The sequence below is a fragment of the Notechis scutatus genome, chromosome 1 (assembly GCF_049901735.1).
Source record: "Notechis scutatus isolate UNSWTSFEM ecotype Mainland chromosome 1, rNotScu1.2, whole genome shotgun sequence".
Lineage (NCBI taxonomy): Eukaryota > Metazoa > Chordata > Lepidosauria > Squamata > Elapidae > Notechis > Notechis scutatus.
In genome coordinates, this window is record NC_142009.1 from 213026307 (window position 1) to 213170485 (window position 144179).

A 144179-nucleotide genomic window follows, 5' to 3' on the forward strand; every position below is an offset into this window, starting at 1 on the left:
TCTATGGCTTCTCTGATGATTCTGTGGCTAGGGTTTTCTATAGTGGCTAGGGTTTTGGTGCCATTGAAGTTGATGCTATGACCTGTGGCTTCCATGTGTTGGACTAGTGAGGAAGTGTGTTCCAGCTTTTTGACTGCATTTTTGTGTTCATCCAGGCAGGTACTTATTCTTCTATTGGTCTGTCCAATGTATGTGGCTGGGCATGATGCACAGGGCACTTCGTATATGCCTTGGTTTTCCAGGTCAATTTTATCTTTGGGGTTGCTAAGGATGGCTGCTATTTTTCTGTCTGTTTTGAAGGCAGTCTTGATGTGATATCTGTGTAGTACCTTACTAATTTTGTCTGTAGTACCTCTTATGCAGGGCAGGACAGCTGTTCCATAGGTCTGTTCATCTTCTGGGTCTCTATTATGTTTCAGTGTGTTTTTGTGGATCAAGCTGGTGATTTTGCTTTTGTGGAAGCCGTTGGCTGTCAGTACTTTAGTCAGGGTGCATAGTTCAGTCTTAATGTGTGTCTTGTCTGCCAGGTGTTTGGTTCTGGTAATTAGTGTTTTAGCCACGGAGTTTATCTGTGCTGGGTGGTGGTGGGATTGGGCGTTGAGGTAGCGGTTAGTGTGTGTTTTCTTCACTCAAGTCCCGATAAAAGAGACCCTTGAAATCATCAAAAATAAATACCAACCAGCTAAACACCTCATGGAACTAACAGAACACTGCTTAACCAACACATATTTCATATACAAAGGACAAAGATACAAACAAATTGAAGGAGCCCCTATGGGATCACCACTGTCACCCGTCATTGCAAACCTGTTCATGGAAGAATTCGAATCCAGAGCCCTGGCCAATGCCATCCACAAACCCAAACTATGGTTAAGATACATCGATGACACATTTGTGATTTGGCCCCATGGAAAAGAAAACCTAAACAATTTCCTAACACACCTAAACAGCACACACCCCAAAATCAAGTTCACCATGGAAACGGAAACAAACAAACAACTACCATTCCTAGATGTACTAATCTACAAAAAAACAGATGGCACACTAGGACACACCATATACCAGAAGAAAACACACACTAACCGCTACCTCAACACCCAACGTAACTCTGAGAAGCACAGAGCAGAAGACAGAAGCCTGAAGATGATGAATGAGACTTCATCGAAACGTTGCCTAGATACTTCCAATCTTACGCGGGAGAAAACCCGAATAACCAAAGATCCACATACAAAAATACTCATGAGAACCTCAGAAAACATTATATATATATATATATATATATATATATATATATATATATATATATATATATATGTATATGTATATGTATATGTATATGTATATGTATATGTATATGTATATGTATATGTATATGTATATGTATATGTATATGTATATGTATATGTATATGTATATGTATATGTATATGTATATGTATATGTATGTATATATACCTTTAAAAAGAGAAAGAAAAAATTGCTGAAAGTTCCAGAGACTTAGAACAAATTTGCTTTACCTAGATCATATTTACCTCATATTCAGAAATTGTCTATTAATCACTTCAATTCCCTAATGATATCTATTCATAGTTTATACTAGTTATTGTCTACAAGATAAGCTGCCCTCTATTCTGCTATCTGTCCCTCATTTCTCTAACGGGTTATTTGTTAGCCATATTTATATAGTTTGAAATGCAAATGTTGGCTTTAATTTAGTACTTCACAAAGAAAATGTGATCCGATGAATATGAATATGAATGCTCTTATGTGTATGTATGTTATTTTCTTTTTCTATATATTTGTAGCTAAAATATAAATTGAAAAATTGTTTCTGATGTACTGAGCAAGCATGCTTAGCAAGACGTTTCTTTAATGTATCTCTAGTCTGATGTGGTTACTACGATTATGGTATGTGATAGTGAATTCCATCATACAGATATGCATCAAGTGAAGAATCACATTGTTTTATCCGTCCTACATTTCCCACCATTCAATTTCATCAGATTGTCCAAGGTTCAGATATTCTGTTTTCCCATTATGGTGTTTGCTGCCTCTTTTACTTTCGTAGTCACATATCTAACATCATTATGTCTGAATAACGTCATATTTGTACTAGCGATTTATAGCATATTCAAGAGCCATCCAACCATCATTGTGCTAAAATAACTGTAATACAGACAGGCTTTACATCACCTCAACAATGCCTGGGTGATGCTATGAAGATGTTATGAGTCACTAGAGTGGAAATAATTTAAAATAGGTCCCTTACTCCATGCTTTATGCCTTTCTTTCTCCCGTATAAAGCTGTAAAAGAGATTCTCCATTTTCACAAGTGCAAAATCAGAGTAACTCTTTCTTCAATTTGTTGCTAGATTTATGCATTGTGCACGCCTATAAACAAAAACTCCAGGACTAAATTTTGTAAATAAAAGATTTATTTGTCGGTGGAAAGATGCTCAGTGAATCCGTAAGCTCATGATAAACAGCTTCTGCAGGGCAGGAGAAAAAAAAGTGGCAGAGGGAGTGAATTAAAAATAGACCTGTATGTGAACTGCAGAAAAAAATGAAGCAATATTAAGCCCCAGATTTGGTCTTCAAAAGAAGACTATATCAAAAAGCAGTTCAAAGGGTAATTACAGCAGCAAAAAAAAAGGGGAGGGGGAGAGGAAGAAGAAAGATTTTGTTTTCCATAAATAAACCAATTAGCCAGCAAGCAACACACACACACACACACTTTAACAGATAGACAGAGTTAGTACATCAAGTCTGTTGAAGTGAAGAATTCCATTGGGCCTATACTTCCAGTCATTGAAAGATGTCAGTGACTTAAAAGCAGAGCAATTCCTCTTGAGAGAAGACCCAGTTAACTGAGATTCCATTTAACACAAGCACCTTGAATGGATGTGCCGTGGTAAGAACTCTAACATTTCCCATATGTATGGTTTAAGAAATTGGGTTATGGCCTCTGGGATCTAAGACAACTTAGAAGACAGAGAAAATTGAACTTATTAGGGTCAGGCTGCAGTAGTTGCACGCTTCCCTTGATGCTCCTCTCAATTTCCACGACTCTTCTTAAAGCCTGGTTTGTTGAATCTGAATGGTTAACATGTACTTCAATATAGTCTTCTGATGAAATTTTATCGTATTAGGTGAGGTCAGGTTGCAAAATACTCATGGTCTTTGTTAAATATGCATGACACCTCATGAATATACATGTACTTTGTATACATGAGTGGAATCGGATGTTAGACTCCACTCATTGGTTCAGCCACTGGCAGCACCATCAGTGGCTGAAGTGTTGGACAGTGTTGGCTATAAAAGCCGGCACCTGCTACAGCTCGCTGTTTTTCTTTTCTGGATCTTAAAATAAAGGGTTTCCTGCAACCTACTGTCAGCGTACCCATTTTAGTCTTGATATCTCAGAAACAGACACATTGAATATGCATTTCAAAAAGAGTTTTCTTTTTTTTCTTTAATGTGGTTTTCTTTTGGGTGGGAGGGGGTGTCATCAAGTCAATATTGAATTCTGAAAGCTATCTGGACAAGTCCCTGCAGGGTTTGGGTTTTGTTTTGTTTTGAAGTTTTGCAAGTGCCTTCTTCCTACAGTTAAGAGACAGTGACTCGCCACAAATCACCCAGCTAGCTTCATGCCTAAGGCTGGTGCCTCAATCTTGTTGGCTACATCTGGCCTTGAAAGTTAAGGAAAGTTAGGCCTGACTAATAAATGTGGACAAAAAAATAAAAATCCAGACTTGGAAATTGGAAAAATAAACTTTATGGAAGATGATGGCAAACCAATTTGGAATGCTTTCCCCAAAAAATTACCTAGCCGGGTCTGTATATGGAATAGAATTTGCACTTGATTCAAGATCATCTCCACCTTTTAAAAATATAATTAAGATAAGTAAATAAGAGTCTTTGACTTTGGAGCTCATCTTTAAAGTGCATTTAGGCATGGCAATTGAATTTTTTTCAATTGCCATTAATTTCTGAATCTATTACTTCATTAATTTCTAGCTAGCCAAAATCACATACTGTATGTCTTCTTGCATAAGATACACTACATTCTGAAAGTGAGAAATGAACAAAGTTAAGTAAAGGTTTTTTAAAAAAGTAAAAACACTTTGGGTTATTTATGGCTGAGCCAGTGAATTTGACTCTTTTAAGCAAGTTATAAGAGAATGGCATAAATTACATTGCATGGAATAGAACAGAAGTCAATAGACTTATTATGTGATTTCTTCTCCACACTTACAATTTGCATTTTTGGGTGCAAATCAAATCAAATCAATCAAACCAAACCAAACCTTTATTGTTAATGCACATCATGTATACAATGAAATTGAATGAGCCTCCCTTGGTGCAGCCCTCCCCACCAAACATTATATTACACCGGTATGAACATGTTGCACGTTGCACTGGCCCTGCAAGTCTATCATATTAAACCTAACTGTGTTGCATTCAGAAGTCTGACAGCCCACAGATAAAAGCTATTTTTCAGCCTATTCATTTGGTTGGCTATGCTTCTGCCTGATGGTAGGAGAGTAAAGAAGTGCTGACCAGGGTATGAATCATCCCTGAGGATTTTCCTCACTCTGCTGAGGCAGCAGGTCCTGACGATTTCATCCAGTGGTGTCAGAGGACAGCCCATAATTTTTTATGCTGTGCTCATCACCCTCTGTAATGTCTTTCTGTCTGTGGCTGTCAAGCCAGCATACCGTACTATAACACAATATATAAGGATGCTTTCTATCATAGACCGGTAAAAGTTGTTGTTCCACCTGATTTTTCTGCAAGACCCTAAGGAAATGGAGTCTCTATTGATCTTTCCTGACCACCTGGATTGTGTTATTTTTTCCAGGTGAGATCTTGGTTAAGGTGGAGTTCTAGAAATTTGAAAGGAGACCCTCTCCACACATCTCCCTTTGATGTAGAGTGGGGCAGGTTCCTCTCTCTGCTTCAAGAAGTTTAACACCATCTCCTTTGTCTTGCTGGTGTTTAGATGCAAGTTGTTTTCTGAGCACCATGTGGATAACTTCTGGACTTCTTCCCTATATGCTAATTTGTCTCCTCCTTTAATAAGACCCAGTATGGTGGTATCATCTGCAATGTTTTTGTTGCTATTCTTATGATTCTTTATCTCATCTCCTATCATAATACAAGAAGAATTCTCTGTGGTCTTTTAGTTAGTGCAATATAAATAACAATTTGTATAAGGTAGACATTATCAGTTCTTTGCATGAATTCGTTGTTTAGGCTCCTTTCTTTGTACAGAATGAGTATACCAAGGACAGGTGATGGTTAATGCCCATCTTCTACAGGAAATAAGAATGGGGACCAAAGAGTTCCATTTGCTTTTTGTAAAATGTATGACTATTGAATCTCATCACTTATTTTAAAATAACCCTTCATGTACAAATTCCCTGAGAATGGTTTTTCTCTCTATTCATTCATTCCTTTATTTAAATATCCATGCAATGATGGGGGCATAAGGCTTTTGACAAAGAGCATTTCTAACTAATGTGATTATTCCAGGAAATATTGCAGAAGCCTCTCTGTGAATAATGCCTCAATGTTGCAAGGACATTACACATTTTAAACAGAAATAAAGAAGGAGAATATACGTAGCACAGGGTTGAATTGTGGAGTCTTTGATGGTCTCTGAGCTTGGATATTTACTTGCAGACATTTCTGAAAATGGTGTCTAGTCAGGAAATGAAATTTTGGCAAGAAAGCAAACCAACTCAGAGATCACTAAGGAGTCCACAGATAAAGAAAGCTTGAGAAGATCTCTTAGCTAACTTGAACATACTAAAAAAATCAAGTACAGCCATCATCTAGAAGGACTATTCTGCTAAAGGGGGATAAGTTTTTCCAACATTCACACTTTCCAATAATTATTTTAGGTTAGTTTTTAGTGAATAGGTACCAAATCAGAATTCAGAAGCAAGAGGACAATTGATAGAAAACCGGCTTTTTTTTTTTTGAATGGTGTCATCCTGAACTTAAAATTAACCATGAAAAAAGGAACACATAAACAGTGCATGAGGGGGGGAGGTGTAAAATGGCAATCACCAGACAAACTGCTTTATTTTAATGAAAGAACACCAACAAACTGCCACAAAAAAAGACTGTGGAAAATACAATATCTTCATTTCTTTATTTGCAGGATGAGATCCAATGGAAGAGAATCTCTGTAGCTCAGGGTTGAATTATGGAGTTCTCAAGTGTTCTCAGTTTGGATCTTTGCTTGCTGAAGTTTTATTACTTGACATTTTTAGATTTGGCTTGATTTAGGAGGTCACAGCTTCCCAGTAGAAAACAAGGGTTGAATTCAGTGGTGGGTTTCAAAAAAATGTCCTACCAGTTTGGAGAGCTCGCAGGTGTGCAAAAGGGCTCAGAGACCGCCTTTTTTATCAATGAAGGTGAGCTGTGCTGTTTTTTAGCTCAGCTGAAGCACGGCAATTGGCTCTGCCACGTGAATCAGCTGAATCAGTGGGGAGGGCAAGCCAGAGATGGTATTTGCTGTTTTTCCAAACCAGTAAAAAATTTTGATACTGGTATGCCAGAACTGGTCAGAACCGGCTGAATACCACCTCTGGTTGAATCTGTCCATATGTTATGAGATTACGGAGTTTTCACTGTGTCTTCTGAATGTTGGTTGGTGTTCATGGTGTTTACCTCTCCTACATAGTAGCTCTTACTTTGCATGTTGTAAATTACTTCTGTTTTTTCTTCTTAGGCTACTTAGTTGGCTTGTGTTATTTGGTGATGGATTATAAACCATCTAAAGCAGGGGTCTCAAACTCAATTTACCTGGGGGCCGCTGGAGGCAGAGTCTGGGTGAGGCTGGGCCGCATAAGGGATTCCACAAAAAACGTTGTTAAAAAAATATCCTCAAATGTCATCAACAGTTAATGATTTCTCCAATACATGAACTGTCCTGAACACATGAATGGAACATTGAATGAAGATCATGAACGGTTCCTCAGAACATGGCTTCTCCAGCTTACTCCTTGCTGCCAGAGACTTGACAGCGCTTCCTCTCACATATCTGAGCTACATTTGGCTTGAGAGAGGAGCCACTTGAGACCCTCAGTATGGCTTGAAGATGATCATCAGTAAGTCTGGACCTGTACTTGGACTTGTTAAAGTTCAGGGTGGAGAAGAAGCCACAACGAGGAACGGCGGGTGGGACTTCCTTCAGAGGTCCATTCCCCCTGCGGGCCGCACTAATATTATACTTCCATATCATGGTGGGGACCACAATTGGCCCACGGGCCACGAGTTTGAGACCCCTGATCTAAAGGCACAACTGGATGGGTACTAAATCAGAATTCAGAAGCAAAGGGACAATTGATAGAAAGCCTGCTTTTTTGAATGGTGTCATCCTGAGCCTAAAATTAACCATGAAAAAAGGAACACATAAACATAGTTTATGTTTATAGTTTAACGTAGTACATGCTATGCAGATATGTAGTGTTGGGGCATTTGTTCTGAATCTTCTCTTCGGAGGAATATACTTTTATTTCTGGATGATTTACTCTTCATTGTTCCAGGCAGTTTTCACACAAGGAATTTCAGCAAGGATTTCCAAGAGTGTCGACCAGTTAAAATCAAAGTATAAATAAGAAAGACCTCAAGCCAAATGAAGAAGAAAAGGGAGGATTACTGTAACCACAAAAGCAGAGTGCAAAAAGTTCAGATTATCACAAGTAATATAAAATAAGGCTTTTCTGCTGCTGTTACACATACCCAAGAATCGATATGCTGCTTGTTCATCTGTTTTCTACATTATGTCAAATACCTGATAATCCAAATGCCATGTATTTCTGTCTCTGGGAAATCCAGTATGTACAAACTCATATCCTCTTGCTGACTCTATTTATCCGTCAGATCTGTCAGGCAGCGCAACTGGGATTAGCAAAGCAAACTGGCTAAAGCACCCTAAAACACATCAATCAGTTCCCTTCCCTGACTTCTCTTTGTACTTGTCCATTGGCTGAAATTGTTTTGATTGGTAAACAATGATGATTGTTCATCAATGGATGACAATATTTGGAAAGCTCCTTTTTTAATAACCCTTAAGGATAACTAGGATGAAACATCCATAGACTATGAAAAGGGAGCCTGAGAGACAGCAAAAAGTTTTGCAGAACAGTTAGGGAAGTGAGAGGAAGTAGGAGGAATTTTCCAACTTGCAGTCTGGAACTTTGCTGTCCGTCAAGGAGATGCTCCTTCACTTTCAACATTAGTTTAATTTTGAATGCTTTGTCACTCTTGGGAAAGGAATCTAATGATAGTGTTTCCGGAATTTCTGGTTTCGGCAACTAGGACAATATATTTTGGGATGTAATTGGCTCCAGGATTCAAACTCCTCAGTTTGACACTGATCAAGTATAATACGAACTACCTTTCAAGTTGGTAGGATTTGTTATTGATTTTAGATACAAAATTAATGAAGAATCCATTTCCTCCCCCTTTATATTCATTATCCTTCCACTTAGAGCTGATCAATGTGTTTAAATGAACTGAATGTACCTGATCAAAAACAGCATTTAGAAGTTTAAACTCAAAGGTAACAATTTCTAACTTACCTCATCTATTCTTAGAAAACCCTAAGCAGGGCTGACTAGGTTAGTATTGCATGCAATGATATCAGAACATTCTAGGGGTGTAGGTTAGACTGGGAAACTGAGAAAAACCTCCTGTAGAAGACAATGCAAGCTTCTTCTGTATTTATTGCCAAAATGGGTGTGTCCTTATGATCACCAAGAATTTGATTAAATTTAAGAGAGGCTTTACCATGTTAGATTTATGCCAGATATTATTAGAAAGTTTTGTACCACATGTGACGGTATCTGACTCTCTTTATCCATCTTCCATCTTCTTTACTGGTCAGCTCCAATTAGCAAATTAACAACTGCAACAAAATGTTGGAAGGTGGAAACCTCTTTTTTTTTCCCCCGAAGCCACTCTATGTCTACAACTTTCCAGATAGATAGTTTCCAGATTTCAGTTTTCAGATCTATCCATTATAACAGATCTTATTTGAATCTTTGTGGTCTCCATCTATTTTGCAAACAAGGTAAAGTCTGGTCTTCTTCTAAACCAGCTATTGTACCTTCTACAGGAATAATGCTATTTTAGCATTATGATAGCTATGTTGGCAATATTCACTATCATTCCTGAATTATGCTTATATTATTTTAAAAAAATAATGTAGCATAAAACATGCTGCTTATGCACAAAAAAAGGTCAAAATGACTGTTCTACTTGCCTCCATTCTTTAAAATTAGAGGGAAGTAATTTCTTAAAATAAGAAATTACATGTTCTGACCTAGGCTTCCTTAGAAAGCATAAAACAGAATCTTAGTTCCCGCAAAACCTCTTTTATTTCCACGGTTATGAATTACGTTCATTCATAGCCTGCAAGGTTTCACAAAGTCTTTCAGGGAAGTTATCTGAACGCACTTGGAATGCTGCCAGAGAACGTATTGCCAAATGCAGGGCAAGGCCAGACTTGACACAGTCAAACAGAACTTTTCAAAGCTTGAATTGATCAGATGAACTAATTGCTTCCTGCAAAAGCTCATGTCTCATTCGCTCCTCTTTTATGTCCTAAGGGGCCAATCATCTCCAAGGTGTGGCATTACTCCCGAGTCAACCCTGCTTTCTCAATTGTCCTTGTCTTCCGGAATCCCTGCGCATACGCAGGCTGGGAACCAATTCCAGAAGCTCCCCTGCCTCACTGCTGTCTGAGTCTGAAGGCAGCTAATGACTGCCAGCCTGCCCTGGCCCCATTTCTGCCTCAGATGCAGAGCCCTCATTTGAACCCTCATCAGCCACCAAGACTGGCCCAGGTTCCTCCCCAATCTCCTCATTACTGTCCGACTCTGCTGCCAGCTCCGTATTTATATGTTGGAAGAAACCCTTTTTTTAAAAAAAATTATCTTTGACTTTTGTTGCAAGTCTTTGTTCGTTTTAAGCCTTTGCTTTCTTGACTTCATCTTTGCAGATTCTGGCTATCTGCTGATATTCTGTCTTAGCTGTATGTCCCTCTTTCCATTTTTTGCATTTGTCCTTTTTTTCTTTCAATTCCCAGAAAGATAAAGTGCCTTACCTTTTTAAAAGCACAATTTTGCTATTAAATCGGTATATATTTTTCCTTGTTCTTGTGAACTTGCACAGTATAGAGGTAATCCTCAATTTACAACAATTTGTTTAGTGACTGTTCAAAGTTACGACAGCACTGAAAAAAGTGACTTACGACCATTTTTCACATTTACAACCATTGCAGCATCCCCGTAGTCACATGATCAAAATTCAGATGCTTGGCAACTAACTCATATTTATGACAGTTGCAGTGTCCCAGGGTCATGTGATCACCTTTTGCAACTTTCTGACCAGCAGAGTCAATGGGGAAGCCAGATTCACTTAACCATGTTAGCAACTTAACAACTGTAGTGATTCACTTATAACATCGGTGAAAAGAAAGATCGTAAAATGAGATAAAACTCATTTAACAACTGTCTTGCTTAGCAACAGAAATTTTGGGCTCAATTGTGGTCATAAGTCGAAGACTACCTGTATGCAGATGGCACAAATATAGTAAAAAAAATGGGACAGCAAATAAAATTTAAATTAAAATTTGGTCCTGTTCATTCCTGATTATTTTATTGTTAACATTACAAATATAAGCCACAAAGAATTTAGGAACAGCTTTCAGGAAGTGGCATAGACTGAAACAGAAGTGAGATATTTCAAATGACTGAAGCAAGCTGTCACAATGCTGAAGGAAATGTTCTTGTTTTGCTCAACTAAAGAGTTAAATGCTCAGAAACAATGCACTATTGATTATTATTACAGCATTAAAAAGATTAATAAAACTTGATTGCTACATTCATAGCAGTTTCCTCAAAATGTCACAGATTTTTTTTACAGAAAAAGGGATTCTCATAAATGTCACACATGCCATAAAGAGAGAATGAAAGTTTTTGTACTTTTGTTTTATAGTACCGTATTTATCGGCGTATAACACGCACTTTTTTCCCCCTGAAAATAGGGGGCAAATGATGTATGCGTGTTATACGCCGATATAATGTTAAGAAGCCTTCGGTGAATGCTGCTGGGATCGGGGATCAAGGACACAAATGAAAGAAGGGGAGGGAGGAAGCAACCGAAGCCTGTCCTTCTCTCTGGGTCAGCTCTGTCAGTCGCTCTCTCGCTCCTCCACCAGCACAGGAAGAAACTGCTTCAAAGAAGCGGGGGGGGGGCTTCCCTGAAGCGCCCGTTTCTCCCCCCCCCCCCCCCCCGCCCGCCCGCCCGCAGTGCTCCGTTCTGCCTGCCTGCCTGCCTTCGTTAATGGTTGAATCGGAACAGCTTCGGCTGAGTAAAAGAGGCGAATAGTTATTATTCTCAGCCGAAGCTGCTCCCAAACAACCAGAAACTAAGGCAGGCAGGCAGGCAGAATGGGACACTGTGGATTGAAGCGCGCGCGGGGGGTGGGAGTGGGGGTGAAACGGGCGCTTTCCTGAAATTTCCCTCTTAAAATGAAGATGCGTGTTATACGCCTGTGCGTGTTATACGCCGATAAATACGGTATCTCATAACCATTTCTAGGCTTACTCTTGAGTGCTTATTCTTTTACATAAATACATGGATAGATATGCCATCTTCCTTGTGACTCATTAGAGCAGGGCTGTCAAACTCCTGGCCTGCGGGTCGGATGCGTCACAGGCTGGCCACGCCCATGCCCGGTTTAGCGAAGGGGAAAAAAGTCCTGATACATCACGTGACCCTGCCGTGACAACGTGAGTTTGACATCCCTGCATTAGAGTGTCAGGACCACTTAAAATGAGATCAAGCATTGTGGTGAGTGGGATGAGGTCAAAAAAAGAAGGAAGCAATATGAAGAATGATATCAGAGAATATCAATATCAATATCATTGGACAAAGTCACTAATATTAATCAAAATTTCTATTTTAAAATTGGAAGGAAATACACATCTATTCAGGTTACAGTTAGGGTTAGACTTTGAATGTTATTTTATTCCCTAGTGGTGGTCATTCTTTAAAAATAAAACAGTTCCATGATTTAAAAATAGTTAAATAATCAAAATTCAGCTTTCCATTAAGGAGATGTAAGAGATGAAGCACATGAAAATAGTATTATTATCATTAAGTACATTAATGTGAAATTGGCTAGTGAAGGCAGAACCCACTGTTCACTCAGGAACCTTTGTTGCCAACTCATATTTTGCTGTTGCTGTTTTTTTAGGAATGATGGGATCATTTTCGTTATGTCAGCTGCAGTATTCAGGCTTTTGAGTGTCTTTGATCATTGGAAAGAAACTGTTTATTTTCAGTAAGGATAAGGACAATATCTAAAGATCTAAATTGGGTCAGTTTTATAGAATTGAACACTTTCCTGGAATTTTCTCAGTCCTAAGAAACATTGCATACAAATGGTAGCCTTCTATAATCTTAAGAGCAGATTTTTAGGCCATTCATTGATTCATTGATTCATTCATTCTATTTGTATAGCCACATCATTTTTATGTGACTTTAGGCAGAGTAGAATCTGCCTCTAATCTTGCTGCTGAACTATAATTTTGAACCTGGCAGAAAAATATTGCATTAAATACAAACCGAATTGAATCAGATCAGTTTTGATTTTGTTATGCTCATGCCTATTTTTAAAAAATTTTTACAGCTCATGGCACATCACTAAAAAGAAAGGTGGCCCTCATTCGGAATAAGCCTACTGAACACACAATCAGCTTGTTCCACTTATACAGAAAATCTTATAGAGCCATCCTGTACAAAAGTGCCAAAAAGCAAAACTTTTAAAAAGTTAAAAGCACAGGACTGTCCTAAAGTGGATAATTGAATAAAATGGGATTTGACCTTTAATGTAGTTATATAAGGGATTGTAGCTAAAACTCAAGACATAGAATTAATAGACAGGGATTTTTCGAAGTTACAGATAGTCCTTGATTACAACAGTTCATTTAGTGACTGATCAAAGTTACAACGGCACTGAAAAACGTGACATGACCATTTTTCACACTTATGACCACTGCAGCATCCTCTTAGTCATGTGATCAAAATTAGGATGTTTGACGGGACTTCCGGTTTGAAGGGCTTCGGCGACAGACAGGAATCCGCGTTCTTGCGTGGTTTCTGCCTGGGCTCGCCGCTGGAGCGCCCCGAGCCGGCTGGTTTCAGGGCTAAGCCACCCCGTAGAGGTGGTGAAGAAGGGGGAGACTGCCAGCAGGGTCGAGGAGAGCTGCATCTCTCCTCCTCAGCTGGTCAAACTCCCTTTCCCGAAGGCGGTAGGAGCGGTGGTCAGAAATGGCCACCTCAAAGAAGTACTCAACCAGAAAAGAACATGCAAGAGGAAGATAAGAAGTGAAAGTTTTGGCTGACCGGGCTAAGTTGAAAAAGCAATAACCAAGGTACCCTGGAAATTAAATTTTACAAGAAATAACATTGCTCCCAAAGAAGAGTCGGAAGCAGTGAAAGAAAGTGAAAAGGGAAAGGTTTGGCTTTTTTTCTTCTTCTCTCTCCTTCCTTATATTGACAATTAAGAATAAGAAATTGGAAAAATCCGCTTTGGCATCAATAGGCAATTAAGCTGAAAATATAACTAAATGCCAAAGGGACAATAAAGATTTCTGGACATTAAAACCTTTTTCTTCTATAAGCAGGAAGGGAGAGAAAAAGAATAAGGGCAGGATCTGGAAGAGGGAGGAGACTGCCTGGACTTTAAAAGAATCTAAAGTAAAATTTCAATAAGACTTCTAAAAGATACATTTTAACTGAAACTTTGCAACTAAATAGTAACCCCAGGAAGAGAAAGTGGGGGGAAAAAAGAAAGAGCAAAAAGAAACAGTTTGTGTGTATTTGGATTACTTGGTGACTCTTGGATTTTTGGCTATTATATTTGAATGACTAAAATCAATCGGATGGTTGTTTAAAAATTTCTACAATGGCATTACTCTTGGATGAATTGAAAATGGAACTTAAAAAGTACAAAGAAGATGCACAAGAAGGGAACGGTTCCTTTGGCTTCGTTTTTCAATTCTTAGAAATGGAGATTTGGAACTGTGAGAAACAAGAAAAGACTGCAAAACAAGAAGACTGGGACAAAGAAGACACCATCTTTAATGAACAACACCTTTAATGAACAACATCTTTAATGAACTCTATGTGGGGAAGAAAAAGGAAAGGGGGGAAAGAAGATGGAGAATTTAAGACTTAAAAAAACAACCAAAGAAAAGAAAAATAATTCAAAAAATAAGTAGAATACTGGAAAGCAACAGAAAAGAGGAATACAGAAGAGGGAATGAGAGGTAGAGAGACAAAGGGGTAAAAAGGGGAGGGAGAAGAAGAGAGGGAAGAAGGAAAGGAAAAGAAGTTACAAAGGTCCGGAGCAAGATATAAAGAAACAGGACCTATTTAGAGATAATGGGTGAAAATCTAACTGAAAGGGGGATTCTGTAAAGGTACATGAGATTGTGTTGTTATATTTGAAATAGAAAAAACTTTAGAAAATTGGAAACAACATATGATTAGAGTGAGGGATAGAATGGTTACTGTAACTTACTGAAATGTTTGTGAACAAAGTAAATGAAATAAAATAAATGAGAAAATTGAATTAGGAAGGAATGGGAACATTTTAATTAGTCAATGTTTTATAAAATATAAGTGAAGAGGGGGGGAATTGATTATGGAAAGTTTATAATTGTTCCCATAGAAATATGATATTTAATTGAAAAGTAACGTGAAAAATCTTAAGACTTTAATGAATATTAATATTAATGATAGAATTGAATTGGAATGGAATGTTGTTTTAATTATATACATTTATAATTTTTTCTTTTTTTTAAGAATACTGTGTGTAGTTTAAGAATGTACCAAACAGAATCTGAATGGAAGCTATGTATTATATTGAGTGTTATAACTTTAGGGGAAAAATATAAAGGCGTCATACTCCAATCAGTAACTACAGGAGAAATTTTGTTTAATGAGAAAAGATAATAGACAATTGAAACAGGACAGACAAAAAATATAAATATAATGATTTGAATTGAGATGAAATAAATACAACAAAATTGAGGAAATTAAAAGAGGGGAGAAGCTATGTAGAAAATCTAAAATTGTTATAAGATATGGAATAGAATATAAAAATGAGCATGAACCTGAATTTGTGTCTGCACGAAGAAATGTAACCCGGGATTATGCTGCTTTCAAAAAAGATGTTTTAATATTGTTTCTTTTTGTGAAAACTCAAATAAAATTTACAAAATAAAAATAAAAATAGGATGCTTGACAATTGATTCATATTTATAATGATTGCTATGTCTTGGGGTCATATGATCACATTTTATGATTTTCTGATAAGCAAAGTCAATGGGAAAGCCAGATTCCTTTAACAACAGTGCTACTAACATTAACAACTGTAGTGATTCCCTTAACAAAGATGGCAAGGAAGGTCATAAAAGCTCATTTAACAACTGTCTTACTTAGCAAAGTAAATTTTGGGCTCAAATGTGGTTGTAAGTCAAGGAGTACCTGTGTATTTATAGAGGTTAGCTTTCCTGGGACTTTGGTCTAAGCTGTAAAACAAATCTCCTCACAAAAAAACCAAAACCCACTATTTTTTAAAATTTAGCCCAGATAAATTTAAAATCCAATATTTATTTATTTATTCCCTTCTTTAGCATGTTTTTAACCCTTCATTTTACACACACATACACAAAATACATACATATCCGTGTGTGTGTGTATATAAAATGCCTTTTGATCAGCAATGCAAGAAAGAAATCCAACTACTAACTACTTACACTATTGTAGGAAAGGATTGGGTTTATTGTTGAGGTTCTTGGTTTCACCAAAGCTCCATTTCTTGTTCCATCAGTTGAAACCTACTAGTTCCAGCATGATTATTTTTGTGGGGAATAACTTGCACATGACATCATAGAGTCGTTTTGAAGGGGGGGGGGACGACAATTGGAAAGGATTCATTACGTTGGATGGCAAAATTCTTTGTTATCAGCTTGGGCTAAATTATATTGCTGCACTCCCTTCAGTAGCCAGCCCACATACTACAGAATGGTTGTCCTCAGTGAGCCAGCTAAATAGGACAACATAGGCTTCTTAAGAAAATATCCTCCTGAAGAATAATTATGCTGAGCAAAACCTCTTGAGGACTCTTCAGAAAAATGAGCAGCGCCACACATGAACATCCCCACACACAAATGGCACAGTACTAAGTGCACTTTTCCTGACATCTTCAGCCTGCAGAAGCAACTCAAGTGGCCACCACGAATTAAATCCACATGAAGTGGCTACAATAACAGCTTTGCCTCTCATCAAATTGCACAATCTTAATAATAAGTGTTGATATCTTGTCCTATAGAGATTCAAAGTACCCTTTTCCAATCATTTCAACATTGGATTTTTTAACTTAAGAAATAATCTGTAGATCTTAGCATCATATAGCTTTGACATTAAATTTGGACGCAGAGCATAAACTATAGTCATAGCTTTCCAAGATAACAATGACGACAATGACAATAGCAGCAATAATGTAAAGCCACTTCTTTGCTTCTCCTCAAAGCTTTTTGCAGTTGATTATGGAAGGGTCAACCTTCAGTTGCTAAGGAAAGTGAAAAGCTATTATTTTTCTGAACATGGCCATCAGCCTCAGAGAAGATTTATACCAGTACCTTTCACTGAAATGTGTGACTGTCTTATGGCTTATTTAAATACATAGCAATTTTAGCCTTCGCTTACAGCCTAATTGAGATTAGATTAAAAGGAAGCAATTGACAGGACACTTCTTGAAAACTCAGGACTTTTTCAGGATTCATCTGCAGCTCACATAAGTCAGGAGCCAAACTTATTAGTAATCAAAAGATATTAGAATACAATATGCAATGAGATTTATATCTGATTTTTCTCCTCTTAATCTGTCAAAGACCACATGGGGGAACCTCAGATCAAATGGCAGTTTGAAGGAAGAAAAGTTGAGGGGAAGGCTACTTGCTGATTAGCAAGGAATTTATTTCAGATAAACTATAGTCTTGCTAGAAAGCTATAGAAATCACTAGGAAGTGATTGCAGAGCTACATCCCCTGCAGCTGGCCAATAAATTCATTTAACATCATACATGTTACAGGTCCATTTTCATTAGGAGCTTCAGGCAAGATTCAGACCTACTGAAACCAAACCAATATGAAAAGACCAGCAAGATATCATGGGTCCAAAAGAGGAGAAAAACTGCACCCTATTAACTAGATGTGTGATCAGGGAAGAGTTTAGTTGCCAGATTTATAGGAAGTGGTTGATCGTGAGAACAAAATTGGAATTCAAATTGTCTGTTAGGTCTTTATTAAAGAGCTAATAATTAAAAACCATACCAGTAGGATCTTAGCAGCTCTTAAATGCAAATATGAATGTCATTGTGACCCACTGAACTAAGCAACATAGGCTTAGGTTAAGCTAGTAAATTCATAAACTGGGTCAACGTTCTGAGAAATAGGATGTCAAACAAAATTATTTGAAATTTAGAATATCCATCTTCTTGTTGAATATTCAACTTCAATTTTATTTATTTGTGTCTCTTTATTATTTTTACAAATAACTCAAGGCAGCAAACATATCTAACACACCTTCCTCCTACTATTTTCCCCACAACAACCATCCTGTAAGGTGAGTTGGGATGACAGGTTGACTGGCCCAAAGTCACCCAGCTGGCTTTCATGGCTAAAGTGGTCATGGTAAACTCATGGTCTCCTACTTTCTAGCATGGTGCCTTAACCACTAGGCCAAATTGGTTCCTGGCCAATTGAGAAGACATTGGTTGTAATGCAAGTAAAAGCTAGGACCCCCTTTGACATGTTTCATTCCTTTTATGGAGCTTGACTCAGGCTTAAATCAGATTAACCTGATGATGCATACAAATTTAATACTCATCAATTAAACCTATTCACTGGAAGTGACCAAAGAAGGATGATGCTATAATGACATGCGAGATTACTCTTGAGACAGGTAAGAGCAAAAGCCAGATGAATGGTCATATAAGAGGCAGCTAGCCAACAGCAGAAATGTTGATGTGCCATATGTCTCAAAAGGATCTCTCCTTAGTTTCTTGGGCTGTAAAACCAGTAAAGATGAAATGTAGTTTCAGACTTGCAAAATTCTGGCAACCTTGTGACCAACCCCGTGTGACCACATGGACCACAGCATTCCAAGGTCTACTGTCTGCCAAAGTTTGCTTACATTCATCTTCATTGTGTCAATCACTCTGTCAAACCATCTCATCCTCTTCTATCTCTTCCTCCTTTTGCCTTCAGTCTTTCCCAACATCAGGGTCTTTTCCAAAAAGTCCTCTCTTCTCATTTGGTGGCCAAAGTAATTGAGCTTCAGCTTCAGTTTCTGTCCTTCCAAACAGCAACCAGGGTTGATTTCCTTTAGGACTGACTGGTTGGTTCTACCTGCAGCCTAACATACCATAAGAGATGCCAATTTTAAATCTAGAAAAGTTTTTTGGGGGTTTGTGGTTTTTTCAAGATCTATAAGAAAAGAGTCGCTCTACGAGTGAGTTGAGTGTCTGCAAATCAAATAAATAAATAAATGCAGGACCAGAACATTTTTCTTTCCTGAAGCATAAAATACTACAATTCCTACTTCTTCCCTATTGTCTGCATAAACAATTGGTTGACATTTATTTCAGTATTTCTTGTGCAATGCCAAAGTCCTCAATCCCCCAAGGGTTTTATGCCTGTGTTTTATGCCTGTGTCAGGACAGTGAGCCAACTTGTACAAACTTCTATCCTTTTGCAGAAGTGGATGACCAGAAACTCATAATGAATAATTGAGGATATGTTATTACCAGTCAAAAACTGTTTGAGGAGGCCACTGAAATCTGGACCAGTTCTAAGATATAATTATTCCATATCACTGAACAGAATGAAAAAGCCAACATGAATTATGGAACATTTTCCAAAGCTGTTATCAAGAAAGCATATACAGTTAGGCTTCATGCCAGTAGTTATTTTTATTTTAATCCTACAGAGATTTTGTTAAAGTTTGAAAACAACTAACTAATCTATATTTGCCTTTGATGAACAAGCAGGGGATTTTAGGTTCCCTTTTTGAAAGATTGCAGTTTAGGCCTGTGCAACTTCTTATGTTATAATAATAGGCAAATCACTACCTGACAATACCTGTAATTCTGCATAGAGATCTCTCTAGAAATAATACTGCACTAGCAATAATCGCAGTTAGATATGGTCTTCTCCATCAGACTATTCACTTCCAGGTAAACAGTAGTACTTAACCTCTAGAAAAGCAGTAACACATAATAAAACAAAAAAATTAAGATGAGGTAATATAACTAAATCAAGTTTACACCAATAATAATCATTATATTTTTAATATGTCATAACTTCTAGCCATCCAATTTCTTTTTACTATCATCCCATTCACTTTTCCTTCACAGTGTATATTTCATTTTCAAAAGGAGACTCAGCCAATTTACTTCTTACAAAAACATTCATCCCTCACAACAATATGCATGTTACATTCAATGTTTCTGCTAGCCTTTGTCTAATTTAAAATTTTCTCATACATTTTCCCCACTCTAACAAGCTTTCTATAAAGATAATACATTCAGCTGTTTGCTGAAGTTATTTTTCAAGTAATGTATTTATTTCAAATGCAACCACCTTGGACTCTGAGACATTAATTTATTTAAAATATAGTATATCCAATAGCACAGCTTCGTTTGCAAACAAAAGTGACATATATTCACATTTGTAACCAACATAGTTAATATCAGAAGCATTCCTTTATAATTATAAACTCTATAAATACATTAAAAAACAAGCACATATCACACACCCTTGCCTTAGTTCTAGAACAATATTAAACTATTCAAGCCAGGAATGGGATCCGACCGTATAACTACCAGTTCTGTCGCTCTGCGTCGCGTGAGTCGCATGAGTGCAATTTACAACCTGCTGAGCTGCCCAGACAGCTGAGCAGCGCTGCGTGCAAGTGCGCAGTGGTTAGAAAAGCCTTTTTTTCCTACTTTTTCAACTGCAGCTGTGTTGCGCAAAGCAGCTGCAGTTGAAAAAGCAGGAAATAAAGGTCAGTTAAGAGCCCAGGCGGGTGGGTGGGCCAAAACAACAGCAGACATAGAACTGGTTCTATATATGCTCTCTGTCTGCTGCTCTTCAGAACTACCGGTTCTACAGAGGTAGACAGAACCAGTAGAATCACACCCCTGATTCAAGCATACGATTGATTCTTACAAATGCTTTACTTCCGTCCTATAGTATTCTTATTTCATTTAATAATAAATTTTCAACTCCATACTTTATGCAAAACATCCCACAATTCAATCCTATTCACTTTGTTATACCCCTTTTTAGATCAACAATTGTCTAATTAATTTTCATTGTCAGTTTAATATAATTCTCAGGGAACAAAAGCAAACATCTGGTCTGCATCCCATCTGTTCAGCAGCATGTTCATGTACATTTATTACTATGATTCTTGTTGCATAGACATAGAATTGTTATGACCAATCAATAGCATGGTCATAGATGAGAAAAAATAATTTATTTTTAATAAACTCTGCATTGTACATCCAGTACAAAATGTAGCGTTTGAAATTGTCAAGTGAGATTATTTAAATCCAATGTTCTTAGATTACAAGAACTCTCTTGCAGTTTTTCACTCTTAAAGCAACCACTCTTAGCACAGTCAGATCTTATCTGTTATTCCCCTAAATCACATTCTATTAATAGTCCCCCTAAAACTTACTTCCCACCAGGAACAGATACTGCACAGCAAACTTCCCCACCTTAAAGTTCCTCTTCCTGCTTCAAATACAGCTCTCTTTTTTTCAAGGGCTACAGAAGACTTCAAAGTACTGTTTGAAGTTATGCTACTTGCTCCTCAGGCACCAGCAGTGGTCTCTGATCTTGTCTCATACTCATTTCAGTCCAATAAGCAAGTTCTTATTGGAGGAAGTTTCTTTGGAGAACATCATTCTCATCCAAGAAATTGTTTCTTTAATAGTGCAGAATTGAGAAAGAATTACCTGATATCCTACTTTCCATCTCTATTTTCCTAGTGTTATGTGGATAAAAAGAATAGTGCTAAAATAACTGAAAGCAATTCTCTTTGGGGCTATACAAGTGAAGACGTATAGTGTTGTTTTCAGTGGCTTTAAAAGACAGAGATATACATATAAGGTAAATTATTTCCTGTTGCTCAAATTTTATTTTTTATTTGTATTTATTTTGATTTGTCAATCACTTACAAGATAATAGGTATAAATATAAACATAGTTATGAATACATGAAATGGGTACATATAAGAAAAATAAAAGAAACAATAGGACAGGGACGATAGGCACGTTGGTGCGCTTATGCACGCCCCCTACAGACCTCTTAGGAAAGGGGTGAGGTCAATAGTAGACAGTCTAAGGTTAAAGTTTTGGGGGTTTGGGGAAGAAACCACAGAGTCAGGTAGAGTATTCCAAACATTGACCACTCTGTTGCTGAAGTCGTATTTTCTGCAATCAAGTTTGGTGCGGTTAACCTTGAGTTTGTATCTATTGTGTGCTCTTGTGTTGTTATGGTTGAAGCTGAAGTATTCATTGACAGGTTGGACATTGCAATGTATGATTTTATATGCCATACTTAGATCAGACCGAAGACGGCGTAATTCAAGGTTTTCTAGGTCTAGAATTTCAAGTCTGGTGGCATAAGGTATTCTACAACGAGTAGAGGAGTGGAGAACTCTTCTTGTGTATTCTACTTTTGCCTGCCTTTTACCCTGTTTTGACACTTGACTGCTTTTCATGCTTGCTCATATTTAATAAACAAACATCAAGCTATATTTTCACTGGCTGGGCTATAGACGTGTGTGCTTGTTCCAGTCTGAATATAGACATTGACTGAGAACAGGCTGAGCAGAAATTGAACTGAAAACTGCCTACGATAATTGCCCACAATAATTTTCCAATACTTCCTAAACTCTGCTCTTTTCACAAGTTGGTAGCTGATCTACTGTCAACCATTTAATTATCATCAAGGAATCTATAATACACACTTTGCTACTTCACCGTAGGCATCTCTTCAGTTCTGATTATACCCAAATGTGTCAAAACACTTTGCAATAGCTACTTTAGCTCATTTTATCAGATACTTTTTTATTTAATTAATGATGTATGTCTTGATTTTGTATTCTGGGAGTATAGCCATCTTAAATCAACTTTGGATTGCCTACAATCAATAAAACTATATATGTAATCATAAAACAAATAAAAAGAAACAAAAACATTAAGAAAATCAGAAAATCCCGGTGCTTTGATTGTATTTTCTTATTTACTCCTCATTCTCATGTCATTTGGAACTTACTCTATCCCAGCACCTAGGACAAGAACTAGGCCTTAAATGCTTTCCAGAAGGATAAAAGGGTACATGTATGTTGGAGCTCAGTGTGATGGGATATTCTACAGGCCAGGGGCGGCAGCAGAGAAGACATACTTCTGAACAGTGGTGGGATTATTATTATTTTTTACTGTGGACGTGGCTTGGTGGGCATGGCAGGGGAAAGATACTGTAAAATCTATGGTCAGAGGTGGTATTTGCCAGTTCTTCTAACTACTCAAAATTTCCGCTACCTGTTCTCCAGAACTGATCAGAACCTGCTGAATACCACCTCTGCTTCTGAGGACCCACAAAGTGAATATTTAAGGGAAGAGACCTGGCCTGTATATACCCTCTCTGCTCTGGTGGGATGGGCTTGAGGAAGAGGTAGTCCTATAGACAACCTGGTTTCGTGCTGTGCATGGCTTTAAAGATGGTAACCAGCATTTTGAATTACACCCAGAACAAAATGAATCTAGGGGTAACCAACACAGCATTCTGGATCAATTGTAACTTCTGGATGATCTTTAAGGACAGCCCCATATATATGGTCCTGTAGAAATCTAAATGGAAAAGAACCAACTTATGAGTGATTATGAGCAAGGCCTTCTTAGTCCAAAAAAGATGGAATTGGTGCACAGGATGGATCTGTAAACCAGTGTGAATTTATTTGTTAGATTTTTATGCCATCTTTCATACACACTTCATAGTGATGTATGCATCACTATTTTTCCCCATAAAAACAATTCAGTGAAGTACATTGGGTGGAGTGGACTAAAATCCGGCTCTCCCTAATTCTAATCTGACCTCTTAACTACACTGGGTATACACTGTACTGGTCTATATTGTATGTAAATCAAGCTTCATGTGACATATTCATTTAACAAAATTGTACTCAGTGCACTCCTCTAAAACCAGTACTTGTCTTCAAAGCATTGGAGCAGAGTGTCTGCACTGCTTCAAGACAGATATATAAAGGGATTGCTGTGGTGGCTCATTTTCTTATTATTAAATTTATATGCCACTCATCTCACTATCCAAAGTGACTCTTGTGTCCTCCAATGTTTTGATTCAGGATGTTGACTGGAGCAATTTAGTGTTCCACATCAAGCCATGCTGATAGCTGTTATGATCTGGATTGACGTGGTACATGGATTAAGTAATGCTGCTTCTCATCACTTGAACACATTGTAACATACTTGGTTGTATTCACTGTGTTAATAGCAACTGGATATAGCTAGAACTGATAAGTTTCAATAACACAAGCAAAACTAGGCTTGGGATGTCTTAGAATGCATTTCCTTTGAGTAATTAACTATCTCTTAATTCCATCCTAACCCACATTGAGTTTGTTTCCTAAGAAACCATTGTCACATCAAATCAAGAATTAGATGAAGACCAGATGAATAAAAACTGATTGTCCAATTATGCTTATATGGACTTGAGAATCTCCAGCTGATCTCATCCTGGAAGAATTTAAGGGGAGGGATGGGGACAGAGCAGCATTCCAGCAGTATCAGACTCTAAATTAATCCATTGGCCAACTAAGGCATTGCTGATTTTTTTTCCCAATATCATAAGTCACCTGAGATGTAGGATACAAATGCTTTTCAAGTTCTAATTGAGTTAACAGGGACTAAATCATAGATCACCTCAAGCCAAACTATGGATTTTTTAAAAAAGGTGTGCTTGGACAAAAACAACAGATTTTGGGACCCAAAATATAATACATACCCTGCCAGGCTAATGTCTTCTCCACAAACCATAGATATTAATCAGAATTAAATTAAGAAAATTTGTAGCATAATCATGATAAAAATTAGGAAACAATAAACAAATTGCAAGAGAGATAAAATTGAATATATACATCTAAATCTACATACACATGCACACACACACACATTTATGTGCTTGTGTCTGTTTGCATACGTGTATACACACACACACACACACACACACACACACACACACACCACCTGCCTTGTACTACCTAATCAGTATTGCAGAAAAATACACTAAAAGAAATTGAATCTCAATAAATAGCAGTGCTTGTTGGATCAATCAAATTTAGACCTTACAGGTCTAACGTAAGGACTGCAAAAATGGCAGAATGTGTTAACCCATTTCACTTTATAAACATTGTCTTGACAATAAATCAATGAAAGCAGCAGCATGTCAAGGGAAATAGACTATATCCCCATATTTTGTGTAAAGCTATTATTTGCAATTCCTTCAGGTCCCTAGGTGATATGAATTGAGACTCCCACTGATCCATGTGAAGAATTTAATTGCTCTGGGCACTTTCCAGTGTCCCAGATATTGGCTAGTCTTAAGACTTGAAACTCAATGCTAAATAAAGAGGACATTGGGACATCATAATGGAAAGCACCAGAGATGCCTTCAACTGTTCCGTGGGGCTTAGGTCATTTTTCAGGTGGCTCTGAAGGGAAATCTCGTAATACCACAAGAGAAATTATGGACAATACAAAATTCAATCTGTGCCTTTCCTAGTGGCAATAGTTACACGCAAAAGAAAAAGTGAGATAAACAATAAAAATGGGAAAATCTGCATTTAAAACTTTATTTCTTCCTTTGATCTGCAAAATATGTGGAAAAAACGCTGAGCCAAGATCATGGCTAGTTGGATCAAGAAAAGTGAAACCAAGAAATCAAGAACTTTTGCATCCAAAAAGAGATCAAACTGTAGTACGTGGATTATAAATCTAATTTCATTGATATGAAAGCCCCTAAGATTTAGATAAGCTTTTGTTGCCTTGTAGATTTCATTGTCTTTATTTGTCATAAAGAATTTGAACTGAAAACTGGAACAGAAGGAATATTCATGTCAAATCCTAAATAGGCAATAACTGATATATAACTGATAGCAATAAAATCCCAAGTAACTGATAGCAATAAAATCCCAAGTAACATCACTCATATGTCATTAACCATGATGGTAAGCTAAACTCAATGACCTAGAAGTTTAATAGAAAAATTAAGCACTGGAGATCTTTGGCTTCCAAAATATGATTTTTAAAAAATGTCATCCATGTTTACAGACTATGCTTTAATATTAAGCAAATCCCAGGTTTATGAGATCTGCTTCATTTTGGATCCATTGCACTGGTGGGATTCAATTTTTTTTAGTACCAGTTCTGTGGGTATGGCTTGGTTGGCGTAGCGTGGTTTGATGGGCGTGGCAGGGAAGGATATTGTAAAATCTTCATTCCCTCCCCACTCCTGGGGAAAAGTTACTGAAAAATCCCATTCCCACCCCATCCCATTAACCTGTTTTCCAGCTCTGTTCTCCTGTGCAGGGCAACAAAAGAAGACCCAGCAGATCACCTGGGACTCGGGAGGCAGAGAATAGATGGGGGCGGGGCCAGTCAGAGGTGGTATTCGCCGGTTTTCCAAACAACTCAAAATTTCCTCTACCGGTTCTCCAGAACTGGTCAGAACCTACTGAATACCACCTCTGATCCACTGATCATGGAGCCTTGTATAAAAGACATGTACAATTAAAACATTCTGATCCCAAGGTATATTTTTTTCCTGAGTAGTGGAAATGAAAAACCTCAGTCCCTTCACTCGACAGCTACATCTGATATCATTCAAATAGATGTCTCTATAGATGCAACATAATTTCTTCTTGCTTTTCCTCTTCTTGCAATCCTTCCTGTATATTTTCTGAATTGTTCTTAGAATTCTATTATGTGGAAGATGTCAGTTCCATAAGAGGATAAACATGAATTTTTTAAAAACCTAAAAGTCCAACTTTGATCATTTTAAGAGTACAATTTAGGTTGTGGACAGTTATTATATAGCTGATATTGTTAAATAATATTAGAACATAGAAATTCTTACAAAATCGCTGACAATCAATCAGATCTTCCTTTAGATCCAGAATTATCTAATGTCTGCCCTAAATATAACCCAGACAAATCTTCTCTTTTGTCACACCCTCCCCAAGTTTCCTCTCTTCTGATTTTTGTAACATTTGAAGAATACTGACCTGTAAATTACTCATTAAATAGAAGTCCTGAAGTGCTTTTGCTCTTAATCATTAATCACTATGTTGGAGAAAATAAAAAGATCAGCGGGTTTTCTGAGTTTAATGCTGCCAAATAGCTGTATGACTATAGATTTGCTTCTAGTTACTGGATTTCCAACTGATTCTCACTTAGGTTAGAAATATTATAATGGTTATAATCTCCCAACATGGACTCTCCTGTTTATCTCCAGCGGCTGAAATACCAAGTGGTGCTTCAGTCCAGTACTAAATCAGAAGCTTATTTTAAAAAATGACATTTTCTGGAATGTAGCATGTTCAAGTATATGTTATCTAGACTCTGGATATAATAAGGCAGACAAATTTTCATAATTTAAAGAATATCTTTGACAGCATAAAGTCTATTTAGTGAGCTACAGTTCCCTTTTATTTAATTTTACTTTTTTTCTCTTGTGAAAGATAATATTCAGAAATGTAGAAACCATGATTCCAAGTTCCGTGCATTAAGTCATTACCCCAAACAATATAGAAGCTGAGGTTCTGATCAATTTTTTAAATATATTTCCTCTCCTAGTCCACTTGATGGAATTGTTTTTGCTTCCTTCTTTTGTGTGCAGATTATTGTTATTTTTTATTATAAGCCAATCTTACATTTAAGAGGGAAATTACTCACTCTGATTCCATTCCCCTTGCTACATCTCTCCTTCAAGGATGTTACCATCTGCTTTTCTTCAAGCCTCGATCTTCCTCCAGACAATCTGCCGGTGCTTCCTCCATTGGTGACCTCCTCAGCCTCTCTTCTCTTCTGCTTTTGCTGCAGAAAAAACACAACAAGAGACAATCCTATTATTGTGTAATGGGCTTCAGTAGGCAAGCACCAGACCAGCATAGACCAGCATAGCTGCAACAGCATTTATTGACTCAAGACTGGAACTGAGGAACTGCAGGCAAGCAGGGTTGCCAGATCGCAGCTTGGCTCTGCGGCCAAAACTCAAGTCAAAATACGGCCAAATTCGGCCAAATTATTTTCTCTCACGGCCAAATTTTCTGGCCAGATTTTTTTATGCAATATAACATGAGGATATTTTGTTTTTTGTTTTTTTAACTGTTTTAACTGTTTTTAAATTGTTGTTACATATTTAGAAATAAGGCTTGAGGGGGGAAGAAGCACCCCAGAGGAAGAAAAAAAAGAGAGGAGCAGCCCCCCCCCATCGGTCCATTGCTGCAAAGCAGCTGTTAGGCTCCCACCGCAGCAAACCAGAACTTCCGCATTCAGCGTTCAAGGAGTGGGCGGGGCGAGAAAAAGACCCCGCCCCACAAGCAAGGAAGCGCACCGAGCTCGCGCGCGCTCCCTCAGAGGGGGAGGGGGGAGGAGGAGGACTGTTGAGAGGACGTCACATGCCACGGGCGGAGGAGCCTCACGGCGCTGATTGGTCCCCTTTTGAGCTGAGGGGGGCGGAGTCCAGGGGCCGGCGCTGTCACAGCCGCTTCTCGCTCCCTCCGCCCTTGCCCGCCCCTTCTTTCCAAGTCATGTGCCCGACGCCTGGCAGAGGCCCTTGTTTATAAACTTTTTCCTCCGGGGGGGCCAAGGACAATCTGACAGTCATTTTCATGCGAATATATTGTATTGAAAACCGGTATTCGGCCAAAATTTCGATTTCACGGCCAAGCAACTTTCATATGGCCAAATTTCCAGCCAAATATATTTGGGCGGAGACATGATTTTTTTTCACGGCCAAACAGATTTCTATACAGCCAGATTTCTCGAATTTGGCCGGAAAAACGGCCAGATGGCAACCTTGCAGGCAAATTCCTGTAATTTATACTCTGGGCCCACAGGGTCTTACCCAATCATAATGCTTGAAAATTATAAATGTTCAAAGTTTCCCTCCAAAACAGTTGGAGCTAACAGTGAGGGATTCAGCCAATTCGCACCAATTCGGGAGAACCGGTTGTTAACTTTCTGAGCAGTTTGGTGAACTGGTTGTTGGAAGAAATCATTAGGGCAGAGAACCAGTTGTTAAATTATTTGAATCCATTTATTGACTCAAAACTGGAACTGAGGAACTGCAGGCAAATTCCTGTAATTTATACTCTGGAATTATACTCCATAGGGCCTTAACCAATCATAATGCTTAAAAATTATAAATGTTCAAAGTTTCCCTCCAAAACAGTTGGAGCTAACAGTGAGAGTCATCTAAAGGTTAGTTTCACTTTAGGAGGCTCACACAACTAAATACATTCAATACATAACACCCATGCTTTCTCCTTTCTTCCTTTCCCTGGTTTGGTTGTTTTTACTTGGTGTCTTTTTCAGAGGCAGAATATATTTCTGATGTTGCTTTTTTATCTATTTATGCAGCCTCTTTTCAGCCTCTCTTCTTTCTTTTCACCCTGTTATTAATATTATTCATCCTCCCTCTCTCCCTCCCTCTCTTTCTTTCTTTCTTTCTTTCTTTCTTTCTTTCTTTCTTTCTTTCTTTCTTTCTTTCTTTCTTTCTTTCTTTCTTTCTTTCTTTCTTTCTTTCTTTCTTTCTTTCTTTCTCCTCCTCCACTGTCTCTCTTACAGCTCACTAGATTTTACATCCTAAAAATTCTTTTGAGTTTTTTTTATTTTTCTACTTACTCTTTACCCCTTTAACCCACCACTCTTGTCCCACCGTGCTTGAAAATCTCTATCACTAATTTCCTGATTGAGCCCCATTGGTTTCATCCTTTGTTAATTCTGCCTTCTTGCAACAAACCTCCAAATAGCAGTTTCTTAGCAGCCTCTAATTATACATCTTTGCAGATTTATACATTATTGCTGCCTCTTGGTAAAATATAACCAAGTTAGATTTAACTTTATAACTTTTAACTATTACGCCTCATCCCTTACCGATGGAGGAGCACCAGTACTTTTTTTTCCTTCGTCACATCACCCCAAATCAGGGTTTCAAGTAATCTGATCAGACAGGCTGCCGATATAGTGAACATTTTGCAGCCAATTTGACCCCAGTCTTATAATTAAGAACCACTCAGTTCAAATGGCTCATAGCCCATTCCTCAAAATTTCCAAAGAATACTATTTTTCTGCACAACATGACAAAGTACAAGATGCTGATGAAAGCCATCAGTTATAATCAGCATGATGAGGAATGAAGGGACCTGCAGTTCCAGACTGTATTGTCTGGAGACTAATATGTATCCACCCTCTAGGAGTCATATGTAAAATGGTGTGTATGATGCACATTAACCTGATTTACTATTCATTTATTAATTGTATCAAAGAAGAAGTGAGAAATATACCCATCAAGACTACATTGGCAACATAGAACATATCTCACTGTTAAGTTGGCAGAAACCTTGGGTACAATGCTAAATTAAATAATGTAATGCTAAAATTAATGTATTAATATACATTACAAAAAAATCTGTATGTCTGGTTTTCAAGGTGCATTATTAATTAATTAATTAATTGAATATTATTCCAAACAACCAGAAAACATTTGGGAGATAGGTACCTAAATTATGGTATCAATCAAGGAAATTATTACAAATTAAGATACCTGCCTATCCAAAAATATTTATTTATCTACTCATTATCCAGTAGACCATGAGATGATTAATGAAGGTGAAGGTTGACTTAGATCATGAGTGTCAAACTTGATTGCATCATGTGATGTCATGTGATGTATTGTGACGTTTTTTGCCTTTGTGGAGCCGGGATGGGCGTGTCCTACCAATGGGCTACCAGTTTGACAGCCCTGACTTAGATCATAGGCTATGTTAATTGCTTTTTCCCTATTTTCTAAATTATATACATCATAATGACAGGACAGGTGTATACTGCCAGTATTATTAGAATGCTAGCTCAAATGCAATGTATTACGGGAAGTGACATTAATAAAGGAAACCAGGCCATCAAAGAACACCACTGCCAGACCCTATCAAAGCTGACACCAGGCAGAGCATAGAAAAACTCAAAGAAATAGTGCAGGATCAGAAGATGTGGAGAGACTTAGCCCATAGAATCGCCAAGAGTCAGACTCGACTTCATGGGTAACATCATCATCATCATCTTTATAAAGTTGATTCACACATCACAAAAGTCATTTTTGCTAATGGATCATCACTTTGAAGATAACTCAAACAATGTAAACTTCAAGATATGAAGTTGGAAAGTAATGAATAGGCATGCCAAAGGAGAATGATATATTGATGATAAGTTGTCATAATGCCAGGCCTTATTAATAAAGAATATGAATATGAGATGCTGGTATAGATTTTATTAAATGGGAGGACGACAAATAGTGTGTAGTTTGAATACAATTTTATTATACCTCCCCCCTCCGCCTTGTATTTCAAGGCAGGGAGCATGGATAGCTCTAACACATTTCCACCGTGCTTTCATTTTGGGCTGCTACCTGGATAGGGTACTTTTGTCTGTCAAATGTCTAGCCGTTATTTGGACAGATTGTCAAACTTCAATTTTCCAAATATTTAGCTACAATTGTTACAAAATGTAGCAGTTAGCCTGCTAATCAAACATGCTATCAAGATCATGTTCCCCCAATATTGAAAAACCTGCCTTGATTGACAGCTGTTTTCTGGCTTCAGTTTAAAGTGATGGTTTTAAGTTGAAGCCCTAAGTGGCTTAGGTCTGGCTGTCTAACAAATCACTTGTCGTGTTATGTTATGAACCTGCTCTGTTATTAAGATCTATAGGCAAGGCCATTCCGAGGACACTCTCCCTTGCAGACATCCATTAGTGAGCTAAGCACGAACAGTCTTTTATCATTTGGCTCCTAGAGTGGAATATACCTTTCATTAGAGTTTCCTATTGCTTGCATCCATACTGGACATCCCTCCTTTTAACCAGGGCTTTTTTCAATTACTCTTACAATCTTTATCATGGATTTTTATATTGGCTGTATTGTTGATTATCTATATACCGTTGTAAGGTTATTTCATGTTGATTTGTGCTAATAGGTAGCCCTTGACTTACAACCACAGTTGACCCAAAAGTTTCTGATGCTACGTGAGACAGTGATTGTGAGTTTTGCCTCATTTTATGACCTTTTTGTCATAGGGGAAAAGTGAATTACTGCAGTGGTTACGTTAGTAACACCATGGTTAAGTCAATCTGCCTTGCCCTGTGGGATGGATTACAAAAGGGTGGGATACAAAACAAACACAGTCACAGAAAACAGGTGAAGCCCCTTTTATTCCTTCACTTTGCTTCCAAGCTCCGAATATCCTTGACGGAAGACAAAAAAACTCCCACACCAACAGTTACAAGAAGGAGGGAAAAAGCAACACAAACCAGGCAAGATAGGCTGGAGGACGTCCACAGAGAACAGAACAAACACTGGGAAGGACACCAAACTCAGAGAGGAACCAAAGACTAAAGATATTTCCATGCTTTGTTTCCAGCATTTGCCCGTATGCATGTCCGTCCTCTTATTCAGTTGTCACAGCTGCAGCCCATGAAGAGGATCAAAGCCCTCTCCTCCCGAGGAGACCTTGTCTCTCCCTTATTCTCTCCTCCCTGCGTGCCCTAGGCTGGAGAGGGGATGGGCCTGGATCCTCCTCTGACTGCCCAGCTGGCCTCTGCCCTTCCTCCATAACCTCTGGAGCCACACTTCCACTCCCTGTCGGCTGTTCCTCCTCTGACTCAGAGTCAGTCTCCACCAGGGGCACAACATGCCCATTGAGTTTGCTTGTCAGGAGGTCACAAAAAGTGACCACATGATCCTGGGACAATGGAACTGTCATAAATATGAGCCAATTGCCAAGCATCCGAATTTTGATCATGGGGATGTTGCCACAGTAATAAGTGTCAAAAATGGTCATAAGTTACTCTTTTCTATGCTATTGTAACTTTGAACAGTCACTAAAGAAATGGTTGTAAATCAAACTTTTACTTTGATGATCTCTACAGAAGTGTGTTATAGTAATATTAGGAGTAAGCAAATCTTCTTGTCCTCTAGTAGTGTGTACAATTCAAAATCTAGTTAATAATGACCTCTCATTTTCAGGTTCCAGCTCAACAAAAATACATAGTTGTTAGCACAGAATAATAATTTACCCAGGGCTTTTTTAAAAAGAAGAAAACCAAATCTCAATACATTTATGCCTGCTTTGTGTTATTCACTATACTACTTTTTTCCTTTTTTTTTTTTTTTGCTTTTCAGTGTTTTAATCAACACTTGTCACAGGACTTGTCCAGTTCTGGCTTTGCATTCTATCGAATGCTTCTCCACGATTTTCGATGGCAGCATGTGTTCTTTCATGCAATGATCTTTCTTCAGAACTGATTAGCACCTGTTTTGCTGATGGATCTCCTTGCCAACTCTAATAGCTGAGCTAATTCCTCTAAGGGAACACATGTCTTTGAACATGCTGATATAGATTGACATAGTAATGATTTTAATGTGCTGATAATTTAATAATGCACTAAACATGGCTCTGTCCTGGGTGATTATTTGTCAGCTGGCCCTGCTATTTAGCAGCAGTGTTAACTGAAAGATATTTTAAGCAGTGACACATTATACTTATTTATCTGAATGTGCTCATCAGTTCCCATTTTTCTTCTTCTAAGTGATTGGCAGCAGAAAATTACTAATTTATGTAGACAAAAGGAGACATGTGATATTTTAAATTATTTCCATTACAGGGAGAAAAAACATATTTTACATTCTCGGAATCCAAAATGTAACATAAATATTCTAAAAAAAAAAAAAAACTTGCTCGCTAAAAACAAATATTCCTGGGAAAGTTAAATGAAGCTAAGTATTGGAAAAATTATGCAATGATTTAACAGTGAGAAGTCTATATTCCTTTCAATCTGCTCCCTGGATTGCTCCTAAGATCATTTAGGATAGTGGTGGCTAACCTTTTTGGGCTCCCGTGCCGATAATTGTGCGTCCACTTGTTTGCTCATGCTCATGTGCCATCACCCAGAAGGCAATGCATGTGGGCACCTCCTGCGCATGCGCACATGACCTGCGCTGCGCGCTTCTGCGCATGCGTGCATGACCCCTGCATGCCGCGTGCTTCTGTGCTTAAGTGAATGTCTCCTGCATGCCACTGCAACATTGCGCATGCACATCAGTTACCCAACAATCAGCTGGCAGGTGGGCGGCATGCACGCATGCGCAGTAGACGTTTTCTGGGCAAGGGCTCATGTGCCGGCAGTAATGGCTCTGTGTGCCACTTCTGGAACGCATGCCATAGGTTCACCACCATGGATTTAGGATGTGGTTCACCTAAATTTCCTCCAGGGCAAGCATAGACCACTCATTACTATCCACTGTGGATTTAGTATGACTACGAAAATTGGCTTCTTCTATATTGTCAAGTTCTGAGAACCTTAGAATGATATCCATACTGAATTGATATAATTTTTATTAGCTTTGTCAAATATTCAGAGTATCATTAGATGTGTTAGGCTGGAGTCTTGCAACTTCCATTAAATAGGTCACAATAACAAGCAAATTAAAGGTTGCATTTTAAAAGAAAATAATGTACAAATCAAATAGGTTGCAAATAGGTAAAGCTTTCAAATGCAGCTTTTCCATAACTGAATACCAAGAAGGTCAGCCAGATACTGTCCAAGGGAATCAAGAATAAGAAAAATAGACAGAGAAGAATGAGTCTATTATAACCTTTGATTTGAGGCCATTTGGTCAAATGACTATCTTTAAATCCAAAGATCCAATTAATTTAATCCATAGAATCAAACCATATTCCTTTGAACAGATTTGTTGATCTAGTTGCATGAATGAAGATGCATGAATGAAGGGCATGATTGTCATTAATTTTCTGGTTTTCCTATTTGGGGCTTTTAGTTCTGCTTGAGTCTAGTCCACTATTTCAGTTGTGTATCTAATGACAACACACTTCTGCAAACACCATGCTAACATCAACACAGCAGGAAAGTTTGTTGAATGTGCATTCGGGCCTGATTTTTCTTCACAAATGAACCAACAGTACTTCATTTGCACAGCAACCCATTAGATTCTGTCCCTTCCTTGTTTGTAGCACTATTCATCTTGCCACATGAGCCCAAGATTCAGGGCAATTTTAAAGGTCCCTAATAATTATGAACCTGTTAATAGCTGCCCTGTCTTAATATCAAAAAGGAAGGAAGGAAGGAAGGAAGGAAGGAAGGAAGGAAGGAAGGAAGGAAGGAAGGAAGGAAGGAAGGAAGGAAGGAAGGAAGGAAGGAAGGAAGGAAGGAAGGATGGATTCAACCTTGAGATAATATGACTGTACTCACTCATTTTTTGGACTTGAACATTATGTTAAATTATAAACCAATTCAAGCTATTGAATATATGTTGTAGATTAACAACAACTAATGTTACTATTAATTACTTGCATTATTTGCATGTTAATGTTACTTGTTATGCTATGCACATACTTTCTGACCTTAAATATGTTATGCCAATACAGCCTTCCACCTCACCAGAAATCATAAACATCAGCTTGTACTCTGTTGGTTCTGGAACTTTGAGTATGGTAGAGACTACCATACTAGACCAGTGATTGTATTTTAGTTGGTTTGATTTGCTTTTCCTCTTAAGGGTTCTCAAGCTATAGCTCTCAACCAAAGGCAAATCACCACTAAAAGTGCCCTCAGAATGGACTGAAACTAGAAGAACCTTTGTCAACTATTTGTATGAACACACGGAGGATTTCATACTGTGTAAAGAATGGGAAGTGACCGATTCCTCACGTTAGACACAGTGGTAATCTTGTGTTTCTTAACTTCTAGAATAGTACTTGGTTATGGCCTCTAGAGTAACCCCCTAGAGATATTCTTCTGAAGGGAACAGAGGTTCACATTTGATAGCCAACAGAACAACAATGGCAATAGACCTCTTTGTCTCCCCTTTAAAGCTTTTCTAGGCCTAAAATATACTATAGTTTTTGTTAAGTTTGGAGAATAATGGAGACCAGACATCTGACCAGTGACTTCAATTCTTTAATAACAGTAGATAGACAGAACAGAGCAAGAGCTATGGGCAGCAGTAACCCTTTTATAGGGTTGGCTGCTACCCTATTAACCAATAATATGTGCAACAAGTTCAACTAATACCCAATAAGAAGTGTCCTAATATTGGCCAATCAGGGACTTGTTATGGACCAATCCTTGTTCATTGTTTAAGGACCAATCAGGTGTGCAGGCTTTCAAAACCCGCTTTGCATTTGGCTTAGTTACTTTTTATTGATTCACAACAGTTTTGTTTGGGCATTAACTTTAGGTTGAATGAGTTGAACTTAAATAAATCAGCCTTGGTTGCTTCTGCTAGCGTTTCTGTTCTATTTTTGTATGTTTAAGCCCGAACAATGAATTATTATTCATGCATACAAATGCCATTTTTGAAGATCATGTTTATTTTGTATTATTTTTGTGTTTGCAGGAAATGAGCAGGCTGAGCTGGAGGGTCGGGTTAAATGAATAATCAGTTTGGAGTTATTGCGCAGCCACAGGAGGCCCAAGTCCAGTAAAAAAAAAAAAGAAACATGAATTCTGTTGATCCTTATCTAGAGCTGATTTGCTTGGACTGTCTGTTGGTTGTTCAGATTCTTGTGTCTAGGTGGCAAGAATAAATTCTCAGTGCTTTGAACTCAATTCCTGCTCATAGTAATGTGCACCTGATGATGGTATACTAGAGCAGAGGTCTCCAACCTTGGCAACTTTAAGACTTGTGGACTTCAACTCCCAGAATTCTCCAGCCAGCTCTGCTGGCTGGAGAATTCTGGGAGTTGAAGTCCACAAGTCTTAGTTGCCAAGGTTGGAGACCTCTGTACTAGAGGACGATTGCCTTCGTACTAGAAACCAGGGAACCGAATAGTGAGAGTTTTAAACAGAGACAGCAAGAGGAGAAGGATCTGAAGGCCTGCCTGCCCCCAATTATTTCACACTGTTGGGCAGAATAGGTGGGTTCTGGGTCCCTTCAGTTAAATGTTGCCATCTTGCAAGTGTGAAGGAACATGCCATCTCTGTCACAACACCTGCCCCCTGGAACTGCATCCCTGTACACACACACACACACACACACACACACACACACACACACACACACCAAGATGAATGCAACTCTTACTCTTCAAGTGTATTGTGAAAGTCCCATCTCTTCTCAGGCCCGGGAGTAGGGTATTTGTGGAGACTTGGGCCTTTTTTCCCCCCGGAAGTTATTTACATGGTCCTGTCAGGCGGTTGTGTTCTTTCTAAAACTATGCATCCTTTTAAAATGTGTAATATGCCCAGAGTCTTTTTAGAATCAGGTAGCCTTGAAATTCAATAAATAAATCAATATTCATGTAAAAAAATTATAAGCTACATTTTAGATTAAATTTTCCCTCATACTGTTTCCCACCAATTTGGATAGTTATAAAATGGACATATTTATGAACAATATATTGAGTAATAGCTTCTGGATATATTGGCTATAATTAATCTCTAGCTCTGAACATTATTTGTTGAGGAACATGAGTAGAATTATATGATTGCAATCATATCCTGGTTTGGTTGTTCCAAGGGGTCTAACTTATCAAAATCATAATAGAGCCATAGAATCACCAAGCTGGATGAAAACTTTTAGGTCACTGCTCAGTGCAGCAATTCAGATAAAAGCTTCCCACAGGTACCTGTCCATCCTCTGGACACCTCAGGTGAAGAGAACAAAATACAGGATTAGAGAGGTTTCTCTCTGCTCTATGTGAGTCTTTGTATCTTTTAACGCCATATTCTCTAAGCATTTGCAAAAAAAAAGAATCTGAATGCCTATTATTTAAGAATCAGGAAGCACTGGTGAGCCAAAATGCATTGGTTAGAGCTCTGGGACCTTGTGAGTATAAATAGGACTGTATCTCTTACAGCAGGAAGGGCTGTTTAAATTGCAGCATTAGTTTTGATCTGGCAGGATGATTAAGTAAAGATTTTAGTATTTTCAGTGCTCTGAGCACATTAAACGGTTTGCAAAGTTTATACAATTGGTAACGGTGACAGGCCTATTTTGCCCAAATTTAACATGAGCGTCACTAAGGAAAGATGTAACCCAGGCTATGATGGAGGCTTGTCAAGAAAGGGGAACGTCTACAAATCAATCTGAGCTAAGGATAGTTGAGGAAATCACTATTTGTGCTTTGTGATGTGAACTAATCTGTGTATCTGGATGGCTGAATAGATTAGAAAAGAATTTTCCATTGGATGTCATACTTACCTCAATTTTGCAGTGCAGTTCTCTTTTTCTGACAAAGCATTTTTATGCTTATTTTCAGATTTGAAATCTACACATTTAAAGTGAAATACATTTTAAATGTAGATCTTGTTAAATAATATATCAAAATGTATAAGTATGCATGCATTTATATATGGTTTCCATGCAATTTTTTTAAAAAAATATATAGTAGAGTAGTGATAATTAACTCTTCCCAGTCTCTCTCTCTCTCTCCCCCCCACACACACACCAAGAATATCAATCCAATTATATTAAGAAATGTGCATCATTATATTTAAAGAACAATGTCTACAACAAATATTGCTAATATATTAGATATTTCTACCTGTCTGCCAGTATTTTCCTAACATTATAAAGGAGACCTTGTAACCTGTGGAGTTTATAATCAGTGTTCAACTGAGATAATGAAACAATGAATAACAAAACTACCAACCTATGGAAAATGGGAATAATGTTCTGTAGCTCTGGAACATGGCTGAAAACAACAGAAATACATAACAAACCCAAGAATGGGGCAAAATTAAGGACACTGTATTTTGGACACCACAATTTTCTGCTCTCCCATGCAATTGTATTCCAAAGATGCTGAGATCCAAAGAATACAGTTTGGATAAAGGAAAAAATACATAAAAATAGTTTTAATATTTCATTTTATTCTCTATAAAGAACAGTCTCAAGAATTAAGGTTACTAAATGAAATGAAAAGCATAGCTGAATTTAGCAGCCCTTCATCTCTCTCTCCAGTGTCTGGCCTCAAACTCATATAACTGTCAATATTACTTTCTGAAGGTGACTCAGCTGTGGTGGATATGTTTGCAAAACAAGCAATGATGTTTGGCCAAGCTGTGCTTTGCAGAGCCCCATAGGTGTCCTTATAGGTTTGTAAAGCTGTCTCCAGCTGCCTTTTAAAACTGATGCTGCATGCCATCAAGGGATGAGTTCAACTATTTTGATTCCCAAGGCATTCCTCAGAGAGTTTGCTGGTGAAGGACTTGTTAGAATGTTTCTTTGCCTTCTCCTTCACACACCCCGAGGAGCTGCTTGAATGATCTCCTCTAATTTTTCCTCTGCAAGTTAATGTGATTAAAGGAAGCCATCTACTCATACATCTCGGCCTCTTTTTCCCCAGAAAGCTGTCAACTTGGCCTACCACTGATGGAATGATACAGAAGATGATTTCTTTTACTGAAAACAAATGTTCAGTATTTTTCTTTAGTGAAAGTTGCCAGCATAATTAGAATTTTTAATTCCTTGGAAAATTCCAAAGAGAAATACCAGCTGACCCGAACCCAAATCTAACAAACAAAATAGAAACTGCTATCTCCTTCTCCCCACTTCCATCTTTGGGATATGACCAAAGTCACTTCATCTCTTTGCCTAATCCCATTTAACTCAAATTGACTATCTCTGCCCCAAACAGGCCCCCCAGCAATTCTACCAAGCCAAAGAATGGACACCAGCTCATGGCATAGCCCAAGGTCAGCCCTGCCAAGAGAATTGCAACCTAGAGAAACCCGTCTTCCATCCTTTATCAGCTGATGACCTCAATGTCTATGGAGATTCTCAGTCATCTAGGTCAGTGGTCGCCAACCAGTGGGCCATGAGAAAATTTTGGTGGGCCGCAGAGAAATTTCACCCCCAGAGCACCCCCACAAAGCAATTAATCCAGGCTGTGCAGAAACACAAGGCTGCGTCGCCCACATGGCCCGTGGGAACCCTCTCTGCTAACTCACTCCTTACCCGGTAAACTTGCCTGCTAAATTGCTATTTTTCCTTTTTCTGACCATCAGCTGTTCTGCTGTACTGGGAGATTTAGATTAGCTAGTAAGCAGGAAATGATTGGATTTCTTGCTTTCTAGCTAGTCTTTAGATCTTCAGCTCTGCTTTTAAGCACAGCCAAACCTCCCTTAGGACTGAAGGTTCTAGTATTCAGTGCAGACTCACGGCAAGCAAATTTGAGAGACTGAGCTAGCCTGAGCTAGCCTGAGCTAGCAGATAGATCACTGAATGATTCTGTGAGCAACTCAATCTGCCTACCTGCTTTGCCTGATTTTGGGTAAAAGTTGCTCTTTTTTAAATAAAAAAAATCAATATTTATATACATGGTGTGTTGTGAGTTAATTTTATGAGTTTGCTTGCAAGCAAATTTTATGTGACAGACTGAGCTAGCCAATGGCAGATAGATAGATCTCTGAATGAATCCGTGATTCTGCGAGCAACTCAATCTGCCTGCTTTGCCTGATTTTGGGTAAAAATTGCTCTTTTTTATAAAAAATTCAATATTTATATAAATATTTATAATATTTACATACAAGCCATGCCCAGACAGTCACATGACCACCAAGCCACACCCGCAAATTAGGCCATGCCCACAGAAACGGTTAGTGGTCCCTGGGATCTAAAATTATGAATTTGGTGGTCCCTGAGGTCCAAAAGGTTGGCGACCCCTGATCTAGGTCATGGTTGTCCCAAAGGTGCGTGTTTCAAAAGGCAACCAGACTTCAGTCCAATTGCCTCTCGAAAAATCACCTTTGGGACTGATGAACTCAACATTCAATTTCTTTATCAATGAACTTCCTCATATCTGCCACCTCCCTGAAAGGCCACTTTATCTAACAATGTAATTAAAGTAACCTCAGCTTCACTGACAAGGAAACCTCTAGCTTTCCCAAACTGGCCAGTAAATTAGGATCTTAAAATTTCCAGCCTTATAGCCCTTAATTTTTGTAAAAAAAAAAAAAAATCCTTGCTTTCCCATTGTTTAGGGTCCTTCTTTGTGGTAAAGCAGGCACCCAATGGGTCGCAGCAATAAAATGGCAAGTTTTTCCTCAATATTATGCTCTTTCAAACTGAATTCATGGAGCTCTACTTCATTGGCTACTTCAATTCCCTCCCAAATTTATAGATAAGGGATAGGGGATAGGTGGATGCTACAGCTCGTAGTCCATACTTGTAATTGTTGTAGTTATTTCTTGCCAGGACACATGTATCCAGTAAGAAATTGTTACTCTCTCTATAATTTCCAACAGGAGTCAAGATTTACTCTTTCTTCTAACTGGTAGAAATTATGATGCAGCATTTCATTTCCCTGCTAGGTATTCAAAGATTTGAGATCTGTGGTGCATATCCTTATTGACCAAACATGTTGTGTATTATGTTTTCCTCAGAACAGGGAAAGTAGCCAAAGACGAATTTGGTCTGAAGTGAGGCAGAATTCTCTTCTCTTCCCAAAGGAATTTATGATGGTGTTTGGCTTTTTACAATATACTTCATACAGTTGTGATACAAGCATCCAGGGCTTTTCATGGCATTCTGCTTGTGAAAGTAGTTGTATTATGGTGACTATAGTGACAACATTATGAAAGGAAAGGTCATTCAGTTTTTCTATTTATAAAGAGATTTTTATTTACAATTATTTACATAATATATAGCCATGAAATGTCTAGATTGTGAAAATTTTTATTTAAACATAAATTAGATTTGGGCTTAAGGAATTCTTAATAGTGCATTTTCACTCTGAACCACCATTTTGCAATTCCAATCTTCTCTTCATTCTCCACCCACCAAGTATTTCAGTGAAAAGCACAGTAGCTTTCCATTCTTTGACTGAATTCTCAACCTCTAAATAACAAAGTATTTTTTTTAACTAACCTGAACTAATGAACCATAAATCATTTAAACAATGCAAACCTAGTTTTGGAAAAAAAGTGGAATCAATAGCAGCCCATGAGTTTCTAAAGTAGATTTTTCTGCATGATATTCTTTGGATCTCATTTAACATGTTACATGCCAGAATCAGAGAGAGAGAGAGAGAGAGAGAGGGAGGGAGGGAGGGAGAGCAATGAGATCACCAAACATATGGTCATGTTCTAATAACAAAATGGAGCTATACTTCACAACAGGTTCTTTGAATATGTTTCTGAATATATTCTGATTATACTCACTTTTAACGTAGATGGATCAGTATGTCCATCGAACTGCTCTAATATCTAAGAGAAAGAATGTTGTTTGTCCAATTTATACTATAGGCTATTTGGCTATAGCCCCTGATGCTGAACATCAATAGCAAAACAGTCAGCATTATGTTCCAAGTCAGGCTAGATAATCTTCCTGCTTTCCCATGTTTTGTGGTTGGCTCTGCTAGCTGGGGCTAATGAGAATTGAAGATTACAATACCTAGAGGCACTTGCTTCTCTAGTTTTAAGTGAAATATTCCTACAACACTGTGTTATAAATCCATAGAAAGCCATTATGCTGATTGTTCCAGACAAGAATAATGTTCTTTCTTCTTTACACCTAGAACATATGGCTTCCTTAAATTAAGCTACAGGTTTTTTTCCATCCTGTATTTTAGAAATCAGTTATTTTAATCCACACAAGCAAGTCATATATTTACAGACCCTCACATCCCGGACATAAACTGTTTCAACTCCTACCCTCAAAACGACGCTATAGCACTGCACACCAGAACAACTAAACACAAGGACAGTTTTTTTCCGAACACCATCACTCTGATAAATAAATAATTCCCTCAACACTGTCCAACTATTTATAAAATCTGCAGTACTATTACTATTAACCTTCTCATAACTCCTTATCACCCATCCCCTCCCACTTGTGACTGTATGACTGTAACTTTGTCGCTTTGTCGATTTATATTGATTGTTTCCTAGTATGATTTGATTACTTATTGTACCCTATGACTATTATTAAATATGATTCTTGACTCTTGACAAATGTATCTTTTCTTTTATGTACTCTGAAAGCATTTGCACCAAGACAAATTCCTTGTGTGTCCAATCACACTTGGCCAATAAAGAATTCTATTCTATTCTCTCAGGACACTTTTTGCAAAAGTAAGATATTCATGGTCTTTGAAGAATCTTCAAGGGGAAATAATGACCTAACATACAACAGAAGAAGATTTCATATGGTAAACACAGTCATATAAAATTGTTACATTCATATCAATTAATCCATTTTCCCATAAGTCATTCACATATGAACATACTGTTGAAGGCTTTCTGCACTATTTAACCATCTAGTTTATCAGCGACCTCCAGCACAACAATCACTCATTTCCTATATCCTATAACACTGGCACTTTCAAAAAGTAAAATTTTGGAGGAGCTAACCCTGGACCATGGAAAGTCAAAATTGATGGGGATATTTATGACCAACTTAATTTAGCCACTATTTTGTTAATCAATAAGCAGGTATGTGTGGTTACTTAAGGATATTTTCATATAAACAAGGTCAGACCTAGAACATTTCTGCTTTTCTAATTGCCCTATAAACAATAACATTTAAACAAAAATAAAATCCACTTTTCCAACTGTTCAATACTAATAAGCAATAAAAACTAATATAACGGGTAGCATTAAGCACTCCAAAAATGCATTAGATGTCGATGGACTGTGTCCTAATTAAAAAGAGGCACTAAAACTTTCAGTCCACATGGCTGCACAACTTCAAATCTGGGTGGTTGTCATCACATTTGAAGAGATATTTGCATAAGGAAATAGGCACTGCAATGAGCCAAATTTGCTTATAACATCCTTCTGACTAGAAAATAAAGCTATCACTTAACTTAATTGATAATAATAGTGGTTTTATGAGTGCGGTTGAGAATACCAATAACTCTTCTATATGGTTTAAAGAATTGTTCTCGGATTGTATTCAAATTGTAAGGAAAGTGAATGTGTGTAGTAGCATCTTTTTACATAAACATGTTGTTCTCAACTTGTGACCACAATTGAGCCCAACATTTCTGTTGCTAAGTGAGACAGTTGTTAAGTGAGTTTTGCTCCATTTAATGATCTTTCTTGCCACAGTTGTTAAAGTGAATCACTTGCAGTTGTTAAGTTAATAACACAGCTGTTAAGGAAATCTGGCTTCCCCATTGACTCAGAAGATCGCAAAAGGTGATCACATGATCCTGGGACACTGCAACCGTCATAAATACAAGCCAGTTGCCAAGCATCTGAATTTTCAGGGATGCTGCAATGGACATAAGTGTGAAAAATGGTCATAAGTCACTTTTTCCAATGCCATTGTAATTTCAAATAGCCATTAAATAAATGGTTGTAAGTAGAGGACTATCTGTACTTAGTTGCTTTAATCAGTTTCTACCTTTCCAAAGGAAAGTTTACTATCTATGACAAAAATAATAAATATTAAATAATACAATTCCACACACATAACTAGAAAACAGATCAAGTATCAGCATAATACAGACAGTTTCAAATGTTTCATTAGTGGGTTTTTTTCCCTCACTGATCACTAGCCTTCCTCTTCAGTAAAGCATGCATGATACAATGAGTTGCCTCTATTGAAAAAGAAAGCTAAAGCTGACACGATCTGCTAAAAAATTGCAAAATTGTAGAAGCTATTTAATGAAGCACAGTTTAAACTGGACTGCATGTTTGTTTGTTTGTTTTAATCACGTAATGGCATCTGTAAATAGTGCCAAAGGTAATGGTATTTCTGCTCATAATATGCAATGCAGTTGATTTAATTTTTCTTCTGCATGGTTGAAAAAGTTTCCATGTGCTACTGTACAAAACTTTGAAAAGGTAAGTTCAGGAAAGAGAGAGAAGTAATACTGCAATAGCCTGGGAAAGCAATTTCTTTTTTCTTCCAAAGGAAAAAAATAGCTTTTAGTGTGACTGATGGGAACTTGACAATTGCAAGTGGTCGAACATCCCAGTACACCGGCTGAGGCCACATCATGGATAGCAAAGATGAGATGAGCCAGCTGAATCAATACCAAGAATATTGATATTTCTCTTCTTCCTTACTTGCCAACTTTGAAGTCATTTCAAAGGAATTAAACTAGTCTGATGAACTGAGATGTAACCAAAAGAAAGCAAGTCAGAGCCAAAAGCCAAAAGGTTACTTTGATCAGACTATGACTTCTGGAAAAGCCTTCAGATGATTATTTGTTGATCTGGAAAGCAGCAGAAAGGATCTACTGAAGCTAAAGTAAGTGACTATTTTGTGACCAATTATCACAAGTGACTGAACAAGACTACAAAACTCTTACTTCCTCTTTAAAACTAATGTCTTCATTATTTTGCAGCACTTACAGTCTTAGTGGTACTAATCCTCCCAAACATTTAAATTTTTCCTCTTTTTTGCCAGAGAAATTGCAGCACTTGATCAATATTGACTGACCTTGAGTAGCAAGTCAAATCAAGTTGAGGCTAGTTTATTTGTTTGGCCATATGCCAAAACAACCAAGTAAAGGAATAAAGAATCAATAAGTTATTACATGTTCAAAATTCCATTAGGGCTTTAATATATTGTTTGCATTGACCACAAATAACCTCTCCAGGTTCCAATATAGGATTAAAAAGTCCCAGCAATTTTTTTTAATATATAGAACATAAACATATATTGAATACTAAATTTGAATTTGAATGACTAGACACACAAGGAATACAAAAGAATAAATTTCAGAGATGGTATTCAGCAGGTTCTGACCAGTTCTAGAGAACTGGTAGCAGAAATTTTGAGTAGTTTGGAGAACCAGAAAATATCACCTCTGACTGGCCCCACCCCCATCTATTCTCTGCCTCCCGAGTCCCAGCTGATCGTCTGGGTCTTCTATTGTTGTCCTGCACAAGAGAACGGAGCTGGAAAGCAGGTTAGTGGGGTAGGGAGGGAATGGGATTTTGCAGTTTCCTTCCCCTGGAATGGGGAAGGAATGAAGTTTTTACAATATCCTTTCCCTGCCATGCCCACTAAGCCATACTCACCAAGCCACACCACGCCTACCAAGCCATGCCCACAGAACCAGTAAAAAAAATTGAATCCCACCACTGCTCAGTGTAGTTGCAAAACAACAGAGAAAATAAAAATAATAGAAACAATAAAAATAATAATAGTATTATTAATATATAGTATTAGTATTAATAATATATAATAACAATATCATCATCATCCAGATTTGCCTATCCCAGGTCCTTGGTGAGAACACGATAGGTAGACAAAACTGCCAAATCTAGAGTGAACATCTGACTGACTGTACAATAGCAATAGCACGTAGACTTATATATTGCTTTACAGTGATTTACAACCGTCTCTAAGCAGTTTACAAAGTCATCATGTTGCCCCCAACAATTTGGATCCTCATTTTACCCATCTTGGAAGGATGGAAGGCTGAGTCAACCTTGAGCCTGGTGGGATTTGAACTGCTAAATTGAGGCAGCCGGACATCAGCAGAAGTAGCCTGCAGTACTGCATTCTAACCACTGTGCCGCCCGAGGTGATGATTAATAATAATAGAATGCTATCAGTTGAAGGGGAAATAAGTAATAAAAGGATGAATAGTACTACAGATACACTCTATAGGTTAATATATACACACTTTAGACAGAACTTAGTAGCCATCATGTTTTGTCAACTGTAACAATGAAGTGTTCAGCAGAGTGATGGCATGAGGGAAAAACTCTCTGTGTCCAGCTATCTTGTCATACAATACCCTATAGTGCCATCCCAAGGGTAAGAATTTAAGAAGTTTGTGTCCAGGATGTAAGGGGTCTGCCGATATCTTCTCATATACTTATATAAACCAGGGGTCCCTAATCCCTGGTCCATGGACTGTCACTGAACTGCAGTAAGCCAGAAACTGGGTTGCACAAACAAGCACAGCCCCATCTTTGGGATGTGGGCAGCATGTAAAACCATGTCCTCTGTGATCTGCAGAAAAACCTCTCTCCACGGAATCTGTCCCTGATGCCCAAAAGATTGGGGGCCACTGACCTCTATAATATCAATGGTCTATTTAGATATATAAAAATGAAAAGCTGGTTGAACTACATTTATTCCTATTAAGTGGAGGGTCTAGGACAACTCGCTGTGGCCAGTTTGATGCAGCCAGCTTGATGCAGCTGACTTGCCCCAGCCAACTCAATGCAGCCAACTTGCCGTGGGACAATTAGTGAAAAATTGGAACCAATAGGAAAAGAAAAGCAGTCTGGTTGCCAGAACTCAACTTCTAGGCATTTTTTCAGTATAGATTTAGGATTTTTATTCTATAGTCAATGCATATGCTTTTGCTGGCTGGCCAGAGTGAGATGGCCACTGCATGCCAGCTGCCATGAGCTGTCTCATTCCATAGGTGGAAGCTATTTCACTTGGTTATACAAGTCCTGTTGTGTATTGGTTTAGCAATTTTTTGCTGATCTAAGGATAGTTCCAGCAGGAAGGTAGAAGCTTTCCTAGCAACCTTCAAACCTACATTAAAAAACATGGAATCCAGCTAGCATATCTCAAATTGAATGAAATCTGCAACATACTTTCTCCTAATCTTTGCAATATATTTCCCTAAAACAGATTATGAAGAAATTCTATCATGCCTAATCCTCAAGAGAGAACTCAAAGTCAAATGGAAACCTGCCTTTGCCCTTCCAAAATCACTATTAACCATTAACTGAAATTTTGTTAGCATTAATTCCTTCCTCAGATCATCCAGATCAGTTGTGGACTTTAGATACTTAAACCATGGCACAATTTCCTGTTGTCTAAACCTGGTTGAAGGCATTTTGAATTAACCAGTACTGCTTGCCTTCAGAAATCATCACTGGAGGTTTTTAAGAAGGGACTTGGCAGTCGCTTGTCTGATGGTATAGGTTCTCCTGCTTGAGTAGAGGGCTGGACTAGAAGACCTCCAAAGTACCTTCCAGATCTATTCTACAGACAGAGCTGGGACATGGAGTTAAAGATGTCATCAGTTTGGAGTCAATATGCTAGATTCCATTTTTAATTTCCAATTTGGAATTTACCCTATCTAGAAACATAAAATAAATATAAGGGAGTCCAGATTGATGTAGAAATATTATCACAGCCTGATGGCCTGAAGGACTTTTAAAAACATTCTTCTCTTGAAGATAAGATGATATTTGGACAATATTTTATGTTTTAACCGTTAATTAAAAAATAGCAAATAAAGTTCCAGAACTCACATGTAAGTGCCAGTTTCCTATCTCAGTAAAGAAGGAGGAATACACTTAAATGCCACAGAATCAAATTCAGGATATTGTGTTTTTTGTTTCTACAATGATCTATGCCCAGTATAGCTTTGATTTGATTTGATCTGAGGAGATTCAGCGATAGTGCCTTCAGCAGGAGGCTTCAAAGTGGCATCACAAAGAAGTATCAAACAAGGAAACAAGGAATGAAATCAAACATAAACTATCATTATTTTCTAGAACAAACCCCAAAATAAAAACAATAGGTGGACAAAATGGCTAACCCTTGGAAAATTAAAAAGGAAAATGCTAAGTGATCCTTCTTATGAAGGGAACCTCAGTGTATTGACCTAACATGTCTCGTAACACCATTATACTTCAAATTCCACTGGAATATTTGATGTGGGGGAAGAAGCATACATTCATTCATGGAACTTCCAGCTGGTAGAGACTATTGATCAAAAGTGGATCCTTACCATTGCTGTAACTTCCTCCTCTATAATTTAGTGATGGCTATAGAAATACTGTATATATCCTGAGAAAGAGAAGGGCCTCTTTTCCTACTGCTGCCTTCAAATACAACAGTAGACACAAACAATTTTAAAACTGAATACAGATGAAGCAGTGGCATCTGACACAATTCATTCTTTCCCTCCAAACATTATCTGAAGGTATAGAATATTACTGTAAGGAGAACCAGCCTTTCCCTTTCCTTTTATTTGCTGCATGTTAACCGTGAGTTAACCTGGAAAAAGGTGTGCTATTTTAGTCCTGCTTCTAGAAGAATGCAGACTTCAGTCATAGGCTAATGTAAAAGCAGTAAGTCTTTAAAAGGATGGAGTACAAATTGAAATGGGCTCAAATATAGGCTGTGAGACTGGGTAGAGAGAATTACAGGGTCTCCATGAACCCTTAATAATCAGGCTTTATAAGCAGCTTAGAAATAGCATTTCATATCCACATTTTGAAGTCAATCATATGTAGTGGAATGGTAGAGTATTAAATGAGCTGGAGCTGGGCAACAGGATGTAATAATGATCAGGCTGCTCTTCCAGCCACCTTTATCAAACTGGAATCTTCTTATCCTGCAAATTTTGCTCTTCCAAAGCATCTATCAAATACAGCTTCTTTCCTGCTTTCCTCCTTCCTTCAGCAGTCCTGCTAGGGTGATGCTCTCTTCCTCTTACTAAAATGTGAATCTTCCTCTTTAAAAAAATGACTTCTGCACTGCAGCTTACAACACAAATCATCTAGGATTGAAGCTGACTTTCTTTAACCCAGTTGCTGCCAACCTTCACAGCATCTGCTGTTTTTCCAGGGTTAAATTCAGCACACTGAGCAATTAATAGCGCCTGCAAGGTGGTCATCCTTTTTTATTTATCAAGAGGGTTTTTTCCCTCTGTCTCAGTATTAGATGCAGCTCATTTAACCAACACAAAAATTCAACGATCACCAGATGTTATATTATAGGAGTGAGTAATTATCAAAGAACATGACAGCCTTGGAATTTTTGAACAGGCAAAAGAAAAAATAACTTCAAAATGTTCGCGTAGGGAAAGATGGAGAATGCATGATGAAGGGCTAGAATTATCCAAGACATTGAATAATTTTAGTGGATTTTGTGGATGCAGCAAATTAACCCAGATAATGGACATCTATTTCCATGAGAGTTTATCTTTTCTCAATGTTCAAAATATTCAGCTGTTTCGGAAATCTTTATTCTGGGAAACAGTTTCTTTTTTCTGTTTCTGTGACTAAATACTTATTAACAGCATGTTTATTTTAATTTAGTGCCTATGATTTATCCAAATGCTAATGATTCTTCAGAGAAGTAATAGAAATAAAATTACACATATTTATAGTTCCTTTGTGCACCATAAATAGGAAAAAATAGAAAGGAATTCAAATTAAGGTTCACCTCCCATGACCCTTAAAATATAGAAATGCAGATATGATAATAAATTTGGCACACTGAAATTTAAGCTGCTGTTACTTTTCTTATAGGCATATTCTGTAAACTGAGATTACATCAAAATGAAGTTTGTTTATAGAGATATTGCGATACAAACTCTTTCCTTCTGTACTTGTGTCCTGATGGTGGAATGGCAATTTTAGTTTTTGAGTCATAATGTCCTGATCCTTTATCTTTCATAATAATATTTGATCCCTTATCTTTCAGTGCTCTCCTGCTCTTGTGGGCATTAAGCTTTTATTTATATCTAGCAAAGTCATATTTAAAGATAGGCAATCTTAATAATCAGTGAACCTACCAGAGGTGTTTAAGACTCAAATAACAATTACAGTGAAAAATAATTTCTAGTCACATACCCCCAAACAACACTAAAATTAAGCAATCTCAAATAGCATCTCTGTTCAGAAGGAATTATTTTGCCATAATAGATAAGAAAAGAAACTCAATGTTTAAAAATTTTCAGTGTTGAAAAAAAGGAGTGTTCAGGTGCTGTCCTTTTTCCATTTATTTGGGAATAATGTTCCCCAAACTCTGCAGTTAGTCTTTGGTTGATTTCAGGAGATTTTAAATCAGACAACTGAAAGAAGAGAGAATTGTAAAAGCCCCATTAAACCAATAAATAATTCACCTGTGCTATTTGCATAAAAGAAAAAAAGAAGAGAAATCCTGCTTTTAGGTATCCTACCAAGCAATCAGATGTAATTTCAGCTTCTCTGCCTGAGAAATTTATTTGAGAATGACTTTTGCATCTCCAGTAAATACAAAACACCCTAGGCAGGCATGTAATGAAATGGTATACAAGTTCATGAAGATCGTAAAAATGAAATAGGAAGAAATCTGACACCTGTATATAGAATAGCAAAGGGTCATATTTAATCCAACCAGGGAAAGGAAACAAGAAAGCCATCTTGATTAAAAACTTTGGGAATATGTCTTGATCTCATGTATAACGTTTGGTTTATTTATGTTAATAGCAATAATGATGTCATCCAATACAATTCTCCTTGGAACAGGGGATCGGATTTGCTGTCTGCAGCTTAAGGCAATGTTTATACCTAAACACAGCCTCTCCCTAACTTGAACAGTGCTGGAGCAAATGCCTCTCACAATCAAAGAAAAAACAAAACAAAAACATGTTTCTATTGATTGAAAAGATGGGAGGAGAATGTAGACTTTCAGCCCTGGGATGGAGAGACAGATAACATGATTTCTGTGTTCTGCAGGGCAGCTATATCACTTCTATCTTCTTTGTGAGAAAGCTGCTTATCTAACTGTGTTGTCTTTGCAAGCTTCCACTGTACACAAGTCCCCGGGTAAGGAGTCAGACCTTTGGAGAATTTAACATTTCAATTCTGACATGGTGCCTGACTGTTTTGGAGATTAAATGATTTGCTGATAAGGAGATGGGGTTTACCATTTGGTGAGGACTAGTAAATTTTTGGGTAATTGGGGCTCTTCCAACCTTGCTGATTTACTGTTTGGATTATTCTTTGGTCATATTTGCTAGTCAAAACTGACTGCAATGTGGGTGTATGCATCCTGGATCATGACCCGTATGAGGCAACCATGTTAATGATTGCCTTGGGAAGTACAGTTCCAGTCCAGTAATTGTCCTTTGCAGGTTTTGAATTAAAGCATCTAAAATATAATTTGCTGGGTTCTTCAGGACATAATAGGTTTGGATTTACTTTTATTTTCCTCACATTGGCTCCTAAAAGCTAACACTCCTGTTCTGATTATTTTTAGCAGTGGAAAAGAACCCAGATTTACTTTGTAACTTTTTGCTGAGTTGTATGCATAATTTAAGACTGTAGGAATATTTGTGTAGTTTGACTCTCTCCCCCTCTTTCAAATACGTGTTCCTCTATTTTGCACACAAAACCCGTTTTCAGTGAGAACAAGAACAAATTACTTAATCTCGTTTTCTCGTTGTTGTTTTTTCCTTGAAGAAACAGGGGCAACAGTTCCAGTAAAGAGTTGGGAAGACTCTTGGCTCTGACAAGTGCAGGAATATATTTGGTTCTTATCCATTGGTGGTATATCTATTTCAAATAAGATTATCATAATTCAGTTTTAATGAGGCAAATGCAGTCCTGCTTAAACAAGGTAGCATTCTAAATGTGTCCTCCAATTATAAGTTTCTTTCTTTAATAAATGTGGATGCTGAGATCTTAAAAGCTACTTTGGCCTCTAGATTACAGCTTGTCTTCTAATTATTGTTCACCTGACTCAGGTTGGATTTATATGGAGAATAATGATATTAGAGGTTTTTCTAAAAAATATATATATATAATAGCTTTAACTCAAAAGAGACAGAATCCAGCAGCTATTATTTCTTTGGAGACTGAGAACACTTTTTATATTTTTATATGATTTGCAAATTCTTTGAAACTGAAAGCTGATTTATTTTAACCTTCTTCAAAGTTTTACAGCTTGCACTGACATTTTTATTTAACCTATATTCTCATCTGATTATCAACAGAACTCTATTACCTTGATTAAAGTGATGCTATAGTGCATATGAGAGCTGCCTTTTTCCCTTTTCTCTTCTAATTTAACTGACTTTGAATGTATTGTTGTATTATTAGAAATTCTGAAAAAGTTAAAAGGGTATCACTGAAAGGAGGACATAAATTTCTACTGTGTGTGAATGATATATTTTATAGATTACCTAAACACCTGTATTTCTCACTTCGTTTTACTAACGTGCGATGCTCTGATTAATTTATAAATTGCAGTAAGTTAGACTTCATAGCATTTGGACTCAGTAAAAATATTAAATTATTATAAGTATTGAAATTTTAGTTTGCGTTTTGACTTCTTTAATCATTTTGATCTCAGCATAAGGATTCATAGAAAGATTGCTTAGTTAGTAAATTTCAATGATCTCCTATTTTGATTCTCTCTCTCTCTCTGTGTGTGTGTGTGTGTGTGTGTGTGTGTGATCATTTGGGTAAGATAAATTTGATCTATAAGGATTTACCTGTAAAGTTAATTGACATTTTTGTTAATTTGTCATCTTAGTTTTATACCTTTATAAATATAAAAGTAAATTTGTATTATATTGTATAACAGTAACATTTGCTGGCAGAAACATCTGTCAAGAATTTTTATTTGCAAACTGCAAACACTAGTTAGGAAAGGTCAATTTAATTTTCTTCCATATTTTCAGGTTTATCACTTTGCCTTTAGTTCAGCTGTGTTTATTGATTAGAATAAAAACTTAATTTATTCCCTATTTGGCCATGTTTGAATAATAAGATATGACTTCATTAAAATCCTGGCAAATATTGGGTTCCATGCATTTAATGACACAAGATAAATCTATAGAAAATGTAATGTTATTTTGACCATTTTGCTCATGAAAAGAGAAGATTTAGGAATAATCTTAATATAAAGAGGTCTAAACTGTGTTGTTTTACTTGTTGCTACTGTTGTTTTGTAAAATTCTGAAACCGTTTTACTCTGGACCATTTTGCTTTCGATGTAGCCATTTTTAAATCTTTGGTTTATTTATTTATTCAACTTGTTGAACTGTATGATGAAATTGATATTAGCTATTTATGCAAACTTTGGAATAATGAGGTAGAATATTCTATTTTTGTGAATCACTGGAAACTTACCTTAAAGATTCTGAGATTAACTCCTGTCGATTTTAAAATGAAATGTATAAAACAAAAGATTCTATCATGTGTATACTTAAGAATATCATACTTGATCTTTGCTGCTGGACCTGCAATTTAGAAACTGGAACATTAATTTATGTTTTGGATTTATCCTACTATGGCTAAATTTAGATTCAATTTTTTAGGATTATTAACATGACCTTAAATCAATCATTGCAGGTTGATACCAGAGGTGGTATTCAGCAGGTTCTGACCAGTTCTGAAGAACCAGTAGCGGAAATTTTGAGTAGTTCGGAGAACCGGCAAATCCCACCTCTGACTGGCTCCACCCCCATCTATTCTCTGCCTCCCGAGTCCCAGCTGATCTGCTGGGTCTTCTTTTGTTGCCCTGCACAGGAGAACGGACCTGGAAAGCAGGTTAGTGGGGTGGGGAGGGAAGGGGGATTTTGCAGTATCCTTCCCCTGCCACGCCCACCAAGCCATGCCACATCCACCAAGCCATGCCCAAAACCAGTAGTAAAAAAAAAATTGAATCCCACCACTGGTTGATACATATGGTCCTAAAGCACTCAAAAGCCCATCAGGACATCAATAAACATGAATTTTCATAGTTAGTTCTCGAGGAATGGCCAGAAGAACCCTAATCCTTACAAATCTGTACATATAATAAATAGAATAACAGAATTGGAAGGGTCCTTGGAAGTCTTCTAATCCAACCTCTTGGTCAAGCATTTCAGTGATTAAACACCCATATGATTTTCAGCAATGGAGTACTGGTATTGGTCATCTGTCAACCTTTGAATTACAAGATATTAAACACTCTGAGAAGAGGACCTTCCTGCTTAGACAGTCGTGGGCTGCATCTTTTTCTTCTACGTGACAAGACAGATTTGCATCATTTGGGACTTGAAGTGAGATGTTGGACATCGACTCTAGAGTCCTTCCCCTTCTCCACAAAAATGTACAAGGAAAAAGAATTGCAAACAATTTTGTCAAACATTCAAAAGTTATTTTGTACATGGACTACATTTCAGTAATAATGTAAGGGTAAAGCTGGATGTTTTATTACTTTGTTAAGTCTGCTTAAGTATACAATTTTTCTTTTTTATTCTAATTAGCTTGATGCAACTTTTTATTCTGTATGATTGATTGTCTTTTTATACTATGTTTATTGAAATTTAGCTCATTGGTCAGAAAACAAGGTTAGAACACTTTTTCTGGAAGTTTTTGGTGGGCATGACTGTTGTACATTTATAGAATAATTCAATCATGTTTCCTGAAGTCATATAATTAAGGAATAGGCTTATAGTGTTTATAAGATACTGCTTTTGGGAAACAGATTTCAATCTTTTAAATTAAGATTGCTGGCTAGAATAACTTCAGTTCTTTTAGATAGTAGGCTAGGGAGAAAAACATAAATGAATAAAAGTATTTGCAATATGTGTGACAGTTCACCCTATTTAAAAGCTAAATAAGAGCCAGAAAAATAATTGTCACAGTGAAATGCCAAATACACAACATTCTGGAAAATCATACAGAATATCAGGGTTGAATATTAGGTTTGAATGGCTTTAAGGTTAATCAAATATTATGGCCTGTGACAAAAAAATCAATTTCATATCTATAAAACAGGGAAGTTGATAAATATATATTAAATAACTGCAGTATAAAGCCAGTTTTTTCAATGGCAAAAATTGCCCTGAGCAGTATCTCACTGCTTTCTAGTTGTGAATTTGGTAAAGGACTCTTGTCTCTCCATCCATCCTTTTCTATAATCATGTTTTGTGAAAATATGCCATTTTTAATCAGATAGCACTTAGTACTGTATTAAGATATAAAATGTAGCATGCTAAACATGGGACATAAAATATAAATTGTACCAGACGGCCAGTATTTAAATTTTCAGATAAATGAGAACAGATTTTTATATGTTCCAGTTTAACCGTGTAGTAAATTCTCTCTCTATAACTGTCCATTGGAGCAATATTCTTAATAGGCATTTATGAAGTAAAAGGTAGCATGCCAGTTAGGATTAAGATTAATGATAACAAACTCTGTTATACAAGTGGGATAGGCATAATTTCTAATCTAAGGAAATGCAATTGAAGCTGTTAGTAAGAACTTTTAATAACATTGTTCTCCATATATCAACTTCAATTGCATTTGCTTGAGTTGTAAATTATGGACATCCTACTTATATAAACTCCCTTTTTTTTAACAACCTGGTAATTCTTTAATTCAGAGTACAGTCAGGGCAACTGGATGAAGCTGAGTGTTTACTGGCCAGATGCCCCTCCTGATGCCATGCAGAGTTTGCAGCAGATATTTTTTCTTTGCACCCTAGGAGAGAAATATCCGCCGCTACTAAGGATTGAACTCCCAACTTTCTGAATGGGAGGCAAGCATCTTCACCACCAGGCTGCTCTGTGGACTTCTTATTTGTATCCTACTTATATGGCATGCACATACACAACACACACACACACACACACACACACACACACACACACACTTCTAACTATCTGTTAATCCAGGCAGAGTTTTGCTCAATATCAACAGGAATACTATATTTAAAAAAAAAACAAAAACAAATCGTGACTGTATTGCTCATTTTCACTTAAACATTCCTTTGTGGTTGATCCTGTTAGCATTGGGGATAAGGGTGAAAATGAGATACTAAGTACCATGCAAACTAGTCCATACTTTTATCGAAAGCATCATGCACTCCTCCTCACAAAGATGCCTTTTTGAAGAAAAAATTATTCCACTCAAAAGGGGAAAACCATGAGCAGGAATTAGTTCTGGAAATCTGAGATTTTTTTTAAAAAAATATCCTCATGTTACAATCCATCCTCCCAATATGGCAACAACAACTGATCTACAGACCTGGGGAGAATAGAAAGCAGGCTGAGTAAATATAAAACACACTGATTGAAACTAACAATCTTCACTGAAAAAATTAGCCACAATGATTTAATTTTTTTGGCCCCATGCAGCCTTCTTACAGTATGTAAAAACAGTACAGTATGTTGTACTATTGTTGCACTATTTTGCTATTTCATGGTAGAAAGATTTTGAAGAAAGCTATGTATTCATCCCAATGCTAAGATGTTCTTTGAACTTCAAATTAGTTATCCCTTTATGCCTAACAATAATATGAACATGTATGTTATTTTACAAAAATCTATTCTGTCCTCTAAGTTTGTCAATGTACATATAAAATGAATGGCCAACTCTGTGCAAGAATAAGATATAAAATCCTTCTCCATGAGGATAATTATTTATAACTTCTGTTAAGGCCTGACTTGACCCCATCATTTTTAGAATAATTTCTTTATTCCCACTCCCTTTAGCATATTGGAAGACAGTGCACAGTAGATCCATAAACATGATCTTTATAGGCCATTCTTCTCTATGAAATAATCTACTCTATAAATGCGACTCTATAGAAGTAACATTCTATGTGAAATCATATCCTTCAAACCAGCAGTGGGATCCTACCTGTTCCACTACTGGTTTGGTAATCGCGTGCACGCTCTTAACGCATGTGTATCTAACATGCACAGCTTTCCCCACACCAGCTGAGGCCTGCAGCGCAAATCAACTGAGAGGACAAAGAAGAGAAAAGCGCAGAGGCAGGTGGGAGAGCCGATCCTGTGCTTTTTTCTTTTTTCCTCCTCTCAGCTGATTGTCTTTTTTCCTCCTCTCAGCTGATCGTAGGAGGCTGGTAGTGTTATGTTCGGAAGGACGGATTTCAGAGACGAGAGACTCGGGTTCAGTAACAACAGCTCTTTATTAATAGGCTAGATCAGACTCAGGAAGGTAGCAGCCTGTGGTGGCTCTTTTATAGAGCTTGCCGAGGCTTGGCGGCCAATGACATCGCTTTGAGTCTCCCGCGCTTGGTTTTAACCAATCGCGGCAGACTCTTAGCGAGCCAATCATAAACACCCAGGCTGACCAATCAGGTAGCGGTTAACACAGACCAATAGGAATGCAGGGTTTCAAGCCTGCTAATATGGAACAGATAGCATACCACTGCTTCAAACCAATGATGTTAGGGTTTAAATGTCGTAAAATATTAAAGCAAAATCCAAAAGCTTGAGGTCATTCAATCAATCACTTGAAATATGATAAGAGGTATTGAGTCACTTTCAGAAAGCTAAGATTTCCTGCTAATGATATAGGAATTATACAAGGGACAAATGTGAAAACTAAAAATGAATGAATGAGAAAGTAAGTACATAAAGCTAATTTTATTGAAGTAATTATGAAAGTTGGGATTAGTAGTGCTTCATTTATTCCTATGATTGTAAGAACATTAATTCAACACAGTCCAAGCATTGATATCAGCTAAAGTTTTAGCAGATTATATAGTTGCCAATCTGATGCATTCCGTGCATCAAAATGTAGCCTATCAACTTGTACTTTCCTGTGTTTGCTATTCCTATAACCTAGTAGTTTCATATCTTTTCTCTTCTGAAATTTAAAATCCCAGGTGATATATGTTTTGTTTACATCATCTTGAAGCCTTGTCTCAGGCCTTCCTTTTAAATTTCATTTTGTGCTAAGAAAACCAGCCAAAATGGAAAGAAACTGGAAATAATGTGAAAAACAAAAAAGTATTTGATTGCTTTATTTATGTTATGAATAGCTGGATTAAAGAAAACTCTGCTTTTTCTTGACCATCTCTTGCTCTGACCCAGGAAACTTTGCAGAATTAGATTTTACATCTTCAACTGAGAATATTCTTGAGGAGAGATTGCATATAGTTTTGCACTGGAGTAATTTCACTGCTTTTCCTAAGTATTCAGTAGTGGTTCCCACTTCAGCTGCAGAGTGGGATTCTACCAGTTTGCACCTATTCGTTAGAACCGGTTGTTAACATTCTAAGCAGTTCAGAGAACCAGAAGAAATTACTGGCCTAATCCTGTAAGGAAGGCAGGAAGGAAACATTCTGGTGTTGCTTACAGAAACTGCCTCTCCGTTAACCCTTATTACATTCTTGGCAGGACTAGATTTCCTGTCTCTGGAACTTCTCTGGAGTTTTTTCCCCCCTCCTTTGCTGGTACTTTGCTTGTGTGGAGTGACCATTGAAAAAAATGACTTATGACTGTTTTTCACACTTACGACTGTTGCAGCATCCCCACAGTCATGAGAGGCTAGGCGATGTGTGCCTCGATGTGAGTGATGTTGAATTGGCCATGCCCAGCCAGTAACATGACCACCAAGCCATGTCTATCCAGTCACATGACCACCAAACCATGCCCGCCAACTAAGCCACACCCACAGAACTGGTTGTTAAAAAAATTGAATCCCATCCCTGTTCAGCTGACATTTCAGATGATAAAGACCATGGTCTGTTATTCAAAGATATGGTCATTTTGTCTTGTGTTTAGTATAAGATGGTGAAAAAGAAATAAATTGGGGAAGGAAATATCTGAGAAAATTGCTATGGATAAAAAAGGGACAGAATCAAAACATGTTATGTACACATTGAGATCTTCCTCTAAGGATCTTTTTCTACACTCAACTGAAATACAATCTATGCATCCTTGAATAGCAGAAACTCTGCTAGCATGGAATTTGCTGCTTTCCGATTCCTATCCTACCTCTATTTCTTTTGTTACCTGTCACTGTCTGACCAACTTCCAAAGTAATAGGTGGTCAGCCTGTCTGTTTTTGTATACTTTGAAGCTTCTCTTGAATGGTGATAGAATAAAGGGGAAATCTGAACAACAATATTGCTGTTGTCTTTGTGGGAAAAATATTTTTGTAAAAAGTAAAGATATAACTTTATTTGTAAGAAAAGAAAGAAAGAAGGGAGGGAAGGAGGATGGTTGAAACTATCTCACTCATGTTCTAAGGATGAAATGAAAACACAAAACAAAAAAACAGAAAAATGCCATGGGGACACATCAGAAAAAAGTTGTTACTAAGACATATTTGTGCTATATTTAGATATGAGTAGGAATATGTCCTGGAAACAAAGAAGCAAAGAAATATGCAGGATTAACATTTAAAGATGAACTAACAAAAATTATTTCAAATGAGAATATAATTTAGCTAGAGGTTTCTCAAAGTTCAGTGGACACATACAATTGTTTTCTTTGCTTAAATGGAAATTGGAAACATCTTGAAAGTTACACCTTCCTAAGTGGGTGAAGGTATGGCATATGAGTTGAGTTGCTAGATCATTCCTTGCTAATCTTTGCCAGTCTTCCTCTGATGCAGTTTTCCCATTCCTTTGGATTATAATCAAGGCAGCGGTCCTAAGAACACAAATTGGTGTATCCTGCAAGGGTGATCTATTATCCGATTTCGGACTCCCTGGTTTTCCACATATGTTTTTATTACTGTATTTTTATATATCTAACTTATCTGCATTTTGTCTTGTTATATATTTACGTTATGTTATTGATATGGTCATTTGACTATTCAATTCAGTGGCCCCAACCTTTTTGTGCCACGGCCCGGTACCAGCATCACAAACGATCCGCGGCCCGGTACCGGCATCAACATGCATGACAAGGCAAGGCGAGCCGGCGACAGGGCAGCCAGCCGTCCCCGCTTCTCCCCACCACCTTCAACTCCTCCTTTGTACCTTTTGTCGATGGGCTTCGCTTCGGGACGGCTTCGACGGTCGCCGGCTCGCCTTGCCTTGGGTGCTGAAAGATCCTCGTGCCTTAGTTTCGCTCAAGCGCCCCCTTCGATGAAACTAAGGCACGAGGATTCCTTCAGGACCCAAACGCCGCTTTCCAATCAGAAAAGCTCACCCGGAAGCACTTTCTCGTCAAACAAGATGGCGGCGCCAGCAAACTGGCGGCCTGGTAGGAAATGTTCCACGGACCGGTGCCGTCCGTGGCCCAGTGGTTGGACCCTGAATTAAATAAACAATACCAATACCAATACCATTCCTTTGGAGTTTAAATAAAAATATTGATGTTGAACTTGAAACACCAAAGGTTTGAAATTTAAATATATAATACAACATAACCTCAAATCAGCATTCATGTATTGGAAACAAATATTGCTAGATTAAAGTTATTTTTTAAAAAAACTGGGTAACTTGCTTAATATAGAAGATTTAGTTTCAGCAAGGCATAACAGTGCTCTCCATCAAGACTGGGAACACCTCTGGTGTGCAAGGAGATGCACTGAATGCCATTGCTTTTTGTTGGTATGCTCTGGGGCTGGGAAGGTCTTGCCAACCCCAATTCTTCATCTTCTGACTGTGGGCATAGGAAGGTGAATCAACCTCAAAGTTTCTTCAGGCTGAGATCCAGCCAGCTGTCCTGCAACAGGCTCCTCTCTATCACTTTCCCCTGAGCCTGAGCTGGCCATGACAGCATTTGAGAAATGACTCCATGACATCCCATTAGCAAGGTAATTAAAAGGGAGCTGACTGGAAAGACAATTAAAATAGATTTATAGCTGGCTCAAAAATTATAATCAAAGTGTGCTTATCAATTATTGCTGTCATCAAATTGGACAAAAGTATCAAATGGGATAGTCTAATGATCAGTCCTGAGTCCTCTGTTATTCAGTGTGTTCATTAATGATTTGCATGGAGATATTAAGAGAATGCTTAGAAATAAAACCTTGGTTTAGAATTAAGGTTAGGATTGTTGCAACCCTATAACCAAAATGTATAATTATCTTTTAAAATTCAATAGAGAAGAGGAGGTAGTGAAACCCACCATGATAACCTAGATGAAAAATTTTGGATACAGCATACAATCAGAAGATTGAGAAAGATTATGGACAAAAAAAATATAAATTAACATTGGCAGCCTCATATAAATGAACATTTGTATAAAATGTTTTATCGTTGGCATCTAGCACCGGTGAGATTGGCTAAAATTTATCCAAACTTAAAATCAGAGTTGAATTGGAAATGTAAAAAGAAACCCAGTACATTCTTTCACATGTGGTGGACCTGCCCAAAAGCGAAAGAATTCTGGAATAAGATACAGATCTGGTTACAGGAAATAACAAGTCTAAAGATAGTACCCAAACCTGAAATGTTTTTACTAGGGATAACCAAAGGAGAATATACAAAAGAGAATGAATGTTTAATGATACACATTTTAACAGTGGCTAGGATACTATATGCTTAAAATTGGAAATTAGACGGTACACCCACGAATGACAGGATTATAAAAAAAAGTAATGGATTGCGCAGAAATGAACAAATTCACAATGGAATTGCAGGAGAGAGAAGATAAAGAATAGTATATGACCTGGGAAAAATGGTATGTCTGGTTAGACAATAGAAAAAAATATAATGCAAAAGTAGAAGCTTTAAAGTGGTACTTGTAAATAGTGTATGTATATGTATGTACAGGAGAATGGTGTAACTGATGTCACAAATAACTGCAAAAAATTATATAGAATTTGTTTTTTAAAGGTGAAAATTTAATAATTTTTTTTAAAAAACAAACAAAAACCCTTGGTTTAGAGAAATAATAGGGAAGGATGTTCATTAAAGCCAAAGGACTTATTAAATGGATACTGGATCAAGAAAGTCCCCTGTCTCCCAATGAAAAGCGGAATTAGAGCTACAGCTGAAGAGCAAAAAGCAGTGAGATGTGTGTGAGTGTTTAAGTACCACAGCTGTGATTGTGACTTCATCAACCACATAAGTGGTGGATTAGCACAGCAAATATGAATTACAGCCAAGAAATCCCATGTCATCACAAGTAGGGTAAGGATCAGAACTTGGATACAGAAGAGCCATAATGACCACTCAGCTCTATGAGCTGGCCAATGTAAGAGCTAGAGGAATGAGTGCCAGATATAATCAGCAGACTACACATTAAGACTCATTTACTCAACAATCTTCAAGATCCAACAGATTTTGATTGCTAAACTGAGACCCATTAAATTAAGGGTTTATTTTTAATATAAAATCTGAAATGATCTCGACAGGTTGAACCAATAACCTGAAAGTAACAAAATGAAATTTAAAAAAGGTAAGTGCAAAGTTCTTTACTTAGGAAAAAAAACAAACCAACCAACAAACAAACCTTATGCACAAGGATTGGATGGAGGATAAAATATATATCTATATGGGGAAAAGAACTTGGAAATGGCTAATTGCAAATGAAATACGAGCCAACAATGTGGCATGACTATTATAAAAGGCAAATATAATTTTTACAGCATAAACAAAAGCATAATTTCCAAATCATTGAGAGTAATTGTTCTATGCTACTCATTTGGACGTATCCTCCCAATGCTGTCCTATTCTGGTCATCATACTTTAAGAAGATTTGAAAGAAACTGCAAGCAGTTCATAGAAAGGCAATGATAATGATGTGATTTTCACACCTCTGATATAAACCAAACCCTAAGATCATCATGTGTTTAGCCTTGAAAAAGGTCAAGTTAGTCACCATATACTAGCACTTCAAATACCTCTGGATGTTACACAGAAGATAAAGATTTTTCTTTGTTGTTTTAGAGATAGCAGGATAGTAAGTGACTGAAGTTACAGGAAGGAAAATGCCAAACAATATTTTTTTTTACAAAAAAAAAATTTCTAAGTGTGAGAGCAAGTTTGACAGTGGAACAAATTACTCAGATTGAGTAAATTAGTCGGATCTCTTTCTCTTGATGTGCTCAAGCAAAGGCAACTATTCCAATCTGCCTGGAATAGTTTAATTTGAAGATTGAGCGGATGATTAGATTTGGTAGCCCAAGTGAGGCTCCAACTCTAGAATCCTATGGTCGAGGGTCCTTCTTCATATAAACCAGAGGTGGTTTTCAGCAGGTTCTGACAAGTTCTAGAGAACTGGTAGTGGAAATTTTAAGTAGTTTGGAGAACCAGAAAATACCACCTCTGACTGGCCCCACCCCCATCTATTCTCTGCCTCCTGAGTCCCAGCTGATCAGCTGGGTCTTCTTTTGTTGCCCTGCACAGGAGAATGGAAAGCAGGTTAGTGGGGTGTGGAGGGAATGGGATTTTGCAGTAACCTTCTCCTGGAGTGGGGTGGGAATGGAGATTTTACAGTATCCTTTCCCTGCCATGCCCACCAAGCCACACTCACAAAGCAGGTAGCAAAAAAAATGAATCCCACCACTGACATAAACCAGTGAAATTATACTTAGGGAGTGGCTATTGGAGAAAGAATCTTCTCGGTTGTCAGTAAGATAACAACATACCTTCCCATTCCGCGCCCCAGATTACTGGGAATTCATGCTAATCTCTTTGGCATCAGGGTAAGAGGTACCTTTTCTCTACAGCATTCTAGATTATAGGTTTTCAATCTTTGTATATTTTGTATGGCATATCTGAGCTGATTGTACTAGTCTGAGTTATACACTGTATTATTTTCTCCCGTATCTGGTGGAAAGAAGAAGGGGACGGGCCTTTGATCAATTTTTTCCCCTCTAAAGAGGGAGAAAGAGAAGAAAACAAAGGAAAAATTGTCTTCCATTTATGAGGAAATGTCTTTAAAAAATTGCTCAGAGGGCAGGATTATTGTAATCATGACCACGACAGCAAAAGAATGTAGACCCTTTAATGAGTCTGTTCACTGTATCTTGCAACAACAGAGAGCGAGCAAGCCATTTAATGAGACATCTTTCTTCTCAGAGCGCCTGACCTATTCTGACATATTTAAATATGGCCTCTTTGATTATGGTATCAAAAAGAGAGAAGAAAGAAAAGTCAGAATTTGAGTATGAATCAAGAGTAACAGTGAATGATGAATAAATATAAATTTTATTATGCTTTGGAAAAAATAATCACACAGGGAGTGGTACAAATATATAAATAAAGGGCATTCAAATACGAAATGAAAAAGCTCAGAAAAGGAACTTTTAACAGTCAAATGGTTGCAAAAATGAGCATGCACTGCCCTTTAAAACAGAGAGGATTCTGCGATCCAATAAATTGAAATCACTGTTTAAATAATATCAACTGTATGTTTTAAAAATAGTATAAGCATAGACAGCAGACACATACTGGTTAAAAAGCTTTGTTGCAGTCTACCCATTAAAATTGTATGATCTAGCTAGCATATCAAGAGTCTCTGGAGAATGTAGACAAGTATTCCCTTTGCTGAAAAGGTAATATAATAAAGGCCAGATATGCTTCACAAAAGAGAGTATTCTGCAACTGAGCTTCCAGCACTGAAATGACCTGCTCTCAGACTACCAGTCCTTGCCTTGAGCATGGATTTAGAACTGGAGCAGGTTCCAGAGGATTATTTTAAAGTCTAAATAATCATATATATAGAAAGACATGTTCCTTCAGGTACTATTAGCTGAGAGGAACTAGGAATGAAGTTTATATAATACTGGTGTAATATAATCATAACATCCAGTTTCAATGAGTGAATTTGCTGCTACTTTTTATTCCAATCAGGTGTTTTGATCTATCTTCAAGGGCAGCCCCTCATGTAAAGCCATCCAAACATCTAGACAGGAAGTTAGCAAAATATAGTGACCATATATTCTCAGGAGCCTGGTTAATGCTGAAACCACTTTTTAAATACATACCCATTGAAATAGTACCTGAACACTGTAAGGCCAAGAGTTGAACAAACCTGAGAGAGTGTCCATCATACCTGAACACAAAATAACCTTTATGATCACATTAGTTTATTGTTTCTCATGTGATTGAAGATATGAGATGTGAAATTCCAGTAGTGAAAATGCAAGAAAGGAAGGAAAGATATTTTATAATAGTTGATAAATTTATATTCCACCTTTTATATAGGAGGTCAGTGTAATATATTTATAGCTCCCTTCTCCAATTTTCCCTACAACAACTCTTCAAGATAATGTTATCTGGAGATAATGACCGAGAGATCAGAAGAAAATTTGACTCATTGTCTTTCCTCCAAAAAAATGGAGAAAATTGTAATAATATTCACATATGAATTAATTGAAAATTGCTGCTAAGAGCCCAATACATTATTCTTCTGAGTGGTATATGCAGAAAGAAAGAAAAAGAGGTTGTTAATTCAGCTCTTCATTCAGTTCCTCATTCACTATTCTCTCCAACAGCATATCTTACTTTTTAATGGCAGCTTCATTAGATGGCAACAATTCTATCCTTGAAAAAAGTATTTCTTGACTTCTGGTTTGAAGGGCTTCGGCGACAGACAGAAATCCACCATCGTGCATGGTTTCTGTCTGGGCTCGCCGCTAGAGCGCCCCGAGCCGGCTGGTTTCGGGGCTAAGCCACCCCGTAGAGGTGGTGAAGAGGGGGGAGACCGCCAGCAGGGTTGAGGAGAGCTGCATCTCTCCTCCTCAGCTGGCCATTACTCCCTTTCCCGAAGGCGGTTGCAGCGGTGGTCGACCGGAAAAGAATGTGCAGGAGGAAGATAAGAAGTGAAAGTTTTGGCTGACTGGGTTAAATTGTAAAAGCAACAGCTAAGGTACCCTGGAATTTAAACTTACAAAAAATAACAAAGAAGAGTTGGAAGCAGCGAAGGAAAGTGAAAAGGGAAAGGTTTGGCTTTTTTTTCTTCTCTCTCCTTCCCTACACTGACAATTAAGAGACTTAAATAAGAAATTGGAAAAATCCACTTTGACATCAATAGGAATTAAGCTGAAAATAAAACAAAATGCCAAAGGGATAATAAAGATTTCTAGACATTAAAAATTTTCTTTTTCATAAGCAGGAAGGGACAGAAAAAGAATAAGGGCAGGATCTGGAAGAGGGAGGAGACTGCCTGGAATTAAAAAGAATCTACAGTAAAACTTCAACAAGACTTCTAAAAGATACATTTTAACTGAAACTTTGCAACTAAATAGTAACCCCAGGAAGAGAAAGTGAAAAAAAAAGTCCCGTTTCCACATTCTTATTTCTTTCAAGTAACAGAAATTATTTGGACCAAATTACATGCATTAAGATCAGGGCTCTAAATACCCTGGACCTGAGAATCAGCCTCTTGCCTCTCTTACTTCATGACAATTTATACATCAATCTTGTCTGCATGACAGTTTATTTCTTGATTATTATTTTTATTTATCTGTTCAATATTTAGTTCACCAAATTATAAGTGAAGGCAACCATGATAAGGCAACCACAGCCAAAAATTGTCTTAACTTTCTATTTACATACCAGGAATGAAATAATAAATATTTCTTTTACCAAGTTTGATACTGGCCCCCAAACCATCCTTAGAGCAGGGCTGTCAAACTCAAGGCCTGAGAGCCAAATGCATCACATGCTGCTCAGGCCCAGGCTTGGTTTAGCGAAGGGGGGAAAAGTTGCAATATATCACGTGATGACACCATGACAATGCGAGTTGGACACCCCAGCTGTAGAGGGACTGAAGCAACAACTCAGGAGAAGATTAGTATCTTCCTTTGAGGTGAGATTCCATACAGTCAGCATTACCTTATTTTTATATACCTTGATATCAAAGTCCATGGGATTGCATTCTATAGTTCTGTCTTTATGGGTTGGTTTAATTTCAGCATGTTTGACTTTGCCATGCTTGCCTTTAGTAAAGCAGCAGAAAAGTATTGAGAAGGGCATGAATAGTTGTCCACTGGAATCTTACAAATCAGATATCCTAGCAGTTCCCATGCAAATCAGCCATTGAAATAATTTGCCCAGCAGAATGTTTGGGTTAATCTTGAAGTATTAATGATTAATTCCTAAGCTCTGGGATAGGATGAAATCAGAGCTAGAATAAACTGCCCTTGGTTGCATCAAGGGAGACTTATTGTGGTGCTATGTTTCATTGATCACATTTTTATTTTTATTTATTTTGTTTTTATCTTCTTATATGATGTTTGGTTTTATGTAACTATTGTGAACTCACAGTTGTGGTTCTGAGACAGGTAGCCATACAATGTTTAAATGTTTAAATACATAAATAAACCTTATACTTGATATAAACACCAGCAGTATCTTCTTTCATTCTGTCCAACGGGAAATCATGAAAAGGTGTGTACTAATTGTTTTTTCCTCAAACCAGACTATTGATACCATCCAATCAAAGCACAAAAGTTCCATATAGATTTGGAGTAGTAGATGCATGTACACACGCACACGTGCACAGACAGACAGACAGACAGACAGACAGACAGACAGAGACAGAGAGATGCAATAACTTTTACAAATAATTGAACAAAGTCCTTCCTTTCTAGCAGTTGGCTATAATAGGAGTAAATGAAATTCCTCACATTGCTAATGATGCACCACTAGATCCTCCTTCCCTTGCTTCTTCCCCATCTGCTTGGCCTTTCCTGACTCAGCTGCCCAAGTTTAGAAGGGCCAGTTCCAAAAAGACATAGACCAACACTCTGACTTTTACAATAAAAGGAATTCTATAGTTAATGCCAATTTCTATAAGTGTTTTCTTATAGCTGTGAAGAAGGTTTGTTCATTTTGAAGATACACCGTGGTATAAAACTTGAAAATAAAATTGGGACAAAATTTCATTTTAGTGTTTTCCCTCTCTCCCTGTGTCTCTGATCATTTTTTTTTTTTTTTGAGGAGCGAGAAACATTGACTGAATTTTAGGGGTCCTGAGAGAGGATTCTTTTACCTAAGCATTACAAGGTGATGGGAGATTCCTTTTCTTGCAGTATTAGGAATGTTTCTTGATTACCTTCTTTCCAGTTATAAAGGACTCAGTAGCCTCTCACCCCATCACACTCCCTATAATATTCCTGTGGGAGTTTGAAACACTAATGGAAAGGGATGGGCTCATGGGAGGAGAGGGAAGTGTTGGGAAACAAGCATGGGTGGGCATGTTTTACATGTCTTTTTTGAGATTACGCACTTTGAAACTTCTTTGTAACTTCAAATTCATATTGCTACACTTCCATCATGGATGATAGTGAAACCTGTCAGGGTTACGTGAAGGGTTGACCCAGGATTCCTGGATTCCTAGATCCTGTTAAGGGATCTTAAGAGATTGAGGCTGCCATCTCTGGAATGGAAGATGTTTCCTTTGTTCCTTTGTTCTTTTAAAAAAAACCACAATTAAATAAATTGCGCTTCCTCTGATCTTGCTAACAGTCTATTTGAATTTCCTATGGGGTTGTAAACTCCTTGAAAAAGAACTATGCATTTATCTGTCTATTTCCTGTTTGTCAATTTATTTATTTCTTTAGGCCAATGACAGAAAGGGAAGAATTGAAACTTTACAGATCCCAGGAGAGAAAGGAAATTAGGTCTTCATGAGATTAGAATGCATAGTAGCAGCTAGCAATGTGGTTTCAAGTCTGCATCATGATTCCACTCTGTGATAAGCAGCATCACCTCTAAAGGTGGAAATGGGAAAAGGAAGACTTTGACTTTTAAAAACAAATGGCTGTCACATTCATTTAATTAGAATTCCCAACTTTTAAATTTAATCTAATTTTTGTTAACACTACTTGAAAACCCTTGACCCCTATGTAGGATAACAGAAGCCTGTAAAAATTGGATTGTCAGAATGAAAAAAGCATCGCTGTCATTCTTTACTTGAATTCAGAAGTGATTGCCAAAGCTGATATAGTCAGAACAGGATCAGTGATGTGCAAGAAAAAGTCATCAACAAGCTAAGGGAAAATTCAAGGTTAGCAGTAAAAAAATGTATCTTTTTATAAGACCCAAATAAATAATAATCCTTCTTCATTTGTTTTGTCGCATGTATTCTCAAATTCTACGTGTATTATGTGAAAGGCACAATGGGGAATGAATCTTTGTATGTTAAAGTCAAGTTTAAAAAGATTAATTCTGTGTAAACAGCATTGTATTTGTTCATATTGTACGGTTGGCAATTGAACGTAGGCTTGATTGAAATCAAACTAAAGTAGGAAAGATATTAAGAATATTTTGTAGGGTTCAACTCATGGAACAGTGCAGGTGAGAGATGAGAATGAATGAAGATGGGTAGGGTTTTGAGAAGAAGTGAATTGACCAAATAGCTTGCTGTGGATGAGACCATAGTTAAGAGTGGACAGATGGAAGTTCAGGTATTTTATCAAGAGGAAGAAGGATAAGAATAGTAATAGACCTGGATTTGACAGAGATATTGAATGGAGGTGGTTCCATTTTTGGACAGAAATGTAAATTGTTATTAAAAAAAATAAGCTGTACACATGAAAATGTGAAAAAACTTGTTCAATAGGAGAGTTTGCTACAAAGACTAGCACAATGAAGATTTTGAAAGCAGGAGGGATGCTAGTGCCAATGATGACTTATGAGGTCTGGAAGGATAGTCAAGGAGATAGGAACGGATTAGAAACACTTTCCTGCTCCTATTTGCCCCACAACAATAACCCTGTGAGGTGAATTGGGCTGAGAGAGAGAGAGAGAGACTGGCCCAAAATTACCCAGCTGACTTTCATAGTTAACATGGGACTTGAATTCATAGTCTCCCACTTTCTAGCCTGGTGCTCTAACAGGTTGCAGGAAGCACTGATTGCTGAAAGCAATGGGTTTTAAAGGTTGTATTGTAAACTGAGAAGGTAACATAGGTGAAATGACAAGTTGTGGGATTATTGGAATCCACCGTGGCTGAAATTAGTGGGTATTTGAGGTTTACACTACATAATCTACAGAGATCCCTTTAACATGGAGATCAGGACTGGTGTGACATATATGTAGCAAGTGCTTGAGGAACTTGAGAATAACGGGGAGCATAGAACTCTACGGGAATGATGATGCAGGTTCACATTGCTACTCTTATAGCAAAGAAATATCTGGCATTGGGGAGACACAAGAAAGATCCACTAGTGTATTTTTTTTTTAATTTAATCAACTTGTATGCTACCTCATTTACAAAATTGACAGCAGCAAAATAGTACCAATAAAAATACAGAAATGACCAAAAGAAGCAAAATATTACCTAATAACACATCAGGGAAAAGGCAAGCCATGTCCAATCATAAGCAGAACTGAATAGCTTTATGGATGACAACATAAACCTTAAATTATACTCAGAAGCTCACTAACAACAAGCATAGTTTGCAAAGTAGAGATGTTACATGGGTAAAGTAAAGACATCCATAATTACACACATACACATATTTCGAACCAGCTGTAGCTTCTAAGTCATCTTCAAAAACAGCCCATTATAGAATGAATTTCAGAAAAATCTCTTAATCCAGAAAAGTCACAACTGGTGCACAAGACAGATCTATGCAAAAACCCTCCTGGCCACAAGTGCTATCTATTCATTAACTGTAAGTTGGTTAAGATACTGGGCTGGTTTGAAATGGAACTTATAACGTCCCAGTTGTATTCCATTTGATACTTTGGTGTATTCAATTTACAATTCTGTATCCAGGATACTTTGTCAAAGAAAACCATAGAGTGTTATCCCAGTGTCAGCAATTCTTCTGGAGTAAAACCCAATTTCTGAACTGTCTTCAATTTGCTGTTTCCAGATTATTGGAATTTGTCCAGCAAGATAAGAGATGTCAAATGTTAGGACTGAAAATGAATCTTTAGACAGTATTTTATAAATACTTAGCCATGTCCTTTTCTCAACCCTCAGTAGTCCTACCAGCCTACCAACTGTAGGGCTCCATTAAGGACACAACTTGCTGCATGGAGCAACTTTTTTTAGAGGTTAATTTGTACACTTTCAAGTTTAATGTAATTGATACCTGGATTTAGCTGAGTCCCGTACAGAACCTTGGCCTCAAATAAATGCACTATGGTTAGGATAACAGTGAACTTCTGCAGAAGAAAAAGGAAAGAATGGTTGGTGAATACTATGGCCATCTCTCCATTATAAGCATTTTGCTTCCCTGTGTGCAAACATCAAATACAAAAACAAAAAAACAAACCCAAGATACTTGATCGATGAATTTTCCATCAAGTCTCCAGGGTAGTTTTATTTCCCCTTGCCAAGTGCACACTCTTAGTTTTTTTCATAATTTATTTGCAATGGTTGTAGGAAATGAATAGTGTTCCCATGGTCCTTCTAAATCAACCAGTAGACTATTAAAATTAGCATGTCATTTGTTTAAAGCAGTACTGATACCTATTTGCCAATTTGGAGGGAACGATGTTCTTCTTTATTTAAGGGTCTCACCATTAGATTGACATACTGTAATAGTTAAATAATAGCAGAGCCATTACCCTTGCTTAATTCCCATGCTGCTTAAGGTTACATCTGAGAGGTGGCCTGCTATGTTACAGTTCAAACTCAATCTGATATTATTATGAAGTGTGTACGAGAGTGAGGATCTGTCTGTCAAATGTTAGAGGCTTTCAGCTTAGGCCAAAGCATTTTCCTCAAGATTGAGTAAAATGCCTGCTTGAAGTCTATAAACAGAATAAGCAGAGCTGACTTGGGAGCCTGGCTATATTTTTCAGTCACAAAGGATGGTGTCAAACCCTAATCTGGTTTAGTGTAACCTATTCTAAATCCAGTTGTTCCAACCTATCAGATCCTCATTTACCATCCAATCTAGCTGTTTCCAACAAATATCTGTGGCACAGTTCTTATTAATTAGATTAAAGGGGGCTTTTTTCTTCTTTTGTTCAAATGGTGTCTGATTCTTGGAGACTGCATCAACAAATTTCTTAAATTTTCTTGGCAAGGTTTTTTTTTTTTTTTAGAAGTGGTTTGCCCTTTCCTACTTTCTAGGGCTGAGAGAAAGTGATTTGCGTTTGCCCAAGATCACCCAGCTGGCTTTCTGTTTAAGGTAGGACTGGAACTCACTGTCTCCCAGTTTCTAGCCTGCTATCTTAACCACTACACATCTTCCAAAATGTCCTGAATATTATGTTTATTTAAAGTTTCAGAAATCATTTTAGAGTTTGATAGAAGATATTGAGATTAGAAGCACATGTCACAAGGAATGACAAGGTTCCTTTCAGATCAGTTTTGAGTCAAACCACTTGGAATTAAAAATAGAATGATAAGGGATTGTTTCTTTCAAAGTTAACCAGAGGATCAATAAATAAAAAGGAACCATTTTAAGTAGAAAATAACATTAAAAAACATTGTGCTGTCACATTTAGTCTGATTACAATACATCTTTTGAGGGAACATGTTGCCCTGCAATCAAGAGTAAACATTGTGTAAATGTATATATATCAAATAATTCCTACATAATAGCTGACCTGTTTGAGGGTGATATCTTGAAGTTACATAGAATTTTTTTTTAAATGCCACTCCTCTAAGAGAAAGTATCACATTAATATTAATGTGATTACATTTTCATTGTTACATTTCTGTCCTAAAACTACTGTATGTATTTATTATTTATATAAAATTATATTATTCTCACTTATTAAGTTTATTGCAATTTTATTTTTTTAAATGTCATTGGCATGTGTCATACATTCATCGATTAATGGTCATGAATCTATAATGGTCATGTTGAATGCCACAGTTTATACACAATATGAAGACACCAAAATTTCTGCATTAAATGGCCTCCCCAACACCAATATTTTAGTCTCAAAGCATGTTCCATAGTTAGTTTCAGCTACCTATACACAGAAGTTAGTTTCACACAGTACACCAAACTATGCATTAGTTTAATCCTGCTTTCTAGCATAAGCCACTATGATTGATTTGATACATCATAAGCTTTCAGTTCATACAATGCACTTAGCCAAAATCAAAGAGTCCCATTATGGTAGGTGACAACCAACATAAATCTCCACTGTACTCTCTTACACGTTCACTCCACCACCTTTAACCTCTAATTACCTTGTGAAGAGATTTCTTTTTTTGCTTTTTAAATAATATTGATTGTATTTTCATTTATATGCATTATTAAATCATTTAGGCTTATTGCTCCAGATAGTCCTCCCTTAGCAACGGTCTTGGGTTAGTGAGCATTCACAGTTACAGTGCTGATGGAAAAAATTTTACTTTGCAACCATTCCTCATATTTATGACATTCAGAGGTCTGTAAAGCAAAGAAAAGCTGAAGTAAGGTTGTAAGTACAGTCATAGTTTTGTTTTACAACCATTTTGTCTTACAGCCTAGTTGCCGGCTCCAGTTGTGGTGGCTTACAAAAGGACTAGCTATATTCTCAAAGGCTGGATATAACTATTTGTAATAAATATATTAAAAATAAAGTTGATGGGAACATGTTTAGGTTTGAGTTTAGAATGGCTTGAAAATATTATTTTAGCTTATTTAGAAATAATAATTGTAATTGTAATCATTATATTTCTGTTACAACTTTCAACTCTTTTACTGTCTGCTCTGGTCAAAATATTGGCAGCTAGAACCTTCAGTTAGGTTGGTTCTTTAAAATGACAGATTGTGACAATGGAAACAAAACAAAACAAAAATATTTTCTTTCCTGTCTGTAGATTTAAAATAATGTGACAAATCTGAAGAAATGTGTAGACAATATTCACACACCAGTCTTTAAAAACTGCAGGGCCACCCAGTTCAAGAAAGTCCAATTGCCTTTTTGAAGTGCAGAATGTTACAATTACTGATAAAGTTTGCCAGAACTGAATCATGAATGAATTTCAATGTTCACTGGGGGTAATCTTAAAAATTATGTGAGATGTCTTGTTTGTTCCAAAATTCTTCTTTTTCATGTGTAATTGTAGCTGGAAAAGGGTAGAAAGAAGTGGCAGAGGAAATTCCAAAAGTGAAAGATGAGACTTTCTTCTCACTTTCTTCTCACTTTCTTCTCACTTTCTGTATATGTCCACACAGCCTTATGCTACCTTTCACATTAATAGAACTAAGAGAGCTCCATTTTCTCCCATGGAAATGGTAAAATGATGTTAGGGGGAGGGATTCCAAAGTTGTGATAAAAAGCCCAACAGTTCTAATGATTCTCCCTTACTTCAAGTATCATTTAGATCAGTGGATCCCAAAGTAGTGGTACCACCCCTGGGGGTGGGTGAAATGCCTTAGGGGCGCTAAGAGGCAAGGGGCCAGCAAGGGGCACTAAGAGGCAGCAGGGGGGCATTCGAGGCGCCAGCCCCGCAGGCTCATTGACTGCTGGCTACACAGCCCATTGACTGTTTCATCGCTCCATAGCCGGCACCTCGAATGCAGAACCCATGCACGGTAGCTGCATTAAGGAGCAGGAAGATCTTAGCCATCGTTTATTGACTAAGCCGGAATCAAACAGCATGCTAAACTCTAAAACAGAATGGCTGGGTTGATATATTCAGCCTGTGTTTCTCAACCTTGGCAATTTGTGTGGAGTTCAATTCCCACTCTGGCTTTGCTCTACTTTCCCAAAGTGCCGCTGCTGTCACATTCTTTCTGTCTGTCTGTCCGTCCATCCATCCACCCACCCACCCACCCATCCATCCATCCAAAAGTTCTGCTCGTCTGTCTGTCTGTCTGCCTTCCTGACTTTCTGTCTACCTACCTACCTACTATCTATTCCTATCCACCTATCTACCAATATAGTTCTATCTATCTATCTATCTATCTATCTATCTATCTATCTATCTATCTATCTATCTATCTATCATCTATCTTTTTTTAAAAAATATAGTTTATTAATGTTTACAATTAAAACCAGTCACAATACATACACAAATAAGTGGACCTTGAAAGAAAAAGAAAGAAGAGAGATCGTGCCCGGGAAGTTGGCATTGGAAAAATTTTGAGAAAAGAAAGAAAAGAAAGGGGCAGAAAGAAAGAGGGAGCTGCATTAAGAGCAAAAAGATCTTAGCCATCGTTATTTTAAGCAGTTTCAAACATCTTCTTTTGTTTTCATAACCAACTTGTGTGGGTTGATATATTCAGCCTGTGTTTTCAACTTATATCGCTACCTCGTTATTATGGATTGATACTTTTCTTTTATGCCTTATGATATATAATTTATCTTTGTCAATCCAATTATACTGTCAATGTCCAGCTATCGTCGTATATCTATCTATCTATCTATCTATCTATCTATCCATCCATCTATCTAAAGTCTGCCTCTATCTATCTATCTCTCTCTATCTCTCTCTCTCTCTCTCTCTCTCTCTCTCTCTCTCTCCATCCATCCATCCATCCATCCATGTTCAAACTGCCAGCCCTGCAGGCACATTGGGAAAGTAGAGCAAAGCCAGTCTGGGAGGGAGGGAGGGGGAGACAGAGAATGAGAGAGAGAGAGAGAGAGAGACCTGATGCATCAGATTGAAATGAGGCCTAGTTTAGACTGAGGCCCTTTTCTACATTGAAACATCTTTGGCTTCTATTAAAGGTTTTGTGGACGAAACATGGTCAAGACTATCAGGAAGCTCTCACATTTTGCTGAGGCTTTAAGGAGGATCCATTGGACCAGATCACCACCCTAAAAATTACTTTTCCCCAATGTATTACAGTGCCAATTCTGAAGAAGGCAAAACCAAATTGTACTGGTAAATTACAAGGGGAACACACACACACTCTCCCTTCTAACCCTGCTGGAGCAGGTGATTGGACTAGAATAGATATCTCATTTTCTTTCTCCCTCCCTCCCTCCCTCCCTCCCTCCCTCCTTCTTTATTTATTTTTCTTTTTGTCCCTTCCTTCCATCTCCCCCTTTCTTTTTCTGTCCCTTTTTTCTTTCCCTTCTCTCTTTCTTTTCTTCCTTCTCTCTTTCTCTCTCTCTCTCTTTCCCTCTCTCAGGCTCACCCCATTGACTTGACTTGCTTGGGCAGGTCCCTCCAGTGCAGTGGGCTCAAAGGGGTGGACCTGCAGGGCCGGCACCTAGAACGCAGCAGTGGCGGCATGTTTGAAAAGTAGAGCAAAGCCAGAGGTCAGTAATTTTTGCTGCAAAGAATCACAAAAGCTTCTGGGTTGTGCACAAGAAGGGACACACATGTCAATGCAATTCAGCAACATAAAATAAAGAGGTACAAATAAAACAAACCAAGAATCGGCAAAGCATCTCTGATTAGATTTTATTCACTACTAGAATCTAATCAGAGATGCTTTGCCGATTCTAGTGCAATGACCTGCTCCAGCAGGGTTAGAAGGGAGTGTGTGTGTGTATGTGTGTGCATGGCTGTCAAAACTCCAAAACAGGTCAAGTATCTCTGGAGAGGCCAGTCATAAATTAGAACACTTGCTAAACAACTGGCCATAAAGTGAGGACCACTTGATTGCCAGTCACCTGGCCATGCCAACCCAGTCATATGACCACAAAACCACATCTACCCAGTCATGTGACCAACAAGCCATGCCCAGCCAGCAAGCCAGGCCAGCCAGTCAAGTGATCAGCAAGCCACGCCCATCCAGTCACATGACCAGCAAGCCACGCCCATCCAGTCACGTGACCAATCCACACCCTCAAATTAGGCCACACCATAGAACTTTGAATCCCATCCCTGGGTGGGGGGCACCGAGGATGAGTTTGTAGCACCAACGGGGCAGTGGACCGAAAAAGTTTGGGAACCACTGATTTAGATAGTAAAGGGAGAGTTTCTTACTGAGGATATTAGCGATCACTCCTTCTGTCTTACCATCTCCAATTTAAAATGACAGCCCATCCCCAGTTTTCTTCTACAGGTTCACTGTATCAGCTGTTATTTTATTGGTAATAGCATTTAGCTATTGATAGCAGAAGTCCATGATTCTCTGCCCATGAGCAGAATTCTATTGAAAGAAATTCTTACGAATGAAAGCAAAGAAGAGAAATTCTTCTTCAAGACCTCTTGAAACCTCTGTCCAAATTCAACAGCACCCCCCTCTAGTCCATCTTCTTTTCTACCTTCAGTTGTGCAACATCAAATACTAGAGTAATGCATCAGATTTCCACCATATGCCACAGGTTCTTAGACCCCTTCTTTCTGTTTCTAAATTTTCGCCAAAGTTGACTCTCATTTGTTTCTTTTCTTTTTCTCTTCCTTACTGCTCCAGCTGCTTTATTCCTTTAGCCTGATTTCCATGCAGCTTCTATTTGTCTTCCTCTGTTTTGAGAGAAATCAGATAATATCATGCTGCCAGGAAAGCAAAGGCCATCTCTGGATGAATTAACAGGAACACAAAATTCAGATCAGGGGGGAAACTGTTCCACTCTAGTTTGTTGTAGTCTGACTCCATTTGAGTAGTGTGTCCAATTCTGAGCACCATAGTTCAGAAAGGACAGTGACAAACTGGATTATAAAGTAAGGGGCTACCAGTATGGTGAAAGATCTAAAAAAGAAATTCCTACAAGGATCATGTCAACCATGGTCTAGATTCTCTATGATTCTTTCCAACTGAGATCACATGGTCATTCTAGAAAGCAATGAAAAGTATCAGCAATCTTGCACTGATCTGGGGGGAACCAAGAGCCCTAAGAAATGTATTCATTTTCAGGAATAAATATAAACTCCCAATATCTCTAAATAAGCTATGTCTAGATATTTTACTATAAGTTTGGGTATAGATTTGTTGGGACAGATACATGCCTGGAAGAGTGAATAGTAATATAGGTTTGATGTATATCAATCCACATTTTTTTTCCTAATTTGAGTCAGGCCCAAATCTAAATCAATGATCATCTTGCTTGTTTATCTCATCTGCTTTTATTCAAGAAACCCCAGAAAATTCTCAGCGTACACAAGCCACTTCCTCACCCACCCATATTTTTTTCATCTTCACAAAACAATATAAAGTTATATTTGACTGAAATAATATCAGATAATAGATAAACTGAGTAGGAAGGGACCTTATAGGTCATCTAGTCCAACCCCCCACTCAAGCGGGAGACCCTACACCACTTCTGACAAATGCCAGTCCAATCTCTTCTTGAAGGTCTCAAGTGATGGCGTTCCCACAACTTCTGAGGGCAAGCTGTGAATGTGTGGAACAAGGTATCTAGAAAAATGCAATCCTGGATGAAGGCTTGAATCTGCATCACTCTCCTCCTAATCCAACAAGGTAAATTATATCCCACAATGTATCATAATAATTTATAAAGTTGGGGAAATTTTATTTTCTTGGTGGTGACCTTCAGTGCCTTAGATATTTCTCCAGATGATTGCCCGATATCAAAATAAAAATTTGGTACTTCACTATATTCCACAACCAGCTAAAGCTGGAGTTTATTGAAGACTTATTTTGTAGATTTCCACTGTTCAGTGGCAGCAAACAAGGCAAGTAGAAGCACCAACTCTTTTAATGCCATTCCTGTAGGTCATAACAAAAATCAGTCTGGTTAGGCCACATTCAAGGTATTACTCAGCTGCCCTTCTCATTTTCTGTTTCCATTGTATTCATGATCCAAAATATCACTACTGTGCTACACACTTCTAAGGTGAATATTCTTATTTCTCTTTCTCTTTCAAAGCATTGACAATACTTCTGGCACCAAGTCAGAATATAAATTGGGGTCTCAGAAAGCTTTACCTACTGGTATTGTTTAACTGAACAGCTGCCTGACAGCAAACTCCTTCCCTAAGAGAAAGCAATTACCTCTGTGTAGTTCAAGAACAATGGACACCAGTTGGGAAGGCTCTGACATCTGATGACACTATCCAGCATGGAGTGGGCTTCAAAGTCAATAATGGAACAATGGAAAAATAAACATTTTAAATGCCATCGTACAAATTGAGAGAACTTCCCCTCCCTGTCATTCCAGTGTTTTCTTTGATAGTGTTCTTTTGAAAGTAAGCCGTCAGCAAAATGAAGCATAGGTCTCCAGTGCTATGGCGATGTTTCTGCACACAAATTAGCCATCTGAGCAAGTGGCAGACAATGACACTGTACTATTTCACTACAAGGATAATCTTTTCAGAGGTAGTCAAATGGCTATCCTTTTATAGCGATATATTGTTTCATTCCCAATATTTTTATTATGCTATTTTAATGCATAACTAATTATTCCTTATCTTAATTTTTTCAATTTTTTTCTTCCATATGTATAATCAGCAAAATAAATCAAAGCTAATACATTTTGGCTCAATGGAGGAAGGTCATGGCTTACAGATAAAGATGATAGTACCAATATAGGAGAATATCTGTAGCTCAGGGTTGAAATAAAGGGTCCTTGGTGCTCTCTGAGCTTGTTTGTTTTCTTGCAGACATTACATTACCCAAACTAGGTAACATCATCAGTGCTCGTAAGAAGTGGGATTTGCTCTTGGTTTTTTATTCTAGTTTATATTCTTGGTTTATATTCTATATATACTCAGTTTATATGACAGTGTGGGTGAGGGTGATCTTAAAGATTCTTTGGTTGGGGTGTTTACTGTTAACTTCTTTGGCAGTTTCTTGACTAGGGTATTGTTTAGACTAGACCAATGACTGTTGGTCTAATGTTAATCTTGGAGTTAATCTTTGCTGATCTGGGTGCTGATTGCTGGTGGAAAGATACTTAGGTCTTTTTGCTCCCTTTTTAGCTAGTTAGTTGTCTCTTTTTCATGGTTTATAGATATTGTTAATGTCTGTGTGTCTATTGATGGCTAATTTGTCAGAGTGCCAGGCTTCTAGAAATTCCCTAGCATTTTTAGACTGGGCTTAATCTAGGGTGGTCACATTTTCTCAAACTATGGTTAAATCTGTCTCTATGTTGTGAAACTAAAGAATTTTCATCATGTCTTCTATGCTAGTTGATGTTCAAAGATGTGTTATGCCATTCTTCTGCCTATTTACCCTACATAATGGTTGTTGAAGAATTACATTGTATGTGGTAGATGACTCCTGCTTTTTTCTTCTGGGGTTGCTGGATCTTTTGATCTTTTGCTTAGGATGCTTTGAAGGGCTTTAGTTGGCTTCTGTGCTATGCTGGTTCCATGTGGTTGTAGTAATCTATTGACGGTTTCTGACATATTCTGAGATATAAACATGATAGTATATGTGAAACCTAATAATAGCATTTAGAAATAAATCTCTTCTAGAAAGTTATATCTCAGAAAGAAAAATGTCACTTACAGCTACTCAAATACATTTACTGAGTGGGCAGTTTGAAAAACCTACTAAGTAAACAAATATATTTTAGAAAGGCAGCAATTAAAAATGGGATTATCTAAAATCATGCCAGTTTATCTAATATAATTTATCCTATCTTCCTTCAACCAGTATGTCATGCCCCTGTTGGAGTCTGACTCTGAGGGAGAGATGCAACAGCTGACAGGGAATGGGAGTGTGGCTCCAGTGGTTGTGGATGAAACTGGGGAAGGGCAAAGGCCGGATGGGCATTCAGAGGAAGACCCAGGCCCACCCCCTCTTCATTCTAGGGCATTCAGGGAGGAGCGGATAAGGATAAATGTGAGTGGTGTGGTCTATGGGGAGGAAGGGCCCCGATCCCCTTCATGGGCTGCAGCTGGGAGGACTGGTTGAAAGGACAAACTGCACATAGCAAAGGTGCTGGAAGCAAAGCGTGCATTTTTGTCACTGTGGTTGCTGCGTTATCTGGTAGAAGTATGCAATTAATCATTCTTGCCTACCATAGTAATTCCTTCAGTGTGGTATGTGTTGCGTTTTTTATTTTGAATTAACTTTACTTTGGGTGTGGACTGCATTTACTCCCTCCATAAACTGTTTTCTTTAAGAGTTTGATATCCAGCTGAGGATAATTGGACATTGGGTCCAAGTTGGAGGGACTTTCTTCTATTTTTGTGACTTGGTTATTTTTGTGTCATGCCTTGGATCATCACACAGTGCTGCAATTGAAGAACTAATAAACTATCCTTGAATAGTAACTTTCAGCCAGTAAGAAAACAATATGTTTTCATGATTCCTAAGTAAAAGTATATTTCTTTTAAAAAAACACTATCTCTGTGTGTGTGTTTGTGTACAAGTAGTCTTCGACTTACAACCTCAATTGAGTCAAAAATTTCTGTTGCTGAGAGAGAAAGTTATTGGGTTTCACCACATTTACCACCTTTCTTGCCACAATTGTTATATGAATCACTGCAGATGTTAAGTAACGTGATTGTTAAGTGAATCTGGCTTCCCCATTGACTTTGCTGGTCAGAAGGTTGCAGAAGGGGATCACATGACCCCGGGCACTGCAGCCGGCCATAAATATGAATCAGCTGCCAAGTGTCTGAATTTGATCATACCGCACCACGTGGATGCTGCAGCAGTCATGAGTGTGAAAACTTATGTTTTTGGTAACTTGTAGCAGTCACACACACTGTATATACACACATACTCATATACACACAGAGATACTGTGTATATACTGCATATCTCTGGGCTTATTTGTGTGTGTGTGCATTGAGTGTTATATATAGAGATAGATAGATAGATAGATATGAGAGAGAGAGAGTGGGGGGGGGGCAGGGAGATCATGATCTCCGGAACTAAAACTATATTGTCCATTAGCCTCTGCTAACATTGTCAGAGTGTTAAACTACCATTGAAGACATATTTCAACTATTTCAATGGTAGTTTTACACTCTGACAATGTTAGCAGAGGCTAATGAAAGCTATAGTTTTACAATATAGTTTTAAACACACACACACATATTCATATATACATACATACATACACACACACACACCTTCATCATGGGATATATTATGTAGTTGTTTACCTACTAATTTCCATTGGCTTTTAATAAAATAATAATGTCAAGAGAATGTGGGCCTTAGTCCAACACATCTGGCCAGTATCAGATGTTAGGCTTTCAGATATGGGTGAAGTGAATAATAGGTATAAGCTGAGAAGAAATCTATCAGAAACAGGGAAGCCAAGAGGCAGATTTGGGGAAGTTCATCTTCTTTTTTAAACTGACAGTAACAGAGTCAGTTGACAGCCAAACTCAGTCTCTATGCCCTGGTACAAGGCCCTAATTCCAACTCTGAAAGCTCTATAGATTCAAAGAGTTTTGTTTATTTTCTATCATGCAGAGTAGTTTCCCAGTGAGAGAAATGTTAAAAGAAGTTCCCCATGCTTAAAAATCTGAGAACATATAGCAGGCCATTCTGTAAGAGACAGGCTATATGATTTCCTTTGTAATAAACCTTTTCCAACTATTGAATAGATGCTTCCAGAGGCTAACTTGTTAATAAAGTTCCCCAAATGCAACATGAGTAAAAGATTTAAAAAACAAACAAACTGTATATTCATAAGCATTTATTGTAACTGCATTTATTAATTTATTTATTCATAACCATTTATTATTACTAACAAAATGTGTGATGAATTCGCAATGCAGGCTTCTGCCCTTTTATGCTGGCATTACCATATCATGGGAGGCATTACAATACTGTATATCCCCCATTTTCCATCTATGATGGCACCTGCATAAATTAAATTCTAAAGCATACCGGTTTTTTAAATTCTGTTTCTCTTTACAAAATTCAGCAGCTGCTTGAAGCTTTTCTTATAACTCTGCTATTAACCTGGTGTAATGCCCCAGGGAATTATTTTTGCTTGTCAGGTGTCTCTATCAGTCATATGCGTGAAGTGAAATCCTGTTGGGAAAATTATTTACAATTCCCTATCAACCATTGCCACGCTTCAAAAGCCATTCAAAATAAGATCATGAAACTTCCTAGCATTTCAGTTTTTCTAAATTATATATTGGGATATAAAGTACATGATATATTCAGTACAAAAGTCACCTCAGCTACACATTTTGCATATCCAAATACAATAACCGAGCACAAAATGCTATTAAATTACAGATATTTGCAAAAGCTTTTTGTTAATGTGAGTGTTTTATACTTTTGCAGTTCAGTGGTATAGCCACATAGCATATAGCATAGCATAGCATATCCTGAGGATATGCTAATACCAGTTGCCTTCTTTAGGAAAAAAGTCTTTGGCACCACAATATATTAAGCAATGAAAATGTTGGCTTATGCTATGAGAAAGTAACTAAAGGGAAACCCTTAATTCTGAAGCAAAGCGTGACATTTCAGAGATTTCAGGTCTACTGTGAACCAAACGTAGTTTCTTCAAACAGTATATGATCCTAAAAGCTTATTGTCTGAAGCACTGGAGTGAATTTCATTCTTGGAAGTGCATTGCTATTCTTGTTTATAGCTTTACTCTGCTCTGCAATGGACATTATTGTATTCTGAGCATGCATGTACCTCCTAATTGGCAGGATGCAGGGAACTTGGGTCTGCTTCACAAGGCAGTCTTTATATTTATTTATTTATTTATTTATTTATTTATTTATTTGATTTGCCAATTGTTTACAAGATAATAAGTATAAGTGTATACATAGTTGTGAATACATGAAATGGGTACATATAAGAAAAATAAAAGAAGAATAAGAGAAACAATAGGACAGGGACGGTAGGCACGTTGGTGCGCTTATGCACGCCCCCTACAGACCTCTTAGGAAAGGGGTGAGGTCAATAGTAGACAGTCTAAGGCTAAAGTTTTTGGGGTTTGGGGAAGAAACTACAGAGTCGGGTAGAGTATTCCAGACATTGACCACTCTATTGCTGAAGTCGTATTTCCTGCAATCAAGTTTGGTGCGGTTAACTTTGAGTTTGTATCTATTGTGTGCTCTTGTGTTGTTATGGTTGAAGCTGAAGTATTCATTGACAGGTAGGACATTGCAATGTATGATTTTATATACCATGCTTAAATCGGACCGAAGACGGCGTAATTCAAGGTTTTCTAGTTCTAGAATTTCAAGTCTGGTGGCATAAGGTATTCTACAACGAGTAGAGGAGTGGAGAACTCTTCTTGTGAAATATTTCTGGACTTTCTCAATTGTGCTAATATCAGATACGTAATGTGGGTTCCAGACTGATGAACTGTATTCGAGTATTGGTCTAGCAAATGTTTTGTATGCTCTGGTTAGTAGTGTGATATTACCAGAGAAAAAGCTACGTAGGATTAGGTTAACAACTCTTAATGCCTTTTTGGCTATGTAGTTGCAGTGGGCTCTAGCACTTAGATCATTAGAGGTGAGTATTCCAAGGTCCTTTACAGAGCTTGGGTCATCAACAAGATCTTGACTATTCAGCTTGTATTTTATTTTCTGATTTTTTTGCCAATATGTAAGACAGAGCATTTATTTGTTGAGATTTGAAGTTGCCATTTGTTTGACCATTCTGATACATAGTCAAGATCTTTTTGTAGGGTAGCAGTATTGTCTGTGGTATTGAACAGCTTTACATCATCAGCGAAAAGAACGCAATTGCTCTTAATATGATCACAGAGGTCATTTATGTAGAGTATGAAGAGAGTTGGTCCTAGAACACTGCCTTGGGGGACACCACTATTGACAGGTACAGAATTTGATAGGATGCTCCCAATTTTGACCATTTGTTGTCTGTTTTCCAGGAATGCTTCTATCCAGTTATTCAGTTGTCCAGAGATACCATAGGATTTTGTTTTTAGGAGTAGTTTGTCGTGTACCACTGAATCAAAGGCTTTACAGAAGTCTATGTAGATTGCGTCTATTGCTTTGCCCTGGTCGAGTTGTGTCGTCCATATGTTTTTGCAGTGTAAGAGTTGCAGATTACAGGATAGTTTTTTTCTGAAACCAAATTGTTTATTGGAGAGTAGGTTGTTTGTCTCTAAGTGGAGGATGATGGATTGGTTAATAATTGATTCCATGACTTTACAGGTGACGCAGCATAAGGAGATTGGTCTGTAATTTTCAACTAGGCTTGGGTCTCCCTTTTGAAGATGGGGATGACTGTGGCTTGTGACCATAGGTTAGGCAAGGAGCTGGTCCTGAAAGATTTTTCAAAGATTATGCTTAGAGGTTTGGCTATGGCAGTGGATAGCTTTTTTAAGAAGTAGGCACATATTCCATCCGGTCCAATAGATAGAGATGGTTTTAGATTGCGTAGTGCTTTTTCAACATTGTCTTCTGTAAAATCGATATGTATTAGATCATTGTTGTTATCTGTGGTACGGCTAGGAAATACTGGGCATGATCCATTGCTGTTTACAAATACTGAGCCGAAGAATGTGTTAAAGATGTTGGCTTTAATGGTGTCGTTCATTGCAGTCTTTACCATCAGGTCCTATCAAGGGTGGGATAGACCTTGAGTCTTTTAGTTTGTTGTTTACAAAATTGTAAAAAGCACGGGTGGAATTGGTGCTTAGAAGGTTTTCCTCTTGTTTAATGTGATAATTGATGCATTCGGTCTTTATCTGGTGGCATAAATTTTTTTATCGGCTTTTGAAATTGGCAACATGACCAGATTTGTTTTTCCGCCAGAGTGATCTCTTTTTGGATTGAAGTTTCCTTATTGTTATGGGTAATCTGCTTTTTTGTTTTGTTTTGGGAGTTGTTGTTGGTACATATAGTTTGATGACTCTTTTGACTTCAAGTAAAAATATGTTGTAATGGTCTTCAACAGTATTGCATCCAGTGAATAGAGATTGCCAATCAAGGGATGAGAGATCGTTGTCTATAAGATCATAGTTGCCTTTTTGAAGTTACAATTGGGGATTACATCATTGTGGTGATTTTTGTGTGGGCGTATGTTGAGACAAAAGTCAATCATATTGTGGTCACTGCTGGAAAAGGGTTCTTTAGTTTGTATTCCGTAAATTAAATTCAAACTATTGCAGAAGATGAGATCGAGGCAGTTGTTTAGTCTAGTGTTGTTGGTTACTAGTTGTTCCAGTCCCAGATTTGTAATAGCATTGTAGAAGGTTGTGTGTATGATTTCAGTTGTACAATCATTTAGGGTCCAGTCAATATGAGGTAGATTGAAATCGCCAAGAAAGATAAAAGGGTATGGGCAGGATGCAGCCCATGTTAGTAATGTATAGAAGTCCCTGGTTGCCTAGAATAACATAAGGCATGTTTGGGATGAAATTTGGCTTTGGTTATATTTCTGGTCAAATATTTTAAATGCTCGCCCAAATGCCCCCAACTATCCTTATCCCCAGCAGAAACTGTTTCTGGCCTCTTACTCACTGGTGAACCTGTTAAAAAAAAAGGGAAACAAAAGTCAAGTTTTCACCAGTCCACTGTGAGAATATGGACAAGGATTCTACGGACAGGGACTAAAGAGAGATAGAACAGGCATATGAGGCAGAACATATACAGATAGTCCTTGACTTAAGAACACAATTAAGTTCAGAATTTATGTTGCTAAGTGAGAAATTTGTTAAGTGAGTTTTGCCCCCATTTTACAATTTTTCTTGCCACATCATTGCAATTGTTAAATTAGTAACACGATTGTTAAGTGAATCTGGCTTCCTCATTAGCTTTACAAGTCAGAAGGTCGCAAAATATGATCACATGACCCCGGGACACTGAAACCATCATAAATATGAAGCAGTTGTCAAGCATCCAAATGTAAATCACGTGACTTTGACAATGCTGCAAGAGTCATAAGTTTGGAAAATGGCCATAAGTCACTTTTTCAGTGCCATTGTAACTTCGAACAATCACTAAATGGATTGCTGTAAGTTGACGACTACTTGTATATGAGCAATGTGGTGGCCTAGTGGTGAAGATGCTCCCCTCCCACTTAGAAGGTTGAGAGTTCAATCCTTGGTAGCACCAGATGTTTTTCTCCTCAGGCACAAAGAAAAAATATCTGCTGTGTACTCTGTGTGGCATCAGGAAAGACATCTGGCTAGTAAATGCTTGGCTCCAGGCATATTTATAGATGTAAGAATGAATTAAATGGTGACTGGCAAGCATTGCCTTAGGAAAAAAAAAAAAAGTATATTTCAAATATATGGTTGAAGCATGAGACCGTTCAAATGCCGTATATAGATGGAAAATAATAAAAAAAGCATGATTGATTAGTTGTTCATAATAAAAGATGTGTGTTAAAAGATGAGTGGTACTGAATGCAAGACAAACCATTAATTCATGGTTACCATAAACCAGATAACAGATAATCAGAGTTGGAAGGGACCTTGTAGGTCATCTAGTCCAACCCCCTGCCCAAGCGGGAGACCCTACACCAGGGGTGTCAAACTCAAATTCATCGGGGCCGCATCAGCAGTTTGGTCCCCATCAAAGGGCCGGTTGTATCTGTAGGTCTATGTGTCCACTCTTTATTATCATAAATTAATGTCACTGCATTCAATTATTACTGTTTTTGTAATAATGTAAGTAATAACTAGCTCTGAAAGCAGAAACATAGTCAGAATAATGACAAGTAGATATTCAAATGTACAATTATTGTACAATGTATTGAAAAATGTTTTTTGGTAACAAACATTAATTTTTTTTTAAACATACAAATATTGCCAAACACTGTTTATTAAACATATGGAAAACACAAGGCATTACCTTTTTTAACTTTTATAGTGCCCAGCCATGTGCCCCCTTTTAAAGTGCCCAGCCATGTGCCCCTTTTAAAGTGCCCAGCCATCTGCCCCTTTTATAGTGCCCAGCCATCTGCCCCCTTTTATAGTGCCCAGCCATCTGCCCCCTCCATTTACTTTACTTACCTTTTACTTCTTTCTTTCTTTTACTTCTTCTTCTTGCTCCTCTCCGCGGCATCCGCGCTCCTCTGATCCCTGGAGATGTCGGGCGGACGTCACGTGATGACGCCACGTCCGACACCCAGGAGCAGTGCGGGACAGGAAGAAGTCGGGCCAGGTCCCGGAAGGTAAGTAAATTTTTATTTTTTTAACTTGAGCCATTTTTAAATGAATTTACTCCGTGCAGGCACGGAGTAAATTCATTGGAAAAAAAAAGGAGGCTGCAAGGCTGGCGGCGGCACCGCGGGCCATCAGACGAGGTCTGGCGGGCCGGATTGGCCCGCGGGCCTTGTGTTTGACACCCCTGCCCTACACCATTTCTGACAAATGGCAGTACAATCTCTTCTTGAAAGTCTCAATTGATGGCACTCCCACAACTTCGGAGGGCAAGCTGTTCCATTGGTTGATTCTCACTGTCAGAAAGTTTCTCCTTATTTCCAGGTTAAATCTCTCCTTGTTCAGTTTCTATCCATTATTCCTTGTCTGGCCTACAGGCGCTTCAGAAAATAGTTTGACTCCCTCCTCTCTGTGGCAGCCCCTCAAATATTGGAAGACCGCCATCATGTCTCCCCTGATCCTTCTCTTCACTAGACTAGCCAAGCCCAGTTCCTGCAACCGTTCATTGTAAGCTTTAGCCTCCAATCCACTAATCATCCTGGTTGCTCTTCTCTGTACCATTAATTCAAACTATTAATCCATTAATTCATAGTACTAAAGATGAATCTTAGGAGGAAAGAAAGTATAAGGAAAGAAATGAAAGAAATGAGAATGAAAGTAGAATGGCCCAAAGAAGAAAAAAGTATGAATTATGTATGAAAAGAGTCTTAGGAGATTATCTCCAGACAGAGTGACTGGAAAGTGGACATGAGGAAACAGAATGCAGAAGTTTAACAGAGTAAAAAGAACAATGGTGCCTCAGAAGTGAATGGAATTAATGCTACTGACAAATATAAAAACATGATGCCTGAAGATGACGTGAAAGAGCTATGGATAAAGCAAAATGAATACGAGAGAAGGACTGTTGCCAAAAACAAATAAAAAGAATGAATGATATTGTATCGTATGTATAAACAGAAAAATAGAGTTGAAAGATCAGTCAATGATGGCAAAGAAGAATTAAGAATAAAAGAGTCATTTACATTTAATTACAGATTTAGATTACATACGTTATACCTTGTACAAGGTATAATGTATAAAATACATTAAATTATAATCTAAAATAATTTTTTATAAACTGATGTGCCATTGATATTTAACACCTGATCAGCTGTCAAAGATGTACAAAGGTATTAATGTAAATGGAAATAAGAAACTTTTTACAATCTTTGGCGTAAAGCATATTTTTGTATTCTAATACAGAGGATTCTTAAAGTGAATATAAAATTAAATCAGAGACTTTTCTTTTAGGCTTAAAGGAAAAAGGATTTCAAAAAAAAATCCGGAACTTTGTTATTATATATGTCGACAGCAACAAGAATGCTTTATGCACCAAAATTGAAAGATATTCTTATTTCCATGATGAATGAATAATTGGAAAAACAGATGGAACTAGCAGAGATGGCTAAATTAACAGCTCTAATCAAAGAAAAGAATACACCCAACTTTGTTTCTACTTGGAAACTGCTTATGGATTTTGTGCTTTAGGTGGAAAAAGTGAAAAAAATATTTTCTGTTTTGCTGATTAGATAAGTTTGTTATTTTAGAAATGGTTAATATAAATTAAGTAAGAAAAAGTAACAAGTCTAGGCTGTAAATTATAATTTAAAAGATTTTTTTAAATAAAATTATGTAATTTATTATTCTGCTGTGTTGTAAGAATAGAAGTCACACTTCCTCCCATCTTTCCCTTCCCGATTTTCCCACTATTTTAATTTTCATTTGTACTTTACACTTTGATAAGTTTAACAAAATTCTTATTAAAATTATTTTGGAAGAGAATGAAAAATATCCTTGAAGAAAGTGATTTTTAAAAAAATAACTAGAAAAACTAATAGATGATTAGTGCTTCTGGAAAGTGATTTTGCAGAATTTTTATTCAAAGAACAGAAGAATTGAGAATGACCAAAATTTGGGAACTGTAATAAAGTTTTATGTGTAGCAAAGTATGCAGAAAAGATATCGCCTCTTCAGCAAGACAGTGTGAAATATTCAAAAGTGAGGAAAATTGTGCATTTCTTGAAAGTATATGGGAATAGCTTTGAAATATGGAATCTTTTACAAGAATATATAGTTGAAAGCTGATTGCTGAATGCAATAAGTAGGTATCTGTGATGATAAGAGTCTAATGACTGGTTCATGATTGTCCAGGGTATAAAGCCAGGATGTGTGGTGCTCCCTTGACTGATCAATATATTTATAAACCAATGTATAAGAAAGGTTTGTAATTATTTTTTTCAGATGTCCTGGTTGGGATATGAATATATTTACACTTTGTACACAGACAATGTTTTGTTTCCTGAGAATCTGAATGATTTCCAAGAAATGATAGCTAGATTGGACAAAGCATTGAGGAGTGTGGAATAAAACAAATTCTAATTTATCAAAGACTGATTGAAAGGGAAGTAATCCATTGCAAGGTTGTCAAAAAACCAGAGCAATGAGTATTGAAAAACTAGAGCAATAAATGTTGAAAATTTAGAGTAATAAATGAATTTGTATACCTTGTTGGAAGGTTTCCTAAAGATAAGAGAATGGATGAGAAATTTCAAGATGTTCGAATGCAGATAGGATAGTATATGGTCTATTGTAAAATTTGTCAAAAGAAGAAAATGGCTGTGTCAAACAGTGTTTTTCTGCATACTTTATTTTATAAAGAAATGATATGTCAGCTGACAGAGAAATGTTGAATGCAATAGGAATGGGTTACTGTAAAAATGTGCATAGAAAAACAAGAAGAGATCAGGTCAAGAAAGAGTGGATAATAAATGGATGTGAATTGAATGAAAAGAATGAATGAGGAGACAATTGCAAAAGAAATAGATACATTGAGAGAAAAGGAAAGATCAAGAAAGGCTTTTTTGAGTTGAGACTATGTGGTGCACAGAAAGGGAGAAGTGGGCTATTAAAAGAACAAAAATCACTCTATGAAACTATGTATGGTCGTAGTGAAAGGACAGTTGCTTTCCAAAGATAGAAAAATGACAAAAGACTGAGCAGTGAAGAATGTATAGTAGACTAAGGTGAGAAAGAATTTTCTTCTCCCCTTGCCTTCTGCTTAGTACTGTTTACTGAACTTTCCTTAATTTTCTTGATCTCAGAAGAAAATAGCATGATGAATAATACAGTATATTTGAATGCTATTGATAGTTCTAAGGTCTTCTCAAAGCTGATCTTCTCCCTAAAGAAGAAAAAAATCATATTTTGAGGAGAGGTATTGTTGGGGAATGGTAGAGAAGAATGTATAGTTTTAATACTAACAATTAGAGTTTTCAGTTGGAATAACTTTATGGTGAGTTTTTTTTAATAGTAGCATTTGTATTATATTGTTAAACTTATATAATACATTATGTGGTTTTGATACAAAATTGTTTATAGAGTGTTGGTTATATGTTATTAACATTCTAATGCTTATATAGCTAAGACTGCTGAGGATAAAAAAAGAAATAAATATTATATCGATTTAATCATGATTTAAAATGTCAATGAGCATACGATTACTTGGCTTTTTCATCTGGAACTGAATAATAAACTGCTTCAGGTCACACCAAAGTATTCATTGTACAATAAAAGTTTCCATATAACCTGTGCATTTAGCATTAAGAACTTAGTGTTAAAATCTCTACTGTATTGTTACTTAAAGTTGTTTAAGTATGTTGAAAATGGGAGCATTTCTTAATCACACTGGGTGGATATTTTGGCGCTTTCTGAAACTTGAAACTGTAGAGTTTTAGGTAATCATAATTCATTACGAGACCTCTTATTCAAATCTTTTTCAAAATCCTTTTTTATCAACTCCACTCTTAAGCTTAACTCTTATTTATCCCATCATTTTGATATGTCTTGACTTAAATATTATGTAAATCAATTTACCCACTACCACATCATTCCAGCTTTAGTAGCATGTAATTTGTTATCAAATACTTGTATGTCTGTATGTTTGATTTGATGTTTTTTTCTTGTTTGTGTATTATACTCAACATGCACATCCACAGAAAGCATAGCTAATATGGATCATTGGTACAAACTTTCAGATTTCAGTAAAATAACATGCCCTCCATTAAGAATTGGCATGAATGTAACAAAATTTAGCAAAGTTAGACTGTTACTGTAGGTTGACAAGATTAACCTTCTTCATACTGAATCAACATTACAGAAACCAAGTACTTTATTTTCTTAGAAGAAACTTCTGTTCCTGCAAATGTCATCCAATTTTGTCTTTCAGAAATAAAACTGTAACATTTCATTGCTTAGTTCAATCTCCAAATCTTCAGAAGAAGAAGAAATGAAAAGGTGAAGTTATTTTGAAACTGAAAGTGAAGATTGCATTGTCTGAAGAAATCCAAAATGAAATGCTATTTGATCAGATACATATGAAATGGGTTCACAGTAATTTATTTATTTTATACATCTGAAATGGCAGCACAATTTATTTATTAGTAATTTATTTTAAAGGTATGGTTGGTCGTATAGTCATCCAGATATTTTTGTCTGCCTATTGGTCATTCCCAAGGATCTGAAATAGATAGATATTGTTTAATAACACTAAAGATTTGATTGCAGGATGTAAGCTGTTCCAAGTAAAGCTGACTTTCTGCAATTGATTGATGATGAATTTGTCAATACCCAAGGTGTTCAAGTGATATTCCAGATGTTTTGGGATTGTACCCAATAGACCTATTACTATTGGTACTATCTAGTAATTCTATTTGGAGGCCTTTATATTTTGTTATTTTCTCCAATTGTTGTTATTACTATTAAGTTGCATGAACCTGATCATATAGATTTTTAGAGATTTTGATATATTTCTACAAATTCCCCCTTATTTCTGGGATTCCCAAACTATAGGTCAAAAATCCCTGAAGACACATAATGAATTAACAAAAGATGACTCTAATGAACAAGGGGGTGTTTCTAAATGAAGAGAGGCTGGGGTTTTTACCTTGTTTAATCTCTCTTTATTGCAGCAATTTTTCCACTACTTATTCCAACAAATGTTCAAAACAGGAACAGCAACAGCAGGCAACAACTCATACATCAGCAAGATCTTAAGAGACAGGCTAAGACAAACAGAAGGTTAATGTTTTCCTGCCACACCACCACAAGCTTTAAGCGGGTTCTCTATAACCAGCCTGTGCATAAGAAGTAACCTAATCAAATGTTCACATTTAAAGACACCCCACTTTCAAAGTTAGGCAACATGCAACCAAAATGCAGCTCCAAAAGAGCTGAATGTTCAGTACAGAATTTTCAGCCATTTTGTGACTTTGGGAAAGAAAACCCAAAGTGATTTATCCTCCAGAGATTTCCCACTATATTTTATATAGATGACACAATACTGTTTGCACTGAAGAATTTCTTCCTACTTTTCCAAAAAGGCAAAGATCATGTTTATCTCTCCAAAAAACGAATGAAACTTTAAAAAAAAACCTTTAATTAGTCCATACTATAATAATGTAAATTATTGAATACATTCATTGCTAAAATATTACAAAAGACAGAGGCAAAGTATGGTTTCTCATATCAAATTTGGAACATGATTGTAAGAAGCCACTTTTTATTTTATTATTTATTTATTTGTCAAGTGCTTATAAGATAATATGTATAAGTATAAACATAGTTATGAGTACATGAAATGGATACATATAAGAAAAATAAAAAGAAACAATAGGACAGGGACGGTAGGCACGTTGGTGTGCTTATGCACGCCCCCGTATAGAAACTTGGGTTTCTATAGGAATAAAAATGATAAAAGTAGCATCATACAATAAATTCTGTCTGTCTTATGTTTTTGCAATATCACAATGTATTTACAAAATACTCAAGGCTTGTGTCATGAAGCTGCTTTTATCATTTGCCAACTCTCCTTACCAACACAAATGTAGAATGGAAGAAATGTCGCTTCCTCTTAGAAGAAAATGTTGAGGATGATACCATCAAGCATTAGCCTTGTTGAACTTTGTTTATGAGAAGGCAGGTTTGTGGACAGTCCAGTAGACTCCCACCTCCAGTGCTGTGAGTCTTCCCAGCTCTTCAGCTCTTCTTCAATCAGAAGATATATCCATGAATCGATATCTCACCTGAAGATATTGGTTGGGGCTGGAATCTTTTTATTGGAGAGAACCTTTATTACAGGTGGTCTTTGACCACAATTGAGCCCAAAATCCCTATTTCTATGTGAGACATTTGTTAAGTGAGTTTTGCCACATTTTATGACATCTCTTGCCACCGTTGTTAAGTGAATCACTGCAGTTGATATTCATAATATAAAATGAAAAAAACTTGACATAAAAAAAGATAAGTCAGTAACCTGATTTGTTAAGTGAATCTGGCTTCCCCATTGACTTTGCTTGTGAAAAGGTCACAAAAGTTGATCACATGATCCTGGGACACAGCAAAGTTCATAAATATGAACCAGTTCCCAAGCATCTGAATTTTGATCACATGATCATGGGATGCTGCAAAGGTCATAACTATGAAAAATGGTCATAAGTCATATTTTTTCAGCACCATTGTAGCTTTGAATGGTCACCAAATGAACTGTTGTAAGTTGAGGACTACCTGTATACCGATTGCCTTGACAGAACCAATGGCTCATTGCTCATTTATAGCTGTTGAGACAGAGGACAGTATAGAATTATTAAACATCTCCAATAGTTGTTGCTTCCCTATCAGAACATCTTGGATTTAGAGAGAACAGCTCAGGTCTCTCAGAGACAAATTGAATAATTCTGAGCAACATGCAACATATTCTAATTTCTATCACTAGAGTGTAGTGACTTTATCTGGATTAGGATCTTTACAAGCAGCAGTGCAAGTTTACTTCTCCAACCTTCCAAGCTCTTCTCTGGAGGGTGCAGGGATTGAAAAACAAAGGCAAATCAATCGTTGGTTTTAAAACAGAAACCCAAACAGAGCAATGACAACCAACAGGGAACAAGAAGAAAGAGTTAGAACCTTCCTTACGTATAACAGTTTGAATCTGGATTTCTGAGTGTTTTCAGGAAAATACCGGTAAGCAAAACCAAGAAAGTGATGCAAGAAGAAAGTATAGCTTGGGGAATTCTATCAACCTTTCAACAGTAAAGTTGAGCAGATGTGGCATGAATCATGCAATGGAGCATGTGGAGTCATGAAAGCAAGTTCTCGCATCAGATCGTTTGCAGAATATGTTTTTATATATTTTTTTATTATTTGTATCCTGCCTTTATTACTTTTATAAATAAATCAAGGTGACAAACAGATCCAAACATTTTTCTCTTCCTGTTCTCCCCATAACAACAACCCTGTAAGGTGGGTTGGACTGAAAGAGAATGACTGATCCAATGTAACTCAGCTGGCTTTCATGGCTAAGATGGGACTTGTACCGCCTGATGCTAGGAGAATCTCTCAGATGATAATATCTACCCTATTTCCTGCTAGGGCTCAGACCCAAAACCCTGGTGTCCAAATTTCTAAGAGGGGCACCCAGTCCTCCTTTCTCATCCAGGGTCCAGTGATGTAAATCAGGTCTGCCTTCTCAGCCACAATTAAACTACAGACAAGGATAATTATACTTCTGTTATTAGAACATTCTAACAGTTACTTAGATGGAAATGTGGAACCTTCCGTTATCCTTTTTTAGGCAACATTTCGATGCTAACGATAAGGATTTGTAAAGCTTAAAAATAAGCATTATTTTTACATTGATTACAAGCATGGCCACAGCATGATCACAGCTGATATGAGGAGGGGGCTAAAACTCAAATATAGCCTTATCAGTACATGTTTTATGAATCTGCACTGTTGAGGGTATAGATCTTGGATGGATATTTGTTGAGTATGTAACTTGGATAAAGTTCCACTCTTCCATTTTTGGGACTCTTAGCACTTTAGCTGGGATGGCTTTTCCATAGCAGCAATGTGACTAAGTTCAGATAACTAATGCTCAAACACATTGCAATCAGTGTTAATTACACTTGAATTGTACTAGGAATGTATACATATGTTTTCTTTAAAATATACAAGTAATATACAAGCAAATGGACAACCTTACAGCAAATAACCATTGTTAGACCTAGAAACCTCAGCCTGGATTGTCAGCTCATGAATAGCCTCATCTTTTATCCAAGTCCAGCTAGTTATTTCCATCAATCTTTTGGGGTTTGGAGAATGTTAAGCAAACTAATCAACTGCAGTTTATTTTATTACCAGTAATGCTAAGCTATGTCATGATTGATGAACAATAATGTGAAATTTGCACAACATGCTAATCATATTGCAATGCATGATCTCATTTGTATGTTAAAGCTGGAATCCCTCGCACTACCCATACACTGCAGGAACTCATGTAGCAATACCATGAGTAGCTTATTGAAAAGAGTAAATTACCATATAAATATTCCTGTAAAGTCAATTATGACTATCAGTAATCCATATATTTTAAAGAGCAGCTGCCCAAATATTTAGGTTCATTAAAAGATAATGCTTATTTTTTCTATAATAATGGCTTTGGAGTTTTCCATCATTTATAGTGACACCCATTTAGAGTGTCCGTGTAAAATGGGACAGCCCCCAATAATTTATAAAATTAAAAAAGTTCCAGGCTTGTCAGATTAAATTTTGAAAAAAGCAATTAATTCTGGAAATGAGCTTCCATTGAATTTTGCAAAGTATTTTTTTTCTGTTAATGTTTCCGTACCATTCTTTTATAATTACCTGATAAAGTTTCAGCCCAAGTCTTTCTATATGTGCAAAACCAATTTCCCTTCCTGTAGAAATCATCAAAACAAATCCATACAAACTATAATCATAGAGTATTTACAGTAGGACTATACAATACATGAGCTAAGTAAGCCATTCCATGCAAAAAAAAGTTTAGAGTGCTTTTTCTCAAAACCAACATTCATTCATTCAATCCAAATTCATTCATGTTTGGGAATTAATTAATTCTTTTCTTTATCCATCTATTCTCCAAGCAACCTGAGGCAACTTACAGAGGGTTAAAACATATCTTAGTGTAGCAAAACCAATAAAAAACCTGTGCTGGAAGAAATTCTATCCCACATAGTAAAACAGGCTCAAATAACATCCTGCCTCAATTTGTGGGACAAGAATTAAATCTTCAGGACCTTCATAAATCCCAGCATCATTGGGACATGCAAATTTTATGGGGAGAAGTCTATAGCTGTTACATAGACCATGATGACAGAAAAAGCACACCTTCTGGATCTCATAAGATTACATTGTTTCATTGATGGAGATCTAGAGCATGCCAATCCTGTATAATCATATTGGGTACCAGAGATAATTGCAAGAACAAATGATCTGGCATGTATTCTGGCCTTGTGCCATGAAACAGGTGAGTACCAGCATTTTAATATACAGCACAGAAGCAACATTACATGAACTTATCAAGGTTTGTCTGTAGTTATTCATTCTGTATGTTCCAGACCAGCTGTAGTTTCTTATTGATCTTCAAGGGCAGCCCTATGTACAGGTGGATCCCTAAATCATATACCAGTTCTTCTTGGGGAATTATGACCCCATCCATGTGAAAAGCCAATTTCCCTTCCTCTAGTAATGATCTACTCACAGCAATCATGGTAATAAATTCATACTTACTATGCATACATTTGCAGTAAGGCTATGCAAAATACCAGGTACAGAAATGTTAATTTTATCCTAGCTAACATCTTCAAGTAACCAGATTATAATCAGATTTATTCAACATTTTCCTGCCTTTGAGTTTCACAGGTTAAAGAGGGAATCCGTCCTACCCTCTTAATTTGGTTGCCACAGCTTGCTGCTTTTAAGCTGTAATGCATGAAATGTGTAATTTCATGAAATGTCACAAAAGGACTCAACTCCAAGCTAAACTCTAAGCAGATTGGCTGCTGAGCATCAAGCTAATGTCCCAAGCTGAATTCTAGGCACAGCTTTAAGGTTTAAAGGACTAATTAATATGCCCTTTGATCCTGACAGTTGGATGCCAGAATCTTGTGAATCTTGCTGTTAGCATTGCTCAGATGTTACTTCTTGAAAGTTTGCAAACTTTCTCTTTCCCCAAATCACACACCTGTACTTCCAGGTAGTTTTCCTTTTCATTCTGAGGTCTTGAATGGAACGAGGTAAATCAGGAATCTCCAAACTTGGCAACTTTAAAAGTTATAGACTTCAACACCCAGAATTGACAAGTCTTAAAGTGGTCAAGTTTGGAGACCCATGAGTCCCAGGCCTGTCAAACTAGTGGCCCCTAGGCTGGATATGTCACACAGGCCACAGCCACCCCAGCTCCACAAAGGCAAAAAACATCACAATATGTCACGATCCAGCCTGTGATGCGATCAAGTGTGACACCTGTGAAATAGACTAACCTGACTGATTATAGGTCCAATAATGTCCATGAAAGGGCCAGGATGCGTCTAACCTAGCCAGTTCTACTACCTCATAGGGTCTGAAGTTAGATTCTTCCTAGCACTATTGACTAGGAATAGCCCTGAAGCAAAGAGAACCACTATAACACCATGTATTAACCACTCACAATTGCCTTGGCTACTCTAGAACAAGGATCTGCAAGCTCTGGTCCATGGATCAGCACCAGTCCATGGCCTGCAGGAACTGGTCCATGCATCAAGTGAAGCCCCCATCTGTGCACTCATGCGGAACTATAAAACCATGCCCCCACCCGGTCTGTGGAAAAACTGCTCTTCATGGAACTAGTCCATAGTTCCTGAAAGGTTGGGGGCTGCTGTTCTAGAAGACACTGTGCTTGATGGTAGCAAAAGCCAACATCCTTCTATCCCCTTGCTCTGCTAAGTTGAAAAGAAAGAGGGTTTTTAAAAATAAATGGAAGGAGATAATTTGATTTACAGAAGCAAAGGATAAATAAAGGTCAAGGTTATTTTTAAGCATCACAGGTTTAAGTACAGAAAGGGACATTTGTCTGTAACCATATCAAGGAATTTCATTCTTATTTTGTCAAAAGAGCAAGAACTGAGTTTCTTCCTGCCATTCTTCTCTCATCAAAATTCTATTTCCACCTACTAACTATTCAGATTATTCAGCAATAGCCAAGACCATGTCCAAACTTTTTTTTTTTTTTTTTTGAAGTGACATGGAGTGGTATATTTGACGTTCCAAGGCAAAACAGAGAAATCTGAAAGAACGGAATACTTGATGAAAAAGAAAAAAGGAAAAAGAAGAAGAATTGCTAAAGACAGGGAGATTATTTGAAACCCCTTCATTCCTTCTTCTCTGCTATGGCTCCTGCCCTCTGGAACATCTTGCCTCCCCCGATATGAGGTTGGGCCCAACCCTCCTATCTTTTTGTAATGGCCTAATGACATGGTTCTGCCAGTCAGCTTTGGGCCACAGTGGGAGAACAAAACAATGGAGGGGGTTGACTGAGTAATAACAGATCCGACTCCCACCCCACTCCCACCCTTCCCATGTGTCCTTGGTTTTGATGTCTGATTTAAACTTTTTATGTTTTTTTTTGTTTTAACTGTATACGTAACTGTAAGCTGCCCAGAGCTACCCTATGGTAAGATGGGCAGCCAATAAATAAATACTAGCAATAGCAATAGCACTTAGACTTATATACCACTTCACAGTGCTTTAAAGCCCTCTCTAAGTGGTTTACAGAATCAGCATATTGCCCCAAACAACAATCTGGGTCCTCATTTTACCAACCTCTGAAAGATGGGAAGTCTGAGTCAAACTTGAGCCAGTGTGAGTCAAACTGCTGGCAGCTGGCAGTCAGCAGAAGTAGCCTGCAGTTGTTGTGGTCTGCCAGTGGCTAGCAGAGCTGGCAGCAGAGTCGGACAGTGAGAAGGTTGGGGAGGAACATGGGCCAGTTTGGGAGGCTGAGGAAGGCTCAGATGAGGGCTCTGCATCAGAGGCAGAGATGGGGCCAGGGCAGGCTGGCAGTTATCAGCTGCCTTCGGAGTCGGACAGCAGTGTGGCGGGGGAGCAGCTGGAGCGGGTTTTTATCAGCTCTGTGCATGTGCAGAGCTGATAAAAGAAAAGAACAATTATGAACTAAGGGTCAACATGGAATTAAGGCCACAGGTGAACGGTGAATGGCCCTTCCCATCAGGATTAAAAGAGGAGCAAAAGGGGAGGGGGCTTTTGCAGGAAGCAATCAGTTCATTCGTTCATTCATTCGTTCGTTGTAGTAGTGTGAAGATCTATCTGTGCATATCAGAGACTCTGCGCCAAACCTTTCCTTGTCAGCACAGTGTTCGAAAATATTTACTCGGCAGCTCTCCAGGCTAGATAAGGTTTGTGCTCCTAATTAGACCCTTGAAAGGCTATTTGCCAGGCCTTTGGCTGAATGTGAATGCAAGAAATTCACCTTTGTTGAATAAAAGGGGTTTTGCTGGGACAAAAAGTCCACTTAGTGCTTTTTGAGGAAGCCTAGGTCAGAACAGGAATACTGCCTTCTAGCCACTGCATCACCACATCTCTTTTATAAGATAAGATAAAATAAAAATAAATCCCATTTGAGACCTTTCATCTAGGATCTTAAATATCCTGATTATCAGTCAAATTAAAATAACACAATGAGGTACTTTCTTAACTGCTATGTCTCTAGATAACACAAACAATCCATAAAAGGATAACAGTGTTGTCATTGGATATCTCAGGTACCTTATGCTACTTTCCTTGCACCTATTTTACAAAAGATAATGATACCAAGATGGAGATAAAGATGTATAGATAAACACAATCTTATTTTCTAATGAGGAGGGAAGGGCCAATAATAGATCCAAATAAATATTACCAGTAGTTTTAGGAACACTCAAGTTAAAATAGGGGCAATAACAACCACTACTGAAACTGTGCGATTCCTTAAAGGGTGTGATATCATCTTGGACCCACTCCTATGATGTCACTGATTGAAACGTAAGCACTGGGTGCTGGTGAAAGTTATGGTGCTCACAGGGACTGCCTGAGCAAGCATCCTGAAGTAGATAGAGAGTTTTGGGCTCAGCAGAGGCAGCTATTCAATTGCAGGTAGTGCTTCACTTACGATGATTCATTTAACAATGATTCAGAGTTACAACAGGGCTGAAAAAAGCAACTTGCAACTCTCCTTAAAGCTACAAATGTTGCACCACCCCCACAGTTATGCAATTACAACTGGCTTGCATTTACAAAAGTTGTGGTGGCTTGTGGTGATGTGGTTGCAAATTTGCAACCTTCCCAGCTGTCTTCTAAGAAGCAGTGTCAATGGGGGAAGCTGGATTCACATAAAAGATTACAATTTACCTAACAAGCCCTGTGATTTACAACCATGGTAAAATTGGGTCCAATCAAGTGATGATTCATTTAAAGATTGCATCACTTAGCAACCAAAATTCAGGTCTCAAGTCTGGTTGTAAGTCAAGGACTACCCGCAGTGATGATTCTTGCATTTTGGTCTCCTCCTGGGGCTAGAGATATGGAGAGACTTCCTCCTTTCCTTCCAATACTGCAATTTCACCCAACAGAGGCTGGCAAATATCCCAGTTAAATTTATAGCAGGAATCAAGGGTCCATGCTCAGCTCTCATCAGTTTTAAATAGCAAAATGACTATGTATTTCAGCAGCTCCTTTTTATAGCTCATTAGACAAAACGTATTCTGTGGTTTGGAATAGATGGGGGAGTGATTTTGTCTCCCAGGCAGTCTAAATAGGTCTCTGTTTATGTTTTTGAAGCTGTAATCTGGAGTTTGGAAAGCTGATGTGTGGGCCTAGTATCATGTATCAATTGAAGACAAGCATTTTGTATGAACATGCAATAACGAAACCATAGGATCACTGCAGAACAGTCCATTTTCTCTTGATTCCATCTCTTTATTATTGTATAATTTACATATGGTTCCAGGCAATTTCATACCAAGAGGAGCTGTTCAGCTTCAGCTATATAATTGTCTCATATGCCTACAGATTCGTCTCTGGTTTCTTTCTTGCAATGTACTATAGTGGTAATTCCAGGAATATTTGCTTAAAGTATTGTATAGAAGAGGCTTGGCAAGTTGAAAGCCACTTACATAACTGTAAAAAAACCCTTTATAAATTAGAATTAATTAACAGAACCATAGCTTCAGGAGCCTTGTCTGCCTGAGACCTGCCTATCCAACCACCAATTTTGCAAAAGTCTGTATCAGAAAATGAATCTGATATAATTTAAAAGTGTATAGAGTGATAAATGTAATAGAGTGTTATGGTACAACTATGAAAATAATAGTTATAATTATTATGTACAACACTATGTATTTAAAAGAGACTATACTGTATGATTATGAGAATAATAATTATAACCAGGGTGTATACTATGATGTATATTTAAAAAGGACTTGATATACCCAGTACATTGCTGTTGTAAAATTGGAAATGTGATGAATAACAAAAAATGTACAATAAAATATTTTTTAAAAAAAGAAAAGAACAGAACAGAAAATGAATCTGAATCTCTTTCGCTTAACAGAGAGCTGGAGCCCTCCAAGAGTCTGGAAAATCTTGATTCTACTATTTTCTGGGCTATTCTCACAAGAAATCTGAATATGACCCTTAGTTGGTCAGAGAGATAAGGAAGAGAGAGAGTTTAGACTCATTGGTGAAGTGCACAGGGAAAAGAGGAATGAAGACATATTCATATTTGTTCATGAAGAGGTATTCTTCTATGAAGTTTAATGGCTAGCAACAAAGAACTTTATAAGATTCAGGAACTATAGAATCATTAAGAAAAGAAGAAAAAAAATGTCCAACAACTTCTAAGCCTGCCTTGAGAATCACAAACTTTTTAACTGCTACTCTTTTTTCACCAAGAACTGTAGTAGCACAGTAGTTAGAATGCAGTATTTCAGGCTCAGTCTGCTGACTGGCAGCAGTTCAATCCTGACTGGTTCACAGTTGACTCAGCCTTCTGTCCTTCTGAGGTGGATAAAATGAGACAATATGCTGATTCTGTTAACTGCTTAGAGAGGGTTGTAAAGCACTATGAAGTGGTATACAAATCTAAGTGCTATTGCTATTCTCTTGTCATTCAATCTTCTCTCATTTAGGACTTTAATTCTGTTTTTTTATTTCTCTAAATTCCATGTATAATCCCTAGATTGACTTTAGAGCCAGTTTTCTTTTTTGTGTACGTGTTTTTGGCAGGTCCTCCCCTAGCAAGACAAGACTATGGCCCTGCTATACTTTAAATAGCAGGTTTGCTGTAATTGCTCAGTGCTTCTGGTGCTCTGTTCAGAAGATAGGAATGCTGGATGAAAGGATCTCCAAGACTGATGGGGCTAGAGAAAGCAAAGCTGCCTAAAGCTGAGTTGCAAATTTCTGACTGTCTTCAGAATCACAATTAAAAACAAAATAAAAAAGAAACACGGTGAAAGAATGCAGTCTCATGAAAAGGCAATTGTTAAATTGTATTATTTTCATGTCTGATGTTTTCCTTTTTTCCTCTTCTTCTCTTTCAAGATCACTGAGGTCTTCTCATACATGTAAAAACTCAGCAAATATTTAGATTCTTCTCAGCCAACCCATATAAAGTGATAATGGGTACATTCCTCACTTTACATATGCTCTCCAGAACTTTAGCTGGCTCAACATGAACCTGTGGTGTAAATAACCTATGCATGTTTATTTTTAAGGATCTCCATATTGGCTGGAGTAGATTGATTTTCTTTTAGCTATCTCCATCACAGCTTTTCAATTCAGGTATATGCATAAGACTCCACTCCCCCTTCTGAAGGGTTAGGATTAGAGTTAGAGTTCAGTTTTATTTATTTATTTTGAAAAAAAAAACAATAAAGTCACCCATTTCATTGAGTAGAACCAAGTTGCAACCATTGAAATTCTTTAAGAATAAATGAATGGATGAATGAATGAATGAATGAATGAATGAATGAATGAATGAATGAATGAACGAACAAATAATAGCAATAGCACGTAGACTTATATACCGCTTTATGGTCCTTTACAGTCCTCTCTAAGCAGTTTACAGAGTCAGCCTATTGCCCCCAACAATTTGGGTCCTCATTTTACCCACCTCAAGGATGAAAGAATGAGTCAACCTTGAACCTGGTGGGATTTGAACTGCCAAATTGTAGGCAGCTGGATGCAGCAGTAGCTTGCAGTACTGTACTCTAACCACTGCACCACACAGAGGCTCCTAAATAAATAAGTAAAGCAGGAGAAAATGGTCAGTACAAACATCACATGGGCAATGACTGGCAAAAACTCATTAGAACATATGCTTAAAGTTAAATCAGACTATGATCCTCCCCCGCCAAGATGCTGTAAGGTAATGGTAAAAAGGCCATTCTTGCCTATTGTAGGCCTATAGGGTTCTTCTGAAAGGAAAAATGGCAATTACATGCCAAGCAAATGCTCCCCATATAATTCCCCCAAAATGCCCTGCCATTTATGAGGGCTTCTCTGGAACAAAGATGTCCAACTGGGTCTAATTTCTTGGCCAGTTAAAATGATGCTGTCAAGAAACTTCTTCAAAAGCATTCATGTTATCTAAATGGGTATTTAAGAGCAGATCTCTATGGGTGATTAGTCAATTGCCAAAATTTCAATCCTGCAACTTTAAAATGTCACAACAATTTCATTTTCTTGTGCAAATGTAGGCTTCTTACATATGTGCCTAGCACTGTATGTTTAAACACAAAGGAAGGAAACCTCTCCATCCCCTGGTAAAAGGTCTTAGTTCTGAGATTAATTTGGGAATTGAACATTTTGGTAATGCTCCAAGATGTTTCTGTTATTTTTTTCGTGCTGTCTGTAAAAGGTTGTTTGCAATTAGTGAGGCTTTAAAGAAAGAGGAAAACCTTCCGTAAAAGCATACAATTATGTTTTAGTTTTCACATTTCAAAAATTATTCATTCAGAATTAAGTAAGAGTAGGTACTATGGATCAATCTTTCCCATTAAGGTATGTAGTACAACATAATTATGCTGTGATCAAAAAGTAAAATTCTAAAAATAACAAAAATGAATACTAAACACAGGCAAAAATAAAAGCAAATATGACTATATCATCAATGCAATAAATCATGATGAATTCTAGCCACAATAAAGCAGATTTTGGCATGAATAAACAACAACATAATGATCACATGGCAACAATTAAACATAAAGAAAATGGAAGAGAATATTTATAGCTTAGGTTGAACTGTTGGATCCTTGGTGCTCTCTGACCTTGGTTGTTTTCTTGCAGATGTTTCATTACCAAGCTAGCAAGCACTGATGATGTTATCTAGTTTGGAAATGAAATATTTGCAAGAAAACAACAAGTTCAGAGAACACCAAGGACCCCACATAAAGAAGATCTAAACAGCTTGGGCATTTTCCTAAACCTTGTGGTAAATGAATGTGTGCATTTTTATAAAAGGAACAATGTAACAGAACATGGACATAAATTTAGTATCTTCTTTAGCACAAAGACAAAGCCTTAATTCATGTGGGACTTTTCAAAATTTATCTTCAAGAGTAGCTGCTTGACGTACAGGTGAAACTTGAAAAATTAGAATATCATGCAAAAGTTCATTTATTTCAGTAATGCAACTTAAAAGGTGAAACTAATATATGAGATAGACTCATTACATGCAAAGCAAGATAGTTTAAGCCGTGATGTGTCGTAATTGAGATGATGATGGCTTACAGATCATGAAAACACCAAATCTACAATCTCAGAAAATTAGAATATTACATGTAATCAATAAAACAAGGATTGTGCATAGAACAATATCGGACCTCTGAAAAGTCTAAGCATGCATATGTACTCAGTACTTGGTTTGGGCCCCTTTTGCAGTAATTACTGCCTCAATGTGGCATGGCATGGAAGTTATCAGCCTGTGGCACTGCTGAGGTGTTATGGAAGACCAGGATGCTTCAATAGCGGCCTTCAGCTCTTCTGCATTGTTCAGTCTTATGTCTCTCATCTTTCTCTTGGCAATGCCCCATAGATTTTCTATGGGGTTCAGGTCAGGCAAGTTTGCTGGCCAATCAAGCACAGTAATCCCATAGTCATTGAACCAGGTTTTGGTGCTTTTGGCAGTGTGGGCAGGTGCCAAGTCCTGCTGGAAAATGAAGGCAGCATCCCCATAAATTTCGTTTGCAGAAGGAAGCATGAAGTACTCCAAAATCTCCTGGTAGATGGCTGCGTTGACCCTGGACTTAATGAAGCACAGTGGACCAACACCAGCAGATGACATGGCTCTCCAAATCAACACAGACCATGGAAACTTCATACTGGACTTCCAGCATCTTGCAGTGTGTGCCTCTCCATTCTTCCTCCAGACTCTGGGTCCTTGGTTTCCAAATGAGATGCAAAAGTTGCTCTCATTAGAAAAGATGATTTTGGACCACTGAGCAACAGACCAGTTCTGTTTTTCTTTAGCCCAGGTAAGATGCTTCTGACGTTGTTTGTTGTTCAGGAGCGGTTTGACAAGAGGAATACGACATTTGAAGCCCACGTCTAGGATCCGTCTGTGTGTGGTGGCTCTTGATGCACTGACTGCAGCCTCAGTCCACTCCTTGGGAAAGTCCCCAACACTTTTGAATGGCCTTTTCCTGACAATTTTCCCCAGGCTGCGGTCATCCCTGCTGCTTGTGCACCTTTTTCGCCCACACTTTTCCCTTCCACAGAACTTTCTATTAATGTGCTTTGATACAGCACTTTGGGAACATCCAACTTCTTTTGTAATTGCCTTTTGAGGCTTTCCCTCCTTGTGGAGGGTGTCAATGATGGTTTTCTGCACAACTGTCAGGTCAGCAATCTTTCCCCTGATTGTGATTCCTACTGAATCAGACTGAGAGACCATTTAAAGGCCCAGGAACCCTTTGCAGGTGTTATGGCTTCATTAGCTAATTAGAGTGGGACACTTTGAGCCTAGAATATTGAACCTGTTCACAATATTCTAATTTTCTGAGATTGTGGATTTGGTGTTTTCATGAGCTGTAAGCCATAATCATCTCAATTATGAGACATCACAGCTTGAATTATCTTGCTTTGCATGTAATGAGTCTATCTCATATATTTGGTTCACCTTTTAAGTTGCATTACTGAAATAAATGAACTTTTGCACGATATTCTAATTTTTCAAGTTTCACCTGTATATGCAAACATGATAAAGTTAGAGCTCCTCTAAATCTGGAAAAAGCTAAATGTCTTCCATATGTTTTAAAAAAAAGAGGGGGGGAGGAAGGAGGCCTACTATCAAATATATATCTCCAAAAACAAGTTATGCAAGACCAATGTGATAATATCCAGTTTGTATGGATATTTAAAGTTCCTAGATTAGGAAAAATGGCTACTGACTCTTCTTTAATCCAATTCATTTGATTAGGTGAATCAAGAAATAACTAACATACATATTTCTGTTGCCTGCCAAATTCACATTTTATTGGAAGTAATGCAGTTTAAACAGAGAACATCTGGATGTGTATTTGAAAATTGTCCACCTACATGGCTTCACTTTAAGTTGATGAGTATAAATATATTCATGGATTATTTTCTATGAACATATGAACATTATTAATTATGAAAGAATTTCAATATAAATAAGTAGAGTTAAGGCTTCTCAAAATATGCAGGAGAAGTTAGAATATAACTGCCTGACAAAATGTGCCTGCTTGAACAAATACTTGCAGAAATCTTTCTATACCCTGATAAAATATATATCCTTGATTTTAACTGTCTACTGTCCAAAATCACTCTGAGAGTGAGATGAGCAGTAGCTGAATTTGACAAATAAATAAACAAGATACGTCAGAATCAAATGAGTCAAGAAATTACACTCTTTATAGATGGCTGGATAAAATTAAAATTCCGCAAAAAAGAAATGGTGGACATGGAAATAAATATATCCTGCTTCCTATGAATAAATGTAAAATGAAGTCAATTTCAGCATGGCTGTTGCAAACAAATTGAATCGATTTGTGAAATGACTTCCAGATAACATCATGCAAAACCTTGACTATCTGCTGGCATTTAGCTAGCTGCACATCCTGATTCATCAGATCAGTTCTGAAACTGAATTTGGCAATATCCTCCCATAACTGTGTACAAGGAAAGAAGATGCCTGGGATAAATCCACAAACCACTAAATAGTTGTCAGTTGAGAATCCTTCTTCTACTTTAAATTGTTTGAATATTTATATAGTTTGATTGCTTTTCAAATAATTATGGGCAAGTTTCTGTTATCTCACTGTCAGGATGCTGGTGCTCTCCAGGTCTAGTCTGTGATTTGGGTCTTGGGATTGGGGTTTAGCCAGGGGTGGGATCCGACCAGTGTAACTACCGGTTCGGTGATTTTACATGTTGTGTGCGGGTGTATACCATTGTCAGCTAGCTGCCTGGACAGCTGAGCAGCATTGCACGCGGGACGCAGCAGTTGAAAAAGCACTTTCTTCCTGCTTTTTCAACCGCAGCTGTGTTGCGCAAAGCAGCTACGGTTGAAAAAGCAGGAAATAAAGGTCAGGTAAGAGCCTGGGCGGGCGGGTGGGCCAAAAGAGCAGCAGACATAGAACCAGTTCTATGTATGCTTTCTGTCTGCTGCTCTTCATAACAACCAGTTCTACAGAGGTGGACAGAACTGGTAGAATCCCACCCCTGGGTTTAGCAAGTCTAAAAGTCCTTTGTTTCAGATGAATGTTTGGTTTACATCAATACTTCTTTCATCTCCACAAAAGTTGAGTCTTCCATTGCTTACCTCAGAAGTCCTTCCATGCTCATTTTTCTTGCTGTAGTGGTATATTTTAGTGAATATTACAGAGATGTTGAATTGTTGATTGTTTGTCTCCTTGATAGTTCCTTCATTAGGATATTGTTCTTTGTTTGATTGTTAATCCCTACCTTTCTGGGTGTCAGTTGTTAGAGAGCGTGTCCTTCTGCTTTCTTCTTGTGTTTTTTTAATTCTCTCCTTTGAATGGTGTATTATGGTTTATAACTTTGTGCCTATTAATGGATAATTTGTCTGAATTCCAAGATTTCAGGAATATCTTAGCATTTTTGGATTAATCTTGGTCTAGGATGCTGTTTCCCACAGTTGAAACTGTGGTTAAGTCTGTCCATGTGTTGTACAGTTAAGGAGTTTTCATCATAATTTCTTACTGCTAGTTAGTGTTCATGGATGTGCTCTGGAATTATGCATATAGGAGCCATCTACAACATATAGGACTCATTTTACAACTTACAGGAGGCCTACAAATATTCATGGATAATTAAGATCAGGTTAACTAAAATTATAGTGGAACTGAATTATATAGATTACCACAATATAACTGCACTTTTTTTTGCTTTTGACTTAAGTTATTGCCTATCTATGCAACTGTGTTGTACTTTTTCTGAAGCATCCTTCTTATTTTTATATTTTGTCTTTCCCTTGTGTCTGGAACTAAACTAAAAGTGGATTTTTTTGGAAGTATTTTCGAGAGTGCCAAATCATTTTATAAAGTAATAATGGGAAAGAAATTTTTAGTGGAAAAGTTAATGTTTTCCGAATTTGATTTGGAAATTCAGTGGAAATGCTATTCTATCCAATTAACATTCTGACCCAAATTGAGTTGTTGAATTAAACATGTTGAATTTGAACACTCTAAAAGCTTCTGAGCTTTTTAAAGCAGAGAGATTATAACTTTCTCTAAGGAGGCCAAAATGTATTTATAAGAATGTGTTTTGTTATATATAAAAGAGATATTGATTTGGTACACTTAATCACAAGATTATGGCAATTATATCTTGTTCATATTAACAGTGTAAAAAGATGCCCGATGAATACTAATAATAACCAACTATTCCATTTTTTCAGATGCCAATATGGATTTATACTTCATAATTTGCCTTCCTTTACTCACACAAGACACAAACCAAAACTCTTGGACTTGCTTTCCAGCAGAGATGTAAAAACACAGCTGACAATCTGAGCATCTTGCAGTGTGTGCCTCTCCATGCAGACTCTGGGCAAATGAGATAATTGCTTTTAAAAAGATGATTTTGGACCACTGAGCAACAGACCAGTTCTGTTTTTCTTTAGCCCAGGTAAGATGCTTCTGACGTTGTTTGTTGTTCAGGAGCGGCTTGACAAGAGGAATACGACATTTGAAGCCCACGTCTAGGATCCGTCTGTGTGTGGTGGCTCTTGATGCACTGACTGCAGCCTCAGTCCACTCCTTGGGAAAGTCCCCAACACTTTTGAATGGCCTTTTCCTGACAATTTTCCCCCAGGCTGCGGTCATCCCTGCTGCTTGTGCACCTTTTTCGCCCACACTTTTCCCTTCCACATAACTTTCTATTAATGTGCTTTGATACAGCACTTTGGGAACATCCAACTTCTTTTGTAATTGCCTTTTGAGGCTTTCCTCCTTGTGGAGGGTGTCAATGATGGTTTTCTGCACAACTGTCAGGTCAGCAATCTTTCCCCTGATTGTGATTCCTACTGAATCAGACTGAGAGACCATTTAAAGGCCCAGGAACCCTTTGCAGGTGTTATGGCTTCATTAGCTGATTAGAGTGGGACACTTTGAGCCTAGAATATTGAACCTGTTCACAATATTCTAATTTTCTGAGATTGTGGATTTGGTGTTTTCATAAGTATGGTGGTTTGACATTGAAATGAGACACAGGGAACTGTCTCTGAGAAAATGCCAACCCTGAGAGAACTCAGGTAGCAGTATTTATTGAGAAAAAACACAAGCAAAATATACAGTATGCATATTCAGAAAACAATGACCTCAACAGGAGATTACTTCACCAGCATGAGAACACACAATCTTGGAAAGTCCCAGATGTTACCTTGCTAGGGTGAGATCATACAGCCACGGAAAGTCTCATGGGAAAGTTTGGAAAGTCCCATGAGAAAGCACAACTGTGTATCTTGTACCTTGAACTTTCACCCATTTTCCTATTCCTTCTAAACTGGCAGAATCAAAACAGAATGAGGCACTCTGAGCAAAGATACTCCTACCCCACCAAGAATGCCCACATCTTCCTAGACTTACTGCTAGTTATACAAAGGCCTTACAGAAAATGATAAAATGATCAATAGGTTATATTACCACATTCCCTCCTTTTTTTATTTATTCAAAGATAGGGGTGTTTTAGTGGCATAGTACACAGTTCCCTCATGACCTGATCCCTCACGCCGGAAGACTGAGGTACACATTTGTAATAGATTAGGAATACATTGAATAAAACAACATAATAAGATACATATAGCAATAATAATAACAACCCCTTGCAATAAGGAGCGAAACCATGATCCATCAGGAAGCCAGGACCACAGACTGTCCCAGAATGATGCATTAAACCCATCGGCTCCAGATTGATGCTGAGCAATACGATCTTCCATGTCCTGAACAGTCTTTGTAATGTTTGGCTCATAATTATGTATAAAAACACAACAATGCGAATGAATTAAAGCACAAACTCCTCCTTGGGCAGCTAACATAATATCTAAAGCATATCGATTTTGCAAAGTAACTGTACGAATTTCAGACATTTCTACATTAATCATCTTAATATTCTTTATAGTATCATTAAACATAGCAACAGTAAAATTATTTAAAATATGAATATCTCTATAGTTCATAGCAATTCCCAAAGGCGGGATAAGACCTCGAGAAATTTGTGTCCATAGATTACCTCCCATGGTTAGACCCGAATCCAATTCCCGACGCGATTTCGGATCCGAACCTCAGGAGGTAATGTATCTAACTTATAGATAACCGGAATGACAAACCCCAAAGTACATGTCCCTGACCAATTTGCAGGGATTTGTCGATATGCCCACAGTCCACATAAAAACCAAAACCCTTCCAGCTGTACATAACCTTTTTGACTTGCCGCTTGCATCAGCTGTTTCATGTCTAGATATTGATACTGGCCAAATGCGTCAGACTCATTTTTCCCATTTACCCAAGTTATGTTGTTCTCTGAACCATTTGTCCACTTAATAGTGTAATTGCAGACACTATGATTCCCCAAGAATTGTGAGTTTGTAATGTGTTGGAAACATAAATGTGCTGGAGACTGCAGTGCAGTCTTCACCTTGACCGTGAAGTTCATGGCATATGAAATGTTATGCTTTCCGGTCTGCAAAGTAGACCGATTAAATGGAACTCCATGTAGAGTCAGTCCTTCTCCCACTCTCCCAGGAAGGTGCATACACAACCAACAATTGGTGATGTTCAAGTTTTTGGCAGTTGTGCGCAAATCTTTAATGTAATTATTATCGGTCCACAAATCATCGCCCAAATCTCCGCACGCTGAACATGCTGTCGCTGCTCTCTCCGCACCCGAGCAGCCCAGGACAGATTAGGCAGAATCAACAGGATCAGGAACCACAGATGCGCCATCCTGCTCCTCCGAAACTTCCTTCACAGGTGCCTGCGAATGATCAGGCCGAACACACCGACCAGGAACCCAACGAATTTGACCAAGATGTTCAACTGCTGCATAACCACGTCCCCACGTTATCAGCTCAGCAGGAACCCATGCCGGATCCGGAAGGAACCGCACCAACACCCGAGGTCTTACCGCATCTGTAGAAGGAGAAGAAAAATGCCTGCTGGCCGCGCTATCAGGGGGTTACCAGACAAATTTAAAAAATTTAAAGCTTTAATTGATCTTGAATCGCCGAAGCCCCAGGAGCTTCCCTCCTTTTATTTAATTTAGTCAACATGGTCTTGAGCGTGGAATTATGACGTTCTACAATAGCCTGCCCAGTAGAATTGTATTCCACAGACCATTGTTTAGGTGTACCAGCAACTGAAAAAGTCTTAATGCAATGATTGATGACATGTTTAACCATCTCACCTCTTTGAGGGGTAGCCATTAAAAATCCTGAGTAAGTATCCACAGTCACATGTATATACTTCCAGGGCGCAAATGGCGGATATTGAGTAACATCCATTTGCCAAATCATTGAGGGTTTCAACCCTCTGGGGTTAACTCCCATAGGGATATTCGTGCCCTGCTTTGAACAAGTTGGACATTGTTGAATTATGGCAGCAGCTTCTGCAGTAGTAAGTTTGAATTGCTGTGCCAATGCTTTAGCGTTTTGATGAAAATAACTATGACTGTCCCATGGCTGGACAGTGAGAACTGAAGTTACAGCACTGTCAGCTTTGGCATTACCTTGTGATAAAATTCCAGGCAAATTACTATGACTACGAATATGAGCAACAAAACACACATTCACACGCTGCTCCAAACATCCTTGTAACAGCAAAAGCAATCTTAAAATATCAGGTGATATTCCAGGAGACAAATAAGAACCTGCTACAAAGGGTAACAAATTATACACATACAATGAATCCACTATTAAATTAAAATCCTGATTGTGAAAATTTTGAAAAGCCAAAACTACAGCAGCAAGTTCTGCCTGCTGGGCAGACTTCTGCTCTGAAGTCACTTTTGTATGCCAAATTTCAGATTTATCTTTCCAAACACAAGCACCAAAAACTTTCCCTCCATCAGTAAAAACTGTAGGAGCATCTGATATGCCCAATGGTATCCTTTCTTACATTTTGGGCACACTGATTTAGGACGAACACCCTGTCCCATTGATCTCTTATTTTGCTGACTTTGACCTCCTCCAGGAGCCCGACATTGCGCTTTAAAATGTCCAGGCTTCCCACAATTGAAACAATTCCCCTTTTGAGCATGTCCTGTTTGTAAAGCCAGAGCTAAAGTTTCCATGTTAAAAGACTGACTCCCTACCTTTCTACATGCATTAATCAAATCTGCGATTTCTCGCTCTCCACTTGCTACCAGTGGATTTAAAATCTTTTTGCAATCTGTGTTAGCTTGTTCTACTGCTAACTTAAAAAGCAACTCTTTCTGGGCGAATTGATTATCAATTTGTCTTTCAATAGCCAATTTCAATCTGCTAATGAAATTTTCATAGGGTTCATTGTTCCCTTGTTTGATGTTAGTAAAGGTCTTCTCACCACCTTCGCCGTCAGGGAGAGACCCTATGGCTTGAAAAATTATTTGTGGGAAGAATGAACCCTTCCTCAGGCATACCATCTCTCTGTTGTTCCACTGTTGTAAAATTACCAGCTCCGTAAAGCTGATCTGGGGTAACATTTGCTGTTCCCCTCTGGACTGCCAGCTGTCTCCATTTCTGATCTAACACCAAATATTGAGCTGGAGTTAAAATCATATTCAACAGAGCTTTCCAGTCAGCCGGAATCATTTTATTTCCATAACCAACTGCTTCTAACAATGCCTGAGTATATGGCGTTCTAACACCATATTCTTTTGCTGCTTGCTTAACTTCCCTCAAAATTCTGAGCTGTAAAGGCTTCCACTCCCGCTGCGGATTTAATGCAGCATCCATGACAATTTCCACTGGATTAAGTTGAACTTCTACTCCAAACTCCACCAAATCATCTCCTGATAATTCCCCTCTATTCTTTGCTTCTTGAATAGCTGCAGTAACTGCATCCACCTGAACCCTTAAAGGTAAACTCTTATCTTCTGACAAAGTATTTCTAACGCCAGACAGTTCCCCAGATTTATCTGGAGGTGCCGTCGGCGGCAACAAACGTACCGCATGGTAAAGCGGCAAACCTTCTTCGGGGGGTGATAGGAGCGGTTGTTCATAAGTAGCTAATGCATCCATTATCACTCTCCAGGTTAACAAAATTGAAGAAGGGGCACGAGGTTCCTCGTGCAAAATTTCCCTATCTTTTTCCAGGACTCTACTTTAATACTACCTCCCTCTGGATATGACTTAATATTTTTCCAAACATACTGTAGTAAGTCCTCAATTTCTTTCTTTCCTACAGCACAACCCCTACTGCCAATTCCAAACCCAAAACTATTCCCAATGATCCCTCTCAATTCCCTGATGTGCTCTTTCTGAGCCTTCGAGAGATCTCCCCCATACTCACGAAAAGAATCTATCTTCGTCCAGCGAAGAAGATGAGGGCCCAGTCGACGTCCGCGACGATGAGTATAGGATGCGGGAAACGATAGCCTTCCAAGCTATCACGTCGGGGTCACCATTTATGGTGGATTGACATTGAAATGAGACACAGGGAACTGTCTCTGAGAAAATGCCAACCCTGAGAGAACTCAGGTAGCAGTATTTATTGAGAAAAACACAAGCAAAATATACAGTATGCATATTCAGAAAACAATGACCTCAACAGGAGATTACTTCACCAGCATGAGAACACACAATCTTGGAAAGTCCCAGATGTTACCTTGCTAGGGTGAGATCATACAGCCACGGAAAGTCTCATGGGAAAGTTTGGAAAGTCCCATGAGAAAGCACAACTGTGTATCTTGTACCTTGAACTTTCACCCATTTTCCTATTCCTTCTAAACTGGCAGAATCAAAACAGAATGAGGCACTCTGAGCAAAGATACTCCTACCCCCACCAAGAATGCCCACATCTTCCTAGACTTACTGCTAGTTATACAAAGGCCTTACAGAAAATGATAAAATGATCAATAGGTTATATTACCACACATAAGCTGTAAGCCATAGTCATCTCAATTATGACACATCACGGCTTGAACTATCTTGCTTTGCATGTAATGAGTCTATCTCATATATTTGGTTCACCTTTTAAGTTGCATTACTGAAATAAATGAACTTTTGCACGATAGTCTAATTTTTCAAGTTTCACCTGTATATGCAAACATGATAAAGTTAGAGCTCCTCTAAATCTGGAAAAAGCTAAATGTCTTCCATATGTTTTAAAAAAAAGAGGGGGGGGAGGAAGGAGGCCTACTATCAAATATATATCTCCAAAAACAAGTTATGCAAGACCAATGTGATAATATCCAGTTTGTATGGATATTTAAAGTTCCTAGATTAGGAAAAATGGCTACTGACTCTTCTTTAATCCAATTCATTTGATTAGGTGAATCAAGAAATAACTAACATACATATTTCTGTTGCCTGCCAAATTCACATTTTATTGGAAGTAATGCAGTTTAAACAGAGAACATCTGGATGTGTATTTGAAAATTGTCCACCTACATGGCTGGACTTTAAGTTGATGAGTATAAATATATTCATGGATTATTTTCTATGAACATATGAACATTATTAATTATGAAAGAATTTCAATATAAATAAGTAGAGTTAAGGCTTCTCAAAATATGCAGGAGAAGTCAGAATATAACTGCCTGACAAAATGTGCCTGCTTGAACAAATACTTGCAGAAATCTTTCTATACCCTGATAAAATATATATCCTTGATTTTAACTGTCTACTGTCCAAAATCACTCTGAGAGTGAGATGAGCAGTAGCTGAATTTGACAAATAAATAAACAAGATACGTCAGAATCAAATGAGTCAAGAAATTACACTCTTTATAGATGGCTGGATAAAATTAAAATTCCGCAAAAAAGAAATGGTGGACATGGAAATAAATATATCCTGCTTCCTATGAATAAATGTAAAATGAAGTCAATTTCAGCATGGCTGTTGCAAACAAATTGAATCGATTTGTGAAATGACTTCCAGATAACATCATGCAAAACCTTGACTATCTGCTGGCATTTAGCTAGCTGCACATCCTGATTCATCAGATCAGTTCTGAAACTGAATTTGGCAATATCCTCACATAACTGTGTACAAGGAAAGAAGATGCCTGGGATAAATCCACAAACCACTAAATAGTTGTCAGTTGAGAATCCTTCTTCTACTTTAAATTGTTTGAATATCTATATAGTTTGATTGCTTTTCAAATAATTATGGGCAAGTTTCTGTTATCTCACTGTCAGGATGCTGGTGCTCTCCAGGTCTAGTCTGTGATTTGGGTCTTGGGATTGGGGTTTAGCCAGGGGTGGGATCCGACCAGTGTAACTACCGGTTCGGTGATTTTACATGTTGTGTGCGGGTGTATACCATTGTCAGCTAGCTGCCTGGACAGCTGAGCAGCATTGCACGCGGGTACGCAGCAGTTGAAAAAGCACTTTCTTCCTGCTTTTTCAACCGCAGCTGTGTTGCGCAAAGCAGCTACGGTTGAAAAAGCAGGAAATAAAGGTCAGGTAAGAGCCTGGGCAGGCGGGTGGGCCAAAAGAGCAGCAGACATAGAACCAGTTCTATGTATGCTTTCTGTCTGCTGCTCTTCATAACAACCAGTTCTACAGAGGTGGACAGAACTGGTAGAATCCCACCCCTGGGTTTAGCAAGTCTAAAAGTCCTTTGTTTCAGATGAATGTTTGGTTTACATCAATACTTCTTTCATCTCCACAAAAAGTTGAGTCTTCCATTGCTTACCTCAGAAGTCCTTCCATGCTCATTTTTCTTGCTGTAGTGGTATATTTTAGTGAATATTACAGAGATGTTGAATTGTTGATTGTTTGTCTCCTTGATAGTTCCTTCATTAGGATATTGTTCTTTGTTTGATTGTTAATCCCTACCTTTCTGGGTGTCAGTTGTTAGAGAGCGTGTCCTTCTGCTTTCTTCTTGTGTTTTTTTTTAATTCTCTCCTTTGAATGGTGTATTATGGTTTATAACTTTGTGCCTATTAATGGATAATTTGTCTGAATTCCAAGATTTCAGGAATATCTTAGCATTTTTGGATTTATCTTGGTCTAGGATGCTGTTTCCCACAGTTGAAACTGTGGTTAAGTCTGTCCATGTGTTGTGCAGTTAAGGAGTTTTCATCATAATTTCTTACTGCTAGTTAGTGTTCATGGATGTGCTCTGGAATTATGCATATAGGAGCCATCTACAACATATAGGACTCATTTTACAACTTACAGGAGGCCTACAAATATTCATGGATAATTAAGATCAGGTTAACTAAAATTATAGTGGAACTGAATTATATAGATTACCACAATATAACTGCACTTTTTTTTGCTTTTGACTTAAGTTATTGCCTATCTATGCAACTGTGTTGTACTTTTTCTGAAGCATCCTTCTTATTTTTATATTTTGTCTTTCCCTTGTGTCTGGAACTAAACTAAAAAGTGGATTTTTTTGGAAGTATTTTCGAGAGTGCCAAATCATTTTTATAAAGTAATAATGGGAAAGAAATTTTTAGTGGAAAAGTTAATGTTTTCCGAATTTGATTTGGAAATTCAGTGGAAATGCTATTCTGTCCAATTAACATTCTGACCCAAATTGAGTTGTTGAATTAAACACGTTGAATTTGAACACTCTAAAAGCTTCTGAGCTTTTTTAAAGCAGAGAGATTATAACTTTCTCTAAGGAGGCCAAAATGTATTTATAAGAATGTGTTTTGTTATATATAAAAGAGATATTGATTTGGTACACTTAATCACAAGATTATGGCAATTATATCTTGTTCATATTAACAGTGTAAAAAGATGCCCGATGAATACTAATAATAACCAACTATTCCATTTTTTCAGATGCCAATATGGATTTTTTCCTTCATAATTTGCCTTCATTTACTCACACAAGACACAAACCAAAACTCTTTTTGCTTTCAGAGATGTAAAAAGCTGACAATCTGAGGTGGTACATGCAAGGGCAATCTAATTATTTTAAAATTCAAGCTACATTGATACTAAGCTTTAAAAAGTTATTATCAAGAAGCACATTTTCTACCGACTTCATTACCAGTAAGAGAATAATTTAGTGATGAAGTTGTGCTTTAGAACAGGGTAATTTGAAACAAGCAGAAGAGTCTGAGAAACGAAGGATGCTCAGGATTTATCTGATTGTAAAATAATGGGAAGAGAAAATAAGATTATTCTGAATATTCAAAATGGTCTGGAAGCAAAAAGTTTGAAAATCATTATGTGATGCAACAAATTAGAACTGGGATGCATAACATGTATTACCATAAATTATGAACACTTGATAGGATAGCATGAATGGGTAAGGAAAGCAAAGTTCTGTATTTTATTTTTAAATCAAAATAAAAGACCCAGAGCTTGTAAACTAGAAATGTGACAGTCTGGGTTGTTCAAGCTTCCATTACTTGGCCCAGCTTTTGCCCAATTAGCAATTCAAAAGCATACAAATACAAGTAGATAAATAGGTACCACTTTGGTGGGAAGGTAACAGTATTCCGTGCACCTTGGTTTATAGCCATGCTGGCCATATGACCATGGAAATATCGTTGGACCTGCCCCCTAGAGTTGGACAAGGCTGGAAAGGGGAAACCTTTACCATGTCACAAAAATGTCAGTTCTATTGCTCAAATACTATTACCTTTGTTTTAATACACAAATGAATACCACTTTTTTTCACTAATCAAGACTAGCCTCACAATATATTCAAGCTATGCTGTATATTGCTTTTGTTGGCTTTTCCCACCCCACCCCACCCCTTTCCTTCTTCCTCTTTTGGATTTTCTTTTGCATGCAATAAAGAAGTTACTTTCAAAATGCAGTACAGCAGGAAAATCTTCACACACACATATACACAGTGATCTGCACACACACAACAAAATAAAAAATGTGCTTTGGAGAGAAGATGAAAGTTACTCATTTGGGTGTAAGGAAAATGACCTTATGTATGTGATGATTTTTTAAAAATGTGGAAAGCCATTTTTATATATGAAAAGTGTTTTTCTTCATTGTACATTTCTTCTACTTCATAAATTGCACTAGGGGTGTAACCTAGGTAAAACCCAATAAATTTTGATGACATACATTCTTTTTGGATACAAAATTCATATACATATCTGATTTTCTGCATCTAATAGGATAGACATTTTGGAGGGGAAAGACAATAGACCTGATGCCTCCAAGATCTTCCACAGAGAATGTATATTTTCAATGCATTTCCTCATGTGTGGATTTGCTTATGGTTTCTGTGTTGTTGTTTGTAAAGAAAATGTTGTACAGAGCAGAAATGTGTACAAATGCAACATAGCTATCGTTATGTATATGTAAATAACGAAATTTAATTTGCTATCTGTAAGAGAAATGGAAAAAGCAAGATTTGTAGTAACATTTAAGGAAGATACATGTTTAATAGACAAACAAAGTAAAAGTATTACTGCAAGATTGGAAAATAGTTTGTTTATTACAAATGATGATCCATCAAGTAATGTTAACTCAATTTATGAGAATAAGAAGCCTCATGATGAATGTATTCATCTACTCCATGGATGTATGGGACATATAAACTTCAAAATGACCAAGAAAACTGTTGAGCTGTCTACTGGTATAGATTTAAAACCTTGTATAAGGTATGTAGATTGCAATATGTGTAATAAAAAGGAAAACAAGGTAATTTCTGAAAATATGGTAAATGGACTGAAAACAAGTAAACCATTAGAGGTTGTGTTTGCTGATATCATTGGGCCTAGAAAACCTAGTATAGGTGGAGCCTGTTATATATTGAGTATTATGGATCATTTTTCCAGATATGGTTTCTGTTACCTAATGAAAACAAAGCAAGAAACATACCAGTATTTTGTAAACTGGCTAAAATTTACTGAAAGAAAACAGAAACAGGAAATTATTAGATTAATTGCAAATAATGATGCTGAATTTACTAATAACAAATTTGAAACCATGTTACGAAAAGCTGGAATTGAACATGAGCATTCTGATCCTTATAGACTACAACATAACTCATATATTGAATGTAGAAGACAAACATTACAGTTCATGGCTAGGAATATGATGTCTGATTCTGGTATATCAGAGCAACTGTAGGATGAGGCAATAATGTGTGCTAACTATGTTTTGAATAATGTAATAAATTTAACGACTGGTGAATTACCATTTACTCATTGGCATAGAAGAAAACCAGATCTTAGTTATTTGCGTACATTTGGAACCCCAGCATGGGTTCATATTCCCATGCAAGTAAGGCAAAAGGGACAATATAGAGTTAAGAAATTGTATTTTGTAAGTTATGGAGCTAATCATAGATTATTTAAATTTTGGGAGCCAGGTACTACTAATATATATATATTGGAGTGCTAAATTCCTGAAGCAGGTTGGCTGGTGAAAGTTTAAGCAAGAATATAATAATAAACAACATAGTATTATTGTAAAAACCCCATTGTTTACTGATCATAAAAATGATAGGAATATTGATGAATCAGTAAAAGATGAACCATCTATAACTGCAAAAGATTCGATAGGGGTGTTAGAGGAAGAAAATAAACAAGTATTCTAGAAGGTAAATTAGAGAGAGACGTGAATATAACAGAGTTCAAACAAGCATTGTATGTAGAGTTAGATAAAGAATCTTCTAATCTCTATGAAATTGTATGAGTTATTAATTGTGAAAAAAATATGAATTAAAGACATAATGTATTATATATCGACCAACCCAAAGGGGAGAATGTTATGTATATATAAATAATGTAGTTGGGTTGACAATATATAAACTACAAATATATATGTTTGTAGCTTTAAGGAAAAATACTGTAATGTATTATGCTGTGTTCTGGTTGGTTAATTATGCTGCAAGTTGCCATAAGAGGGAGCTATAGATCTTGGTTTAATTCTCTTTCTCTTTTTCACTGATGATCTCTCTTAATACTGATACTGACTGACTACGGACCGATACTGACTAACCCTGTTTATTTTGATATTCTGTTGATATCGAAGGTTATTTGTTGTATTATGGTTTGACATTTGTCTGCTGTAAAAGACATGGAACCAGTAAGAAGTCTTTATAACTGGATATTTCTGGACTGTTAAAAATGTGTATGACATGGACTGTTTATTGGACTGTGCTATTTCTTCAAGTAAACATTAATACAACTTGGTCAACTCTGTGTGGCTGTCTATTTCTTCATAACTGTTCTCATAAACCATTTTCCATGTGCATATCCTTTTTATACAAGGATTACTCTGCACATATCCTAACAGCTATTTATTATTTATAATATTTATTATTTGTTTATCTATTATTTATTTGCAAAATCATAGGCCGAAAGCTCACTGGAACAGTGGCACTTTATCTTGCTTCTTAAAAGTATGAAGAATTGGGTGCTGCCTATAACTTCATAGGCAAGGTTTTATATAAGGTGGAAATGAAGGCCAGTCACCTAGTCAATGTCCAATGAGGGCTCTAGATGTCCAAACCAGATGCTCATATATTCAATTTTGACTGATTTAACCTAGTACTATGCTGTTTAAGCATTTGAATCTGGCCATCTGGGTAAGGTAACAGCCAGCACTTCAAATGGGGAATGAAAATCAACTGGTAACCAATGCAGCAACTTACAAATCAATTTTTTTCTACAAGGAGGAGATAAACCCATCAGCAATCTTGCCACAGTGTTCTCTATCTGTTGCAGCTTCTAGATCATTTCTAAAGGCACCTTTGCAAAGACTGTGTTACAGAAGTCTAACTGTGTTGGGATCGGGACATGAATTCTGAAATGAGCCATGATGGGGCAGTAATTAGAATTCAATATTGCAGGCTAACTCTGCCCACAGCCAGCAGTTCCATCCTGACCAGCTCAAGGTTGACTTGGCTTTCTATCCTTCCAAGGTTGCTAAATTGAGGACCCAGATTGTTGGGGGGAGGCAATATGCCGACTCTGTGAAACCATTTAGAGAAGGCTGTAAAGCACTATGAATCAGTATATAAGTCTAAATGTTATTGTTATTGCTATGAATTCCACCAGAATTTACAGAATGATGTAGGGTATAATGGGTTCATCAGCTGAAACCCAGCAACTCTCCCCCCCACTTTCATATATTATACTTCTTGTAACAGCAGGGATCCCAACCCCTGGTCCACAGACTAACACCACTTTGTGGTGCACCAGAAACTGGATTGCACAAATGAGTAAAGCCCCATCCATGCACCCATGGGTTGCAAGCAGCATATCCTCTCCAGTCCATGGAAAAATCTCTGTTCATGTAACGGGTCCTTGGCACCCAAAGGGGCCACTGGTCTAAGATACTTCCCTTGTACTATGAATTCAGGATCACATTCAGGTGCAAGATATCCAGGAAATTAAGAAAGAAGCCATCAAGACAATACATAGTCTTTGTGTGTATAAATTAACAAACAGAATCATAAACCCTCTTATCAGGACAGCCCTTTTTTTTCTTGCCAAAATGAGAGCAAAAAAAGAAGACAAGTTTTATGGAACAGCTTGAATACCTACATTGGTGTCCTTGTTTCATTTAGTAAAATGCTCATCCTCCTTGTTCATCACAAAGAAGTATAAGAACAAAGACAAATCCTAGAAACCCAACTGGGAAAAGAGGAAGTTCAGTTTTAATAGATCACTAGGAAAAGGAAGATAAACTTGTCAGCATGACTAGCTTTTATACAAAGAGATGGTGTGATCACACTTGGCATCTTGTACTCTTTTCTGATCGCAAGGGATATCACCGAGTATAAAAATAAAATAGCAGCTAAAATTTGCAGCTTTGGTTTGGAAATGACTACTGTAGCTTGTGAAAAAATATGACTTTGCAAACATTTTCATTTGGGGGCGGGGGGGAAAGCATATGATTAGAGAGCCATAGCTAAATTTGTAAAGTTTTGCACGGTGTTCCTTTATTTTATTTATTTTTTCAAATTTATACACCTGCCTCACCTAAGTGACTCAAGAAATTTGAGAGAAAAAGTGCTTTTTGTCTCACCCATTTGGCAAAGAATCTGAATTAATTCATGAAAACTGAATAGTGGGACAGCTGTGATGGAGAAAAAGTAGTATTTTTAATGCATATGATTTAATGCATATGACTTTACGACCTTTCTTGTCACAGTTGTTAAGTGAAGTGCTGCTCTTGTTAAGTTAGTGACACAATTGTTCACTGAATCTGGCTTCCCTATTGGCTTTACTTGTCAGAAGGTTGCAAAAAGTGATCACATGAACCTGGGACTTGCCAGTTGCCAAGGATTCATATTTTGATCAGATGGCCATGGGAAAGCTGCAGTGGTCATGTGAAAAACAATCATAAGTCACTTTTTAGTGCCATTGTAACTTGGAAAAGTCACTAAATAAATGGTTGTAAGGCAAGGACTACTTATAATGCATTTAAATGTCTCATTGGCTATTTTGGAAGGTAGTATGTTAAAGCACAACAAGTCATTTGGTTTAACTCCACACAGTCTTTCAATTCATTGAACACTTGATCTGAAGTGCAACCTCACCAAAAAAATCTTTTGGCCAAACAACACAGCTTGGGGGCAATAAGATATATCAATATAGATTGCTCCTGGACTGGGATAGAATCAAGATCACATGAAATGTTAGTTCTACTTTAGAAGGCCTTGGTAAGACAACACTTGGAATACTGCATCCAGTTTTGGTCACCATGATATAAAAAGATGTTGAGACTCTGGAAAGAGTGCAGAGAAAAGCAACAAAGATGCTTGGGAGTCTGAAAGCTAAATCATATGAAGAAAGCTGCAGGAATTGGGCATATCCAGCCTAAGTGAAAAGGACTAGAAGAGTTATGTTAGCAGGCTTGCAATATTTGAGGGGCTCCTAAAAAGAAGAAGGGGTCAGCCTATTTCCCAAAGCACCAGAAAGCAAGACAACAAACAATGTTTGGAAACTAACCAAGGAAAGAAGCGACTTAAAATTAAGGAGAAATTTCTAATGGTGAGAGCAATCAACCAACAGCTTGTCTTCAGAAGTTGTGGGTGATCCATCATCAGAGATTTGTAAGAGGAGATTCGACAGCCATTTGTCTGAAATGTTACAGTCTCCTGCTTGAGCAGGGGGTTGGACTAGAAGACCTCAAAGGTCCCTTCCAACTCTATTATTGTATGGAGGTTTGCAGCCCACCCGAGGCTGAAAAGAAAACCTTAACTAATCCTTTTCTCTCCTAAGCTTCATCATTACCAATAGAGAATGCACATTCTCCTGGGTTCCTGCCTTATCCATTACCTCACAGGAATAAGATAATGAAGCAAACTTACTGAGCTGTGGAATTTACAACCTAGAAAGCAGCTTTCCGTCTGCCAACGGATTTCCTGCCACCATCTGGACTGCCAACCCAAACAGAGGAGGAAGCCCACTCTATTTTCGATTGAGGCTTGCAATCCAAAAGAGTATTATATAAAAGAGAGGAAACTGAATGGCACCATGAGCAACAGGAAACGGAAGAAGAGGGAGCCTCCTCTTTCAGAAACACAGTCCTTATGCAACCCTACCAAACAACTTAAAATGGATGATTTTTTAAATGATATTAAGTCAACGGTCATAAGTAATAAATGATCATCCTCACTTATTAGCCTTTCTAACAGATACGATCCACTGGAATGGGACTTACAAGCTGAGGTAGAGAGCTCATAGCTTCCAGACATTTCTGCTTCTTTATCAGGGGAGTCTTACCTCTTTCAAACAGCAGCTGTCGGTGTTGCCGCTGAGGGTTTGTTGCAACAAGAGTATGGGGAATTACAAATAAAAACTTTTTTGATTTTATATCTAGGCAATGCATGCTGACAGCACAGACAGTGCTGACTACTTTTGAACTTTTAACTGAGGTCAGTAATAAAGTGGATTCATTAAAAGAGTCAACTGTTAAGTTTGCTGATCCAAAGATGGACGCAAACTTGGGTTTTACTAAAAGTACAAAAAACTTGACATGTGATCTACTCCCTCACTTAGAGGTGCATGTTTAGCAAGGTTCTCTCTCCCAAGAGGTTTCTGATAAAAAGCACACAAGTTGTAACTGTTACCTACAGCAGCATCAGATTACCTTACAAATTTTAAATAACCAAATGAATAAAGGGAAGTGGTGATTTAGAAATGCGGTTATTCTTTCCCTTAGCCAGCTTCTTCGCTGTGAAAAGCAGTTGGTGGATTTACAGAGGGTGGAATGGCTTCCCTCCAGAGGGGCTTTTAAATGTATTTTGCTGACTTTTAAACAACCCACTATAGCCAGTATGCTGTTTAAAATGAATTCCTTCCTTAGTGAATTTGGAATTTTTCCTATTTGCGTGCTTACTAAGGAGGATATCAGTCCTTTAATAACTCATATTGACAAGAAGAGCACTGCTTTCCACAAGCCTAATTGCAATGATTTTAAAGCTGTTAACTCTAAGGATGTTATCTCACCCACACCCTTGAGAAGTGGCAACTTGAAAAATCAACCTCCTATCCAGCAGCATACTGAGATACTGGAGTCAAGCCTGATTAATTCTTTTTGTACTTTGCCAGAGCTAGAACAAGCGGGCATCATTAAAAGATTAGATGACTTGAAGGATCTTTTAGAAGTCACACGTAAAGCTGCAAAACCTTCCATAGAATTTGCTATCCCGGTTGCAGATGTTATTAATGCTCTTTCTGAGAATTCTGATGAAACTCATCTTCATATAGATGCTGCAAATAATAATTCTGTAAAAGAGGTGTACAGGCGAGAAGAAAGGAGTGGTTGCTCAATTACTGTGGAAAAACAAATAGAACAACAAATAGAAGATGACCTTGGAGTAGGTGTTGAACTGCGTCATAAGGAGGTTCCCACCTGCTCGTTGCTACTCCCTTTGGTCTCAGACACTATCCCACTGGGCCAACCTACAATGATACCTTTGCAACAGGCTGTTGACCCTCAGAAGCATTTGGAGTCTGTTTACCAATTTGGCAGTAGTGAAGGCAAACACCTAACAAACCAGTGCATCTTTTTTGACTCTGAGGGAATCTTGGATAATATTACTCCTGTGGAATGACTGGAAAATGTCGGTGTCCCTCCCAATGCTCACATTAATTCCCTCCCTATAATGTCAAATGACAAGCAAGTAGATTATTTTCACCTATTGTCCTGGAATATTGCTGGCTGGAAAGCCAGAGCCATGGATGGTGACTTGGAGGATTTCTTGATAAACTTTGATCTTATAGCCCTTCAGAAGACCTGGCTGACCACAGATGAAGAACAGATCCATCTGCCTGGCTTTGATTCGTGGTCTATTCCTGCAGTTAAATCCAAGACTAAAGGAAGGGCCTCCAGAGGCTTGCCAATTTTAGCCAAAGCAGAGTTGGGCTGGCAAGCCCAGAAGCTCGGCTTTGGTAATGCTTCTGCTTCTTTTGTAATTGTCAAGTTCTTTTATGGTTCTTTCGGATTGATATTGCTGAATATATATATCCCTCTTCACTCCTCCCCTTATCATACACCTAATATCTGGGCAAATTTGGAAGAGACAGTTATAAAATTAAATGTACAACACCCTAACGTTACTTTAGTTTTGGCAGGAGACTTTAATGCCAGGGTAGGGGCATCTTTACATAACTTTGTTTATTCTGGTGTTATTCCTGAGGATTATTTACTAACTATTCCTCCCTGGCATTCCAGTGATTACAAAAGAAATATTGCAGGTACACAATTGGTTTCTGATTTATAACTGTAATCTCTATATTATAGGAGGTAAGGATTATGGTTTTGTATATCCTTTTACTTATCACTCAAGTAACTCCAGTAGCGTTCTAGATTATATATGTGTTTCAAGAGATAAGTTTGAGAGGTTCACAGATATACAAGTCCATGTGAGGAAAGGTAGTGATCACCAACCAATTTCAGTTGTATTTCAAGGCAGTTCAGATACATGGAGAAACTCATCCTGTGGCAAAAAGTTTTTTGCAAACCTGGAAGTGAGACAGGATAGAAAACTCAAATCGGCCAAAGTTGATACTGCGGCATTATCTATTTTTTGGGGATTCTGCACAACCTCAGATCTGGAAAAGCTTAATTTCTCATCCATCTTCAGGCTCAGATAATATTATGGCCCATTATGACGATCTATGTCATTCATTGAAGAAATTTCTTACTGTCAAACTTCCGATAAGAAACCGCCAACAAGTTGGAGTTAGCTGGTTTGATTCTGACTGTTTGCACAGTAGAAAATATTTGAGAGCTGCAATGTGTAGGGTTCAGTGATGTCCCACCTCAAAAACTATAGCAACATGTTGAAAACTAGGCGTGATTATAAGAAATTGATAGCATTAAAGAAGGCTTCCTTTAGAACTAAATTATGATCGGACTTGGAAATTTGGGCAAAAGGGTCAAATTCAGCTTTCTTTTGGAATGCTGTCTCAGGTATATTGAAAGGAATGTAAATTTTATTTTGATATCCCCATTCCTGCTTCAACCTGGGAGAATTTTTATTCTAATCTTCTTTTTAAATCCAATCAGGAGTCTATGCCTACCCAAAGCAATGATTTATTAACTTTAGAAAATCTCCCTATCTGGCCCCCTGTTTCTGTTTCAGAAATTAAATCCATTATTCAATCATTAAAAGTTAATAAGGCACCTGGTGAAGATTTTTTGACCCCGGAATTATTTAAGACTTATATGGACTGGTGGGCGCCTTTGTTATCAGGGCTATTCACCTTTATAAACAATATTGGCCGCATACCTGTGGGTAGGGAAGTGGCTATTATTGTTCCCTTACATAAAAAAGGAGATAGAGGCAACCCAATTAATTACAGACCAATAAGCCTAATTGGAATTGTTGCTAAAATGTATGCAAAGCATTTGTTGAGCAAAATTGAAATCTGGGTTATGGAGAATAATCTTTTGGCGGAGGAACAAGCAGGCTTTAGACCAGAGCGATCTACCATAGACAATTGTTTCACATTATATCACTTGGTAACAAGGTATTTAAAAATGGGTAAGAATTATTCACTGCATTTATTGATCTAAGTGCGGCTTTTGATTCATAAACAGAAATATCTTGTGGAGGAAACTGGCGGACCTGAACATGGAGCCCAGACTCCTTTTTCTGGTTAGGGCCCTTTACTCAAATACCCATGTGAAAATCCATACTGGCATAAATGGAGCCCTGTCTAAGAGCATACCTACCAATATTGGCGTAAGACAGGGCTGCATTTTAGCCCCAATGCTTTTCAATCTCTATGTCAGTGATTTACCAGGATTTCTGCATGCAGTAGATTTGCATATGCCAAAGATTCTTGATAAATTTATTAATACTCTTTTATATGCCGATGACATGGTATTAATGGCTCATTCACAAATAGGCCTGAGGAGACTGTTGTATAAGCTGAATACCTATTGTACTTTGAATTTCTTAAATATTAATAAAAGTAAATCCAAAGTGTTGGTTTTTAGCACAAAAAGTAGGAAATATAATTGGCAGATTAATGGGGAGTCAATCGAACAAGTAAATTCTTACACCTACTTAGGAGTGGTCTTTACTAATACAGGATATTGGTTTAATCACTTTAAAAGTAGTGCATTAAGAGCTGAGATAAGCACCAAAAGATTATATAAATTATTTAACCATAATTACTCAGGCACTTTGACCCCTATGTTGAAAGTATTTAGGGCAAAAATAGTTCCAATGCTGACATATGGTACAGAACTGTGGGGTTTAAATAAAGCCTCCCCACTTGAACAAACACAGACCCGCTTTTTAAGACACTTATTGGGGACTGATAAGAACACTTCTGCTTCAGCAGTCAGAGCGGAATTGGGTATCCACTCCTTACATAGCCACTTAATAATTAAAACATTTACATACTGGCTAAAGATACAATCAATGGATTCGGATAGGCTTCCCAAACTATGCCTTACTGAACAGTTAAATAAGTTCCAATTTAACTCCTGGGCCAGTCAACTCCACAGAGACATCTTAAGACATGGGTTTTCTACCCAATATTTATTGTCAAGGGCTTCCCAGGCAAGGGAAATTTCTAAACAGAGAGTCTTGGATATTAGTGCCCAGACTGACATGGAATTATTAGCAAAAAACAGATGGTTGGCTAAGAATAAAAACATCTTCCAACCTGAAAAATACCTTTCAATGGGCAGGCCACAATTACAGAGAAGACCCTATACCAGAGCCAGATTTGAGTTACTGGATTCCATGTCTAGACATGGGCGCTTCCACCATGTACCATACCACGAGAGAACCTGCTTATGTGGTTGATCTGCCATTGAAGATATTTCCCACATCTTGTTCAACTGCCAAATATATTCCCCCATTAGGCTTAAATATTTATCATTTCTACTGGAAAGAACAGCCCACTGGGAATCAAACCACAGATTGTTATATTTCTTTCGGGCCTCTAATGTACACATCGTTCGTAGGACTTGTTAGGGTTTGAGGATTAACCCCTAGAAGAGTATTGCAGCAGTAGTCAAGCCAGGCAACCAAAGGAGAGCGGAAGGGCCCCAGAGTATACACACACTGAACACAAACACTGTTTGTAGTTTAAATAGTTGTTAATCCAGTTAGAGTTTAAGCATTGTCATTCAGTCCATTAAGTCATTCACAGTATTTCCATCCAGTAAGACTCACTAGTATAGTCCAGGTTAAGAGTCCTTGCAATATCTTTATCAGCCGATAAAGATATCTTCTCCTCCTCCGGTTTCACTCTCCAGAGAAATAAACGCTGGATATTCAGCAAACAGTAGCAAACAATAACAGTTCAGTCACAGGCACTCACAGTCAGTAATCACAGTTAGTCACAGTAACACACAGTTACTCGCAGCAGCACACAGTTACAGTTACAGACAGTTACAGCCAGCAAGCTTTCCAGCTTCTAATGCTTCCTTATATTGTAACTTCTAACCGCACCCTTAATCGGCTAATTGCCTGCTGCATTGTGCTTAAAGTGATAAGCACTTAAACCATGATATCTAAGTTTTATATATTTATTCACCCAAACCATATTTGGTATCAATGTTATACCTAACATACTCCCCTTTTGGGTGAAATAAATATATAATACCTTACAATCTAATCCCATATTTTTCACAACTCTCTTGGTGCTTACTGGCACCTTGGGCTTTAGTAAAATTATCAGCTAAATTGTCCTCCGACATACAGTACTCTAGCTGAATCATCTTACTTCTTACAGATTGTCTCACGTTTAGGTATCTTAGATCTGTATGCTTGCTCCTTGTTTTTACTCCAATATTTGTGGCCATTTGAATTGCTGCCTGATTATCTTCATGTATAATTATAGGATAATCTACAGTTATACCTATATCAATTAACATTTGTTTATACATTATTAACTCTGTACATAACAATGATAAACAGGAGAATTCTGCCTCCATAGTAGACAAACTTATATGCTGTTGTCTAATTGACTTCCAGCCTATTAATGTATTACCCAGCATTATGGCTGTTCCTGAAGTCGACTTTCTAGTGTCTCTTTCTGATGCAAAACTAGCATCTGCATATGCACTCAGAATTAAATCACCCTTTGGTTCTAAATACAATGAATAATTCATTGTCTTTTTAAGATATCTTAATATCCTCTTAGCTGCATTCCAGTGTCTTTCACATGGTGCAGAATTGAATCTAGCCAACTGATTCACGCAGTACGATATATCTGGTCTAGACCAATTACTAATATAACTCAAACTACCAATTAAAGATTGATAAATCACCTTATCAAACTCAGGGCTTTGTACATCAGTGTTGCTAAACTCCTGACTCATTGGAGTCTTAGCTGGCTTACAAAACTCCATCTTGTAATCTTTTAGCAATTTGCTTATCTTATCTTCCTGAGATATCTTAAAACCTTTCCGTGTTTTCTTTATATCCAAACCGAGATACTTCTTTATCTCCCCTAATTGCTTGATCTTTATTCTCTTTCCTAATGATGCTATTATTTTATTTGCTTCATCATTAGTTTCAGTTATCAATGCAATGTCATCTGTGAATAGTAATAATAATGATACTTTCCCATTTGTCTCCCTCTTAAACAGACATGGATCGGCTAAACCAGCTTTAAATCCTATATTGTCTAGTTCCTTTACAATATACTGGTTCCATTCATAGCCTGATTGTTTTAAACCATAGAGACTTTTCTTTAACAACCAACAATCATTATTATCCTTATTTTCACTTTTAATACCAACAGGTTTTTTCATATAAATAATATGTTTTAATGGGGCGTGCAAGTAAGCAGTTTCCACATCTAGATGGTTAACTATATAGTTTTTACTAGCTGCCCACACTAAAGCTGCCCTCAAGGTTGCTGCCTTAAGACTAGGTGCAAACACCTCATCATAGTCATTAGCATTCTGCCTAAAACCTTGGGCTACTAACCTTGCCTTATGGATTAAATTACCATCTTTATCTATTTTTACCTTAAATATCCATTTGCAGCCAATGGATTTCTTTCCTACAGGTAATTTGGCATTTTCATACACTTTCATATCTCTTAATGAATTCAGTTCCTTATTCATTGCTGCATACCATCTTTCTTTTTCCTTAGTAGGATACTTTTTAATTTCTTCTACAGAATTAGGAACTTGATTAATCTGGCACACTGTGTTAGCCTGGTACCTATCAGGCGGTCTAGATACACGTGTAGTTCTTCTGGGAATTACAGGGCTTACAGGAGGACTTTGTTGAACTACTACCTGTTCATCTTCCTCATCCTGTTCAGCTATTGAATCTGTTTCTTCCTTTATGGGCACTATTTCATCCTGTATTTGTCTCTTTACTTTATTTTTAAAGTTACAGGGATAACTAATGGGATTTCTATAGGATTCAATAATTACATCTTTATTGGCATCCTGTTCTAATTTCTCCCATCCTTCATGTTCTAGAAATTGGGCACTAGCACTACATAACACTTTAGATGTGCCTTTCTCCCAAAATCTATATGCCCTATGGTTTGCCTGATAACCAACGAAGAAAAATCTTTTAGCTCTATGTTGCCCTTTTTTTCTGAGTTGTGCAGGAATATGCACCCATGCTGGTGCACCAAATGTGTGCAGGTAACTTAGATCAGGTTTCCTGCCATGCCATCTGGTAAATGGTATTTCACCTGTTGTTGTATTAACAACGTTGTTCAATATGTTATTAGCACACATTGTAGCCTCCCCACAAAGAATCAGGTAACCCAGAATCATTTAACATTGTTCTAACCATTGCCTGTAGTGTTTGGCCTCTTCTTTCAATAAAAGCGTTATGTTCTGGCCTGTATGGAGCAGACTTCTTATGCTCTATTCCAGCTACCTTAAGTCTGTTCTGGAATTTGTTATTAACAAATTCCGTACCATTATCTGTCACCAGGGTTATCAGTTGTCGCTTAGACTTTCTTTCAGCAAACCTAAGCCAATTGAAAAAATGTTGATATGTTTCAGTTTTGCTTTTCATTAAATAGCAAAACCCATATCTAGAATAATGGTCCATAATGCTCAGTATATATCTAGCACCCCCATACTGGGTTTCTTTGGACCTATGATGTCTGCAAATACTACTTCTAAAGGTTCTTTTGTTTTGAAACCATTTAGCCTATTTGCAGGCAATACTTTGCTCTTATCTTCACAGCAAACATTACAACGCAAATATTTATCACAAGATTTTAACCTTATTCCTTCAGATAACTCAACTGTACGTTTTAGCATTTAAAATTTACATGCCCCAAACGCCTATGCAATAAATGGATACATTCATCATGATGCTTTATATTATTAAATACAGTTTGAGCCTCCCTTTCTTACTATTATCTAATACATATAATGTTCCATTTAAAGCTGCAGTTACCCTTTGTTATTTTTTTCAATTATGCAATTATTATCTTTAAAAGTAATTACATAACCTAATTTATCTAATACCCTTACTGAAAGCAAATTAAACTTTAGTTGCGGTACATACAACATTTTTATATCCTGGTTTATGTACGGACAACGTGCAAAACCTTGACCTTTCGCTTTCAGGTTCCAGCCATTGGCAAGAGATATATGTTGAGAGCTTGTAGACATTTTTATAAATTTTGTCTTATCTCTTGTGATGCAGTGGGATGCGCCACTGTCAACCACCCATAAATTATTCTTCACATCAGAGTTGCTTTCAAGCTTTGAAGATAATTTCTCTTCTTTCTTATCTTCTCTCAGCTCGTCACGCTCACGCCTTCTTCTGGCTTCTTCTAGTAGCCTGCCTGTAATCTCGGTTAATGAGAGGCTTTCTTTGGCAATACCTCTAACGAAGTCACATAGTCATCATAGCTTTGATCTAATGAAGATAATATTATGTAGACTTGTTGCAGTTCATTAAATATAAGCTCTTTTTCTTGCAAATCTTGAAAAATGCTCTTCATACAGTTTAAATGAACTAACATATCTCCATTCCTCTGAAGATGCGTTCGAAAAAGCTTCCGTGTAAGATTTATATGTGCTCCTACACTGTCCCGAACATAAATCTTCCTGAGGTTCTCCCAGCAGTTTGCAGCATTTTCTTCTCCACGAATATGGGCAAGCTGCTGATCACAGAGAGTCAGTCCTATGATGCATAAAGCCTGCTCATTCTTCAGTTTAAAGTCTTGTAACTTTTCTTTATCATCATCATTAGCAGGATCCCATCTACTCACATCTGGTGGGTTTGCTATAATGTCCCACAAACCTTCTCTGCGTAGAAGTAAACTACATTTCATTGACCATGAAACATAGTTTGTTCCATCCAGCCTGGATATCATGGACAGTTGTGACAAATTTACTTGTGCCATTACTCTTCAGATATTTTGACTATTTTAAACTAATTAAAACAGTTTGTTTTTACAGTAATGTGCAACTCACACCAACTCTCTCTGCTATATCCTGGTTAGTTAGACTATGCTGCTGGGCCCATAACCAATGTTAGGGTTTGAGGATTAACCCCTAGAAGAGTATTGCAGCAGTAGTCAAGCCAGGCAACCAAAGGAGAGCGGAAGGGCCCCAGAGTATACACACACTGAACACAAACACTGTTTGTAGTTTAAATAGTTGTTAATCCAGTTAGAGTTTAAGCATTGTCATTCAGTCCATTAAGTCATTCACAGTATTTCCATCCAGTAAGACTCACTAGTATAGTCCAGGTTAAGAGTCCTTGCAATATCTTTATCAGCCGATAAAGATATCTTCTCCTCCTCCGGTTTCACTCTCCAGAGAAATAAACGCTGGATATTCAGCAAACAGTAGCAAACAATAACAGTTCAGTCACAGGCACTCACAGTCAGTAATCACAGTTAGTCACAGTAACACACAGTTACTCGCAGCAGCACACAGTTACAGTTACAGACAGTTACAGCCAGCAAGCTTTCCAGCTTCTAATGCTTCCTTATATTGTAACTTCTAACCGCACCCTTAATCGGTAATTGCCTGCTGCATTGTGCTTAAAGTGATAAGCACTTAAACCATGATATCTAAGTTTTATATATTTATTCACCCAAACCATATTTGGTATCAATGTTATACCTAACAGGACTGCTAAGTTTATAATCAAGGCAGCGGTCCTAAGAACACAATATATTGAACAAATTGGTGTATCCTGCAAGGGTGATCTATTATCTGATTTCTGACTCCCTGGTTTTCCACATATGTTTTTATTACTGTATTCTTATATATCTAACTTATCTGTATTCTGTCTTGTTATATATTTACGTTATGTTATTGATAAGGTCTTATGACTATTCAATTAAATAAACAATACAATACAATATTACTCTATGTTCTATGAAGAAAACATGTCCTAATTTCCACTTTGAGATACATAGGGCTCCAATCTATTGATTATGTTTCTATTAAAGATACTGGTAAAGATCTTCCCTTTATACTAGATGAAGCACGATTTGCATACAAATGTACAACTTGTTGACTTAAATTCTGAATTCAATGTCACCAATGTTCTGCTTTTTACAAACAACTCTTTAAAACAACACCATAAAATCTAAACCTAATACTTATCACTTGCCACGGGAATGAAAAATTCCCCAAAAGTGTGTCTTTACTTTCCCCCTCCCTCAAATTGGGTTCAAAAAGTAGTTCTGAGCATGTACTAAATGGCATTAGACAGGTTACTGGACTCTGTTATATTCAGTAAGAATTACAATTCTGTTATTTGTTTTTCCAACTGTAGAAAACTGAGCCAACTCTCAAAGTGATTTAGAAACTTCCTACAGTTTCAAAAATGGTTTGCAAGGAAGCAGAACAATTTGGTCTTTGAAAATTTCAAAGATTCCTTCTGTGCAAAGAAAAATAGCTTTTTGAAAACCTAACTTGCTTTAAAACTGGGGAAATTTTAATAAAATAATCAAACTTTCATCAATTAAATACACTCTCTACAATTCTGAGAGATGCTAAGTTCCTTAAAAAGAAAAAGTAAACACATCCAAGGTTTTATGAAGACTGTCAAAGGAGGGGGAAAAGCTTCGATGCTAAGCTTTATTACTTAATAAAGCTTGTCAGAATTCATCTCCAGTGAAATTCTAAACCAGAAAAGTCAGTGGGAATTCTAGTACTTCCAATGATCAGGGGAGATTATGGCAAGAAATTCTACTTTTGTACCCACATACCACTGACAGGTTTATGGTGCTCCATTACAATGAATTCCATTGAGATATTATCTTGGATGTGGAAGCAGCTGAACTGCCAAATATATTTTGTTGCTGGCTGCAAAAGCTTGATAAATATGTAGTGTCATCTCATTTAGTCTGCTATTTGTTGAATGGATCAATCATTTTAGGATCAACTTCAGTGTTATTAAAATACTATCTTTTTAAGGCAAAGTGGTAAAATGTTAGGACATAATTAAGTTGCGGCATCTTCTCTTTATATCTATATCTCCCTTGTTTTACCATAGTATTTCACCCAGCTTATTTGAACTTGCAAGGTTGGCACTTTCCAGGTCCCTTCAATTAATCAAAACCATCTATTGAGAACCTGGAAGTGCATCTTCTTTGTTACAGCAGAGAAGGGTCCAGCGTCCCCAACTGTTGAAAGGTGCTGGCTTGTCTTCCAAGTCTTTGATGTGGATGAATGAAGCCTCCTCTTTTTATGACTTTTCATTTCCACCCACCCACCCAGTTTATTAATCTGCCAGCTCTATCCTGTTTTGGTTTTTGTTGTTTTTATTGTCTTTTCCTATTTTAATTGACTTGAAAAATGTTCAGTCACTGGTAAATTTAGTAATGATAATGGTAATAATGGTAATAATGAAGTTAATATGCCAGGAAGGCTTGCTGACTACCAGAGAGACTAAACTGGCCTACAAGAAAGACCAAATGAAGAACAGAATGGAGGCATGGGAAGACAAAGCACTACATGGCCAGTCCATTAAAAAAAAAAATAGCAGGGAAAGCAGATAATAACAAGACCTGGCAATGGCTAAGAGCAGGAAAGTTAAAGAAAGAGACCAAAGGATTAATACTGGCTGTGCAAGACCAAGCCTTAAGGACAAATGTATATAAAGCCAGAATTGAGAAGACAGAATCAGACAGTAAGTGCCGTCTATGCAAAGAAGCTGAAGAAACAGTGGACCCCCTGGTAAGCTGCTGCAAGAAGTTTGCACAAACCGAGTAGCAACAATGGTGCATTGGAAGATCTACAAGAAATATCATTTGCACGTAAGCAAGAACTGGTGGGACCATAAAATAGAAAAAGTCATAGAAAATGAAAAAATTAAATTGCTCTGAACTTCAGAATTCAGACAGACAGGCACCTGCCACATAACACCCCAGTTGTCGATAAGAAAGACAAAAAAAGTCTGGATAGTGGATGTGGCAGTGCCTGGAGACAGCAGAATAGAAGACAAAGAACTGCAGAAGATAACAAAATAACAAAGGCCTACAAATAGAAATAGAATGACTATGGCAAAGGCAAACAAAGGTTGTTTTGGGTGCAGTCCCAAAACAACTGGAGCACCACTTGAAAACCATTGACAAATTTGCCATCAGTCAATTGCAGAAGGCAGCTTTACTTGGAACAGCTTCCATTCTGCGGAAATATCTGTAACACTATCAAACATCCAGATTTGCCTATCCCAGGTTCTTGGTAAGGACTCGATAGGTAGACAAAAATGCCAAACCACTCTGAATATCTGGCTGACTGTGCGATCAAGAATAATAATAATAATAATAATAATAATAATAATAATAATAATAATAATAATAATAATAATAATAATAATAAAATTCAGACTCTTTTGGAGGAGGGAGGAAGATACATCAGAGAAATGTCTTTCAATTTTGGCAACTTCAAGATGGATGACTTCAACTACCAAAATTCTCCAGTCAGCATAACGAAAAAACACTTTCGCTGAGGGGAGAACTACATGTTATATAGATCATCAAAGACAGCAATCTTGCCTTAAATTCCCTCATTTATCCAAAGGGTGACTAATTATATACATTTGAAGGATAGCAATTGTTGGGGAAACATATAATTAAGGTGGGGTTTCAGAGATCAAGTAAATGCTCAGTTCAATACTAGAGTGCTATTCCTACGTGGAGTCTACTTCAGTGGTGGGATGCTGCCGGTTCAGACCGGTTCAGGCAAACTGGTAGTTCCAACTATCAGTTGGCCCTGCCCTATCCTGTCTTTTATTTCCTGCTTTGTAGCTCATCTCACTCGTGCAACTGATTTCCCACCTTCGCTGTTCTACTTATCGTTGCTGACTTGGAAGGTAAGCAGCTGAGTTTCTAAATGCTTCATTTTCAGTGCAAGCACCTTAAGCGCACAAGCACATGCAAAGCGCATCCTCACCAAACCGGTTGTTAAACTGAGAGCATAAAATGCTCAGAGAGTGCTTTAAAGCTCTGTGGAGTGATATATAAATTAACTGCTATTGCTGTTAGCATATTCTTTTATATATACATTTTGTCAATTACTGGCAAATTGCTCAGAAGTCTTTATTTTTACTTCAAAATTATTGTTATTGAAAAATAAATTGTTATTTATTTTATTTATTTTTTGACTTGTCAATCACTTACAAGATAATTATGGTGGACTGACATTTGAAATGAGACACAGGGAAATATCTCTGAGAAAATGCCAGCCCTGAGTTAACTCAGGTAGCAGTATTTATTGAGAAAAACACAAGCAAAAATACAGTCTGCATATTCAGAAAACAATGACCTCAACAGGAGATTACTTCACCAGCATGAGAACACACAATCTTGGAAAGTCCCAGATGTTACCTTGCTAGGATGAGATCATACAGCCACGGAAAGTCTCATGGGAAAGTTTGGAAAGTCCCATGAGAAAGCACAACTGTGTACCTTGAACTTTCACCCATTTTCCTATTCCTTCTAAACTTGCAGAATCAAACAGGATGAGACACTCATGAGCAAAGGTACTCCTACCCCCACCAAGAATGCCCACATCTCCCTAGACTTACTGCTAGTATTTCAAAGGCCTTACAGAAAATGATAAAATGATCAATAGATTATATTACCACATTCCCTCCTTTTTTATTTATTCAAAGATAGGGGTGTTTTAGTGGCATAGTACACAGTTCCCTCATGACCTGATCCCACACGCCGGAAGACTGAGGTACACATTTGTAATAGATTAGGAATACATTGAATAAAACAACATAATAAGATACATATAGCAATAATAATAACAACCCCTTGCAATAAGGAGCGAAACCATGATCCATCAGGAAGCCAGGACCACAGACTGTCCCAGAATGATGCATTAAACCCATCGGCTCCAGATTGATGCTGAGCAATACGATCTTCCATGTCCTGAACAGTCTTTGTAATGTTTGGCTCATAATTATGTATAAAAACACAACAATGCGAATGAATTAAAGCACAAACTCCTCCTTGGGCAGCTAACATAATATCTAAAGCATATCGATTTTGCAAAGTAACTTTACGAATTTCAGACATTTCTACATTAATCATCTTAATATTCTTTATAGTATCATTAAACATAGCAACAGTAAAATTATTTAAAATATGAATATCCCTATAGTTCATAGCAATTCCCAAAGGCGGGATAAGACCTCGAGAAATTTGTGTCCATAGATTACCTCCCCTGGTTAGACCCGAATCCAATTCCCGACGATTTTGGATCCGAACATCAGGAGGTAATGTATCTAACTTATAGATAACCGGAATGACAAACCCCAAAGTACATGTCCCTGACCAATTTGCAGGGATTTGTCGATATGCCCACAGTCCGCATAAAAACCAAAACCCTTCCAGCTGTACATAACCTTGTTGACTTGCCGCTTGCATCAGCTGTTTCATGTCTAGATATTGATACTGGCCGAATGCGTCAGACTCATTTTTCCCATTTACCCAAGTTATGTTGTTCTCTGAACCATTTGTCCACTTAATAGTGTAATTGCAGACACTATGATTCCCCAAGAATTGCGAGTTTGTAATGTTTTGGAAACATAAATGTGCTGGAGACTGCAATGCAGTCTTCACCTTGACCGTGAAGTTCATGGCATATGAAATGTTATGCTTTCCGGTCTGCAAAGTAGACCGATTAAATGGAACTCCATGTAGAGTCAGTCCTTCTCCCACTCTCCCAGGAAGGTGCATACACAACCAACAATTGGTGATGTTCAAGTTTTTGGCAGTTGTGTGCAAATCTTTAATGTAATTATTATCTGTCCACAAATCATCACCCAAATCTCCGGCACGCTGAACATGCTGTCGCTGCTCTCTCCACACCCGAACAGCCCAGGACAGATTAGGCAGAATCAACAGGATCAGGAACCACAGATGCGCCATCCTGCTGTTCCGAAACTTCCTTCACAGGTGCCTGCGAATGATCAGGTCGAACACACCGACCAGGAACCCAACGAATTTGACCAAGATGTTCAACTGCTGCATAACCACGTCCCCACGTTATCAGCTCAGCAGGAACCCATGCTGGATCCGGAAGAAACCGCACCAACACCCGAGGTCTCACCGCATCTGTAGAAGGAGAAGAAAAATGCCTGCTGGCCGCGCCGCAGGGGGTTACCAGACAAATTTAAAAATTTAAAGTATATAAAGCTAGATTTAATTGATCTTGAATCGCCGGAAGCCCCAGGAGCTTCCTCCTTTTTTATTTAATTTAGTTAACATGGTCTTGAGCGTGGCATGTGAGCAACAAAACACACATTCACACGCTGCTCCAAACATCCTTGTAACAGCAAAAGCAATCTTAAAATATCAGGTGATATTCCAGGAGACAAATAAGAACCTGCTACAAAGGGTAACAAATTATACACATACAATGAATCCACTATTAAATTAAAATCCTGATTGTGAAAATTTTGAAAAGCCAAAACTACAGCAGCAAGTTCTGCCTGCTGGGCAGACTTCTGCTCTGAAGTCACTTTTGTATGCCAAATTCCAGATTTATCTTTCCAAACACAAGCACCAAAACTTTCCCTCCATCAGTAAAAACTGTAGGAGCATCTGATATGCCCAATGGTATCCTTTCTTACATTTTGGGCACACTGATTTAGGACGAACACCCTGTCCCATTGATCTCTTATTCTGCTGACTTTGACCTCCTCCAGGAGCCCGACGTGCGCTTTAAAATGTCCAGGCTTCCCACAATTGAAACAATTCCCTTTGAGCATGTCCTGCTTGTAAAGCCAAAGCTAAAGTTTCTATGTTAAAAGACTGACTCCCAACCTTCCTACATGCATTAATCAAATCCGCGATTTTCTCGCTCTCCACTTGCTACAAGTGGATTTAAGATCTTTCTGCAATCTGTGTTAGCTTGTTCTACTGCTAACTTAAAAAGCAACTCTTTCTGGGCGAATTGATTATCAATTTGTCTTTCAATAGCCAATTTCAATCTGCTAATGAAATTTTCATAGGGTTCATTGTTCCCTTGTTTGATGTTAGTAAAGGTCTTCTCACCACCTTCGCCGTCAGGGAGAGCCCCTACGGCTTGAAAAATTAATTGTGGGAGAAGAACGAACCCTTCCTCAGGCATACCATCTCTCTGTTGTTCCACTGTTGTAAAATTACCAGCTCCGTAAAGCTGATCTGGGGTAACATTTGCTGTTCCCCTCTGGACTGCCAGCTGTCTCCATTTCTGATCTAACACCAAATATTGAGCTGGAGTTAAAATCATATTCAACAGAGCTTTCCAGTCAGCCGGAATCATTTTATTTCCATAACCAACTGCTTCTAACAATGCCTGAGTATATGGCGATCTAACACCATATTCTTTGCTGCTTGCTTAACTTCCCTCAAAATCCTGAGAGGTAAAGGCTTCCACTCCGCTGCGGATTCAACGCAGCATCCATGACAATTTCTACTGGATTAAGTTGAACTTCTACTCCAAACTCCACCAAATCATCTCCTGATAATTCCCCTCTATTCTTTGCTTCTTGAATAGCTGCAGTAACTGCATCCACCTGAACCCTTAAAGGTAAACTCTTATCCTCTGACAAAGTATTTCTAGCGCCGGACAGTCCCCCAGATTTATCTGGAGGTGCCGTCGGCGGCAACAAACGTACCGCATGGTAAAGCGGCAAACCTTCTTCGGGGGTGCTAGGAGCGGTTGTTCATAAGTAGCTAACGCATCCATAATCACCCTCCAGGTTAACAAAATTGAAGAAGGGGCACGAGGTTCCTCGTGCAAAAATTTCCCTATCTTTTTCCAGGACTCTACTTTAATACTACCTCCTCCGGATATGACTTAATATTTTTCCAAACATACTGTAGTAAGTCCTCAATTTCTTTCTTTCCTACAGCACAACCCCTACTGCCAATTCCAAACCCAAAACTATTCCCAATGATCCCTCTCAATTCCCTGATGTGCTCTTTCTGAGCCTTCGAGAGATCTCCCCCATACTCACGAAAGAATCTATCTTCGTCCAGCGAAGAAGATGAGGGCCAGTCGACGTCCGCGACGATGAGTATAGGATGCGGGAAACGTATAGCCTTCCAAGCTATCACGTCGGGGTCACCATTTATGGTGGACTGACATTTGAAAATGAGACACAGGAAAATATCTCTGAGAAAATGCCAGCCCTGAGTTAACTCAGGTAGCAGTATTTATTGAGAAAAAACACAAGCAAAAATACAGTCTGCATATTCAGAAAACAATGACCTCAACAGGAGATTACTTCACCAGCATGAGAACACACAATCTTGGAAAGTCCCAGATGTTACCTTGCTAGGATGAGATCATACAGCCACGGAAAGTCTCATGGGAAAGTTTGGAAAGTCCCATGAGAAAGCACAACTGTGTACCTTGAACTTTCACCCATTTTCCTATTCCTTCTAAACTTGCAGAATCAAACAGGATGAGACACTCATGAGCAAAGGTACTCCTACCCCCACCAAGAATGCCCACATCTCCCTAGACTTACTGCTAGTATTTCAAAGGCCTTACAGAAAATGATAAAATGATCAATAGATTATATTACCACAATAATAAGTATCAGGATAAACATAGTTATGAATACATGAAATGAATCTATATAAAAAAATAAAAGAAACAATAGAACAGGGACGGTAGGCACGTTGGTGCGCTTATGCATGCCCCCTCTGCTGTAAATGTTCATTATTTCCTCACCTTATAGTAGAACAGTATCTTTTATCCATCAAAGGTTTGTTGGAGAACAGAGAAAGAAGTGATTCTGGTTGTTGTTGTTTTTTTCTTCCAATCCATCTGCTCTTGATTGGTGATAGGACTGAAGAAAATTATTTTCAGCAGAATTTAACTGCAGACTTGAACATTTTGCCAATTGTGAGGCAAACTATAAATCCAATCTATTAGCCCTGGAAATTGCCCCCAGATAAATTACACTGAGACTATAGTAAAGCACAAAGAATTTCTGTTAAACTTTTTCTTCTCTCAAGTAACCTTAAACATAAATATATGACCCCACCTTCATTTATGCCCTGACAGCAAATCTGATTTAGCCTTGTAATAATATTCCTGACCTAAAGGGATTTCAAGGTTGAATAAGGATTTGAATTCAGATCTCCCTGGTTATAGGTCAATGCTTTATACCCAATGTCAAACTGTTTCTGAATAATAGTATTCTTTTTCAGTAGTTATGGATGTAAGAAGAAAAGAGCCACTGACTTTAAAAATGTGTTTGACTCCAGAAAAAGGACATGCTAAATCGAGCCCGGTTTTATGTATCAACGTAATTTCTGTAGCAAGTTTAATTTTTATGTCTTGAAATTTCTTATAATTCTTCAGAGTATCTGAGCTTTCCCATGTATCATTACTGTAATTCTAACTTTTTAAGGATTTTAACTTTAAGGATTGTCTCCAGGATCATCTGGCTTTCAATTCCCCACCCCTTCCCCTAACCCGCAAATTGCCACCACTGCTTATGCCATTTATTATTATTATTATTATTATTATTATTATTATTATTATTATTATTATTATTATTATTATTATTATTATTATTATTATTATTATTTCTTTTATTTTATAAACATTACACAATTTCTATTATCTTCCATTTTTGTAGCAATTGTGTGGATTTTCCTTATTCACTGCATCTCTCATCATTCCATTGGAATGGGACAACTTGCCACAGCGAACTCACTGCATCCAACTCGCCATGGCCACCTCACAACGGCCAACTTGCTGAGGGATAACTCCAGTAGTGGGTTTCCAAAAGTTTGTACACAACATGCACATGACATAGTAGGGTTGTTCACAGCGTCAAGTTAAAAGGGAATTGAGTACTTTGGAGCTCATGCATGCAGCACCAATTAACAACTCTAACCAAATATATCTTTTCTCACGCAATCCCAGGAAAAGACACTATTGATTTAAGGAGATGCTGGCAAGTACTCCTTCTAGTTAGTCCTGTGTGCCCCAAAGCAACTTCTCCCCTTCAAATCTGAATTGGTACATTTGTCTGTCGTCACAAAGTGCATGAACACTGACTTCTCTGCCTTTTCCTTTAATTTGGCCTCTGTAGTGCCTGAGTCAGGACGAAAGGAGGATCACGAAAATAATAATTACCACCAATTCAAGAGTTTCTTTCTGGGTAGGTTATTTAAGTTGAAACTGATTT

General features: G+C 37.6%; 1 long non-coding RNA gene across 1 annotated transcript; it reads right to left on the reverse strand.

Moving 5' to 3' along the window:
* Nucleotides 1–18225: 18225 nt before the first annotated feature.
* On the reverse strand, nt 18226–78272 carry LOC148133180 (uncharacterized). The gene is made up of 3 exons (XR_015747180.1): nt 78197–78272; nt 27117–27279; nt 18226–18621 (listed from the first exon to the last, which is right to left on the reverse strand). It is a non-coding gene; the product is annotated as an uncharacterized LOC148133180 (long non-coding RNA).
* Between the last annotated feature and the right edge of the window lie 65907 nt (nt 78273–144179).